We start from the raw sequence: 144179 nt of genomic DNA on the forward strand, positions 1-144179 counted from the left end.
GGACATCAAGGGTGGAACTAGGGAAGGCAGGAGGTAGGGTAAAGGACAAATACGGTTTTTGCTGATCTCCACCCTTGGTTCCAAGGTTGGTTTCAAGAGTAGCTTGGGGGCTGGGGTGGCAGAGCGTGCCTGAGCAAATGGCCCACGGAATTACATAGCCATAAAGGGGCTCAGTATCGTCTAAGCAAAGCAGAGCTTCCACCCAGGTAGAAGCAGTGGCTTGGCGGCTTTACTCAGCTCTGCTATCCTGGCCGAGCACCTTGCCCTTGCCCCGAGGAGGCTGCTGTCGTGGAGGCTGTGATGCTACATGGGTTTTATAGGGCCCAGCACCTGACCTGGCACATAGGAAGGGCTCAAAAAATGCGTACTAAATAGAGAAACACAGAAATGTGAGCGTGATGCCTGGGTTGGCTCTTGGCACTCCTGATCTGCAGTCTGATGGTGTCTCTTCTTCTAGACCGGGCTTACATCCCAAACCAGCCCGGCGTCCACACGTGAAGGACCCTGGGTCACAACCCAGCTTCCTGTCGTAAAGATAAAAGGCTATTTAAAATTTCCCATAAATGGCACTTAGGCTCCAGATCAAAGGGTCCTGCTGGGACTGATGTTTTAAACCTCAGCCCCCTTAGCAGGGCGCTCCCAGGCCAGTGTGGTTGATCCTGACCGAGAAAAGTTGCAAGGCCTCCCCTGACAGCCCTGTCTACAGCCCCAGAGGCTGGCACTGAACTTGGCACATGGTAGGGCCTTGCACACCCTGCTCAGATCCTACAGACTCTTACTTTGCACATACTTTGAATGAGCTGGTTGAGGGCTTGTCCATCCCATGACCCATTTGTAGTGCAGGTTAAGAGGGGACAATTTCTGAAGGCCAGCCCATTGATGGCGGGGAGAGAAGGCACCACGACAGATGGCAGTGAGGGAGAACCCACTTGTCTTGGGAACATGAGTTGCAAACCACAGAATAACTCTGGACCACCAGGAGAGGCAGGGCCCTTGCCGGCCGGATGGCAGGAAGCTTGCAGGAGGGGAACCAGTCTGGGGAATAGAATGGGAGCCAACCAGTGTGTCCGCAGCCTCTGAGCTGTAGGAACCACGGGCAGAGATGCCCTTAGACCTTCCCCCACCATCTCACTCTGCTCCAGCAGTGGAGCCCCAGCAGGGTGATAACTTAGCTTAGTTTGGGGCTTGGGCCTACTCTTAGCTGGGCGAGCCACACCTGTCTTGAGAGCCCCCCTTGAGAGGGAGAGCCTGGGGTTCGTCAGGCAAGTGCAGTGTTTGCTGGGGACCTGTAATACCCCTGTGGACAGGACTCAGGAAGCGACTCCCACTGGGGGCTTGGGGCTTCTCAATGAGCTGCAAACTAAGTAAGAACCACGGGCACCTCTCCCCTTGCTGGGCAAGTGATAGGCCATTATGCCCACTCTCATTTTGGAGACGGCTCAGATGGCTCGCAGGTAATCCCACTCATCTGTCAGAAAGATGAGTGTCAGAGAGGGGCCTCGAGATCAGTACAATCCTCACGACTTCATGCCCTCCCATCATTTTCCCCCTTCTCATCTCCTGGAAAAATGGGAGGGATTCAAGCGGGCAGCTCATGGATTTTGCCCACCCAAATAGGATAAAGTAAAAAACTCTCAAGACCAATGGTCCCCCGAGCTCGAGGCCACTTCCTTTACTAGGGACCATCTCTCCCCTGAGTGTCACTTGTTAGAACAGGCAGGAATGGCATTCTAGAACGATTTCCATATGAAATGATGTTAACTTATTTTTAACTCATTATTTATTTTAACTAACTTTTTAAAATGTGATGCTTAACTGAGAATTTACTTTTTAGAACACTTCCTTGATCTCCAGGCCCAAGAGCAGTCATGTTCACTCTTGCCCCACGAGAACCCAGACTGGGGTCTGGAGAAGAGGACGTGGGCCCGGCCTTGATCTTTCCAACAGGCCAAGAGCTATCGGCCAGAGAGCACTGGACAGGGAGTCAAGCAGATCTGGATGCTCGTGTCGGTCCAGCCACGAAGAGCCGTGAGATGTTCGGCAAGTGGCTTCAACCATCTGAGCCTCCTGACGCCAAGCCTGTAAATGGGGTAGATGGCGGTAGATGCGGCCACAGTGGGCTGTGGCCTGCTTCGAGAATTAAATGAGATGCAGCGTGTAGAACACCTCCTGGGAGCCCTGCTGCGGAGAAGGGAGCTGAGAGGTTAATTGAACGGAAAGGTGGGGAGAGCAGGAGAGGCAGGACTGACTGTGTCCCTGTGCACTGCCGGGGCGTCCCAGATCCTGCTGGACTCGCCAGCTGCTGCCTGGAATTCCACATTAAAGCATTCTCCTTTTAGCCTGAAGCATTGATCCCAATTAAAATGCTAATTATCTCCAAGGGTTCTACATTTAATTTTTTTTTTTTTTTCACTCGTCTGTCAGTGACCCCAGAGTGTGGATGAAGGATCCAAGAGCTGCATTCATCAGTGTTCCTTAGCCTGCTGTCTCCTCCACTGAACGGAAGACTCGGCATGAGCCCCAGGGCAGTGATACCTTAGGGGCTATGATAGGGTTCCAGGAATAGTAGCTGCATCTCCTGGCTTGGTCTTCCCCTCCTGCATCAAGTTTCTAATAACTCCATGGGGTTGCCTGAAGATTACATTCCCTTTGGACGGATGGATACCCTGAGGCCCAGAGAGGGAAGGAGACTTGCTCAAAGTCACGTGGCAGTGAGGGCCATCCTGGTCCCCGGGTGGCCGGATTCCCAGGTAGATGCTGCCTCAGGATTTCCTTCTCCGGCTCTCACACAAGAGGCATCGTCTGGGGGCAAATCAGCTAGTTTGGGGACAATTTGGGGGCAAGGAGAAGCAGCCAGAAGGGTACAAATCAACTGCCCCAAAGAGAAGGCTCTTCTCTGGGAGTTAATGAAACTGATTTTTGTCTTCTACATAGTAGGCATTTCCTAACCAGGTTCTCTGTCTCCTGCTTGTTTCCTGGAGTGAAGCTCATCTCGTTTCTTTCTTCGCTTCAGCTGTTGATGCCAAGGCTGTTATGAAGTGGGCAGCTGTCACCCTGGAGGGTGCAAACTTGGTCCAGAAGGAGTTCAGCGCAATAAGGGTCTGTGCTCCTTCTTTTACCCACGCGGAAACTGAGGCTGGGAGGCACCGGCTGGAGGTTACTTTGCAGAGTTGCCTGTGCCCACCCACCGGGAACTCACTCCAGCAGGAAGAGAAGGGGCAGGACAGGAATGGAACAGTGCCTGCATGCCCGTAGTCCATGCGAGCATCCTTTGTCAGAAGCCCGCGGCCCAACTCTTGGCTGACCTGCGACCCCGGCCGCGCTGGCTGCTAGCACAGCCAGAAGGAATCAAGGGAGCTTCCTTAAGCAAGCGCTACTCTCTGCTGAGTTTTAGGGGGCCAGTTGCTGCCACCTAGAACTTCTCAACCTGGGCACTCTCAACATTTGGGTGGCTATGTCTTTGCTGGGAGGCCATGCTGTGCATTGTAGGTATTGGCGGCACCCCCCACCCCGCCCCGGTCTCTTCTGTCTGCATGAATGTCTCCAAGGAGCAAAATCACCTCCCGTTGAGAGCCACAAGCGGAAGAAAGGAGGGCATCCAGGTAAACAAGAGTTCCTGAACAGAGGTTTGATGCATCTGGGAAGCCTCGCGGTTTGGGGAGCCAAGGCGCCGGTGAGGCTCTCCTCTGAGACCATCTGATGAGTTACATGAGGCTGCACACACCATCAGAACCCTAGTGAAAGCTTCAGATTCTCAGCTCCGGCTTTTGAAAATTGTTCTGGAAGTTACTATTCTGCTCCTGTGAACCCTTCCACGGGCAGTGGAAGGGTTTCTTTCTGGCCTTACGTGCCTTTGCCAGAAGCCTTAGCGAATGCCCTGGGGGCAGAGCTTTTGTGGGAACTCCGTGACTGTGCCCTCTCTATGGGTCTGGAAGACCTACCTTTGCCTTTAGAGCCGTACTGAGGCCCCCTGATCCCACAGTGTCTCTTTCCTGGCTCGGCTGGCATGAAGGAAAGCTGATTTGCTCAAGAATGGAAGCAAGATGGAGCAGAGGCCAGAAGATGGCAATGGCGCCAACCGGTTTGTTCGGAAGCAGACTGGCTCCTGCTGGTTGGGTCTCGTAGGTTTCCTCTCCAATCCAGGCATCCGTTAGACAGTCACCTCTACCAAATGGATAAAGGAGACAGGGGTTCCTAAAGCTCAACAAAAGATTAGCCAAACGGAGCCCTTTAATTGACACCTGCCTGAGCGCATGGAAAATCGCACTCCCCTTATGGGGGACTGGTTCGCCCCCCGCGTTTCCAGACAGTCATTGCATAAAGAGAGCTACCTCATGCTTGTCTGTACCTAATTCCCAGCCCAAATACACTTGACTATTTTGGTCTAGACCACACTTGATCAGACAGCCACCAAATCGCTCTCCTCTCCTATTTACGGACGGAAGCAGCTGCCGTATTTGCATGCCTTGCTCCTTTGGATAAACATGACTCTGATTTCCTAACTTTCTTTGGGGAATTCCTCCTCGGCGCCCATGTTTATTTATGAAGCTGCTTTGGAAATATAGCAGGCACCACTGTAATTTCTGGGGCTTTAGCTGAGGTCAGCTGGGGAGAGCGGGCATTCCCTGGGCAGAGGCGCGAACCTTATCTGAAGTATCGAGTCTGGCCCTGCCTCCAGGAAAGGAAGGGCTTTCCCTGCCCAAGAAACCCCAAGTTACCCATCACCTTTCTTCACTGACTTCATTTTTCTTTGACTGCCAGGAGGCTCGGAGGTAAATCAGACCTCACGATTCCAGACTCCTGAAACATTCTTCCTCTCCGTCCTCTAAATGGCTCAGGAAACCTTTTGGTTTGGCTTTTCATTGCTCTTTGTATGTTTTAATATCATAAACTGCCTTGAAAGACTCTCAGGAAGTAGGTGGGGCAAAAGTCATAAACAAATAAACTTCAAATGCACCAAACGTTTTCTCCCACTGTCATTAAAATGTGGCTGTCTTGGGTCTCTTTGCTGGAGTCCCTCTGTATCAGGGAGAAGATAAATAACCCCAACAGAGTCGAGACTAGGAGGTTCGAGCTAGAATGGACCACAGGTCTCAGAGAAAGTAAGGAAATAACATTATGAACTACCCCTGGTCCTTTGCCAGTGCTTACAACCCAGGGACGAGAACACTAACATGCAGGAAAAAGGAAAAGGCTTTTTTCAGACCGAGACCCTGCATCTCCCAGCCCCTCCTGGTCTGGTGTCCCTTACAGGACTGCCCTGCTGTGTCCTTGAGGCTGGCCAGTGCAGGCCAGCCACGTAACAGAAACTGTGCAAGCCAGCATCTTGTTCCAAAGGGGGAAGTTTTCCTAGTGTGGATGTCATCGGGGAGTGTAAGGTCTGAGTGCCCAGCCACCGTGTGGCTCCAGACAGCTCAAGGCTGGCCTGTGTCACATTAGCCTTGGGTTGTGATGGCCAAGGCAGGGCAGGCTGGGAGAGAAGAAGCCCAAGCTTTTCACAATAGGAGAGGATAGCATCTTCTGAAGGTCCAGTAAGGTCATGCTTAAGCCTAGAAGATAATCATGGCTCTTCTGGTCAAGACATTTGGCCTTACTTATAAAGTGCTTGGGTTTGACCCAGCAGCACCTTGGCCATGTGTCTGTCCAGCCTCAGCTTAAACATATTCAGGGATGGAGAAGTCATGACCTACCAAGGGTCCTGAGCTGGGTGGGACAGGCAGGAGGGGCTGAATGTCCTGATTCTGGGTTCCTGGGGTCCCAGAGGTGAAAGAGAGGTGTGGTGGGGGAGTACTAGAGTGGTATATAATCCTAGAATGGAAGTAGGTGGGGCTCTCCCTTAGCTGTCTTCTGGGACCTGGCAGATCCCACAGGACCTGAGAGGAGCTGGAAGGATGATCAGAGGCAGGCGAATGGTCCCTCTGCTGAAGGCAGCTGTGGGCACCTGGGCCATCTCTCAGGAGTCCCTGTGGGGTGCCTGGCCTGCCTCAAGGGCCAGGAGGATCCAGAAAGGCCAGAGAAGAAAGCTGCTCTCCATCCTAGGTATCTCTGCTAGAGATGAATCTGGGGTTAGGTTTGGGGGTGGGAGGGTGGTGCGATGTCCTGATATGTAGTGTTTGCTGGTTCCCAAGATGTCACACTCCCACCACGGTCAGTCTCAAACTGCCAATGTCCAGGTCCCAGAGTGCATGTTGGTCTCATGTCCTCGGGTGAGGGCATGGCCTGGCCTCATTACTCCCCTGATTCTCACTTGCCCCATAACTTCAGGCCCTGGCTTCCTCATCTATAAAGCCGGGTGAAGAGCAGCTGTCTCCACGTGCCCACAGGGGCCATTAGGAGGAAACTAAAAGGGCTTTGTTATTTAGGGAATGCTTTGAACAGAAGGAAAGAGCTTTCAATGAGCTAGAAACGAACACCAGTTTTGATGTGCAGCAAAACAGGACATTGGCCATGGCAGAGGACTAACATGACAGAGCAGGGAGGCCTGGGTGATCCCTCCAAAACCCCAGACTGGAGCCCAAGATCATGGCCTGAGTAAACTACAGGTCTCAGGATCCCCACCTGTGAAATGTGCGTCCCACTTTATACCCTGGTGACCTCCTGGGATGTGGTGAAACCCAGGGGGATAAAAAAAAATACATATTTTCAAGAGCCCCACACGTGGGAGAAGGAGGTGGCAGATTGCTATGACAGAGACGACAAAAAAGAGGGCCAGCCCAACCATCAAAGGGACAATTTACGCTCCAGAAAACTAATCCCTAATTATTCCTTTCTGTTCTAAAAAGACAGGGGCCCAGAAGAGAAGCCGGCAGCTCATCCTTCATATGACTACTTAAGCCTGAACCAGGAAGAGAAACAACTGTACATACACAGGCTAGAATTTGAATACCTAATTTGATGAGGCATATAAATTGGCAGTTATTCAAATGAGTGCATTTGCATATATAGGGTTTAGGGCTACATGATAATTCCTTGATATTTTTTCCATAGTGCAGAGTAAGGACTTTAGATCTTTCTCCTTCTTTTCGACAGTTTTAGGCAGGCCTTGCAAAGGCAGCTGAATGGAGCCCCGGCTCTGGGTGCACCAGGATTGTGGGGTGTGGGGCGAGCAGCCCGGGTGGGTGGAACAGCCATTTTCTGCAGTGGGGGAGGTGGTATCAGTTTCCTGGGTATCTGATCATGGCCTTCCTGCTTGGCAGTGCCAGCCAGGGGCAGCTCCTCTGCTTCCGAGGGGTAGTAGAGGCTCCAGGCAGGTTTGCCTAAGTCCTGGTGAACCAGGGACGCTCCAAGTGTGACCCCCTGGTCGTCATCAGCAGCATCGCCTAGGAGCGTGTTAGGCATGCATACACCCAGTCCCCGATCTAATAAGGAGTCAGAAACTCTGGGCTCCAGCCCCAGTCTGTTCTAACGGGCTCTCCAGGGGACCGTGATGCCCGCTCAAGTTGGAGAACCATGACCTTGGAACATCCCTTCCTTGGGAGTCTGTTTCACATACCAGGGCTTAAGTGATCACCAGCACCAGCGAGATCATTTGGATTTATTTCTCAAGGCCACATCAAATTCTCATCCAGCCCTCCCAGGGATGGTTTTAACTTCCGGTGAAGGAGGAGAGGGGATCCTGGGTTTTCCTTGGGATCCGGGAGGAAGAGGAAACGGCTCCTTCGCTGTGTGGCAGCCTGGCTGTTGGCAGGCAGTGGGGGACCCGCCACCCGCTAACCTCATGCTGCCCTTCCTCACCAGCACAGTGGAGCCCCGACTGGGCCGCTGTCTGGGCTGGGTGGAAGCAGCCCCAGGTCATGGATGAGGCACCCAGAAGTTGCCGGAATTTCTCAACCCTCTTTGTGGGATCCAGGTCCTGGCTACTGCCTTCTGCCTGAGAAAAGCCTCTACCTTCCATCACTCAAAAAAGAGTTCCTAAGGCCTACACTGGGCCAGCGGCTCAACCGATGGTGGGCACAGGGCAGGATCTGGGCAGGGTAGTCTCCTCCCCTGGAAAGTGTGACTGGAAGGGGAGGCATCTGTCAGTGGGTGCTTTCAGCAGTAGGGGAAGTCCATCTGGTCCAGAGGTCAAGGAAGGCTTCTCGAGGATGGATAAAGAGAAATGCTGTTGGGGGAGTGGGGAGAACCAAGCTTCATACTTACTGGGGAGATGAAGCCCAAGAATAAAGTGACCTTTAGAGGCAGCAGGGAGTTGTTGATAGGTGCCAAGTAGAGGCGGTAGACGACCAGCAGAGACGAGTCTGGTTTGGAGGCGAGGGTTTGGATCCACATTGGGGTCCCAGATGCCTGCCCCAGGACCCGGGTCCCACTTTCAAGGACTTAACAACTGGATTTGTGGTTGCGGTCCTTGCTCTCCATGCAGGCCACTGGGTGGCATCACCCCCACCATTGGGTGGAAGTGCCAAGCAGGAGGGAGGGGCTGCCATGAAGACCAGGGATGGGGACCTGAGTCAATCAGGAAGGGAAGGGGCAGCTAGCAGAGCTGATTCAACAGGATGAAAGGGGAAGCTCTGGGGATCAGGTAGGTGGGTCTCAGAGAGGAAAGATAGTACCTGGATTCAGATCAGAATGAAAGGGCTATGACAGAGGTTCCCCAGGCTACTCTTGAGGTTGAGTTGTAGGCCAAGATAGGCCATAGATGCCCCCTGCTTAGGGTGGTCCATAATTTCATGAGGGACCTAGGCTCCTCTCAGCTCTCTGCTCTGCCAGCCCTAGAGTGTGACTGACTCTTATTCATAAGACAGCTGCTGGAGCTCCAATTATCACACCCATGTCCCAGATGGACAGATCCTAGGAGGAAGGAAGGGAGGGAAGAAGAGAGGGAGGTCATGTGCTAGTTGAGTCCACCCCTTTAACGGGCTTTTCTGGAGGACCCACACAATGACTGCTCCTTTCAACTCCATTAGCCACTGGTAACTATAAGATAGCTAGGGATATGTAGCTTTCCTCCCCCCCCTCTTTTTCTTTTTATTTTTCTTTTCTTTTTTTTTTTTTAAGTAGTCTTTGGAGCCCAACATGGGGCTTGAACTCATGATCCCGAGATCAAGACCTGTTGAGATCGAGAATTGGGTGTTCAACTGACTGAGCCACCCAGGAGTCCCAGGATATAGCTTTTTAGTTGGGCTCATTGCTATCTCCATCCTCCAATATAGGGCTTCTGTTATAAAAACTGGAGAGCGAACATTGGGTAGGCAACTAGAAGTCTCTATCGCAGAAAGAATAAATAGGAGAAATTAGCATCTTTTTTCCATTAGATTTTTCTTTTTTAAAATTAAAAAAAATTATACACATTAGTAAATGAGGTCAAGTTATTAACAAAACCATGAGTGTCTTAGGCAGAAATCATTTAGTTACAAGGAACAGAAAGCTACTTGACTGCCTTGAGTAAAACAAGGAATTTATTGTAAAGATTCATGGGAATATCCCTGGCTCCAAGGGTAGGAAGCTGGTGGCCTATAAGGGAGACTGGCCCACCAGCTTTCGCTTTCCTTTTTCCTTTTCGGGTCCCAAGGTTCTCTTGGTTCCAATTACCTCTGACCTCCTCATCTACTTCAATTCTCTCACTTTCTCTCTCTCCCTAGCCCTCTATTTCTCCTTTCTCCCTCTCTCTCCTTGCCCTGACATTTGGCTTTCTATTCTTTACATACATAGCAGAAAATGGTCCCCTTGCCTTACCAGGTCAAGTGCCAACAGTAACTCCCCAGAGTCTCCATAACCCAATTCCCAGATCCTTGGACTATCATGAGCTAGCCCGAGCATGGGTCAGATGCCCACCCACCCTGGTACAGGCAGGTGCAACCAGGCCGGGCCAATGGGGGTAGATCATCGCAGAGCTCGGATGGCCAGGCAGGCATCTGGGCCAAATGTCCCTGCAAATGTCTAAGGATAGCACTCCTCTCTTCCCACTGTCCTTAATGCAACCCTAACTTTCCATCCGGGCATGTGGAGAAGGCTTCTTTTTAACTCCCTCCAGTCCCTCTATGAGCAGGCCCTTTTCCAGACAGGCTCTGAGGTTCTAGGCAACAAAGGAACTGTTCTTGGTACTTGTCCCTAGCTTCATTTTCCTCTCCCAAGTCAAAGACAAGGAGAACTGACCTTAGCCCCATTGGGTCAGAGTCAGGGGGAGGAGGTTGGAGACGTGAGTCATGGTTAAACCAGACTGTGGGTTGCACACTGCGTTGTTGGCCCAGGTGGGACATGAGGGTGTAAAACACTTGGAGAAATAACTAGGGTCGCCTTGACAGATTCTGGATGCACAAAATAGGAGCAAGAGCGGAAGTGAGAAATGCTGACTCTAGCCAAAGAGAGCCAACCAGAGCTGATAAATTTAAAGAAAACTGACTGAGATGTGGACAATGCTAGCAAATGACATGGCAGAGTGAATGTAAAAAATAGCACTTGGGCTTTAATTTCCCAACATCTGGGAGTAAATAAGACATGTCAGCTCCAAAACCAAGAAGAAGCCTGAGGCTCCTGTAATTGGCCTGGTAAACTAAGTCAGGCTTAGAAAGTGAATTTCATTTCTGTGAATTCTATGTGCTCTTTGCCCTTGGAAACGTTCCTTAACATTGAATTTGCATAATATGCAATATCATGTGTAAACCTTGCAAAAGGAATGTCATCCTCTTCCACACCCATTAAAATAGTAATACCCAGTGCTGGTGAAGTTGTGGTAAAACACACATCCTTATCCAGCTGGCTAGCCCTGGCATAAACTCCTCTGGGGAGAAACTAAACCATGCATTCCAGGAGACATAAGATGCGTTTTCCCTTCCACCCTAGGAATTTATCCTAAGGAAATCATCCCCTATCACCATCGAAAGAAAAAAGCTAAAAAGTACCTGTTATAAATAACTGCTCTTTTATTAAAGTGGGAGATTGTAAGCATATGTTTTCCTAGGCTAGGCAGGAGGCATTATTTCCCCTTCACCAGGTGAAAGAAACAGTTGGGGTCTGGAGTATGAAATATCACAGGACTGGAGCTAACTGAAGGCAAGCCATGTGCCCAGTATTTCACCTTCCAGAACTCGGTGACACACCCTCCCCACACCCCTGTTAGGTGAGAAGCACCATCCCCTTACAGACAAAGGCTCAACTATCCAAGGTACTGGGAATGGCAGGATTGATTTTCAGCCCAGCATTTTTCAAAGAACTGTAACATGCTCCATTATTCCTAGAAACTCTGCCCTTGGCATTGAGGCATCCCACCTGGGGTTCTGCTCAGTTTTGAAAGGAGAGAATATAATATCATTTGATACCTTATCAAAGTGTACTTTACAAAGGAAAAATCTCAAGTTCAAACACATGGAGGTTTTTTCCTTCCTTTCTTTCCCCCTCCTTTCATTACACACTTTACATTCTCTAAGAAGTTTGGACTCATTAATTACAGTGGTGGTAATTATAACCCACTTGTACTTCTGCAGAGCTCTTCTGAGGAGCTGAGAGTCCTTTATAAAAACGAGCTCATTAATTGTCCCAGCAGAAATGCAGGTAGAGGGCGGCTACTGTCTTCAGAGATGGGTCTCGGGAGCTGTCTGTACTGGAGCTGTGGGTGGTGCCAGCCTGCAGGGACAGCTGATTGCCAGAGGGATCTGCCTGGTCATTGGGTTCAAGGGCATCAACCTATCTTGGATATCAAAGTCCTTGGCCTAGCACCCCTCCAGGCCACACTCACAGGACAGGCCAGACCCCTGAGCTAGCACAGCATGGCCTGACCTCCAAACTCTGCCCCTTCACTCCTACCCCTTGTTTGTCAGGCCTCCTCTTTTCCAAGCCAGCTCTGCCCTTCAGCTGAGGATCTGGCGGATCTCCAGTATCTCCCCTTTCTTGCCCTCAACCAAAATGCCCAGCCTGAACTTTGTAGGTGACTTTGAACAGCGTGGCCTCTCCTGGGTTCCTGACTTATGTCTTAAGTAATTGTCTGAATCATTATTTGGCATTCCTTGGAAGTATAGTCTGGTCTTCCTCCCAGCTGAAAGTCTCTTGCAAGAGGGAAACTTCTTCCCCATGCTTCTGGGAACTTTAGCAACTTGCACAGGGTTTGGGATAGAGTAAGGGGTCAAGGAATACTGACTGATGGGCAGACAGAGACCTAAGCAGCTGTCTTCCTGGGGGACACGAATAGGAGATGGATATTGGGGTTACCTTTCCTGCTTCCACTGCACCCTGAGCCGGGCAGGATCACTTGGTTCCATCTAAGCCCCATCTCACACCTCCATGCCTTACCTCTCCCACCAGCCCTGCCAAACCATGCTCATCCTTATCACCTGTATTCAAATGCCATAGTTTAGTGAAAATCACCCTGAACCTGTCCTCATTCCTTAAAAAGTCATTGCCCTTTGCTCTGAGCCCCAACAACATATGAAATGGTTGATACTTTGTCCCTTCCCAGCTGTATGGCCTTGGATAGGTCTCCACATCTCCAAGCCTCTGTGTCCTTGTCATTCCATGGTGCTGATATGTTAATGGGGTAATGTCATGGGCATGAAAAGGGAGAGCTCAATGCTTGGTATTTAATATAACCTCACTGTTTGCAGTTCTGTGCTGCTGCATGGAGAGTGGGTGTAGGGCCTCAGTCATTGTTGGAACACGTGATTCTCGAATCTCTTGTTTTGAAAAAGCTTGCCAAGTGGCCCCTGATGTACCATTATGTTTGGGGACCACAAGTCTAAACTGGACTCTTCTGTGAGAGGAGAAACCAGACTCTTGAGCCAGAAAGTAGGGCCAAGGTGGGGGAGGGTGTATCCAAGGTCAATACCTTAAGTCAGAGTTGGAGCAAAGGTGAGACCCATAGAGCCCAGCTGTGGAAAGGACCTTCCATGTCACCCAACCAGGAACATATCTGATGCTCAAATACCACCAATTACTTGAGGATCCTGACCACTCTTCTTATTTTTCTTTCTTTAATTCTATTCACACATATAAGGTGTGGTTACATTCTCATTATAAAACAATCATCACAGAGAAAGCATGATTCCCTTTGATGCTCATCCCCTGCCTCTCCCCACTGGCACTGGGTTTTCTATGTATCCTTATAGAACTTTTTCTATATGCTCAATTATTTTCTATTTTATTTTGAGGGTACATGAAGGATTTTACAAAGATTATGGTACACAGTTGGTATTATTCTCAAGGTAATACTAAATCTAGCCTTTCTGTCTATGTCTATGTATATGAGTATGTACATATTCTGTATATGTCTATGTATAAAGTCCTTGATGGGGGTGGGGTCCTAAGATAAAGTCCTTGATGGGGGTGGGAGCCTGTTCAGTCACAGACACAGCTGTTGCCCACATTGAAGCTCTTGTTGGGAAATGTTGCTGAGTGTCTACTGAAGGCCAGGCATTGGGCATTAATCAAAGTCCTCTGAGTTACACCAAACTCAGTTTCCTAGGTTCCTCTCTGCATTTCTCCATCTCATCTAGTAGGAGGTCCTCAGAGTCTGTGGCAATTACTTTACAGAAATTTAAGTCTGTTACATTTATTGTATTTTTCTGATCACCCTTCCAGTAGCTTTGTCAAAGGGTGCCTGTTTTAACATAGGCTTATTTTGATTCAGCTAGTCTTTGTAAAGAATTCTTGAGGCCAGATGGTCACCACACCATTCCCCAGTTGCTAATATGTTGTTGCTTTAATCACTTCTACTACACCCCCTCCCTGGATCAATATCAGGCTCACGAGAACACACTATTTCTATTACTTTTCAACTTATCTCATCTCCACAGTCCTCCTGAGATAAAAACCGGCTAGTTGTTATCTTTTTTTGCAAGAAGCTTTCAAGACGCTGGGGCGGATCATTGGCCTTAGGAGACTGGACTGAGTTCAGGGCAGCCTGGTCTTTCTCACCTCCTCGCTCCCTTATAGGTGCCCTCCAACCCATAGTACTCTTTCCTCTCTGGCCTGAAGCTCGCTTTCCTTGCTTGAGAAGAAATCAGCAGGTACCCATTTCCACTCCACCCCCTGACATCACTGGGAAGCACGGTGGGAAGGCCATGGGCCTCAGGAATCAGACAAACCCTTGTTCAAATCCCAGCCCTGTCACTGGCCAGTTTTATAACCTGGGGCAAGTTGTTAAACCTTGTTAATCCTTGCTTTTCATTTCTGTGAAATGGGCAGAATTGTTTTAAAATTGGGACTTATGTACTTGCTCCACAATTGGTAGTTACAATTACTATTCTTTCTCCCAAGAGGCTTATCTGACCATGTCTTGGAGACAAGAAGGCCTCCACCTTTCCCAAGTGAAGGCACTCATAAAAGCAATCAGCCATTGCCTGCCTAGGTCCTCCCCGACTCTGAGTCCTGGGCTGATGTGACTGATGGAGAACAGATAAGGAGTTCTGAGCTTCTGTAATAATCACCAAGAGGAGAATGAAGTAATTCAGGATACTTTGGGATGGAGGCAATTCTCCTAAGTCTTTTTGTGGCAGTTGCTTTCCTGGTTCCTAGATAGGGAGATGATAAGATTGGCCCAGTATGACTTGCTTAAACCCCATCTTCTTTCTGTCCATTATGGAGAAGACCTGGGCCCCAGCTCACTTCAAATACTGATCTCATTCATGGACTTGATAAGGTCCCTCTATTACTACCTAGTCAAACTCCTTTACAATCAAGGAAACTGGAGCTAAGAGAGGCTCAAAGATGAACTTTGGATCTAAGTTCTCTAAAAATTTGGCTGTGGGTGGGGTTACTACCAGAAATTCTGAGGCATCAGAACTTGGCCATCTCTTGCCCTGGGGTCACTCCCTTCTGATGCAGTTCCTTATAACTGATAGGGAGCTTTCCTTAAACTCAAAGGCTCAGTGCAAACCGATTTGCATCACTCACCCATTCACGTTAGTCCTCCTTCATGCCCCAAAGGTATGCCAGGAGGCTGGCCTATGCATCAAGAATCATGTCTCTGCTATGTGACCTTGAGCAAGTCACTGTCCCTCTCTGGGCCTCTGTGGGAGGAGGAGGAATAGCTGATCTCCAAACTCACTTTCACTCTGCTAGTCTCAGATTCTGTGTGGGTGAGATCCATCATTAGCATCACAGCCACCCTCAGGGTCCCAGGATCTCAGGCTCACTCCAGCCTGTAAGGACAGGTGAGCATTCTCTCCCAGTCTTGCACGCAGGCTGCCTATCTCCATTGCTGAGCCCGAGGGGTGTGGGACAGGCACGGTGGTCCCTTAATGCAGCAACATGTGCACCAATGAGCTTATACAGCAGTCAACTAATCCCAGCATCTCCGAGGCAGAGTGTAGTTGGAAGGACTCCAGTCTTGCTGGAGGCCTCTGAATGCTTCCCCACTGCCCCCGCCCCCGCAAAGCCACCCAGGTTCTTGCTCAAGATTCTCAGGAAAGCCACTCCAGAGCTGGGGCAACCGTGGCACGGCTGGCATCAGGTCCTCAGCTGTAGCGAAGACCCACACACGCACACACACATACCCCTCCCTGGGCATCTTCCCTACACACACCCCCCACTCCCACTGCCAGCCGCACGTGAATCAGCGATTGGAAGGGAACTGAAGCAGCTCCTACTGGGGGCCCGAGTGGCTCCCCGCTCACGCAGCCACATCCTGCCAGCACCTCCTACACTCTCCCGGGGCCACACCTGCAGAAGGATGATAAGGGAATCGGATTCTCCAGCGACACCAGAGGCGCAGTCCAAAGATCCAGAATATTTAGCTGTGTTTACCCGCAATAATCAGCTTCTCAAAGACATGTCGCTGGGCCGCTCTCGCCACATTGATTACGTGGCCTCATATTTTTGGCCCCTGGGGGCAAACAGCTCTGATTAATATTTCACAAACCAGTTCCCCCCGCCCCGTATTTCTTTCTTCATGTTGTTGCTTTTCTCTTTTTTATTTTTTTTCCTCCTCGCGAGCCCCTGAGAGCCTGATAGAGAGACGCGGAATATTTCACTGTCTCTTGTGTCTGCCCGCTCCAGTAATCAGCGGACTCAATCACGCTTGCAGTGTTTTTATGAATTAATAACAGGCACTTTGGAGGGCTGGCGGGGGAGGCAGGAAATGCAATCTCTGGAAGCCTAATGAGCGCCGTGGGGAACAGTCACCTCGCCGCCTCCAGCCCCGCCACACTGAGCTCTAAATCATCGTTTCTGAGATTACCCACTCCCAGACCGGCCCTGACTGCTTGCGCGGGGGCCACTGAGTGCCCTTCTGTCCCTGCTGGGCCCGCCCAGGAAGAGGGATCTGGGAGACGCAGCCTCAGCACCTCTCTGCATTAATCTGAAGAAAGAAAGAAGAGAGGGGCGCTGCGTGGGCCGGGGAAATGGTCCTGCTCTCAGACAGAATGAGGGAAGGGGGGGTAAGAATAGGGCAGGGAGCGTGGGCAGGTGGCCCAGCCCGGCCCCCACAGGGAGATCCACGATCCAGAGAAGGGAGGGAGGCTTACTCTTGTAGGCCGAGGCACTTGCTCCTGCTAGAACATTCTGTGACTGGATTCCGAAGGATGGATTGAGACCACTGAAAGTATCCGTGGTGAAATACCGCCTTTTAAATAAGACAGCCAGCCCACCGTGGTCTGATGCGTGGACCCACCGGGTTCATACCGCGGGACATTCACCACTTGAGGACAACAACTCCCCAATGCCCTTGGATGTTAGGGCAATGCCAAATGGCCACAATAGTCTCTAAATGTTTATCCTCAATGATCTTGTATTCTGGTTAACAAACAGCTCCCAGACAGGCCCTACACTCACACTACGCTTTGGACTATGCTGATCCAGACCTGGAGGCCACATTTTTTATTTGCAAAGGGAGCTATAAGCACCAAGTACCAGGACTGTGTGGCTGGGACCAGAGCAGTCCTTACCCACAGGATAGCGGGCAGTCAGATTCTAATCCAAAACTTCTATTAGAAGCAAGACGTGTGTTAATTCTTCCTCCCTCCCTCCTTTCCTTTCCTTCTTCCTTCCTCTCATTTTTTATTTTATTTTGGCAAATGTCATATGTACACAGCAGTAGAGAGAATAGCATCATAAGCTGTCCTGCCCATCACCAAGCTCTAGTCGTTGAGCGGAATATTTATGCCCTTATCTTCCCTGCAAGGACAGGTCTTTCCGACACCAGATGCCACATGCCCAGGACACTGGGGCACCAATGTGCTCACCCAACCTTTCTTTTCAGGGGTGCCATGCAGCTCATCCTCTTCTGGTGCCCCAGGCTGCTTCCCGGCATTACCTCCTCCCCAGTCCTTCTCCCTGAGGGACGCCCTCCCCTGACTCGGGTGGGAGAGGTTCTTCTGTCCCATGGTCTTATACTCAGCTGGGTCCCATGTGGAGAGATGACTGGTCTCATTCCTTCCCCCGTGGTAACTTCCAGGACCTGGCAAAAGAAGAAAGCAAGAGCTTGGAGTGAACCTTCCCTGGGGCTTGAGGGCTCCTGCAGGGAGCCCCACTAACTCGTGTCCACACACAACTATTACAAGCAGTGGGAACTCTGGCCAGTCTCTCCTCCAAGCCCAGTGTCGGGCCCTGCTCCGGGCAGAGGAGCTCCAAACAGAAAAGCACGTGTGTCCTAAGCTCCTCGGGGGCTTGCTGTCCCATGTGGTAGGGCCCGGGGCTGCAGGACAGTAAACACTCACCACTCAGTGAGATGGTGAGCCACCCGTGACTCCATGAGATGGTGAGCTACCTGTGACTCCGTGACATGGTGAGCCACCCGTGACTCTGTGAATCCCCTGTCAGAGAGGGAACCCGGGGACAAATCCAGCAGCAAAGATGGTGATGATGGGGGGCAGCGGAGGAGGGGGGCGGATGGACAGAAACAGAGAGAGAGAGAAACACACACACACACACACACACTCCATTTGAACACACAGAGGTGGGCTGGAGAGCCAGATGCTCAAGGAAAACCTAAGCTAGGGGTAGATGGCAGAGCAAGGCGGGGATGGGGGGGGGCAGTCAGTAGGCAGATATTGGCCCCAGTGGGCTCTGTCCAGGGGTTCCAGCGACGTCTCAAGGCCCCATCATGGGCTCCTGTGTTCCAGGTCCTCAGGGCACAGCTCATGAATCAGTCTTACAGGAAATTAAGATGCAGATTAGCAAACAGCCTCCCTGTGTTTTAGCCACTGTCTCACGAGCAAATACTGGTCTTTGCCGGAACTTCTCCCAAACCATCACATCCTGCCATGCTCAGGCCTTCGACCAAAGCCATGTGTTCTTGAGACGGTAGGGCTTGCGATTATCCATCACTTTACTCCCCCAGTGTGGACCCCAAACCAGCAGCCACGGCCTCCCTTGGGAGCTTGTGAGAAATGCAGGTTCTTGGGCCCCTCCCAGGCCCCTGAATCGGAGCCTGAATTGTAATTCCATCCCAGGTCATTCATGGGCGTGGTCAAGGGTGAGGAGCTCTGGCCTAGCATGCATTTGGGGACCCCTTCCAGGAAAAGCAGCTTCTCTTCATGGCTTCCCTGCCCCCCCTCAGCCTCTTCCCCCAGCCACCGCTCCAGCAGTTTGCCTGTTTACTGCCAGTGTAGAGTGGTCCATCTCTCCGGCCAGCCTCTTGGGGCCCCGAGATAATGGCTTCATATTGATGTCTCCCAAATGCATCTTAGCGAAAATGTCTTAAAGATCTAAAAGCCTTTAACATCCCAGGGAATGCATTTCTAATGATACGATTTCAGGCCTTTGACAAGCCTTGACAAAAACACACACACACACACAAACCACATTTCTAGGTAGGAGAAGAAGCCTTCCTGACATTGCTTAAATTCTGTCGTGTAATAACGGGTATTCGTACAGCATCTTAATTTTACAACATGCCTTTATTCCTCCCCTCCTTTAGCATTCCTCTCACCTGAGAGAGACACAAGACAGCTTTCAGAATCCCTATTTTATTATGAGGAAACTGGAGCTCGGAGAGGTTAAGAGACTTGCCCGGGGCCAACCAGGTGCAGAGGAACAGAGGCAGGCACGGTCCCCCAAGTCCTGTCCGCCCCCCTCCCATGACCCCGGGCTCCTCCTGGACACAGCCACAACTTACCCTGCCAGAGAGAACTGTGAGCCCACTGAAGTTTGTTTATTTACCTATCTCGTCAATCTTAAAAGCACAGGAGCCAAATGCCCAGTTCAGCACAATAAATATTTCTCTTAGGCACCCGGCCCTAAACTAGAAGTGGGGAAACAAGGATGAATGAGATCTAGTCCTTACTTTTGGGAGCTCTCATGTTAGGGCTTCCCCACCCGCCCCCTTTTTTTAAGTAAGCTCTACACCTGGCATAGAGTCCAACATGGGCCTTGAACTCATGACCCTGAGATGAAGACCTGAGCTGAGATCAAGAAGCAGATGCTTAATGGTCTGAGCTACCCAGGTATCCCAGAGCTCCATTTTTTAAAAACCCTTTGCTGGAGCAGTAATGTGTTCTCACATTCCAGCATCACCCCCACCCCACCAAAAAACAAACAAACAAACAAAAAACAAACAAACAAAAGAACCCCAAACAGCAACAACAAATAAAAACACCAAAAACATGGATTTGTTTTTCCTGTAAGAAAGCAGAAATTTCTCTTGTCTTGAAAACGAAACAAACAAAAATCTCAGCTGCTAGATCTCAGTCCCACACCCCAGCCAACAGGTGTTTCCCATGATGCCTCTGGTCGCTTGCCGCTCTAACCGGAAGTGGGCTCCTTGAGCGATGGGTTAGCACCTTTCTCAAGTTAGCCTAAGTGTTCCTGGTGCAAAATCTAACTTCTACAAAACACGAAACCTCTTTTGTTTTTTTTCAGCAACACATTTAAATAAGCTTTTCTCAAATTGAATTTAAGGTGGTTTCACTTCCCTCTGCTCTTCTATCAAAACTTACCTTTTCTGTGTCCCATTTCCTCAGAGCCCCTCAGGAGATTTAAAGCTAGTCTGTTAAGCCACTTTGCATTTAGGAGGATTTAACCAATATTAGTCTGATATTATATTCCTCCCCCCCAAAATATGCTCATCTAAACTCATCACTGCCCTAATCCAGCATTTCAGAAAATGTGGTCTGCAGAGCCCTAGTGAGGGCTTGGTGAAAATATTTTCCTGGTCAGTGGGGTTGGGAAATCTTGGATGCTGCAACCCTACTTTGGTCATTAACATATTAAAGACTCTGAGAAGTCCTGCAGGGTGGAAAACTCTACATTTAATCAGCATTTCTCAAACTCACTCGGGCACAGAGCCTGTTAAACACCTTTATACATCGCAGCAAATCCAGGGCTCCACTCAATGCCCTCGGGGAATTTTGTCAAAACCCAATATTTGACACCCCCATGGGGATTTTAAGTCTGTTAATGGGTCAAGTTGCTCTTCCTCTGTCTCTCAAGTCACCCTGCATGCCTGGCATTCCCCTTGGCCTCTCCTCAGGGCTCCAAAGCTCATTTCTGCCTTGGGCTGTGTGACTTCAATCCAGGCACTCAGCCTCTCTGATACTCACCTGTGCAATGGGAGGACAGGTCCTGCCCATTGTGTCTCATGGGGGTGGGAAGGCCCAGAAACAAGCCTCATTTCCAGAACACTCCAAGCCAGGTTCCCCTGTATTCCACAGGGACCCAAGAACCAGTGGTTTCTTAGCCACCAGATAGTGGAAGGTCAATCTGGTTTTTCCGCAGCGTGGCTACTCCAGCTCCGAAATCAGGCTGACATTTTGGTCCTGCAGAGGCCAATGTTGGAGCTATAACATTGCCCGGAAACTTACATTTAGCCACAGTGCCTTGTCCTTGGTCTAGGAGCTTGTGGGAGCGAACGGTGGTACACCCCCTCTGCCATCTTTCCAGGAGCTTCCTCACAGTCATCCTGCCTGTCTTCTGCTCTGTCCTCCCCCTGAGCCACACCTGTTGGCCGTCTGCGCTGACATGTGTCCTGCCTGTGTGCACAAAAGCCTGGTGGCAGAAATCCCGGGAGATTTATTTTTGTCACGAACATACATACCTTGTGTGCAGACGGGGGTGGTGTTTATGTCTCAGTTCTCTGTTGCAAAGGGGGAAAAAATACAGTGGAGCTATAAATGTGTACATTTTGAACAGTTGCCCTCATGTACTGTGTATATAACTCAGCTGCAAGAAATTTAAACATAAACGGGTTTTTTTCTGAGATTGGATGGAGGAATTTGGCCATTGGCATCTCAATTATTTTTCTGCACTGAGTGCCAAAATCAGGCATTAAAATGCAACACCTCCACCCCCAGAAATAAAAAAAAAAAAAAAAAAAAAAAGAAAAGAAAAAAGAAAAAAAACCCACATACATACAGCCTAATTTTCTCTGAGGAAAAGGTTGTTGTTGTTGATATGACATGTTTTTGTAGCACAAATGTTGGCTCTTCAGCCTATCTTGTGCTTTTATATACACTCAAATGTGAAACATTTGAGAGAACACACACCAAAAGTTCAGAGCACTTTCCCTGCCTGGCTGTGAGATTTCCTTGCAAGAAAATCTGCTCCAGACTCCAGGGCAGAGTCTCCAGGAGTTGAGGCTACACTATGGGGGTTTTAAGAACTGGCACAGAAAGGGTCTCGTGTCCCTGTCAAGGTCTAAGAGTGGGCAATTGGGAATAATTGTGCAAGAGGCAGATGTGGTTGAGGCGGAGAAAGGGCAGGTGTGGAGGGCAGTGGGGAGGGGGATGCTTCTGGAATGTGGCCACTGAAGAAATCAGCAGAGCAACGGCAAAGCCCATGGGGCTCAGGAACTATCTGGTGTGAACTGGAAAGGATGGGTGAAACATGCAGGCTTTGCACATAGGTAGACTTGAGTTTGACTCCTGACCTAGGAAGGGTCTTCTCTCTCCTTTGCTCTCCACAGCAGCTTTCTATCCCCTAATGATGGCCCCCATGGCTCTTGGTGCCCTCGGCCGCCATTTTGGATTCTTCTCTTCCCTCATAAATGGCTCCCAGGCCCTGGCACTCCTCGCCCCCAGTCCCTCCATTCACTTGGCTTTTGGAAGGGCTCTGTCTTCTTCCCCACCTGTAATGAACCCTTGTTCGGGCCACAAACAAGGCACAGTGGAGAGACAGGACAGGATGTGCCACGTAGCCAACCCCAAAGAGATACTCTAGGAGAGAAGACAGGTGGGTAAAAAGCCCACTAAGATGTAGTCCAGGGGCCTGTGTCCCCTGTGTCTGAGTTACACCGGGCTTATGTCTGTAAGCACAGGTCTCTGGTTCTCACAGGCCCTCGGCAAAGCAGAGCAGCCCCTTGGGGAATCTGAGCTGCCAAGCAGTCCCAATATTTCCATGGCTGATTGGCACGCAGTTACGACCCAGCTTAGCAGGTGCCACACACACGTGAAGGACCACTCCTTCTGGATTCCAAGGCATCCTCTAAGCCGTGTTGCCTTGGTCTTCAGTGATCAATTCCCACCCCAGATGAAAGTTCCGGTGGGTGCCCCCTGCTGTCCTGCTGCTTCTGTCCAGCCCTGGGGCTAAGATCCAGGGACCTGGACTGCCTAGGCTTCTGTACAGTGGTCAGGGGAGGGTGTGGAGGAGCCCAAAGCCTGCTGCCTGGGGCCAGCATCTCACACATCTTAGCAAAATAGCTTCACCTACGGCCTCCGTTGGCTGGGGCTAGTGACCAGTCCTGGCATCAACCACAGCTAGCAAATGGAGAGTTTTTCTTCTGACAGGGGAGACTTCCGGTAGCTCACAAACTCACAAACCAATAGCATCAGTTGCCAATCCCAAGGCTGGCCTGCTGTGTAGCCCTATTGGGTGCCCAGGGCTCAGAAGAATCTCAAGAATTGTGCCTGGAGTGGGCCCCAGAGCATCGCTTTCAGATCTCAAGAGGGAGTTACACATTTTGAGGATGGTGATTTTCTCAATGTCTATCGACTTTTGCAATCCGCATTTTTTTAAAGTTTTGCAGGGGCAGAAGGGTTGACACTCGGAGACCCCCAAATGCATGAGAGGGAGATGAGGAAGAGAAGGCAGAACAGGAACCCAACAGGCTTCAGAATGGGGAGAAAGAAAAGGCTGAGTCCAGGCTGCCCCCGCCAGTCCTCAAAGACAAATTAAGGCTGGCTGGGGAGCTTTCTGGAGGAAGGAAGGTCCAGAGCAGAAGATGGGACGCTTCTCAGGATCAAATCAGGGGACTGGGGTTTAGGCTGTTCAAGAGCAAGAGGAGGGTGGGGAGGAGTGGGGGCCCAGATGTGGGAGAGGACCTCCACATGCCTGCCCTGTGTGAGCCAGGACAGCTGGCCAGGAGCTCGGGAACTTGCGGGCAGTCTGGAACCGGTGGCAGACATCCTGCTAAGTGCTTGGTCACCCTCGTTCCTTCTCAAGCCCACCCTCACAGCCCCTTGCTCTGTCTCCAGCTCACTGTCTCTGAGCACACTGAGTCGTTCCAACAGGCCTCCTGAGGTTTTCCATGTTCCCTCCGTGAAGGTCCAGAGGGGCATTTTCCCCCTGGGGAATTGCCAGACCAGCTCCCTGACCATTTTGTGTTCAGAAAGAAGACACTCACCAATGCTCTGCCCCTGGTTTGGTCCGAGGACTATCACAGGTCCCCCACCCCTGCCCAAGGCCATCATGTCTTTAGTGCCACCATACCAGGGGTTTAAGAGACAAGCATCATGGTCTGAGCACTGAGAGAGGAGTCTGGATACCTGGGTCCCAGCCCAGGATCTGTTTCAGACCCTCTGAGTCTGGACTTGGAGAAGTCATTTCACATTCTGAGTTTCTATTTTTCATTTGGTTAGAAAAAGAAGAAGAAGAAAAGATGGTATCAGGCAAACCAGAAAAGCAGAATCAAAGATGTGGTCCAGTCAAAGGCAAGATGATTCTGTAAGATACCAGTGGGCCACCCTCTGGGATAAGCATTGTCCCCCCGAATTCCTCTTTGGATCTGTTGAGCCCCTGGGAGCAGCCACTTCTAGACCTGCCCGTGGATGAGCGTATCAGACCCTGCCTCAGAACCAAGGAGCCTGGAGGAAGGAAGAAGGGTGCTTAGAATGAGGCTGAACTCTGGAATGGAAAAAGGAGCTGGGGAAAGTCGGGGTGGGGATACTTCAGCCCCAGGGGAGGAACTTGACCCAGGCCTAGAGCTCTGCATTGGACAGACTGCCTCAATGTTTCATTTGATCTTCAAAACAACCCTGCCAAGAAGTATTATCACCATTTTCCTCACAAAGCCCTTCCAAGGCTCAGAGAGGGGAAGTGACTTACCCAGGGTCACACAGCTAGAGGCGCTAAGTCTTCCAGTTGGTTTTACCTGTCTCCAAATTCCAAGTCCTTCTAGGTCTCTGCACTGTGGGACCCCTGGGTAAAGATTAGGGTGCCTGGGCTTGGGCACTGCCCCCACCCTCTCCTGACCTCTCTTATGTCAGCAGCAAAGGTGACTTCAATGTCCCCATCAGGAGCTAACATTGATCTGAAATTGCCATCGTGGAAAGGCTTGGAAGAAATCTCTGGAAAGGGGAGACATTTTTCCCTTATGCAGGGGCAAGGGAAGGAATTAGGGGCTGCCTTCCATGGGGCAAAAACCCAGACTGGTTGATGACAGCCAGATGCTGGGGTCCTGGGGAACCAGGAGCGTGGTCTGGACCGCTGTCCGCAGGCGACGGCTGAGGCTCGGGACTCCTTGCCCAGACTCGGCGCTCGGACTCGAGAGCCTGTGTCTTCTCACCCAATCCTTCCCACCTCCTCCACAAGCCCCCACAACATTCTTCAACATCCCCTTTAAAAATTAAGGGTGCGGCAGAGGTGGGGGCAGCTCCTGAAACAGATAAGAGGTAATTGCCTGCCTTTGACTCCTCTTGATGTGAAAATGGGATTGGAATGACTCACTCTGGTTGAAAGGTTAGTTGAAGGTTATTACAGGAAAATTGTTATTCATACATTTTTTCTGTGCGGCCGGATAGCCTAAAAGATTAAATTCACAGAGTGCATAATGACCCATCAGGGCGGACAATGGTAGGGGCGTCCTGGGGGAGGGGAGATAAGGAACAGAGACTTTGCTGAATAATTCATGCTCCAGCAGACACGGCTCTAACAGATTACATAAGGGTTTTCATTAGAAAGGAGAGGACAGAAAGGCGGGTGAGACAGAGCGGCCGGGTGCGTTTCTCAGCCGTGCCAATCCTGTGCGTGGACCGTTTGCTGTGACTCTAATCAGCGCCTGTCCCCGCATCTCAGGGCCCTGAGAAAGGGGGCGTGTGGGGTGAGGAGCGTCATTGTACGTCACTGGGGGACGGATACCCTGCTTCTGAGTGGGTCTGGGCTCATCCTGGCCTCATCCTGAGTCTTGAAGCTCCCAAGCGTCAAAGGCCAGGTTCATCTCTGGGGCTCTGGAACTTTTCGATGAAGACACGGTTCTGGAAGACAGCAGTTTCCTGAGAGCGTGGGGACAGATGTCTTCCTCCTGTGTCATTTCTACCTCTGTGCATAACGTCACCTGCAGAGGGAGTAGAAAGTGTCACCGGAGGCTGTTTGGGACTGAGGGGACAGGACCAGAATGTTGGTGCTCCGGCAATGCCCCAAATCCTGTCTGGGACCCTAACTGTGGGTGGGACCTGGGGCAGGTTGAGATCTCACTTGCATAGATTGGTTAGAAAATGAAGGGATTTGCTATGCGCGCAGAATCCCGTTCTGTCTCCCACGTGAAGGCTGATGTGCAGGGAGGCCTGGCACACCCCTCCGCAGAAGGCTGGGTGCTTTTGGACATCCAGCGGCTCTCTCAGGCCGTCGTCTGCTCCAACCTCTGGGGCCTGCCACTCCAGGATAGCGTCCCCTCTGAGGAGGCCAAGGGCCTGGGCACAGCATTCTGAATCTTGTCTCCCCCAGACCTCTCCTCTCCCAACCCCCAGAGCCACAGCCAAAAGGTTCAGGCCACCGCCTCCTGGGATTGGACCAGATGTGGTGTCTGTGACTGCTGACCCAAGCTTACACACTGCTTTGTTTCTTGGTGTCCGGTTTCCTTGCTGTCACCACACAGGGGGTGCCCCAGTCACAGCGACTTCAGCAAATGCCTTATGGCCTCGCCTCCCCACACTGAAGCCCAAGGATGGTGCCCAGGCCTGAGTCAGTGATGTGCCTCGAGAAGGATCTCTGGACCAGGCTATTCATCTCACTGCGGGCCAAGAGCCAAGGTAGAGAGAGACTCATACCACACAGTGCAGTGGAAATGCTGAGTGCCAGAGACAAGGGGAGACCTTCCCGGAGGGTGGCTGAGCATCTAGGTTCTAGAATCAGCTCTACCACTTGGAAACTGTGATGCTGAGCTGTCATTTCCCTCCTTTGTGCCTCCATTTCCCCGTCTGTCACCATGCTTATTACCTCAGGGAGGGGAATTTGAAAGCAAACTTCCAAGCCGTGCGCCCTACTGCTTTATTTATCACTGCTGTATGACAAAGTCCTGTATTAAACACTTCCATGGCAGATCTCTAATCCCCACAGCAGCCCTGGGAGGGAGACAGCATTGTCCCCATGTTCCATAGGAGGAAACAGAGACTCAAAGTGGTCAAGTGACTTGGCCAAGATTGCACAGCTGGTAAGTGAAAAAGCCAGATTTGAGACCCAGCTGTTATCTCGTTCCGAGGCAGGTAGCTAGCTCCCCCTCTTCTCTGAAGGGGCTGGGGTGCCCCCCCCCCAGCCATTTCTGCCCAGTGGCTGTCTATACAGAAAGGCATTCTTGGTGGCATGTGGGCAGACAGGAAGCTGGTGACGCAAACACGGCGTTCATGTCGGTGAAGGCACAGCACCACCCTACCCCTGGGGGAAATGCTGGCTGGGGCAGGTGGGCATTTGAGCCCCCGTTGTGCAACCTCACACACTTGGTGAGTCGGCCCTTCGTTCATGGAGGGGTTTGGAGGATCTGTGCCTGCTCCTGAGAGCTGTCGGGACCCATAGTGGTGCGTGGAACCACTATGATCACTCATTTGCTCCTTTGTTCATTCATTCATACATCCACCCCATGACCCCATTCTCCAGAGGCCTACTTTCTGCCTGCCCTCGGTGGGCACCAATCACTAAGGACTCCACCCCATGTGGGTCTGTGGTCATGAAGCTCCGAGCATGAGGTAGACACACATACTTGAGTTAGCTTGGGGCTCTCCCTCCCTGACCCATAAACTCCAGAGGGGCAGAAGAGAGACCAGAAAGGGTAGAGAGAACCCACCAAAGACCACATTGTGGAGCTCATGTGGCTCCAAATAAAGGAATTTGGACAGTAAAACACAGACAGCTCAGTATGATCGTGGGTTGGCCCAACTTGCCAGCTGGAAGACATCTAGACCATCATTTCTTGGATGAGGCTGTGGAGACTACGGTAGGGGGGGCACTCACTCAAGGTTGCGTGGTTAACCAACCACCCAGACTCAACCCCAGGTCTCCTGACTGCCAGTCTTGGGGAGTTTGTGTCTACTGTGTTTTAGCCAGGGCCGGGCTTGTCCACATGTGTGAAATATTAGCGGCTCTTCCTGAAGGCTTTTGAGTAGATTTCTCCTGCCATTTAATATGGTTCATTGTTCACCCTTAGTTTCTGGAAGCTTATCTTAAGTGGGTAGAGTCTCAGGTAGCTAACTGTGGATCGTGGGCTGTCATACCCAGTTGGTACTCAAGATAAAACAGCTGTTGTTTTAAATTCTAATTAAATCCTAACTCAAGCAATTAATTTAGCCCCCTAATGCTCACTATTTGAGTTATACAGATTTAGACTACCTGTTTCTCCTCCTCCCTTCCCTTCCTTCCACCAGTGTGTAGGAAGCAGCAGCTTCTTGATGTCGGCCACTGAGCAGGCATGTCTAGAGATCCAAAGGCAATCCCAGTTCTGCTCCAGAAGAAATCATATCTACTTGGGAGGGAAAATAAGCAGGGCAAGAGTTTCTTCCCACTATGATGGGAGCTTATTTGAGACACGTGCAGATCCAGGCAGCGCCCCCCACTGGCTGTGTGTCCTTGGCCCACCTATGGCTCTCTGACCCTCCTCCTATTGTGTACCTTAGCGCACGGGGACTTGGAGAATCATATGATACCTCACCTGGCTTGCGGCAGGAGTCCCTGAAAATCGCCCCAGATAATGGGAGAGACGTAACATTGAGAAAAATTCATAAAGTGGAGATGAAAACTTTGGCAGGTTCAATCTTTCCAACCCACTCCTACTTTCTGCCAAATCTCACCATGCCCAAGGACAAGAGCATCCATGCTTTTAAGAGATAATTGTACTCAGCATTCTGTTTCTCAAAATGAAGGAATCAAAAATAAAGCTCATCTACGTGCAATATGAAATTCTGGAGTGGGTCCTGGAGCAAAGAAAGGTCATTCATGGATATTTAAACACACACGCGCGCGTACACACACACACACACACACACATACACACCGCGACCAAGTGGAAAGGTCTGCCTGTTCGCCAGTTTTTTTGCATCCTCCCAGTAAGTTCCCTTTTCTTGATGTCCACAGCTTGGCCTCTGTCCTTTGCTATAGCTGATCTCAACTATCACTTTAGCTTACTAAGTGTCTCCCTTCCTCCAGCTTCTCCCCAACTCCAAGCCACCCTACACCGGGCTGGTTGCAAAGTGCAAAACACTGGCCATGCATGTCCAGTGACTTATGGGTACAGCCCAAGTTCCTCAGTTGGGAATCCAAAACTTTCTGTAATTTACAGGCCTAAGCAGCCTCCTTATATTCAGTCATATCGACTGTCTCCACTCTCCCTTCGAGGCATGATCATATAGGGACCGAACATTAGAGGAAGGCATCTGGACACAGAAACTTAGAAAACTTTATGCATCCCATAATGAGCACCAGTATCAAGCCTAGCTTAAAGAAGTAACTTTCAGGAAAGTTTTATACAGTTTAAAATCCAGTCTTCAAGGGAGTGCCTGTAAAACTGGTGAAATCAGAATAAGACCCATGGTCTTATTCAGTTTCCTGGTGGTGATACCATGTCTTGCAGGATGTGACCTTCGGGGAATCTGGGTCCAGGGTATAAAAATCTCCCCATATTATTTCTTTTTTCCCAAGCTTTTACTTAAATTCCAGCTAGTGAACATACAGTATTAGTGTCACGTGTACAATATAGTGATTCAACACTCCATACAACACCCAGGGCTCATCACAACAAGTGCCCGCCTTAATCCCCATCACCTATTTCGCTTCCCCCCACCCACTCCATATTAATCCTTACAATGACATGTGAATCTACAATTATCTTAAAAGAAAAAGTTAAGAAAAAAAAATAACAGGCAAACAAAAAATTCTTCCCCACTGGAACTTCATATCCATTTTTCCATTATGATAACAAACCTGATCCCACCATGAAAGGTGAGAATGTTTTCAGGAAATGTCAGAGGAAAGAGCCTATAAAGGTAGCATTAACCCTAACCTTGAAGGTTTATTATCAGAAGAGCCATTTAGTAATCCCACATGCTTCTGAGCTCTTAGCATCTTGTGGCTGGTTGCCAAGAGCCCATGCGCACTGGAAGCATTGCCAGATGGATCCTTGGAGTCCCAACATCTTGGCACCCAAGCTATTTCTCCACCCGCATGTGCCTCTTTAATGTCCCACATAATACACAGGATGGATACTCATGGTGGTTGGATATTGTTTTGTGCACACCACCATTCCTTTGGGGGAACCATCCCTTTGACATACCCAGTGGTCCAGGAGGTGCCACAATATAGTGCCTGGACCCTGCCAGGTCACTGGGGTAAACCCTGACCAGGGCAAGCCTGGCTATCATGATTGGCTCAGAGATGTGCACATGACCCAAGCTAGACCAATCAGAATCTTGCAAGGACTTGCCTTCTGGAGCTGCTTTTTTTCTGGAGCCTTGGTGCCACAGAGAAGTAAGTTGCCCGCAGTCCTCTTTCTTGATACACAGAAAAAGATCTCAGGATACGTGAATGGAGCCAACATATGGAGGGAATGGCCTGAGAGAGGAAGGAAGGAAGCAAGCAAGCCCTTATTAAGACTCCTGATTTCTTCTGGCTGCAGCTGTGGCCCTCCAGAGTCTCCCCCCTCGCAATGTGCCATGAAATGCCCCCTTTTATTTTCAAAAGCCAGTGTGAGTTGGTTTCCATCACATGGAACTCAGAGACTTGTGACTTCTGCAATGCCCTAATTGAATAATTCCTTCATGTCAATAAAGGAACACCCAAACAGTCCAGATTTCCTAAACCTTTTATGCCAAGGCTTGTGTGGATGTCCATAGAAGGACATGGAGGATGTCAGAGGACCATAACGGCCTCTCCTGAAGAATGAAGAAGAGGCTGATACTTTCTAAGGCAGGTTACAAGCAACCACTACATCCCAACTTCAGTTCCTTATGCTTTTTCTAAATAATTCAGCACAAATGGAACTAAATCTTCTCCAGTATTGTCTTGAGTTAGAAAATAACTTACTCATTTTGTAGTACAACCTTTTGGATATCTTCCCAACTCACCTTGAACCCCTCATGGCCCCCAACATCTATACGGCCATTTGGTACAAAGACATTACCCTTAGAGGATAAGACACAACCTTCTACACTATTATTTTATTCCTATTTTTACTGTTCCAGTAACTTCTCTGCAGCAAATTAGGTGGTGCCGTATCATCTCACTCATGAATTTCCAGACCGTCCATCTTTTGATTGGATCTTTGGAGATATAGTTGCTTGGACAAGGGGCGGGCACCTAACCTCAGCTAGACCAGTCAAAACCATTGTCCAGGCTTTGGGGATTTTATCCAGTGAGACTCAGTTCACGTGCTCCTACATTCACCATGTGGCCTGGTGTCTGCAACTTGGGGTTGTCCATCACAATGTGGAACAGAATGGAAGAGGGTGCCATCAACAGCATGAGGAAAGAGAAGGCAAGGTTGGAGGGCGAGCGCTTGGCTTCTTGTCTTGATCTGTTTCTGAGGTCAAGAAGCCTGCTTTCCTTTGGATTCTGTGAGACATCATGTGTCCCACAAATAAATCTCGCTCTTCCCCTTTTAAGTCAAATCCAGATGGTTGCCACCCCTCGCAGTGGAAGAATCCTCTCTAACACATTCAGGTTCTTGCCCAACTGTAACATGCTCTCTCTGCCTTTCCCTTCCTTGTCCTCCTTTCCCCCTTCTCAATCAAATGTGTGATCACTGACACATGTATATGATGCAGAATATCAAATATAGGTCAATGGATGTCACCATGGCAAAACAAGCAAAAGAAAAGCTCACACTTCTCAATGCTTGTTAGTAAAAGGATACAACAATGCGTGCGTCCCCCCTGCTGGTGGGGGGGTCAGCAGGGTCAGCCCAGGCTTTGACGTGTGAACTTCTTGTTCTCACCAAATCAGTCAGCTGAAGTGAGAATGTTTTATTTAAGCAGACATGTGTCAGCCTTGGTTTGAAACAAAGACACTCTGCCAGCATGTACCATCACAAAAGCAGGGCTGTGTGAGACATCTTTGCTAAGGCAGGGAGTTTTCTCGATTGCCAGGCACCATCTTGGAAAGTTGCTATGGGAGGTGGGTCTGCCCTTTAATGACGTCTGAGACACATTCAAGGCCAGTGCTTTTGAAAAACAGAGTGCCTGAAAGGTTCCAGGATGGGGAGGTGGTGAAATCGAATGACCCATTGAGGCTCAATCATCAGAGCGTTTTCTAGAAATACCATTCTGCCTCGGCCTGGGGCCACCACTCATCCGCTCGCTCTTCCAATTAATTATTGTGTTTTAACACTATCTCCAAAGATAATTGCCTGTCAGTGTATCAGTATGTAACACCTCGGGGTGAACGATGCTTTCGCACTCCGTCTGTCAGCGCTAATAAACACAGGGCGGGGGAGACCCCACCTGCCTTCCTGTGATCAGCCAGGATCTGGAGCATCCCATCCTTCTCCTGAGCAAAGCCGCCCCCTCCCTTGCTCACTCACTGCCCCCCGCCCCCACCTCCGTGAGCACAGCACAGCGAGTGGGTGACTGAGAGAGAAACACACACACTCCATGACAGAAGAGTGCCTGATCGCCGCCCCGATCCCGAGGGCGGCTTCTTTCCAAGAGATCCGCACCTGTGAATTTAATTCTGAGGGCTACAGAACAGATTTCAAAGGAGGGTTTCTTTTTTTTCTTTTCTCTCTCTCTCTTTTTTTAAAACCACCTATCCTATCACCTACCAAAAGAAAAGGTTCTGTAATTGTAGGGTTGGTTAAAAAAAAAAGAAAAAAAAAAACTTTCAAAATAAATCCTGGTTGGAGGGGTCTTTTGTATTCTTTAAAGCAAGATGGAAGAGTGATGGGATGCGAGCATTGAAGCTACTGTCCGCTGCATTAAATATTTCAATAGGGGAAAGACAAAATCCCCCATTTCAAATTAAATTGAACCCACTCAGTGAATGTATGAGCCTCATATGGAGTAAGTGTCAATTAAAGTGATAAGTAGCAGGTCTGGCACCGAGTTCTGGACCGTTCTGAGGTCTGCTTCCCCAGCGTGGCCGTTCAGTGCTTTGCGGTAAATTGAAACTGATCCACGAAGTGTGACCCGTGATTCTTCTGAGAAGCAGATTCTCGTCCAATACCTCTGAGTTAATTGGCATTTTATTCTCATTTAAATCTCTGTCACAACCTTTTATTTTATTTTATTTTTGTATTTCAGAGGGAGACTACAATTCCAATGTCTTCCCCGCAGCTCTTAGGAAGCTCAGAACAAATTAGGTGATGTCATACCATGTCACCCACAGATCACAGAGCCCTCCAGCTTCTATCAGGATTTGGGGGGATGAGGTTGCCTGCCAGTTGTGCTCTAGGTCACAGAATGGAAAGGAAATGGAATCATTCGTGGCACTGGAATTTTTCTCCGAAGCCCATTTGCTTCCTGTCTCCTGGGTTTACAGCTCCTCTGGCACCAGGGACCTTCCCTGCCAGGATGGGAAGAATCACTGAGCTGGAAGAGGGATAATCCAGAATAAATGATAAGAGGAACACTGCCTAAGGTGTGCCCTCTCACCATCTCCTCCCAGAGCGAGAACCTGGGATGCCCAGCAGGAGCCCCCTATTCTTGGCAAAGGAAAGCAAGCAGGCTGTGGGTTTCATCTTCTTAGGAAGCCCTCCTCAGAGAAGTGCCTGGGTTCTTGGCTCTCATTGCCCTGGCTCCAGTTCCAGCTGGCATCTGTTTGTGGCGGCTTCTCAGAAGGGTCCAGCCTCTTGAAGAGTCTTGGATCAGCACTATGATGAGGACCCGAAGTTCTGCACGCACCCTGCCCACTCTGGTCTTCACCGAGTACCTCCTACTTCATACAGACTTTCAGACCCTCAAATAACCAAAGAATGTTTTTGTCTAGAACCCATTGGGTTAAGGTTGCTGCTTCCACCATCCATGGCAACCCCGGCTCTCACAAACACAAGCCCATGAAGACATCTTCACTCATTCTTAGCCCCATCTCTCGTCCCCCAAAATGTTCTGGTCTTTTTGAGGCACACGGTTTTCCCAGCTTCATCAGTTTCTTGGCGCACGAAAGAGCTTGGTACTTAATGGTGTGAACTCAGATTGCTCTGGTTTATCATATGGATGCAAGGACCCTACCCTCACCCCCAAGATATCTACTCTTAGTGAGTGTATTTCTGGGAGTCTGTAAGGAAGGTCTCATGAAGGTTCTCCAGAATTCCATCCTGATGCTGCTTGAACAAATCAGCCATGACCACCAGGCATCAGCTCTCTCCCAGATTCCGCTGGGAATGATAGCCACAGCCTGGCCTCCGGGCTCCCTGGCCTGTGCCCCCTGCTCATAATACAAACACCGTGATGTCCTGGATTCTCATGGGACCCGGGTAAAGGAGAAATGCATGCCACCTCCACTCTGCAAGCCACTCTGCCACCTGGGCTTCTAAACAGCAGGGCTTGAGCCCCTGGGAAGACAGCTGTGACGGCTCCTCGGGCCACCCTCCCTTCCCATGACACCGGCCAGGGGCTGGGCCAGGACCCAAGGTCATGCTGTCTTCCTCCACTGCCGCTCACATTTGCTCCCAGCAACTAGGCACAGACCTCCTCCCAGGGCTCTCCCCCACCAGTGCCCTCTCCATGGGATGTAGCCAACCCCCCCAAAATCGGCAGCTGCAGAGAGACAAGGTCGCCCCCAGGCCCAGCCAGAATCCTTGCTCAGAGTCCATGCCACACTTTGCAGTTGTCCTGGCTAGGGGATGACAGAGTTGGGCACAGCCCTCCTATGATCTCAGAGTCCCTTGGGAGTACAGCATTCATGGGTTCTCAGCGGCATTGCCTAGCAAAAGCCATCACTTCTTTGCTTTGCATTCACTCATGAAATTTGTTGTTGTTGTTTTTTTTAAAGATTTTATTTATTTATTTAACAGGGATAAAGAGATCACAAGTAGGCAGAGAGAGAGGGAAGCAGGCACCCCGCTGATCAGAGAGCCTGATGCGGGGCACTCGATCCCTGAGATCATGACCTGAGCTGAAGGCAGAGGCTTAACCCACTGAGCCACCCAGGAGCCCCACTTATGAAGTTTTAATTTGTCTTTTTTTCCCCCTGTGTTTGAGCCATTTCGGGGCAAAGCCCATGATGTTAGTTCTTCCCTGGCACAGAGGAGTTCTTCGGAGACCATCAAGTACCGAACCAGAGTCAGCAAGGGTTGCTTGGGGGTGAGATGGAACTTAACCGGGGGTCCGCAGAGGTCCTCACCAAACCTTATTTTCCTAGGTTCCCATTCCAGAGGTCTGGAAGATATATGCCTGGAAAGGAATATGTTTAATACGTGTCAATGTTCTAATAAACACCGTCATTGGGAACCGCTGGCCTGGAATCCAGCTGCTGCTTCTGGTTCACTAGATGCAGGGTATGGAAGGCGCTTGGTTTGAGTGGGGCAGGCATGGACTGTCTTTCCACCTGTGTCCCCCTAGAAGTGCCTGACACCCACTCCTCTGTGTTCCCCGCCTCGGCTTTCCACTTAGAGTTCACATCCTGTACCACATCTGATGGAGAGTTTTCCAGCTCCACGAAGTTCTGGTGTGAGGCCTCCTTGGTTAGCTCAATGCCTCCCCGACCTTCCTGACCTCACAAAATGCCAACTTTGCCTTATGGGGCACTGGGCCTGTGGGGCAGAAAGCAGTCCTATCTGGCCAAGCCAGATGCCCTTGGACATGGCAATGGAACAAGCAATGGGATGGGGGTAGGGGTGGACTTTGTGACCTTGATGAGGCATCACCTCAGAACTCACACGACTATCACAGGGGAGTAGGACATCGTCAGGAGCTGAAGGGCCTGCGTCAGCAGAGGGGGGCAATGAGTTAGGGAGGTCTCAGCTATTACTATCAATGCGATCTTGTTCGTCCCCTAGAAGGGTTTGGTTTATGGACTTCCCACAGAAGCACTGTGGGAAGAAAGGCTCATGGCAATCTAGTCTCATGGTTTTAAATACCAACTATATACTGATGACTCCCACATTTATATTTGCAGCTCAGACCTCTTTTCTGGACTTCAGTCTTATATATCCAAACACCCACTCAACATCTTGATTTAGATGTTGAACAGGCATCTCAAACTCAGCATACCCCAAATTCCTAATCTCCCCCTACCCAAACCTGTCTCCACCCACAGCTTTCCCCAGCTGAGCTGACGGTCTCTCCAGCCTCCTCTTGTTCAGCCAAAAACCCCTGGGGATGTCTTCAACTTCTGCCTTTCTCTCACCCCCTATATCCAATGGTTCAGCAAACCTGGAGATAGATCTAGATTCCAAACGCTCCTCCTGCTTCCCCCAGTACGATCCCGCTGTAAGCCCCCATTGTGACTCCTCTCTACAATATTACAAAGGCTTCCTAGAGGGACTTCCTGCTCCCTCCCTGCTTCCCTACCATTTCTTTTTAACAGAAAAACAGAAGACTAGGTGAGTCAAATCAATGTGCCCCACCCCCACTCCATGCAAAATCAAACCCTATATCCTTACAATAGCTAACCACACCCTGTGCGACCTACTCCTTCTCTGCTCCAACCTCACGCCAGCCGCACTGGGCCCCTTCTTGTCCTTGAACACTCCAGCCTGACTTCGGAGCTCTGTGCCGCTGTTTCCTCTGCTGAGAAAGCTCTCTTCCCATATATCCACTGGGCCACCTCCAATATCTGCATTACATCTGTGCTCAAATGTCACCTGTCCACGAGGCCACACTCTGCAGCCCCACCTCCCACACACTCTCAGTCCCCTTTCTCTGCTCTATTTTCATTTCCTTTTAGCACCTACTGCTTTTGAACAAATTGTATAATTTACTTATGCATTGTAGTCATTATCATTCTCCTTCTGTTAGAATGTAAGCGCCACCAGAGCACAAATCTTTGTTTTGTTCACGGGTGGGCCTGGCATACAGATAAGGTATGAGTAGGCACTCAGTAAACGTTGAATGTCACACGTTGAAGAAAGAGTTTGGGAGCATGTTTCAGATAGCAAATGAAGGTGAGGTGCCAAAGATGTTGGAAATAATGGTGGAAAACCTGCAGTTCTTGGAGTAAAATGCATCAGATGTCCAAAGGTCCAGTATGAAGGTGAAAACAAGGTTCTTTGAGAAAACCAAGAGAGATAGAGTCTATTGGAGACCTCAGTGTCTTAATGTTGAATAAAGATATTAAATTATGATGGTGAACATTCCACTCCTTTTTTTTAATGATTAATTTATTTGGGGGGCAGAGGGAGAGGGAGAGAGGGAATCCCAAGCAGACTGCCTGTGGAGTGCAGAGCCCAATGAGGGGCTTGATCCCATGACCGTGATCATGACCTGATCCAAAATCAAGAGTTGGACACTCAACCAGCCATGCAACCCAGACTTCCCAGAAAACTCAACTCTTCTCCATAGGATCCCTTCCATATACCACCATTTCATCCTTCAGTGATTCTACAAGATAGATTCAGTAATCCCATTTTACAGTTAAAGAAACTGAGTCTCAGAGAGATGAACACACTTAATTAATTCTACATAAATGGGAAGTGATGAGCCAGTGGGGCCTGGCCAATCCCGGTGCTGAGCTCCCTCACCTCCCAACTCATTGTGATGCCGGCCAGAGGAGAAGAGAGAATAATACTTCACTGCCTGGTTGAACAGTCTAATCTGGGGTTCTCACTCTTCAGAAATGTCCAGCTTGGAAGTATTCTTTCAGAAACTGAGGTCATTCCAAGAGATGGCAACACACATTCCTCTTCACAGTCTGGCTCCCCACTCAAGCGTGAAGACCTCATTCCCTGAATTTATGCAGAGAGAATCATTCTAACAAGGCCACCCTGGACTGTCCTCCTCCTTGACCTTCCCACCCTGAAATGCTATCCATTCTCACACCTGAGCTAGCTGGTCTGCTCAACTTCCACTTTTCCCTCTTCTTCTAAAAGGATATACATCCAGACCTAGCTGGCTCACCCAACTTCCATTTTCCCCTTCCCTTCTAAGAGGATATAAAATCAATAGTGATCTGGAGACCAATTCTGGCATTTTAATCGAAACAATAGAACTGGAGGCCAAAGGGCTCTGTGTTGACAAGACAAAGACCACATTGAGGGCTACAGGCAGCCAGCAGAAGGAAGTTATGACTGTGTCCAGCTTAATGGCAGTCAGACACAAAAGAGGTTATTCACCCGGACTAAGTTTTTAAAATTCTATAGTGTGCAATTTGGACGTTGTTGGAGATGTTTTGTCTGTTTCTGTGGATGCTGGCCTACCTCCTCCCTTGGCAGAGCCAAGAGTACCTCCATAACTCACTTGCAGATGTCCTCCAGTGCTGTTCCACTTCTGGACTTCATGCTCATTAGCAGACACAACTGGAAATTCTTGAGCTGTTGCAAAATGGGTCATTTGGAACCAAATTCCAGTCTCTGAGTATGTTCATATGGTGGATTGTTGGAGCTCCCTTGGCTGAAGGAGATGTGGATGCTGTCATTATGCCTCCAGCACTGAAAAGGCTTAGCTATAGACAGGTGGCATGTTCTTAGGGTCGCTGTGGCTGGAGCAGGTCTCAGGCAGTGTCTAGTTCATTCTCACATGAAAAGCCATGGTCCTCAGATGGAGGGGTCATAAAGCCATCCTGGCAGCCCTCACGAGCACATTCACAAAACCTGTCACTGAGGCCTTCTTTTGCTGTCCCTGCAAAGACTGTGACTATCTTGGCCCTGACACTGGGCTATTTTGTCGGCAGCAGAGGCCATTACAGACCTTGACATTCAGCTTTTGTTTGGTTCTGCTTGACTCTTTCTCATTTTGTGGTCTCAGAAACTCTGGTCATTCATTCAACAAATGTGTAGTGAGCACCCACTTTTCCACCTGCTGGGCGCCCTCTCAACAGCAGTGATGACTGACACTTGAAGAGGGTCCTCAGTGCAGCAGGCAATGCTCTTTTTGCTTTACCCACAAAAGCTAATTAATCCTCACCATAACCCTGGGAGTAGATGAGCTAGTGATAACATGTAAGAAAAGTAGTCCGAAAATCAATGAAAGCCAGATGTTAAGTTCCCTGGTTTCCCAAGGGTTGCATCACCAACATCCATAAAAAGTTAACTGTAAAGTTTCCACTTATAAACCCAACCTGATCATACCAGAGACACCCCCCCCCCCAGGGTCTTCCCCTTCGCGAGCCTTCCCTGCTCTCTCCTCACCCTCTGGGACCCAAATAGCCTTCCAAGGGGAAGAAACATTCTCTTATTCACAAGATGGCCCAAGGTCATGAGGACTAACTGCTGAAGAGGGTGGTACCACTCTTCTAAATAGAGAGTCTCCCCCAAAGAGACCTATACATCCTGGGCAGACCTTCTGCTCTCCAGAGAACTAGAAGCACTTTCTTTAGCCATCACTTGTTCTTTCTCAATGCTGTATGAATGGTGGCTGCTCAGCAGGAGCCCCTGCTGGTTCATGTATACATGCATGAATGAATGGTTAGATGATGAATAGATGGATGGATAGATGGATAAATGGATGGATGGATGGATGGATAAATGGATGGATGGATGGATGGATGGATAGATAAATGGATGGATGGATGGATGGATGAATGCATGGATGAACGGATGGATGGATGGATGGATGGATGGATGAATAGACAGATGGATGGATAAATGGATGGATGGATGGATGGATGGATGGATGGATGGATGGATGGATGGATAAATGGATGGATGGATGGATGGATGGATGGATGGATAAGTGGATGGATGGGTGGATAGATGGATGGATGGATAATTTTTTAATTTCAGAGAACTTGAGCAATTCCTGTCTATAAGAACTCTCTTGTCTGCTCTAAAATGCTGTCTCTCCAATATATCTAAAACTGTATTGTTGAATTTTTATGACCTTAGGCCACAAGTCCAAAATGTTAAAGCCACCAGCTATGCGTGGCTACTGAAATTTAAATCTAAGTTAGCTATGAATGTAATAATATATCAGTCCCTCACCTGCACAATCTACATTCCAAGTGCTCAATAGCCACAAGTGGTGAGTGACTGCCACTCTGGACAGTACTGAAGGACAGAGATCATTCAATACAGAAAGTTGTGGGACAGTACGGCTCGGGGGAACCATTTATTAAAACTTTTCTGGATCATAGACCAATGGCAAATCCGATAATAGAGATGGATTTTTCTCCCCAGGAATGAAAGTGTGACTGCATCAACCTGACTCCCACTCAGACTCTCCATGAGCCCAGGTTAAGAACGCTTACTTTTAGTTTAAATATTTCTTAGAATGAAAATAATCCCTTGGAGAAACAACACAACCAGTGGTTATCATCTGTCTCTACCTGAGTGTGTGTGAACCTATCAGATGCTCTCTGGAGCTCTATCCATCAGGTTTGGAGCAAGAGGAAGAAGTGAGAGCCCTGAGGATGTGGTAGCTGGGGAGGCAGGGAGAGAGACCCGGGCAGGGAGAGAGGGCATGCTGGCCCTAGAGATGCTTGTGTACCGTGTCATGATTCAGGGGACTGAGAAGGTTCTTCCCACACCACGCACTATTCACAAGCAAGATCTCGAGAACAGTCTCATGTGATGTAAGCACATGGTAGGTGCTTAACTCACAAAAGTATAGAATTTCTCGAACAGGTACTGTATTGAACATCCTAAGGAATCCAATCATGAATTAAACATGACTCTTATACTCAGAGAACTTGGTCTCCTCTGAGAAAGATGAAGATCCAAGCAACAATTACAACAAGTAATGCTTGCTAACATTTACCAAACCAAGTACCTTGTTCTATACCATGTGTAAGTTACATACTTTTTTCTCATTTCACCATCCCAACAATGCTAGGGGGTAGGCAATATTATTCTTCCCATTTTCTGGATGACAAAACTGAGGCTCCGGAAGGACAAGCAACTTGCCCGGCCACAGAGCGGAACTCAAACCAGGTCCTCCTGATGCCAAGGCCAGTGTTTGCCTCCTGGAAAGTGGTGTCAGCAGGTCTGTGAGAGTTCTGGGCACACACAGGCTTATGTCAAGGAGCCTATGTCCCAAGAGAGCCTGGTGGTTCTAGGTAGGGATGTTTAAAGGGGTCGGATGTGCCTCTGTCTGGAGATGGAGGCCTTGGGCAGCTGCCTGCCCACTGATTGCACACTGCCAGGGACCGTTAGCTCTCCGAGGATGGGCCAGCCTTTCCCGGACAGCCACGGGCAGGCCTCTGGACACACTGCAGTCAGAATGGAAAGACTGATCCATTGGAGGGCACAGGCTCACGCTTCCCATCTTTCTCCAAGCCCAGAATTTTCCTGGCAGAGCTGTGTCCCTCACATAGTTTTGCCACATATACCATCTCTTTGAAGCCATGCAGCTTTACATAACATGGGATTCTGGCCCCTTGTCTCCAGATGGGGACCCCAGGCCCAGAGGCTTCATCACCTCCTGCGGTCAGAACAGGTCTAGGAAGAAGATCAGGACCAGGATGCCTGCTGGTTGCCCTGTGCTGGGAGGTTTCCATGGTCCATCTGGTGTTTTCTAGGACATTACAGGGAACTTGGGGGCCAAGGGGTTTGGAAACAGAGAAGGGCAGTGCCCGAGGCAGATATCCCGGAAGGGCCAGGTCTATAGAGTTGTCCCTGCCGCATGTCCCTGTGGCTGGAAGGGACCACGTGCCACCTGCCACCTCTTACCTGGAGGCCCCTCAGGCTTCTGGGCAGCATGACCGAGGGAGTGGGGCTGTCTCTGAGAATACCCACCTTATGCCCCTGAGGGGAGGCCCCGGCACCCCATGGCTATGCCTGTTCTGTTGTGAGGGTAGGCTGGTGAGAGGGAGCTGGTCCTCGTCCTGGCAAGTCCTTTAACCTCTCTGAGCCTGTCTGTCACCTGCAGGATGAGGACCATAATGCCAGCTCTTGCCCACCTGGGACAGAGCCATGAGGGTCAAAGGAGGTAACGGGTTAGAAGGTCCTTCGGATGGTGGGTGGCTGTAATAAGAAAGCTTGTGCTTTCTCAGACAAGAGTATGGAAATTTACTCTGTTACACACACACAGACACACACACACACGATCTCACTTTACGATCCAGTAGGGATTTTTTAAAGCACTCGGTTGCATTCCCAGGATAGCACGGGGGACACAGAAATTTCAAGCATGGCTTCCCCTCCATGGAAGAATCTGATCTTGCTGGAAGGGCACAAAAACATTCTCATGGAGTGTGAGGACAATCCCAGAGCCAGCTTCTGGCCAGGCTGGAAGGAGACGGTCTCACGGCCTCAGAGTGGTGGCTGTCTGAGACCCGGGAACCGCTCTCCTGTCCAGTCCAAAGGCAGGGCAAAGGGAGACCTCAAGGGATCCTGTGATTTGCCTAAGGACAGACAAACAGAAAGTCAATGGCAAGACCTGATCCAACAGTGTGTGTGTGTGCCTGTTGCAATTCTACCCAGCACTTTGTCCCTAACTCCTGGCATAGAACACACACACACACACACACACACACACACACACACTTGCATGCGTGCACACATGCACATACACTTGCACGTGCGCACACACATACATACGCACACGCAAGCACATGTCCACACACCCCTTGGGTGTATACACAGCGGGATCTAAAGAGACAACGCAAACCTTATTTCACGCGGGGCCACACTCAACAACATGTCTTGGAATATGAAGCATTCTAATCAAGAATGCTACTTGGGAGCCAGACCTGCCCTCGTTGGACTCCCTACCGTCAGGCTCCAGAGGTATGACCTTGACCCAGTGACAATCTAAGCTCCTTTACTGTCAAGTGAGCCTAGGACTTGCTTGATGTGGGAATGAAATGGAACAATACTCGCACGTGGACTCAACCCTCAGCCGGGGTGTAGGTCAGGTGATTGTTACTGTTCTAGAAGGAAGAAAACAGGACTATACCTATTGCAAGGACAAAACAGGGCCTTGGCCTCAGGGACAGTGCTGGGCTAAGTGCTTTCAGCACCTGTCTTGTGTTATTAAACAATAATCCCATGAGGTTGTTACAGTTATGCTCCTGATAGAGAGGAATGGAGGCCCAGAGAGACTGAGTAACTTGCCCCTGGTCACATAGCCAATAAGTGGCAACAGACACTTGTCTTGCTTTATAGGCACAGAGGCCTCCTCCTGTGTCTCCAAGAAGTGTCAACCTGTCTTCTGGCAGAGAGATGGCTCTCGGAGCAGGCTCCCCGGGTCACAAAGCCACTGTTTCTGACGGCGTGAGACTGGCTAGGAGCTGGGCTGCCTGCCTGGGTCCCTACACCTTATCTCAGTGTCATCACATTTGAGTTTGGGGCTCTGGCCTACAGCCCCTCCACCAGTCCCAGACTGTGTTGGTCCATCTACTCACAGGGCTGGAGCTGGGGTCTGTCAGCACTCTGTAATTATTTTCTAAAGCCTAAATCTTTCTCTTAATCCAGAAAAACAGGTTTGGGGCATGGGGAGGGAGGCATAGCTCCATTGTCTGCATTCCTGAGGCCAGAGATCCATCTTCCCTAGCAAGGGAGACAGGCATAGGGAAGGAGCAAGGGTTTTGGCATCAGACAGACTGGGGCCTGACTCCTGGCCTTGCTGTTCCCAGCTGAGTGACTGGGGCGAACAGGTGGGCTTCTGTCTTATCACCTGTAAAATGGGGGTGACAGGACCTGCCTGGCAGGGTCAGAGGTAATGAGACGGGAAGGGGCCCAGGATAGGGCACACTGTGGGTCCCTGCCCTCCTTCTTGCAGGCATGGGGACAGCCAGCCCTTCCTCAAGGACGTAGAGGTGGCCCCATCTTCGTGGCTCCCTCCCCAGCCCTTGCCTTCTTGCCCTCCGCTGCAAAAGGAGCCCTGCCGCCCCTCCTTCCCAACCCACAAGAACCATTCCTCAGAGATTTAGAACTGAGGAATGTTTTGTCATCTCAGCCAATGATCTAAACCTCAATATATTTTCCCCTTCTTTTTATTTTTTTCTTAACTTTAATTTCATGTAGCCTGGCTTCCATACTAAAAATACCAGCCCTTGAGATAAAAGCATGTGCATTATGGTTTTGCCTTATTCAACCTTCCACAATACACTGAGTGCTTGAGTAATGGAAAGGGAAAAACCAGATGCCTGGTGCGATGCTCTGAGCCTCCCCAAGCTCTGTCTGCTCCAGGAAAGGGTCTTTGTGCAGAAATTGATCATTTTCTCCCAGAGTGATTGTGCTGGAATTAGGAAAGGGTTGCAGGAAGGCACGGGTCAGCTCCTTCCCCATCTCTGGCTATGAGGAAACTTTACTCCAGATGAAATCTTGCCTTGATCCCATAAATCATGACCCCTGATACACTTGCTGCGTTTGTAGCAGGAGGAACCAACACTCTCAGAGTCCACCCCCCGGGGGGCTTGCGATGTGCAGAGAGGCCATAAATCCTCATCGTGCCTGCCTTATGCTTTCAGAGGTTAGTGTGGGGGCATCCAGCCAGGGAAAAGCAGGGGGTTCAAAGCCTTTGCTACCTTCTATGGAACCAGAGGACCCACTAGGGAGAGCGCCTCTGCTGGGGGAAGGCAGTGAGGTAATGGGGCTATTTCCTGTGCTGTGGCTGTCCTCTGAGGATGGTTTGTAAGCAAGAGGCTGAATCACAAGGAAACAGACAGCACTCTGTGCTCACCCAAGATGGCAGGTTTCCAGGGAAAGGTTTTCCTACCTTTCCATGGATCTGAACCTTGATTCCCCTGGAGATTTCTGTTGTCCTTGGGAGTGGTGAGTGTGTGTGTGTATACACCACACATGCATGCTGCTTGGTGGGGAGCTTGGGAGCACCAGGACCCCCTACACTATCATATTGTCCCCAGTCCCTCCACCCAAATTCAATTCAGTGTCATTTTAAAGTGAATCTTGGGCTTTGGGAAATGTACAGCCGGGGACTTAGGACTGGTGAGGAAGGGAGGCTTTATCCTGAAGCGAGTTCAGCCCCTATGGGTAAGAGGTAGAACTCCCCTGAAGAGAGTTGGAGAGTCACCCCAACGAGATTTTTCGGAAGAAAAGAAACACTTACGGATGAGAGGGTGGGCACTGGGCACCAGAGACAAGACCCAAGGGCACTATGAGTGTCCCTCCAGCTGAGCCAGCTGCCCTGTTACTACTACTTTCCCCAATGGAAAGTGTCATCTGTGGCTTTGATTTCCCCATGCTACAGTTCCTACAGGTGTGTGCAGCCCCTTCTTACTGCCTTGGTGAAATGAAGGAGGGGATGGGTGCCAGGAAGCATGGCTGCCTCCTCATCCCTCCATCAAGGTCATGGTAGTAATGGTAGGATCGCACAGAGAAGGACAGAAGTTCTGGTGTTGTCATCAGTGACTCACACTCCTCCACAGGCGTGGAGGAAACAGCTTTCCTTGGGTACACCAAGAGCAGATCAGAGGGTGAAGCCCTTCCCCAACATATCATAGGAAGGGGAGCTTCCAGAGGAACGAGGATGTCTTTAAGTTATACCTCCAAAGACTTTTCGGTCCATAGTAGGGTCAATGTCATTTTGTCCCAAGCATAGAAATAAGACTTCAGATTTTTTTTTTTCAATCAAAAATGTCTATTATTTCTTTTGCTTGGACCCAAATAGAGACTGGTCCATAGGCAGTGTATTCATTCATTGAACAAAGGTGTACTGAGCACCCACTACATGCCTTACATTGTTCTAGGGTTCTGTGACAAGTAGTGGACTTTGCAAATTCTAGCCCAAAGTCCCAACTTTTGGGGAGATCCCTCTCTAATTTTTCTGCAAATCACATCATTTAATCAAATGGTAGCCAATTGTGATGGTTCATTTTCCGTGTCAGCTTGACTAGTCTAGGGATGCCCATATAGCTGGTGAAATGTTCTTTCCAGTATTGTCTGTGAGGATGTTTCTGGAAGAAATTGACATTTGAATCAGTAGAGTGAGTAAAGATCACCGCTACCCATGCACCACCCATGCAGGTGGGTATCATTCAATCTGTTGAGGCCCCACTTAGAAGAAAAAGGCAGAGAAGGGACATCTGCCCCTGCCTGCCCTCAGAACTTAGTGTTTCTAGTTGTCAGGCTTTTGAGTTTGGACTTGAACCTCACCCTTGGCTTTCCTGGGCCTCCAGCTTGCTGACGGCAGACTGTGGGACTCCTCAGCCTCCACCAACAGGAGAACCAACCCTTTAAAGCAAACCTCTTTCTTCCTCTCTCTCTCCAGACATATATCCTATTGGTTCTGTTTCTTGGGAGAACCCTGACTACACCACTCGTCCCATGCTTGCATACCTGCTCCATTTTGGGCGCATTCCAACTATTGAACTCAGTGATGAACTCTGCCCTGTGATATTTTCTATGCTCTAGACAATCTGAGAAGGTTCATTACTCTCCTCTGAAAGTGTCCCTCATACATGTGCTCTCGGAATCTGCTCATCTTTTGCCTAAATGTTCTCAGTTTATCCACTGTATCCCAGTGGATGTGATTTCTAGGCACCTACTCCATCTTCCTCATCATCATGAGTTTCTTTGCAATATGCATTCAAGTCAATATTTTTTCATTTTATTTTATTAATTTTTTCATCATGGTAAGGGTACTCTTTGATCCCTACCCCTATGTCCCCCATACCCCCACCTACCTCCCCTCTGGTACCATCAGTTTGTTCTCTGTAGTTAAGAGTCTGTTTCTTGGTCTGTCTATCTCTCTTCTCTTCCTCCACCCCCCACTCATTTGTTTTGTTATTTAAATTCCACATATGAGTGAAATCATATGGTATTTGTCTTTCTCTGATTGACTTATTTCACTCAACATTATACTCTCTAACTCCATCCATGTTGAGGCAAATAGCAAGATTTAGTTCTTTTCTATGCTTGAATTATATTTCATTTTATACTCACACACACACACACACACACATACCATATCTTCTTTATCCATTTGTCTATCGATGGACACCTGGACTGTTTCCATAGTTTGGCTATTGAAAATAATGATGCAATAAACATCGGGGTATATGTATCCTTTTGAATTACTATTTTTGTTTTCTTTGGGTAAATATTTAGTAGCTCAATTACTGGATCACAGGGTAGTTCTTTTTTTAACTTTTTGAGGTAATCACATAGTGTTTTCCAGAGTAGCTGTACCAGTTTGCATTTCCACCAACAGTGCAAGAGGGCTCCCCCTGTCTCTGAATCCTCACCAACATCGGTTGTCCATTCTCACAGGTGTAAACTGATACTTCGCTGTAGCTGTGATTTTTATTCCCCTGATGACGAGTGATGCTGAGCATCTTCTCATGTGTCTGTTGGCCATCTGGATGTCTTCTTTGGAGAAATGTCTGTTCATGTCTTCTGCCCATTTTTACATTGGGTTGTTTGTTTTTTGGGTGTTGACTTTTATGATTGCTTTATAGATTTGGATACTAACCCTTTATCAGATGTGTCATTTGCAAATATCTTTTCCTATTCCCTAAGCTGCCTTTTAGTTTTGTTGATTGCTTCCTTTACTATGCAAAAGCTTTTTATTTTGCTATACTCCCAGTAGTTTATTTTTGCTTTTGTTTCCCCTGCCTCAGGAGACACATCTAGAAACATGTCACCAGAGCTGACGTCAGAGACTTTATTGCCTGTGTTCTCCTCGAGGATTTTCATGGTTTTGGGTCTCACATTTAGGTCTTTAACCCATTTTGAGTTCATTTTTACATAGGTGTGAGGAAAGTAGTCTAGTTTTGTTCTCTTGCATGTAGCTGTTCAATTTTCCCAAAACCATTTGTTAAAGAGACTGTCTTTTCCCCATTTTATGTTCATTCCTCCTTCACTGGCGATAAAGCAGCTGTCTTGATTTCTGCCTGTTTGGAAGGGAGGAGAGTTATTTCTAGACTTCTTCAAACCCCAAAGCCTGTTCCAGGGCAAAAGGCCAGTTTCAAAGCAACAGGTACCGTGTAACTTTTATAAGGTAAAGGGGAACAACAAGAAGAGAACTGCAAATTTACTGGTGGGCCAGGCCTCACTAGGCTAAGAGGGGGGAAGATGGTGTCACAGCAAGCACAGCACTGGGGCCCATTGTGACAAAGAGGCCCAGAGAATTAGTTATGGAAGCTCAGAGTCGGAGGCCTAATGCCAGGGCAAGAAAAGGCCTTGCTGAGGGATACTGAAAGACGAGTAGGTATTGCTCAGGCAAAGGGGAGCGTGGATGGGAGAAGGAAGAAGTGTGGAAAGAATTCCAAGCAGGGGCAAGAGTCCCTTGCAAACACCCAGGGGTGAGTGGGGATGCAGCAGGCTTAGAGATATAAGGGAAGATCCCTAGGAGGCACCTGTGACATATGGGAGGTCAGAGATGGCCTCCATGCTGGCCTGGAAAATGTTGCTAGAAAGAGTGAACTTTATTCTGGAAGCCAGCAGGATACTGCTATGGGATTAGAAGTCCAGTGATTCCTAGGTTGGACAGCTAAGTCGAAAAGGTCACCATTGCCATCCTTTGTCAGATCTTTTCCCCAGGGGCCTTTGTTCCTTTGTTTTTCCATAAGGCCTTTAGATTCCTTCCAAATGCCTGGAAGCATGGCGTTTACCTCCAGGTAAGCTGGAGGAGTCAGAAAAAACTTTGGGAAGAGATCAGGTAAGAGTAGCCCCGTGGAAGAGATTCAGACGGACAGATGGAACAAGGCAGGGATTACAGCTCAGGTGTGGCTCACGCCAAGGTGTGGTGATGATGGGAAGGAGCAGGGCAGGCTTCAAGACCAGCCATGAAAGTCATCACCAGGTGTGTAGAGGGTCACGTGGATGGCACAGTGCTCACAACTGTTCAAGCTTCTGCACCCAACTCCATGTGGGGCTGGGCACTCTCCCTCATCTGTAAGCCCAGAGTAACCTGAACAGACCCCCATTTAGCACTCATCGGATTGCTTTGTGATGGTTTAACTGCAGGTCTATGTCACTGTTAGGGACGCTGATTGAGAACAGGAGTGTGCCATGTTAATTATGTAATACCAGTTATGATAACCATCTAGCTGCCTCTTGCTGAGCACTTGTTAAGTACCAGGCACTATCTAGGTATTCAGTAGGTTTTATCTTTTTATGGAAGTCTTACAGGAGAGGTACCACCAATTTCCCCACTTGAAGAATGAGGAAGCCAAGGCGCAGAGAAGTTATATAATAATTTGCCTATGGTGACATATTCAAGTAAGCAGATCTATGTCGCTTTTGTTCATTTTGGGGTCCTCGTGCTTAGTACACCACTTGGGACACAGTGGGCTACCCATGTTTCCTGGCTGAAAGCAACATAGATGAATACAGTCTGGTGCTCCCAGGCGAGTGTGTCAGAGTTGACCTGTGGGTCTCTGAAAATGTATTTTGGCTCATCCTTTGCTCAAAACTGACCTCTCCCTGGACATGTCCCAGGCAAAATGCTGAAATATGCCCTTTTCACAAACATCCCATGGCTGCCAAAGCAGTCCATTTGCCGATCAGCTGAAGGGAGGATGGTGGATGTTCTCAGAGATAAAGTGGTGGGCAGACCACTTTGAAAGGAGTAATAAGCAGAAGTGGCCAATCCCTTGACCCAGGAAGACCCAGCCAACCAGCCAGCCAAGCAACCAACCAGACACATGCTATATGTAACTAAAAATCCCACTTCTCTAAAATTTACTTTGAAAATGCAAGCTTTGAATGTTGGCATGAGCTTCATTCAAATCCAGTGCACCTAAAACAAAAGTTGGGGTTTGTCAGGATATGATATAAAAAGTAAAAATTAAGTCCTTATTTAAATACTTTCGCTGTTTAAAAAAAAAAAAAAAAAAAAAAAAGCACCGCAATGTGATGAACCTCAAAACATGCTAAGTAAAAAAGTCAAGGGCAAAAGGCCATATATTGTATGATTCTATTTATAGGCAGTGTCTAGAAAGGCAAATCTATAAACACAGAAAGCAGGTTAGTGGTTGCGTGGGCTCGGGGAGGACATGAGAACAGAGAACAGACACGAGGATTCTGTCAGGGTAACAAAAATACTGGAAAACTGGATTGCAGTGATGATTATGCAATCCTGTAAATTTACTAAAAAATCATTGAATTATACACTTAAAATAGACTAATGTTATGCTATTGATCACATTTCAATAGTTTTTTAAACCAAATATCTTCAAAATAACACAGAATTTGATATTTCATAGAATTTCTATTCAGAAGATTAGAAATTACTGAATCGCATTTTATAGAAGGTCCAGAGTGAGGCTGTGGTTGGTAGAAGTTAACAGAAGGAGTGAGAAGTGGAATGAGGCTGGAATGCAGCTCCGATATCCAGGTAGAACCATCTTCTTGGTCCTTGTAGAATTTATCTGGAGTATCTCCATGAAAGAAGGATTTCCTTGTACTTGTCCACAGGTACTCTCGACATGGAGACCAACTGCTCCTTCCCTGGGCCTATGAGAGAGGAGCCCTGGAACCCTCCCAGGTAAGTTCCTAGGAAAGACCAGGAGGAGGTAAGAAACAGGCTAGGGATGACACTCCACTCATCTATCTCTTCCCAAGGGTGTGGAAGTTGCTGGTTGGAATCTGTACTTCTGGTTTCTAGGCTCAAAGGACTGTAGTGTTCCAGTCTCCACTTCACCTCTCTCCAGGCCAAGGATGCTGAAATCCAGTTGCCTTTTAAGTCAGTCCCCACTGAGCCTCCTTGATGGAATCTTGACATTCAAAGTGGATGAAGCCTGTCATCTACTCATCCACCCACACAAATACTCACCCATTTATCCTGATCCATTTACTCATCCCTATACCCATCTACCCAAAAATCCACCCACCAATCCACCTGTCCATCCATCCATCTATCCATCCATCCATCATCCATCCATCCATCCATCCAACCATCCATCTACCCATCCATCCATCTCTCCACCCATCTACCCAAAAATCTACCCACCAGTCCACCTGTCCATCCATCCATCCATCCATCCATTCATCCATCCATCCATCCATCCATCCATCCATCCATCCATCTGTCTACCCATCCATCCATCTCTCCACCCATCTTTCCAAAAATCCATACACTTAGCCACTTGCCTACCCAGCTGACACACTCAGTAATCCAGCTCACTCTGAGCCAGTCTCCAGGCTGAACCCGGCTCCTGCCTTCAGGAGATGACCCCCCAGAGCATACTTTTTGGCACTTTTAACTTCCTAAGGCCCGTTTACATTGATAGTTCACATATATTTACCAAACTTGTTGCTCCCCAGTCTCCATCATCAGATGAAATATCTGGTTTCTCACCTCCTATGCCCAAAGTGCTCATAAATCGTATGGGTTGTTCCAAAGTACACGCAGAACCCACCCTCTTCTTTCCATCTCCTCCACCCACCACTGTCCAAGCCACCATGTACTGATCACCTGGATTATTACATCAGAGTTCTCACTGGCCTTCCTGCTTCTACCCCTGCTCCCCTGTGGGCCCTTCTCCTCATAGTAGCCAAGATGGTTAGATGGTTTTGTTCCCCCATGATTTTCCACCCTGGAATAAAATCCGAACTCCCCATCTTCTTTCTGAAGGCCCTCTGGGCCCTGTGTCTGTCTCATTCTCTCAATCTCTGCTTGTTCACTTGGTTGCAACCACAGAGGCCTTCCTTCTGGGCCTCAAGATTTCAAGCTTGTTCCCTGAAAAAGGCATTGGCACCTGCGATGCCCCAGCTGAGAAGGCCCTCCTCCAATCTTCTCCATGGCTGACTCCTGCCTGCCACTCAGAAAGGCCTTCTCTACTCCCAGATGAAGAGAAGTCTCCACACCCCACTGGCCAGCATGTCCCTCAGATTACCACACCACTTAGAACTATTTTTGGAACCCCGTCCTGAATAAATCACACTTACTATTTACTTCTTATATTAGTCAAATTGTTGGTCTTAATTTTAAAAGAAAAAAAAAAGGCGGGGGGTAGTGTATATTGACTGATTAAACTTTTCAAGAAGCAAGCTGGCTTCAAACACTGCTGACACACGGGTTCCATCAAGACACGAAGACTTGGCTTCTCTTCCTCTGTTTCCTGACTTGGCTTTCCACCCTGAAAATGAGAAGGGTGGTTCCCCCAACAGAGGGTGGATGGAAAAGACATATTGTGTATATTTTTCCCCTCACTCGCTTCCTTCTTCCCACTCCCCCCTCCAATACCCTCCACCAGAGGGAAGGAGTGAGAAGTGGGGTACCTCCTCACACCTTCCCTTCCAGGCTGAGTCCTGTTCTCCTTTCCTCCTTAACTAGTCTATATTCTATATGGAGCCCTCTCTGGTCTTCTGCCACATTGCAAAGAACTGTGGCAGGTGCATCTAAGCGACACCATCCCCTGGTCAGGAAGTTGACAATTTACCATGAAAAGAATTAACTACTTGGTTGTGTGGTCAGAGAAAGGGAATTGCAGAAGGCTTGAGTGAAGGGACAGAAGTCAGACTTGGTGCTTGGACATATTGGAAGAGACAGAGAGGTCTGCTCCCTGCCATCAAACCTTTCCTCTGCCAAGTATGGGTGTGTGTGTTGGGGTAGAGAGACAGCCATTCCTTCATAGATGCAAGCCTCTTGTCCCCGTGGCTACATCCAAGAGTTCCCAAGGCAGAACTGTGTTTTCTTCTTCCTAGGTACTCAGTAAAACCTCCCAAGGTCTCATGCCTCTTGTTCTTGATTGTTTCGGGCCAACCCTACTTTTTGTGCCTCTTTCCTTGTATTTGTGACTTATTCTCTTTGTCTCTACTCCTTCATTTATCTCACAGTCCCTGTCTCTCCAGTTCTGCATGAGTTTGTGTCTTTAAAACTCTGTACCTCTTTGTCTCTTTCAAGAATGTCCCAGCCCCCCAGTGTGGAGACCCGATAGCCCTTACCAAGTGTAGTTGACCCCACTTCTCAGGAACAGCACGGTCCTATTTCCACCACCCACCATGGATTAGATCTGTTAGGACTTTCAAGGCCAAGAAAAATCCCATGGGCACCATCCACTACACTTCATTCATTCAACAAAAGTAAAATGTGCACAGGATGGCAGAGGGCATTGGTGACCAGTTTAAGAATACCAACTATTCTCAAGCATTTTTTGACCCCTTTCTTACCGTGTAAATGCCCCGAAACAGGGGCTATGCTCACCATAGCTGATTTTTACCTATTGGCTGTGTTGGTCCCCAATTCCCTTTCAGCTGGTGCTGTAGATACTGACTTAGTGTTTCTCCCCCTAAATTTAGAATTGAGGCTTTTCATGACTTAGGTAGTGGACTTCTGCTGAGTGTCAGCTCCTGATTTAGTTAGGGAATGAGTGAGAGAACTGAATGGGTAGAAATATGGGAACAAATCTTTCCAAAACAATGAGATTCACTCCCAACAAAAGTGGACTTTGGGGAAGGTTTTGGAAGGGATAGGCAGTGAGCTGGCCTTTGAAGATTAGTGGCCTGAATGGGTGGTTTGTACAGATGGAAAACAAAAGGGTCAGTGAATGGGGTCCCTGCCTGGAAATAGAGTCCCTCTCCTGGGATCCAGATAGGGTCAGGTCAATCAACCAGGAATTATCATGGCTGCCTTTGCACAAAGACCAGGGAAAATAACCATCCTCTCAATTTGCTTCACACAATATTTTGTGCTGGGTGGTTCCTGCCCTGGTTGAGTTGGCAATCTGCGAGACTAACAGTAAATTCTTCTAGAGCACAGAGCAAGAGCCAGCCCTTAGTTCTGGGATAGGGAAAAAATACTTCTGCGGAGAGGCGAAGTTGAAGGATGGACGAAACACATTAGCTTGTGTTTCCACAAGAACTGGGAAGGGTCCAAGAAAGGGGAAGTTTCCTTGCAGTCACCACTCAGTAGAACCCCTACCTCTCTTGCAGAGGAGAAAAATGTGGCATAGACAGGTTATGTGAGTTGCCTAAGAACACACAGCTAGTAAGTGATGAGGTAGAATTCAATCCAGATCTTTCTGGCTTTGATTGCTTCAGGAGATCTTTACTTCTTTTCTGGAAGAAGGAACATAGCAAGGGCTTAGTTTACCAGATTTGCTGGTGGGGCACTGTGTATGAAGGACATGGGGAACAGAAGGGATAAATTATGGTGGTTTTCAGATATGAGGAAAAGTCCAGGATGTGGGTATCTTTCACTAGGGTTACTAAGAATAGAGAGGAACTGAGCCACCAGGAGCAGCTGGCATGTGGGAGCCCGTGGTAGATGCTCAGTGTGTGTGGACTTGACCAATAAGCCATCATAAAGACAAACAAGAAGACACCAAGTAAAATGCTCCTGTCCTACTGGGTGAGCTGAGCCTGTCTTGGTCTGGAGATAGGTGACTTGGGAGGACCCCCTCAGCCTGGCTACTCTTGCATCCAGGGGTTTCCCAGTGGCTGGGCTGGACCACAGGTCTTAGGTCACATCTCCTCACACATGTTCCAGGATCATGGAGCTCTCTTCCCAAAGCAGACAGAGAAGGAGTTCCTTGACCTTGCCTGCCCCCTTTCACGTGGGCATGTGGGGGATCTGAGCATTTATCTGTCCTCCAGTGAGTTCCTGAAGATGTGGCAGGTGACACACTGTCCCGCATTTAATACTCAGTGCTGGGGAGCCTGGCATCTCCGGGACTCCATCCCCGCCCCTTCACTTTCTGGCTGAGCTACCTTTGACCTTCAACTTTTGGGAAGTCATCTAGTTCCATGAGTTTCAACCTCCTCCTTTCATTCTGAAAACAGCAACTCCTTACGGGCTGGAGAGAAGGAAGTAGGACACAGAAAGCCTCTCGCTGGGGTGTGTACAAAGTAGACTTGGTCAGCACAGCTTACCAAACATCACAGCATCAATTATGGCTCCAACACTGTGTATGAAACTTGTCCTTACTGGTCTTTGCCTTTACTTCTGCTGCCCCAACTTCACCGAGCCGTCATCAAGGTCAGTAAGGTGAGGATGCGCGGTAAACCAAGCCTTGAGAAATACCACTTCATAGCCAAACACGAGGTGCTGTTACATTTAGCTTTGGTGAAAGATCTAAAAATCACGTTTTCCAACCCGTTAGCAACAAACCATTTGTTCAGAAACCTCTAGTCCCCGCTCACATTAGGGACCATTAACAACCCCGGAAATATTTACGCTATCACCCAGCAGAAGCAATAAAACTGAGGGGCAATAAAGTTTAAATCCATTCTGGTTTATGAAACACTGTGGCTCTAAGTAAACCCCATGGAGAGTTGAGTGGCTTAAAAAAAAAAAAGAAGTAGAAGAAGAAGAAGAAAAGAAATAGACAAGGAGACAAGGAGAAAATAAAACCTCCCCTCTCCAATATTTAGAATCAATAAGTACATTATGGAACTAATATATTAGACGTGCAAGGACAGCTTATCTGCCAAGACAAGACTCTGGATAGCTGGAGAACAGAGTGGAAAATTGAAAAATCCGTACTTAAGCCTGGTGCTTTCATGCATACCATTTCAGTGTGAATAATAAACCATCTCTGTCCCATCTCCCACCAGCCCCCGGTAAGCACACATTCTCAGAAAATCAATGGAAGAAAATCTGCTTGTGGGAACAACCCCTTACAGGGAGGCACACATCACGGGGCGCCTGGGCGGCATACGCCTCTTGGTTCCAGCTCAGGGTGTCATCTCAGGGTGGAGAAGTCGAGCCGCGCCGTCGATCGGTCGATCAACAGGGAATCTGCTTAAGACTCTCCCTCTGCGTCTCCCCAACCCCCCCAAAATAAATAAATAAATCTTTTTTAAAAAAATTAAGTGAGGCACACACCTCTGTCCCAGCAAACAAGGGGACCTCTCAGGGCCTCAGTGTCTCTACCTGCAAAGTGGGTTGAGCTAAATCAGAACTCTTTTTCCATTGCATTGATTTATTTTACATCTTGCTGAACGCTAATATTAGGCAGCACAGAAAATGAAAACAGAATTACTCTGCCATAAAAGGGCAGGACTGGAGTTAGGGACCCCTGCTCCCTGCCTCTTTCTCACACCCATCACCACAGGGCATCCCCAACCCAGAACCTCAGAGCTCTGAACCGCACCATTCTAAAACTCCCGTTCCAGTGATCTTTGGAGATGCTTAAAAACATGACTTTCTCTGATTTTACAATTCTTTTGGCATTCTTTGATTCTTCCAGCCTTCTTTGGGCCTCTGTGACGTGTGGACTTATTTTCAGAGGCTGTGTGTGACGGACAAGCTCAGTGTAGGCTGGAAAGCTCCTCTGGAGACAATGGGATGACACGTGCGGGCATGCCTGGCACAGGGCCCGGCATCCAGCAGGGGCTCAGGAGGACCCTCTTCTTTTTCTGGCCCCCAGCCTTGCCAAGGAGGCCAACCTCCGGACCCACCAACTGGGCTCCACCTAGAGTCCACAGCAGCCCCTTCCTGTGGCCTCTGTGAGTGCGTGTGCACAAGTGAGCATGGGTGTGTGTCTGTGTGTGTGTGTCCGGGAGCTTCTGTTCCCATCATCGCCATGCTAGGGCCCGGGCCCTCAGTTCCTGCAGGGCTGCCTACACACGCTGAACTAGGACCTGAAGGGGCGTGTGTGTACAGCTTTTTCAAATAACCTGGATGATCTTTTTTTTTTTTTTTTTTTTTTTTTAATAAAACTGGTTTTTTATTGCTGTTCCCAACCCACCTAGCACCAGCTGTGATGAGAATCACTTGTATGGTAAAGTGCTGTTGATAATATTGCTCCCACCGGAACTTAGCTATGCACTCATGCAGCTCAAGCTTGGCTCCCTCGCTGCTGCTGCCATTGGCTCCTGCAGCCTCCCATCCCCACCCCTCCCTGCTCTCCCTGCTCTTCCCCGCCCCCCCTTCCCCTGCCCCCTCTCCCTCTTGCTTATCCCCCGTCTCCTCTCCTTCCCCAACTCTCACTCATGTCTGCATCTCTCCCTCCGCTCTGAGCCTCCTCACTGCCTGCACATTGGGGCCCCCCCACCCCATGTCTATTCAGTGGGGACCCCATCGGGAGACCCCAGGCTTCTCTTCAGAGAGAGGCAGATGCCGCCCTATCGGAATAAGCAGGTCCGACTCTGGGCAGCTGCCTGCAGCCTGCGGATCCCACCAGCCCCAGATCAGCAGGTGCAGAAGGGGTGAGCAAGGGCAGTAGAAGGGGTAAGGAGAGGAAGGCAGGTAAGGAAAAGTCTGGTTAGTTCGGGAAGGCATGTAATCTGAAAAACTCAGCGTGAGGAGGGGGTACTAAACCCACCTAAGTTTGAAGAGGGAGCCGAATCATGGAGCCTAAAAGCTTAAAAACCTGGCTAAAAAGTTTAACTTTGACCTGTAGTCCTTTCCAGTCATCAGAGCGCTCACAGCTTCAGGAATACAACCCGACTTACTTTGTACTGAGTCACATAGCCGTGTGAGCTTCAGGCCCAGTTCCATCAAGGGCCAAGCTCAATCATTTCTCATGACTTTCTCAGGCTGCTTCCAGTCTCTAGGACTGCTTGTAGACGCTCATGGATACGACAGATCTGTGAGCGGTCATCAGGGGAAAGGGCTCCCTCGTTCGTTTCCAGCCAGAGAGAGAAAGAGAGCAAAGCTTCCCGTAGTTCTCTTTTGAGAACGAGAAGGGGCTTCCTGAGAAACCTCTGGTGTCGGGTCTCATTGGCCAGACTTGCAGCCCAGACCCCATCCTGAGCCAGCCGTTGGCAAGGACGAAAGGAATGCCCTTGGCACCTCTCAGGCGCGCTCTCTGGGCTGAGAAGGAGCCTTCCCAAACTCCAGTTGTGACCTGAGGGGGTAGAATGGGTGAGATGTTAGAGAGTCAGCCCTAACACCCCCCCCAGCTCTGGGTTCACCCGAGGAACAGGGGATGGGGTAGATGGTACGTAAAGCCCGGGGCCTGCGAGGAGCATCTTCCCAAGGCACTAATACTAACTGAAGAGTTTAGGGAAAATATGTGAGAGAATGATCACAGATACATTTTTGACTAGAATACAAAATGCATGTGCAGCTTTAAATAAAAACAGGAGACTCAGAAGACATTTTCTGCGTAATTAAGCCACACAGAAAACTCTCAATAAATACTCACCGAATGAATGAAGGAACGAATGATTGAGACAGGCAGCTTCGGGCTGCTTCCAGGCCCAGAGGTACCGTCTCCTCTGCTATTAGGGGTGCTCTGGCAGAAAAGTTTGAGAAACACTGCAATAAACAGCTGGGGTGACTAGAGAGTTGCTTTACTATCCCCTCCCCTTTTAAACAGCAGTCTTATTGAGATATAAATCACCTATTCACTGTTTTAGAAAGGGTACAATTCAGTGAGTTTTAGTGTGTCTGCAGTGTCGAGCGAACATCATCCCTAGCGGGGAGTTTGAGGGCCAGGCACTGGGGGTGGCACCTGCAAAGAGTTGGGGCTCTGTACTGTGAGTGGGCTGAGGGCAGAAGGGGGCCTGGCAGGAGGCCCGAGCGTCTGGCGGAAGCCAAGACAACTGCCAGAAAGTGAGGGAGGCCTGGATTCAGGCACTAACGACAAGCTTGGAAAAACAAGGGCTCGTGGAAGAAAGGCTGCCAAGGTCACAGACGCGGGCTTGGGGACCGCCCACGGTGGCAGACGGAGCGACTGTGGCTCACCTCCAGGCTGCACGGCGACGCCAGGCTGCAGGCAAGAGCTGTGCCCGTCCGTCCCTCCTGCCTGGGGCAGAGACGCCAACAACACGGGTCCCTAGGCTCAGGCCACGTGGAGATGCCGAGCTGGCGTGACCTGCCCACACTGCAGGGAGAACAACACCCCAGGCGCCACTCTTCTTGCCACAGGCTCCTGAGCTCAGTTACTGCTGAGCCGTGCTTCGAGGATGGAGCGGATCCAGTCCGGGGCACACAAAAAAAGGGTCACGATCCCCTCAGGTGGGCCCCTTCCTGAAGAGGGAAGCGGACAGGGCTGGGGAGCCCATACGCCTGGGGATGCTGAGTCCAGGACAGTGGCTTTCCAGAAGCTCTCAGCAGAATGGGCCTTGACAACACCAGATCATACCGTGCCTTAGGAGAGAGCAGGACAGTGGGGTAAGAACGCAGGCATGAAAAATCCTGGACCCAGCCCTGCGTCTTGTGAGCTGCTAGGGCTTTGAGATTCTTCAGCTCGAAATTGGAGGGGGGAAAAATTAAATTAAATTAAATTAAAAAGTAAAATAAAATAAAATAAAATAAAATAAAATAAAATAAAGTAAAATAAAATATAAAAATAAAATAAAGTAAAATAAAATATAAAAATAAAGTTATATAAAATGTAAAAAATAAAATAGAGTAAAAATATTAAAAATAAAATAAAGTAAAATAAAATATAAAAAAGTAAAATAAAATAAAGTAAAATAAAATAAAATAGAGGGTGATTAGCTCAGCATTGCCCAAAATGTCTTTCTCAGAACTGAGGCCCTCAGAAAAAAGTTGGAAACAGGTCAAATACTCTCTCACCCCCTGGAGATATCAGGGCTGTGTGTCTTGCAGGAAAGGAAACAGATAATCTTTGCTCCATCCAGATCGTCCCCAAGTATTTTTTTTTTTTAAAGATTTTATTTATTTATTTGACAGAGAGAGATCACAGTAGACAGAGAGGCAGGCAGAGAGAGAAAGAGAGGGAAGCAGGCTCCCTGCCGAGCAGAGAGCCCGATGCGGGACTCGATCCCAGGACCCTGAGATCACGACCCGAGCCGAAGGCAGCGGCTTAACCCACTGAGCCACCCAGGTGCCCCCGTCCCCAAGTATTTAATGGGGGGGCCGGAGTGGGCAGCTGAGAGCATCACTTCCCAGCCCCATCTAAAACCAGGTTCCTACTCCCCGGGGCCACAGTATCTGACCCCACCCCTCAAGACTCAGCCGTGTTGCTGGGTCTCCCCTTCTCCCTGTGAGAACGTGAGCACTTTTCGATGGAGTCCCATTAAGCGATTACGAGATCACATGTTGCCTGGGACTTGGCTACCAGTTGGTGGAGCACAAGGTAGGCCCGGGGTGAAGGGTGGGAGAGGGTGCCAGGAGGTGGCAGATGGGCTAGTAAAGGGACAAGGAGACAACAATGACCTATATTTGTCATTGAGCAACTCAGACTGTTTCTCAAGGAGGGACATTTTGCAGCCAATTATCTGTGGCTCAGCCAAACTAGAAAGGTAGAAGTCGGGACTTTTATACACAGGATGGGATTTTTCACATGAAGAAAAATCCCAACTAAGCCCAGAAAATGGGGTGACTTTCCCCAGATCCCACGGCAAATAAGCAGCAGGATGGGATGGCCCGGGATGCCCAGGTTCCCAGGCTAGTGTCCTCTGGGCAGGGCCAGGCTGAGCGGGGCCTCGTCGCCGCCTTCCCTGCATGGCTCCCAGCCCTGACGTCCGTTCTGTGCCCGGGAAGGATTTCTCTTGACGGCAAGTAGAGGTAAAAGGGCAAGGGGATATTTCCCAATGGTTGATCTGACGGCTGCAAATTTCATTCTATGTTGCGTGTTGACCTCTAATTGTTTCCCAGGTAGCCTGGGACTGATAGATCGATAAATCCCATAGATAGTTAAGATCCCCTCTGGCATCTTAGGCTTTAGTTAGAAAACAGTCAAATTCATGGCTCTTGGGAAATTTTAGCAGGTTTTTCACTTTCTGCGGAGCCCAGTGAACTATTCTTTGGCAGAGGATCTGGCTGGGGGCTGAGACATTCACGGTGAGCAGGGAGGGAACTCGGAGGGAACCCCACCCCCACCCCGCCCTTGTCCAGGGTCCAGAGAGGCCACACTGGCCATGAGGGGAGTGGGAAGTGCCACCTATTCTCCCGTGGATTTTTCTACTTAGACCAAGCTGCCTCCATTAGGTTATTAATACAAGAGGGAGTTGTGGTCATTTGGCTAACCAGTCCCCAGAGATCTTTTTAAAGGAAGACTCGGATGTACTAGGAGCAATAACAGATTAATAATCAAAAAGCTATTTCTTTCATTCTACTTCCCTGCCCCTAATAGCCAGCTGACCTTGGTCATGACACTTCCCCTGCTTGCTGAGCCTCCAGTCTTCTCAGCTGCACAAGGGGGATGACAATGATCCCTGTCTAAAAGGGTTAGCCTGAGGATGAAATGAGTTGGCAAGCACAAGTCCTCACCCAGAGCCTGCACAAAACTTAGCTGGAGCCTCCGTGAATGTGAGTGAGGCTCAGGACTAGTCTCTTGTTCTGTCTGGAGTCCTGAGACCCGAGACTAGACTGGCCTGAGGGGTGTGTCGTGATTCCCCCACTGGATCGCAGGGGGCTGGTGCCGAGCAACCAGCAAGGGCTCACATGCTCACATGACATCTGCTGTAGGTAGGCGGGCACGAGACCGTGCTTGTGCAGTGTGCCCGCGATGGGGGCACATACATGGACACACACACCATACACACACACACAGAGACACACACATGCGCACACACACGGCCAATATTGGCATTAGCACCAAACTCTCTGACCCTCTCATACCCACACAATGCTGTGGCTGAAATGCACCTAGAGACCAGATCTTTCTCCTAAACTGCCCTGCCTCTTCTGTGGTGAGTTTTGTAGAAAGAATTCCCATCTAGGATCTGCAGACTGCAGGTGGATCTTGGCGTGGCACTAGCCAGCTGTGTGACTTTGAGGAGCTCCCTTGCCCTCTCTGGGCTTCCATTTTATCTCCTATGAAATGGAGACCCAGGTGTGTCTCCCCAAAGGGGCCTTTTCGGGGCAAACCACAGCCTGATAAAGGAGAAGCAGGAAAGGCATGACAGGTCATCGCACCTACCGTCTTCCAATTGTTTATCTTAGCAGATGAATCTTTATTTTTTTTTCTACTCTGAATCCCAACTCCTATGATGGAGAAGGAGTGAACAGCTCAGGTTGAGTCAGAGATGGGGGTTGGCCTTTAGGACGCCTCCTCCTGGGTGACACCCTGATTGAAGAACAGCTGCCTCTTCTCAGAGGTAAGGAAACTGGGGCCCAGTAAAGCTCCCTGCCCAAGGTCATATGCTGTCCACAGAACCCCAAATCCTTGGGATGCACCAAGCTTCTAGAGTGTGAACTCAGAGGCTGAAGAACCCCCACTTCGTGCTGCACGCTGGGAGAGCCCAGGCATCACCTGAGGCCGCCTGAGAGCGCCTGGTTACCAGGCAACCGGAGCCGCGTTGCCCAGCGCTGCCCATTAGCACCTCGCAGCTGTCCTCCCAGCCAAAACTGATGCAGAAAAGCCTGCCCAGCTGGCAGGTAGGAACAAAGGGATTAGGCCCCATTTGATAGACAGTGTCCCTCCCGTTTGCATGTCATTAAGCTACAGCCCAGTTAGCAGAGGGGGACACATAGCTACAGATTCCCTGCCAAGCTGGGGCCCAGAGGCACGGGGGCTTCATTTGCATTTTGGACACCTGCCCTGAGCCGCAGGAGAGGATTTGAAAAAGAGGGTTTTCTTGAAGAGCTGACTGGGGGGAGGGGAGGATGTCCTGATCTCGATGCTCACCCCAGCCTCTCCCTTTCTCCCTCCCAAACTGTGGCACATTCTGGAACAGAACTTTTGGGGGGGATGAGTTGTAGAGGGTGGAGGGGCGTTATGGCTCTGGGACTTTAAAGTTGGCACCGCAAGGCAGTTTAGGAGAAGACAAGGACCTTCTAACAACCAGGCTTCTCTGGGCTCCCACCCACCCCCCAGCCAACAACCTCATGCCACCCCTTCCCACCACACACCCCCACCAGCCCAGCCAGGGGAAAAGGAATAAAGGAACACAGCCCGCCTTTTCTCTGCACTCCCCTTCCGAGGACTCTTGGGGTGCTCCTGATTGACAGGATGCTAAATGCAAGAGGTTTCCTGCCATAGAGAAAGAGATTTTCTTGAAGCATTCAACTCCTGACCTTTAAGAGCTTGGGGAGCAAAATGATTTTCAGTCACTTGGGTCTGAGTGAAAGGGATGTGAATTGATCGACTGCAGGGCTCAGGCTTCCCCAGGTCTCAATGTTATGTCATTAAAATCTTACAATCGAGTTATCCTGATCTATTCCAGCAGCCACCTTCTGAGAGGCGATTAGTAAATAGACTCAGCGCTCCACGGTACAAAAATCTTTCTCCCGGGGCTGCTCCAGATCCGGGAAGGCCAGCGGTGAGTCGGGCTTGGGGCCAAAATCTGGCCTCCGCTCTTTGGGGCTTTCTTTTTTGACAATCCATTAGGTCATGGTAGCTTGTTATATTTCCTCTCGAATATTTTTCTCACTTGCTTTGTCTCTTAAAGACGCCCTTAGGTATGGAGGCCTGCCTCCTCCAGTTGTCTTGGTCCCTGGCAGCTGTGGGAGGTCCAGGGGTACACCTGACCTGGCGGGACCGATCAGAATCTTCCCTGGGATCACTGTCTTTTTACTGAGGAGGCTGGGCCAGGAAAGTGTGAACGTGGGTTGGTGGCAGCCATTTTCCTTGCCACCTGTGGTCTGTCTGCAGCAGGTGGTCAAGCACAAGGAGCAGAGATGACAGCAGAGGAGAGCAGGAGAGATCTAATTCCTGAAGCTCCTTCAAGTCTACTGTGCTACCCTCCTAACTCCCTTAGCTCCGTGAGCCTCGAAACTCCTCTTATGCTTAAGATAGCCGAAGTTTTATTCTATGGCTTGTGACCAAAATCCTGCCATGCAGAGTCCAGGGTCAGAGAAACAGGATCTGACTGGCTTGGCTCATCTTTCTGCACCAGGCTACCTCATAGGTCAGCAGGCCCCCATGCGGGAGCCCATTGGCTAGGGGGTTGGGGGAGGGAATCACTGGTAAAAAAACGTGGCGGCCTGGGCAGCAGAGGGTGCAGGAGAATCAGCTCTCCGGGTTTGGAGCCATAACATCTCCAGCACAGACTGAACATCTCTGTTCAGACTAGACTGAGGGAAGCCAAGGGCTCTCTACACTTACCCTTCCTTGTTCCGGAAACTTCACCTGATGCACAGGATTTTTAGTTGGCAGTGGGAACCCCTCCCCCATCCCGAGGATTTGGCTCCCAGGTGCCTCTCTGGTGTGTTACTTGCTTGAATTGGAAATAGAAGCACTGCATAAACCCAACATAACTCAGAGCTCCATGTTGGCAGTATCTTATTTTTCAATTTCTTTTTTTTTTTTTTAATTGAATGAACATATTCTCTGCAAGCCGTTCTACTTTGGTGAAGGCTGTTCCCCTGTGATTCATCAGAGTAATAACTAGAAGCACCATTATTTGGCTCCATCCTCCTGCTGAGAACATCACATAACTGAGAAATGTTCATGCATCTCACAGAGTTGCAAGGAGAGGAGAAGGGGGGCGGTGAGAGGAGGAGGAGAGGGAGGAAGGAACAAACGGTCATGCCCAGGCACAGGTGGGCATGCAGAGAGCCGTGGTGAGACACTGAGAGGAAAACACAGACCCACACGTGGCTGTTGATCACGTGTGTGTGCCTGCGCGCGTGCGCGCGCAGGCACACGCACACACACACACACACACACACACTTGGAGGCACAGAAAGAACAACATGCACTTCTCTACTCAGTTTATCTCACACTTGAAAATAATTTTTTTAAATAAACTCAAAGAACTTCAAAGTGAGAAGGGATGCTGGAGAGCTGGTCCAATCATCTCATTTAACATATTTTTAAAAAATGAAGCTCAGAAAGACAGTTCCTGGGTTTCTGTCTAGAAATGTATAAATCAACGCATCTCAGATACAGGGCGTATCTTTATTTAGCTTTATTGAGCCCTTGTTCTAGAGTTAATGACTTTCGGACATCCTCATACTTCCGTCTAAGGTGCAACTGAAGTATTCTTGCTATTGGTTTTTGTTGTTTTGTTAATGACCACTGTTAGTTTGGCTGAGCACCTGGCAATATTTTCAAAAGACTCTCCTCTGAGCAGAGAAGCCCCACTGTTAATGCCTTCTAGCATGTTCTCAGGGGCTGCATGAAGGAAGACTTTCAAGGTCAGATTAGTGGAATTTCCACCTTGGGCTTCTGGGAACATTCACATTTCTTCTCCTTCTTTTACTGACACTTTCTGGATCTAGTCTCCTCCCCTCTGCCTGAATAATTGCCTTGTCCACCACCTCTTTCCAGGTTCTCCTAAAACCTGACCCTCATCTTGCCCTTCCTCAAGTGCCCAGCATCCCAAGGGCATGGGTCCACCTTTGCCTTGATCTTCTGGCTGCAAGAGAAAACATCTAACTCAAAGCAGTAGAAGGAGTGGGATAGGTATGGGTTCACGTAACTGGATACTCAAGGGGTAAATGTTGGATTCTGCAGTCTAACTGATGCCATCAGCAGCATCTCTTTTCCTCTCTCAACAATGCTTTCCTTCATGACAACTTCTCTGTTCTCTTATTTTCAACTTTCCAATGTTCTTATGATTTATACATGATCGATAGACAATAGAGGCCTGAAATTTTTTAATCCAATCGGACCATTTCTATTTTAACCAGAAATTTAAAACCACTAAAATATATTGTGATTATTAATTTATAAGGATTTACATCTATCATTTAATTTTTGCCTTCTGTTTACTCTTTTTCCATTCTTTGCTTCTCTTCCTTCCATTTGTTTGAGTGATCTTTCTCCTTGTTTCTCTTCTTTTCCTTTTATTGGCGTGTAGCTTAGACCTTGTTTTAGTGTTGCCCTTAATTTTTATTTTATTTTCTTTAAGATTTTATTTATTTGCTAGAGAGAGAGAGAGAGAAAGCAAGCACAGGCAGACAGAGTGGCAGGCTAGAGGCAGAAGGAGAAGCAGGCTCCCTGCCAAGCAAGGAGCCTGATGTGGGACTCGATCCCAGGACGCTGGGATCATGACCTGAGCCGAAGGAAGCCACTTAACCAACTGAGCCACCCAGGTGTCCCTATCCTTAATTTTTTAAACATGTGTACCTGACTTAATAGGGTCTAAAGTTACTAAAAATCTGTATCATCAAATAATATAAGGCCTTAGGATACTCTAACCAGTATTGATCCCTTCCCATCTTTTTTAAAAAATGTATCTGGGGATTTTTTTTTTTTAGGGCCCTTCCCATCTTACATGCTATTTTCATCCAACACTTTAGATCCACACTGTTTTTTATTTAATATAATTATTTGATATACGAAATACTTGATTGGATTCATCCACATGTTTGTTATTTTCTTTAACAGTTCTCTACACCACAGTTCTTGCTTCTGGGTAAAATTTCCATCTTCCTAGAATAATCCTGCCCGAGGTCTTTCACAGAACACCTGTTAATAGAAAATGCTGTTCATCTTGGAAATGCTTTTCTTTCCTTTCTTTCTTTCTTTCTTTTTTCTTTTCTTTTTTTTTTTTTTGACTCTTAATTAAAATTCCAATCTGGCAGGGGCTGTTTTTCTAAACTCTTTGAAGATATTATTCCATTTTCTCCTTGGTTTACAGGTGCTATTAGAAGTTGATATTACTCTGTAGTTGCTAAATATAATAATCTATCATATTTTTTTCTGTTCTCTCTCTCTGAAGACTTCTTTGTCTTTGGTGCTTTGAAGTTTTAGCACAATGTGTAGTGCACAAGGGGTGGATTTGTTTTTATTTATTCTGATTGAGACTATCTACGATTCCTGAGTCTGAGGGTTAATGCTTATCAGCAATTCTGAAATATTCTTATCCATTATATTGTCTAATGTTGGCTTTCTCTCATTCTCTTCAGTCTTCTTCTGCAACTACAATTAGATGTACGCGGTGTTTTCTTATCTTGCCTTCCATATCTTCTTACTACTCTTGTATATTTCTGTCTCAAACTCCCTGTATCCTAAGTATTTTCCTCAGATATATTTTCCAGCTCACTAAACCTCTCTCCAATTGTATCTAATCCATTCTTTAACTCATCCCCTTTTTTATAACAATTTTTCTTTCTAAAAATTCTATTAGGTTCTTTTGCAGAGTGAAAGTTATTTTTCCATATTACCATGTTCTTGTTCTGTTGTTGGCTCCACCTCTTACTAGGTATTCATTTCAAGCACACTCATTTTTAGAGACTAGTATTTCCACTACCTAGAGTTTTTTGGGTGGAAGGCATTAGAATCTAATATTGCTCTTTGATGGGTCTCCTGACTCTCACTCCAGATGGATAGATTTCTTGTGTGTTTTGTTATGTAGGATTATGAGACTACTGTCAATAGAGATTTATCTGTGAATAACTGGTTGATGGCATGTTGCCAGCGTCTGAGTTTGCTTCCATTCAATACCCCAGGGGCATCCTACCCATCTTAGCATCATTTTATGTTAATTATAGATTTGGGGATTCCCAGACCCTGCAGGTAGTACCATGGCATAACTCAACCCCTCACAAGATATAGGCTTGCATTATAAATGATCAGGGGAGACTCCCTTCTTCAGAGCTCAGGCCAAGACATGGCTTTCCCATTTTCTCCCTACATAAGATACAATGTTTAGTGGTTTCCAGGTTCAGTGGTTATCTTGGGTAGATCCCAAGATAGAAATAGATCCCAAAACAGACATTCCTATGCAACTTCTTTGCAAAGGGAGTGGTCCCTAGAGAAACCTATGAGACAGTAAAGGATGCAGGAGAAGAAGCTGAGAAAAGACATGGTTTCAGCTAAAGCCTTGTCTATGGGGAGTTCTGGAATGTAAGTGGTACCACAGAGCTGTCTTCTGATGAAGCAAGACTTTCATATCCCTGTGTCAGTCAGTCATGGGCCATGGCTGACCGTGAGGGTAGGAACAAGAAGATGATGACCTCCTGGTATCTCCTGGAGAGGAGAGTCCCAGCTGCTGAGGGGGACCCTCCAGAGAAGAGTGCAGCTGTGAACTATTAGCATCCCAAACTCACAACAGCTGGGAATTGGGAGAACTAGCCAGGCAAAGAGGATCTGGGCGGTGCACCAAGGGCATCTAAGACAGTGGGAAAGTGCTGTAATTGATTAATAACGACAAGTGATGCAAGCTGCTCCTCATTGAGCACTTGTGTGCCAGACGCTCTCCTCAGTGCTTTGCATGTGTTCTTATTTAATCCCGATAATAATCATCTAGCTAAGTGCTATGATTTCCCAAGATTATGGCAAAGGAAACTGAAGGAGGCACAGGGAGTCTAATTAGTCAAGGTCATGCGGTAGACAGGGTTCACACTGCACCCGAGAATCTGGGTATATCACCACATAATGCTGTGTGGTGTAAGCATGAGAGTGTGAGAGGCAAGCAACACCTTGGTGACAGAAATACACCATTTTGAAGATGTTGGATGGCCTTGTGTGGGAGTCTTCTCTCTTCAAATGCCTCTGACCCTTACCTGGGTGTTCCTATAGCTCACCAGCTTACGCTGACCCTGACACATTTGTAGGATGGTGTCTTCTTCCAGGAACTTCCACCTCTGAAGAACACTGACTACACAAATGCCATTTGGCATCTTGAGTGGCCAGCCAGAGTGGTGAGAAATTTAGAAATCAGACACGTGACAAATGGGCAAAAATGCCCTGGGGATGCTGAGCCTAGAAGGGCATTCTCAGAGGAGTTGCAGGATCTCTGAACAGAAGAGGATCGCCGAGCTTCCATGTTACTGATCGATGGAGGGAGAGACCCAGAAGGGTGTGAGGACTCATTTCAGGTCTAGTGTCTGGTGGTTTTAACCCAAGGCCTCTGATTGAGTGGTGTGCTGGTAAATGGTTAATGATCAGCTCTCCGAGAACCCAGCATCTTGACTTATAGCATTCGCCAGTCACGGTGGCCAATTTCAGGCTCCCCATGCACCACCACAAAATGCAGAGTTGGGGAGAGATGTGCACAGTCGGCTGCTGTGAGTCACTGGTTGCTGGCTCCTGCACACCAGTGATTCCCAACACGGGGCTTGTTGTGCAAGAACAGTAATTCCCCAACACTAATCCCACAAGGCACCCGCCAAAGGCACATTCTAGGGTTACCCAAGTTTGAAAACAGAGCATTCTAAATCTCATTCTCAGAGCACGGTTTGATGCATTAACTTACAAAAGGTCCCCAAAGTCCGGCAGTAAAGAAATCTGTGCAACTTCAATTAGCTCAGCATTCTCCAAACCTGTTTGACTGGCCAACCATTTCATCATGTACCTCTTAGTAGCATCCCTTGGAACTAGTGTTCAATGGGACACACTTTGGAAAATGCCAACCAAAACAACGTCTTCACATAAACCAAGGACCGTCCCTGAGAAGGAGTTTCCACTTGCTGTTCCCTTTTGTTTCAGGGGTGAAAAGGGGACCAATGGATTAGAATCAGGGGACTCAAAATTCAAACTGGTAAGAGGAAGTCCTTCCTAATAATAAAGCCCACCCACAATAGCATTAAGCTAGGTCTTGAAGGAAGAAGGTAGCCATTGGCATAGAGGGTGAATATGTCAAGAGATGCTGGGAAGGGACTTCTTGCACCAGGAAGGCAGCTAGAAAAGAGTCTTTGAAGAACTATCTGTGAAGTCCCAGGATTCTATTAATTCATACAACCCACACTCAAACATACACATCCTCATACCACATACTCACACGCGTACACACTCACACACAAACTCCCCTCCCCCAGCCCTACACGTCTCAGTATGTTCATATCAAAGTTTTTATTTCTACTATGGGGATCTTAATTTCCTGTGCATAGATGCTATCTGGGGTCCCAGAGCAGGGCTCCATTAGATAAGGGGCCGCCTGTGTGGAGAAATAGAGATTCCAACTCTATTTATGGGTGTGATATAATTTTAGAAGAACTAGGATGCCATCATCTCCCAAAATATCCTTCTTTAATGTCTAGTTTCTGCATTAATTCACCATTAGAGCTTCATTTCTTTGGCTTAATACTATATTCCATGTTTAAATGCACAGTCTTCTGGGAAAGGGGTAGTTTGACATAAGCTACCGTTGGCCCATTATATCGTAATCTGCAGTGTGGTTAGGTTTTCAGTTCCTCCCAGAGAACAGGTTTTGTTTGGAGAGTAGGACTGGGAAAGGGGCAGAGGGGACAAGGGAGTCTTGGGTGGGGGCTGCAGAGATTGCAGGCCAGGAGGGAGTGGGAGTGCCAAAGACAGTCTTGGCTGCCTTCACGAATGTGTTTGGGACTGGGCCTGTCCTAAAGACATCTCAAAACTATTTTAGGAGGCAACAAATTTAGCTGGTGGCTGGTTTGCAAATCATCCAGATATGTTAGTATTTCTGATGAGACAATCTGTCTCAGAATGAGACATTTAAAGCCTTTACAACGAAAAAGGATTTGCCTTTTTGAACACTGCCATCCAAAAAGCACAACCAGCTTATTTCGTTGGCCAAATCCAGCAGTGGGTAAAATGTTCCTAACCATGCTAGCTAGTTTCATTGGTACAGAGCTTTCCAGGTGAAAACTTGCTTTGTATTTGTTACCTGGCAGAACTCTCAGAATAGCCCAAGAAAGCAAGTGGTCTGATCTTTATTTTATAGGATCTTTATTTTATAGAAAACCAAGGCACTCACCTGAGGTTACCCAAGGAGCAGATGGCCTGTAAATCATTTTAAAAATCTGATTTACATTTTAAATGAGATAATACACCCATCGCCTTTAAACCACCCAATAGTTCCATAGGACTTTGGGTGAAAAGCAGTCCTGGCAGCTCTGATTTCCCAGAACCTAGAGGCAAATCGCTTTTTCTATTTTTTTAGCTACTTCTGCTTGTATTTGTCTTCATATTTCCAAGTGAAATGTTTACACTTCCACTTCTTGGTTGAAAAAAACATTTAGATGTCATCTAAGATCTTCCTTCTTGGGAAGAGGGAGACTTCATATTTTAGATTTCCATTCACACTCACACTCACACACACTCATACAACCCACACTCATTCATATACATACTCCCATACACGAAACACTCACAACACACTCACATGCACACTTCTCCGCCTACCCCTCCACCCCCTTCCCACACATCACAGTACGCTTACATCACAATCTTTATGTCTACCAAGCGTGTTTTAATTTCCAGAAGCTCTCTGACTGTTCCTTTTGTATAGCATCCTGTTTCTGTTGCATAGACCCTAGGTATTTATCTAAGATTTTACTTTTTTATTGGAAGTTTTCATGTCCTCTCTATACTGTTTCTCTTTCTCCCGAGTTCCTTTTCCAATAGTCCCACATTAGACATCTGCCTTTCCAGTTAGAGATTGTCCTCTAATATCTGGTAATTCTTGTCTTTCCGTTCATGTTTACTCGTAAGAGGCTAAAAGGTGTGCAAAGACTCTTAGTGCCTGGGTGGGTGGCTTCACTCTGCCAGTATCTGCAAGAATTTCCTCTTGGGCCTGTTGTATTCCCCCAGAAAAAAGTCATCTACTGGGGAAGGAATAGGGAGGAGCCTGGCCTCCAGCATCCCGGGAGCCAAGGGATAGACTTGTACTCACCTTACCCGCATCCCCCCAGGCTCTCCTGTTTAGCCTTTCCAAGAGCAGAGCTCTTTTCTGCTGGCTGAGGGACAAGATGGTGCCAAGAAGGGAGGAAATCCTTGGTCAAACTTCATCTGTTGCAGATCATAACAGAGAAGTTCCTGCAGGATGTAGCTGTGCCCAGAGAGGGAAGCACTATTGGGTAGAGGGAGGAAAGGAAATGCTGTCACAAGGGAAGACTCAGCTAATCCCATAGAGCCCTGGGGCTGGAAGGATCTTGAAGAGCTGCCTTGCCAGGAGGCAAGAGGACTGGGCCTTTACATTCCCTGACTGACCAGTCACGGAAAGGGGGCTACCCCAGAGAGGGGTGGTGACTTTGGGCAAAAGGATTCTCTGACATTAAGGGAAGTTCTTGGGAGAGAGACTTGAGCTGAGAGTCATCAATGCTACCAGCCAGCTGGGGAAATGAGTGTCTGCAGCCTGAGAGGTATCTGGGAAGCACCCCACTAGGACCACTCCAGTGAGCCCTGCGCTGCTCCAGTCACCAGCCTTCGCAGGATTCCATCGCCCCTGGAAGGTCACACTGGTTTGCATTGACTGCCTAGGCCCTGGGTGGGGATGCCATTTAAAGGCTTCTGCTCAGCCTTCACTACAATAACTTTCACTCCACATGTCAAGGACTAGTTCTGCCAATTACTAAGTATGTCCATTTGAAGTCTGGGGAATGAAGAATGGGTAGGCCATCAGACTTCGTTGACCTGTCTCGAAGTACCTGGGTCAAGACTGTCTGTTACCTGTCCGCCTGTACCCGGCCCCCCACCCCACTCCAACAGAGGTTGGATAGGCCTAGGGATCATCAGGGATGGTGGGAGTAGGTCCGGAGAAAGTTCTGCATTGCCTCGCAGGGGAGGGGTCTTTGTACCACCTTCCAGCAAGACAGGATTATTGTCTTTTAACAGCAAAAAGAGCACAACTTCTGTGGGCCCAGAGATCCACAACTTCTGTGACACCCCCCCCCCCCCCAGCAAGGAAACCATGCATTCCCAGAAGGATCTGGAGATAGAAGACTTTGAGTTCATCAACCTGGATGGCCCCATCCAGTTCTTAGGGTCCCCCTCCTCCCCAGTCATGGCCCTGACCTTGGCATGACAGACTTTTCTGAGTCCAAAAATCAGTCTTTTTGAGAGCTCTGCTATTTTTATGATTAAGTCCCGGATCTGGTCCTCACCTCTTCCTGCCCTCCAATTGTAAGAGTCGGAAGTCTTTTTATGTGCTGCCTGATTGTTGACTCGCTGTTGGACTCAGACTTAATCTTTCCTTGCTAATGAAGCACCCTCTGCCTTTTCTTTCTTTCTCCAATACACTGATTGCCCTTATCAGTAGCCATTGAACTTGAGAGTCTCCATAATTACTACCTCCCAGAACTTCTCAAATGTCTTGAGTATTGTCCCCACCAGAGTACTGCCCACCACTGGTACCCCATCCCAGTGTACCATTCGTGAATGTTTTCACAGTTGCCCCAAGACAGCATTCCCGGAGTCACCCATGCTCCGTCAGCGTGCTGGAACCCTCACTGCCAGCCAGCCAGCCAGCCAGCTGTGGGCAAATCCAGCTCCGCAATCCCATTTTAGAGTCTGCTCTCTGGGACCACTCTTGGCACTGACCCTCTTAGGTTGGGCTCTCTCAAGGGCTCTCTCTGTGAAACAGAGATTGTATTCGACTTTGTTTGGGAGTGCAGTGGGGGTCAACACCGGGGAAAAATGAAGGAAGGACCATCGGCAGAGGGAGGAGGTGAGCAAGTACCACTGTGGCAAGGACTTTAGCTGATCCTGTAGCAACTCTGGGGCTGGGATGGTCCTGCAGAGTTTCCCATCTTCAGCAAGACAGTTGGGCCTTTTAAACCCTGCATTGAAAAGACAATGGATGTGGGCTTCCCCCAGGGATGGGATATGACCTGGGGCAAGGTGCTCTCTCTGGTTGTGGGTAAGTCTTGCTGAGGGACTTGGGCTGAGAGCTGTCAACCAGCAACAGTCCCAGGAGCTGGGGAAATTGGTTCTCAGTGGGGTCTGGGTGACCCCCCACAGCAAGGATACCATGCATTCCCAGACGGGTCTGCCTGGCTCAGCACCACCCCACCCCTCAATTTCCAGTTCCTAATTCTTTTTGGGATTCTACGGTGGGGAAGTTTACCTCATTTTGTCTCCCCTGTCCACCTCCACACCCTTGCCTGTACAGGGGCCCTGGCTGTCTCCCATCTGAGGAGTTATCTATCCTTAGCTCTTTTACTTCCCAGCTTCAAAAATTTTATTGAGATCCCTCATGTGATGTCATTTCCTCTTACTCATGCCCAATGTGGATTTATGCCTCCATTTTCATTCCTTCATTGTTATTTTTGGTAGGGTTTGGGGAGGGAGTAGAAGTAAACGTGTTTTCTCTACTACATTTTTTGGCACCTATCACTGCAATTTTATTAAACAGCAAACAACCTGAGTCTTACCTTCTTCCCAGCACACTTCTAGTGGCTTCCATCTTGAAGTCTGTGGATCCTGACCCTTCCTCATCTGTGACAGAGGGTCCTCCTGCCATCAGACCTTGCCTGTCACCTCCATCTGAAGAGAAGAACGTTTTCCCCAGCTCCACATGATCTGACTGAGTAAGAGTAGGGTAGGTGAAACTGTCCCATGGTGTGTGGAAATGACCCTTTGGGGACTTCCCATTCCTCCACAGGGGGGAATGCCTCCTCCACCAGCACCTCAAAGCTCTTCTCCCTCATCTGAAAAGCTCCCTCCTTTCCTTATTGTCTGTAGCCCGCGGCTCCCATATTCTGGCCTAACCATGACCCAGCCTGGTCAGCCCTGAAACCATTGTTTCTCAAAGAGGAGCGTGGCCCATCTTGGGGTGTGTGCCATTGTTTTTTGGGGTGGCACAAAACCACAGAGTATCTGTGGGGCATCACCTTGGGGTGTCACCATCTGCCCTGCTAGAATAAAAAGAATGATGTATGTATGTAAGTTTTCTCCCACTCAACAACTACGTATGTGTCCCAGTGTTGCAGCCCTGGGAGGTGGATTCCCACCATCAAAAGATGGAGTCCTGAATAACTTTTGTCTCAGAGAAGCGACTATATACACTAGGCAGGACCTAACCATTGCATGTGCAGGACAGTAGGCTGGAGGTGAATAGAAAACAAGACAAATGAGATCCCTCCCCTTATGGAACTTCCGTTGTGGCAGATTAAGTAGTGGCTACTTTCAAGAGAGGGACACCCACCTGGCTGCAGACACGCTCCTTGAATGGGTACAAAGAAAAACAAAGAAAGGAAGGAAGGAAGAGAGGTCTCCTTATTCATAGTCATATCTTTCCTTATAAAGGGTAAGAAAAGCTGAGGTAGAAAATTCTAAAAGCCCATTAAGAGGCTGAAACCAGGAAACATAACCCCGTAGTTCGGAGATTCAAAATGGGCTTAAGAAACATAACATCAGGACCCTCCAGGGAAATGGTTAAGTCAGAGCCAAAAGCATTAGCACTGAGTTAAGAGGAGCTCGAGCTAATGAGAAGGGAACAGAGCGTGGGGGAGCCTGGCGGGGAGGTGACTGGGGATCTGTGCAGGACAGAGAGGAGGGAGGCAGGAGGCAGGAGGCCAGGGCACGCACAGAGCAGTCATTGATATGCTGGGCACGGTCTCCCCCTCGGATGAGAGGAGCAGCAGCAGCTGCCCGGGAGCAGGAGTGCAGAAGTGAAGGGGGGATCCGCACTTGGTCCCCCCGGGTCACACTCTGGACTTCTGACTTCTGCTGGGGACAGAGCAAGCATGTGGCCAGAGACAAGGCGAGCCTGATGTGAGAGGGTGTGACAGGGTTATGGGGCAGGGCTGGTAGAGCTTGCTTCATCTTCTCCCTGCCTGGCCTCGCTCTCTCCCTCTTGCCCACCTGGCTCTCTTGGAGCCGCCATCTTGGTCCAGGTGTCAGGTGCTGGGGGGGGGAGGGAGGGCGGGGAGAGAGCAGCTGACAACCAGTCCTCATTTCCTGGCCAACGAGTCTCGGGTAGGGAGGAGCAGGGCAGACCCCGGGCCTCCGGACAGTAGAAGGGCAGGGGACTTCTCGTCAGGCTCTTCAGAGTCACTCTATGCAAAGGGCAACCTGTTGCTGCTCTGAGCTGGGACAAACAGGTAGTTAGCCCTCGGCTGGGCCGCAGCCTACCTGGGCCAAGACTCAGAGAGGCTCCCTTCTGTTCCAGCCGACTCTCCCTGCACGCCGGCTCTTTCCCAGGCCCCATCCCCACCGCTCACGAGCTAGCCACGGCCACAGCCACAGCCAACCACCTGCTCTGTGACACTTGACCCGCCGTCGCTGTTGCTGTTGACACAGCCCAGAAGCAGCCCCTCTGAGCGTGAGTGGGGGTGGCTCCTACACAAGGGGGGTGGGGGGGACCTTGGGGCTGGGAGCCAGCCCCCCCCCAAACTTGCCCTGCCCCCCAGCGCCCTGGCAGGCACCCAGAGCAGGTGCTCCCTGGAGGGACAAGGACAGCCATGACGCTAGTGGGAACACTTGAGTTATGGTGTGCCGGTCGCCTCACAAACAAGTTTGGGGCCCGCCTGTCTTCATGAATCACGGCGGAGCCTAATCCTTCATTAGAACATTCAGCAGTAATTGCTGGCGAAATGCCACTTGCCTTTTTCTCGTTTTAACAAAACATTTATGCATGAAAGATTTAATGCCAGGTATCAAGCATATCATTGTAAATTTACCACTAATTAAGCCTAATTAAAATAATTAAATGGCTGTGGAGTCACCATGTGAATGAAAATCACTTCTCCTCCACCAGGCTGTTTCTCAGTAGCCAGGCCCCCAGTTTCAGAGACAGATCTCTCTCTCTCTCTCTCTCTCTCTTTTTTTTCTCTCTCGATTTTTTCCATCGCCCCGCTCAGCTTCACGCGGGGTATTTGCACGGCCAAGGAGATTTGATAATTAAGATAATGCTGTGATTTGACGGTGCGGTTTTTCAATTTCGGGACCCCGGGAGATTTTCCTTTATCTCGGTGAAGTATAGACAATTTGACAAATCTGTTGCTCGGAGCAGTCACCGGCGTTTGCATATTCATTACTCATTGGATTTTTAATCAAAGTAGCTGATGGACCCCTCGCACCACAAATAACTCGGTCATGAATAATTTATCAGCGCTCGCTGGCTGGGCCGTGCGCACCCCCTGGCGCCCCGGGGCTCCTGATTGGCTCGCCAGGGCTGGCCTGCCCCGAGCAGCACATGGCCGCTCCAGATGTTTGGGTATCCATATGTGCACAGCTCATCAAAAACGGCAACGGCCCGCACCCAGGGGCCTCGGCCGTCCCCAGATAGGCCATCTGGAGTTGGAGGGGAAAACAAACCACGGTGAATTGTGGGATGCCTGTTTATCTTCAGTGGCACCGGCTGTGGTTGCCGAGGGGCGCGCAGGAGGCCCTGGGGGCGCAGTGGATGCTCCGATCTCGGGCCCCACGATGACTTCGCACCCGGGATGCTGCCGGTGGTCCACCCCTCCCCTCGCCCCCCACCCCCGGCCCCGACCCAGGCCCCTCTGCAGGTTCCCCCCCCCTCCCCCGGCTGCCTCTCCTGCTCGTGGGGCCCCTGCCCACACGACCTGGCCACCCCACCTGCATGCACTTGTGTCCTGTAGCCCTGCGTGGCCCACGTCCCCGCTAGGACCTGTAGTTCCCTTTGTCAGCAGGCTGTCCTCAGCAGGCTGGCTCAGCCTTTCCCCAGGGCGGGCCACTTTCCTGCAGGCCTCGCCCCTGATCCCACCGGGAGGATTTGGTTTTCCCAAAGGCCACGTAAAGTGTTTTCTGTATGAGCGTTGGAGGAGTTGGGCGGAGATGCAGGGGACGGGGTGACAGAATAGTACCTTTTGTAGGCATTTAATGGACCATTGACTCATTTTGATTTTTGCAGCTTTCTTTTGCTTTGGAGCCCCCGACGATTGGTGTCCCTGGTCTCAGGAGCATTTGCAGGCTCCTGAGTGAGCTCCAGATACTGAGGCTGGCCTCCAGCACCTGCTGGTTTCAAAGGCCCTGGTCAACAGGGTAGCCTTTCTAGTTGCCTCCGCTGGGAGACTTCCCACCACCCTCAGCTGAGGTGGTGCCCCTCTCTGATGCTTCCAGAACACCCACCAGGTCTTTGCTAGCCCTGCCCATGTGGTGACTACTGGGAACCAAGACAGCAAGCTGTGGGGGGCAGCGTGGTGCCCCACACCTATGTCACCTTTGAGGAATAAATGACCCTTTGGACCTCATGAGGAAGAACGGACACAATTAGCTAAGAAGGGAAATGAACCCAGAATAACCTTCTGAAAGTGTGTATGGAAGGCATATGCGGACAGGCTCTCCTGACCAGCTGGGGGTGACTGTGAGGCAGGAAGGAGGAGACTTCTGCCCCCTCCCCCACCCAGCTGCTTGCCCTGCAGCTTCCCGGCCAACTCACCGGGAGAGTGGAGTGAGCACACCCCAGGGTCCAACCTGCTGTGCCAGCCGGGGTCTCCCCCATCCCAGGACCCTGAGCTCAATGCAACGTGAACCGTGCCTGAGAAACTGATCTGATGCATTGAACCCCGGCCACACGGCCCCCTCTCAAAGCTGGGGTGTAGGTAACCCTGTGCCCTTGGTGCTGCAGCAGGGGAGGTGGCCCTACTGTCCTTGCTTCCCCCGACCCAGGCCAGCCTGCCACTGAGGGGCTGCGGGAGGCTGCAGAATCATTACCAGGTCGGCAGGGAAACTAGCAGGCCTATCTCCCTGTGACAATTAAAGTGGAAATATTTCCTGATATTTCTACCTTTTTTTTTTTTAAAGTGAGAGGACAAGTGTGGTTGTACAATGTGTGTGTGCGCATCATGGCCGGCAGCGGGGGCAGGGGGGCAGCCTGAGCCATAGTAGATCCTTGGGGAGCCTGTCCCCAAGGACAGGTTGGTGAAGGATGGTGATGCCTCATTCCTTCCCCACAACCACCCCGGGCTGTCGGGGCCCACCTGAAACAAGGCCACTGACAGCGCCCCGGCGCCTTCACTGGCAGACCAGAGTCCCCCACTGAAGTCTACTTGAGCTCCCTGACATTGGAGAGAACGGAAGCCACACAAGTCCTCAGGCAGCCACCCGCCTCAGACCCTCCACCAGAGACACCAGCCAAAATCCCACAGGGAGAGAAATGGTGGCTGCCAGAAGGAGAGTCACAGCAGAGACAGGGAGAAGTCTCTCCGCTGAACTGAGCACCCTCGAGAGCGGTTGTCCTCAGAGGGCCCACAGACACCAGGGGCCTGGAGAAAGATCCACAACGGGGCTCCTACCAGAACCTTCCTCCACCCCTTATGGCCCTCCTACCCTTTGTCCTTTCTCCTCTGGGAACCCACCCACCGGACAAGGCTCCAACCCCAGGCTGCCCTGCACACCAACCTCTTCAGGATCCCTGCTCCCCGCCCGCCGCCGCCCCTCCCTCACCATGTCCCCCCTCCAGAGGAAGGCAGAGGCCAGGCTTGAGCAAGGGCCCATTCCTGACTGAACCTTGGTAGGGGGGCGGAGGAAGGGGCCCAAGGACTCCTGATTGAGGGGACAGCCACTGAACGGCCTGGGGGAGGAATCAGGAGTGGGGAAGTCGGTGGGACGATCCCCCTGGCATTGAATGGGGACACCGTGGGGAAGCAGCTGCCAGGTAAGGCCCGGAGGTCACGAAGCCACAGAGAATCAGCAGTCGCATCGGTGGCAGGGCTTGGAGTAAACATGTAGCAGTCTGCTCTGAGGGAGGAGGTAAATGTAGCGGGGTCCCTAGAGACGCCTGGGCTGCAGGAGGTGGATATTCCTGGAGGCTGGGAAACCTCTGCCTCCCTCAGCCCAGTGATACATGCAGCTATGCATAAGGCCGACTCCGTGATGGGGGCAGTGTTCCTTGCCCCTAAAATACCGAGCCTGCACTGCTCCTCACCACCCTTCTGGGAGGCCTCCCCAGAACCTTCCAGGGCTTGTAAGGCTGCAGCAGCCATCCCCGGAGATGTGGTAGGATTGCAGTTATGAGCCTCTCCCAGAACTTCCCTTGGCCATGACCATACTTGAGATCCACTTCAGATCCCGGAATCATCAGCCTTGCGTGTTTGTGCTGTCATTGGAACACTAATGTGTATTCCCAATTCATTGATAGCCAACTTTATTTTTATTGTCCGGGTTCTGTTGTTGCATCTACAAAATCTATGTTTGATGGCATTACTATCATTTTCCAGGCCAGGGAATATTTTTATTTATGTTTCCAACTCAGCAAACATTTACTAAAGACCTAATGGTGAGAGGCACAATGCTGGGCGCGGCGGACAAAGTGGAAGATGGTAAGAGGGAGACGGACTCTTACTGTCCGCTTGTTTAGTTCTCCTCGTGGCCACACAGCTGGACACCATTCTGATCCCAGTGTTTATCAGTTCGCCAGTGAAGAAACTGAGGTCCCACAGGTAGTAAGTGGTACAGCCAGATGGCAACCTTGGAAATCTGGTTCCACGATGCATACTAATTACTATCAGAAAAAGAAAATAAGGGGTGCCGGGTAGCCCATTCGGTTGGGTGGCTGCCTTCCGCTGGGGTCATGCGCCAGGGTCCTGGGATTGAGTCCTAGGTCGGACTCTGCTCAGCAGGGATTCTGCTTCTCCCTCTGCCCTCTCCACCACTTGTGCGCTCTTTCTCTCTCTCTTGTGAATAAATAAAATCTTTTTAAACAATAAAAATCCTTTGAAAAGCTAACTGTCCAATAGCAGAAGCAGACCTATAAACAGATCATTTAAATTCTTATGTCTCACGCTCAGAGAGCAGTAGGCACCGGACATTTACAAGCCGTATCTTTATAGAAGAGTTTTTCTCATTAATTCTGACTCTAAGCTTGTTGTAGATGACAAATTAATAACAAAAGCTACTAAGCATAGAAATGTGTCTTTCCTGAGCTCTTGGTTTCTTTTGCGAGGAGACCCTGCTTCTGGGCTGGAGGAGTTGATAGAAAATAAGCAGGAAAACATGGCTGGGGTCTGTCTTCACCGTCAATGATGCACCAGCCAGCAACTGGTCTGCTCAGTCTCGTGTGGAATGTTTTTCTTCTCTCCAGTAAAACTAGAAGCCACCTGAGGGCAGGATCTACGGATTTTTTACTCATTCATTACTCTGTCCTTGAAAGACAATATCGTGTTGAATACCTGGGAGGAGGTAGGCATGAGCTAGTGGCCACAGGTGCAGAGATAAAGAGGGCCTTATAGTCTGAAGGGAGTGAGTGGGATGAATGGGGAACATGGGGTGGCCAGGTCTGCATCAGAGGCAAGGATAGGTGACGAAGGCCTAGAAGAGGGAGCAACAACTCTGCTCAGAAGGAGACTGTAAACTGTGTCCCCAGAGCAGGGTTTCTGTTGCTGTAAGGATTAAAAGGAGAAGGACAAGAAAGAGTAGCCCAGCTGCTGAGTGGCCATTATATCCCAAATCCTGGCATACCCGTCAGTGGTGGTGTCCTCACAGGACCCAGGAGAACCCTTCAGCACACACGGGATCATACTCTCTGCTCTTGAACCCATGTTTCCCTTCTCAGCAACCCCTTCTCTGCCTCACTCTCCCTCACCTCTTCATCTTATCACCCCGGCCCTCCAGGGACCCTCTTCGTGTTCATCATTCCCCTTCCTTTCTTAGTTTTGGTTAACTGGACAGGGTCGCAAGCTCAGATTCTGCAAAGAACCAGAAGTCTAGCAGGACTGAGCCATGACAGAAGTTCTTTCAACTAGTTCAGAAGTACCCTTATGGCATCACATGTGAACGAGTTATTACCTCCAATACTGGCCTTGGATTCCACCATCCTCCTTTGGGCAAATGCCATGAGTAGTGAGAAACTAACCATTCATGGGTTCATTCTACCTATCTGCTCGCTCAACAGGCAGGACGTTCAGAATCCCTGTCATATTGACCAGGGAGGCTAAGATGAACTCAGTTGCTGGCAGAGCCAAACACAGCATATCATGATATTATGATGTAACAGAAAGCAGAGTTAAAAGCGCTCGTCTATGGAAATGAAGCTGGCAAAAAGGAATTAAAGAGGTAGAAGTCTGAGAGGTAGAAGTTGGATCAACAGACAATGGTGTTGTGAAAACCAAGAGAGGAAGGTTTTAGAACAGGGGAGAGGCCAACGGGGTCAAATGCAGCCAAGTGATTCAAGAGAATGGGAAAGCTTCCTCTGGACCTGAGCCCAGGAAGTCTTTGCTGGCCATGGCAGTAGAGTTTCAGAGGGTGGGGATGGGAGTCAGGTAGTGCTGGATCAAGGAGAGAGTGAGTGGGACAGAAGCGGTAGACTCCAATGCATGAAGCTCTGCAGAAGTTAGACTAAGAAGGAAAGAGAGAAGTAGGGCAGCATCTGGAAAAAGACATGGCAATGGAGGGTTTTTTGTTTTGTTTTGTTTGTTTTTTGTTTTGTTTTTTAGGATGGAAGAAATCTAAGCATTGTGACAGAGCCCACTGCTTCCACCTGGGACAGGAAGAAGACAAAGTCTATCAGTTTCCCTCTATCCTTCCCTCCGTGGAGTGCTGGGTCCTTCAGCAATGCCTGGCATGAAGAGAGTAGGAAAGCAACCTCTGCTCTTCCTGATTCTGCTAGAGGATCTGGAGGCCAGCAGAGTGGCCTTTGGAGAAGTTTCCAGCTATTGGATCCAATGAGTGTATGACCTAGTTGGTTCCAAAGGGCACCCAGGCCCCAGACACAAGTTGGCTGGAGAACCAGAAAGCTCTTCTCTGGTCTGGGCAACTCTGGCCCACATCTCAACCACTCAGCCCTTCTGAAGGACTGGGCTTGGCACAGCACTTCCTCCTCAGACCTCCCAGACTTGGCTGCTTGGTTTATTTCACACAGAGACTTGAGTGTCGCCACATGGGGACTTCTCTCCTGGCCCCCACTTCCCTGTGGCTCCCTAGACATTGACTGGGCAAATGCCCAACAGGTCCCTCGAGCTGTCCCTAGAGTACTGTCCCTTTGGGCCACAGACCCTGGAAGTGCTTGACTGAGTCCCTAAAAGCAAGAAGCATAAAGAGGGCTGGGGACTAGGGCCCGGGGACGGATTCAAATGTGGGTATATGGTGCAGGGAATAACCCCAAAGCCACAGAACAGACGTACACAAGATCATTGGCAAGATAGGCGCTTGCCTAAGGTTGTGCAGAGTCCATGACTGAGCTGGGTCCAGCCTGAGCCCTTGACTGTGGCCTTGAGCACCATCCACCTGACCATGCGAGGCATAGCCACGGGGCCTCAGACGGCAGCATTACTGGGCTGGGTGCGGAAGGACATTTGAATTCAGGATAATTTTCCTTGAAAAACAACGGGCTTCGGTGGTTACATATTTCCTGCGAGACAACCGTGATGGATGTCGCTGGCAACATTCATTAGGATGTCAGGGAAGGCCAGCCAGAACCCAAGCGTTGGTCCCTGTCATGCACCCCCACGCACCTTGTAAAAGTCGCGGCCCTCGGCGGGTCCTGTGCTGTGGCGGCCATCTGCATAGATCACCCCCCCACCCCCAACGAGGACCAGACTTGTTTGTCTTGTTCCCTGCATGGCCCCAACCCCACAACAGCCCAGGGTGCAGTTCAATTAGTATCTGTTGAAATAATTAATTAGTTAATTAATTCCACCCTGTAGAACCAGCTCTCCAGGTGGAAAGGTGTTTGGCATTCTGACCCCAAACCCAAGGAAGCGTCTCTCTCCAAGGCAGCCCCCCACCACAACAGCCGGCCTCTTTCCTGCTCTGCTCCCCGTGGGGCAGACCCTGGGCCGGGCTCCTCTGGATGCCAGCTAAACAGCGCATACCCCATGCCACACATGCTTCCCGGCTCTTGTGAAAAAATGCTGGGTCTCTCCTAACACTACTCTACCACACCCTCTCTGTTCTTAGCCATACCGCATGCTGAGCTCACAGCTGACTAACTGCCACCCTGACCCCAGCCCCCTCTCTTGAACAAGCACCCCAGATTTGGAAAGTTGGCTTTTGGAGCACCCCCAGATTTTCTCTTACTGGATTTGTTCCTTCGTGTGGACCATCAGGGCAGGCCTACATGCTACCTCTCCTCTAATGGATTTGTTGTCCTTCCCAAACAAACAGGAAGCTGTTATTCTGTTTTCTTCCACTTATTTGATTGGAGCATACACTGGGCAGCATTTAAGACAGAGCCCTGTGGCATGCCACTAGAGACTCAGCAGGAAAACAGTGGTCTGTTTAATTGGCATTATTGAACCCTCTCTTCGTGAGTTACAAGTGCATCAAGCTGGACCATCAGCCAGCTCTGACTTTCTTCCCAACCTTGGCCCAGTCCTCTCTACTCATTTCCTTTATATCATAATTCCTCTCCATGCCTCTCCACCTCCTTCTTTTGCTCATTATTGCAACTTCCATAAGAAAATATACATCACTTCTAGGTCCACAGTGTGAGTGAGAAAAACCCTGATCTAGCCCTTGTGGGTTTTCTCGTGATTGCACAAAACTAACATAAAACCCATGTGTGATAAAAAGACACATGAGCGAGTTTGTCAAATTCCTTTTGGGGATTCAAATCTATGTGTTAAACTGCGTTCTTCTGGAATATGAACATTTGCCAATCCCAGTTTCTCTAGAAAGAGCCAACGAAGCCTGAGACCTCGCTGACGTGCTGATGCTTTATTGGGATGGAGAACAATTTCAGGGCACTCGGGGAGGGCAAAAGAATGGAGCCTGAGCTAGGCTGAGTACTGTCTCCCAAAACTCGTGTTCATAGGGAACCTAATTTGGAAATAGGATCTTTACAGGTATGATTAGTTAAGGGGAGGTCCTGCCGGATTCAGATGGACCTTAAAGCTAGTGACTTGGTGTCCTTATAAAAAGAGCGATACGGAGATGGGCATACCCAAGGAAGAGGGAAGCAGAGATCAGAGAAATGGAACTACAAGCCAAGAGGTGTCAAACATCGCCAGCCAGCACCAGAAGCTGTGAGAGGTGAAAGAGGATTCTTCCGTAGAGCCTCCCAAGGAGCTGCACCCTGCTGACACCTTGATGTGAGACTTCTGGCCTCCACAGCTGTGAGAGAATAATTTCTGCTGTGTTAAGCCACCTCTGTATGGCATGTAGTTGAGGCAGCCCTAGGAAACAAAGCCTGAGGGAAAGTAAAGACGAGGTTGTGCGTTCTGATGTGCACACACCTGCGTACACAAAAAAGATTGAATGATGAACTTTGTGTCGTGTGTATTGAACCACCATTTTAAAACTTGGGGAACCAGGGGCGCCTGGGTGGCTCAGTGGATTAAGCCGCTGCCTTCGGCTCAGGTCATGATCTCAGGGTCCTGGGATCGAGTCCCACATCGGGCTCTCTGCTCAGCAGGGAGCCTGCTTCCCTCTCTCTCTCTCTCTGGCTGCCTCTCTGTCTACTTGTGATTTCTCTCTGTCAAATAAATAAATTAAAAAAAAAAAAAAAAAACTTGGGGAACCATTGGGGCGCCTGGGTGGCTCAGTGGGTTAAAGCCTCTGCCTTCAGCTCAGGTCATGATCCCAGGGTCCTGGGATCGAGCCCCACATTGGGCTCTCTGCTCAGCGGGGAGCTTGCTTCCTTCTCTCTCTCTGCCTGCTTCTCTGCCTACTTGTGATCTCTGTCTGTCAAATGAATAAATGAAATCTTTAAAAAAAAATAATAAAAAAAAATAAAACTTGGGGAACCAAAAGAGGCAGGATGTACCTGGACAGGCTGTTTGGAACCACGGCTCCTTGGAGAAGCCTGTCAGCAGGGAAGAAATAAAAGGAATCGATTTGCTGTCTCCTTCCCACTTTCTCTTTGTCCTTGGTCAGAGTTTCCCAAAGTTTAACAAGGTGTGAAATCCTCGGAGCTTCCAGCCTGTGTCATCTGTGAGCAGCTGTCAGGGAAGCTGAGCCTTTGCCTAAGGTGGGGCATCCCCACTGAGCCCAGAAAGGGTGCTAGAAATCTGCCTCTGCTCTGGGCAGATTGGGTTCACAGCCAAGGCAGCATGTGGAGCCCAGTCCTTGAAACTCAGCACCCTGAAACAGAGGGTGGTTATCAGGAGATGAAGGGTGAATGGCACCAGGAGGACCCTCTGAGCACACAGCTCAGGGACCAGAGGGAGGCAAAGCAGCTAGACCTAGAGGGGAGTGGGTGGCAACCTTTGTGCTGATTGTGCATTCAGACTGTAGAAGAGAGTGTAAAAATTGCCTGGTCAGGGTCCCAAATCTAGCACCTGTAATGGCCAGGCAGTGACACAAAAGGTGAGCCACCAGAAACATGGCAGTGACCTGTCACAGTGACTCTCTGTGACAAGCAAGCCTTTGTCGAGTGGGCCATCAGTCGTTGCCTAACAGGACATGGGCTCCATGTGGCCAGATCTTCCCCTTTCCACAAGAAGGAAAAAAAAAATCCATATTAAAAAAAATGAATTCTCTCAATTCTTCAATGTTTTAGGTATTGGAGGAAAACGTCTAAATGCTATGATGCACAAAAACTCAATTAAGAAACTTAAAATGCTCTTGAAGGATGTAACAGGTGACTTAACCACATGGAAAGACATACCATGTTCTTGGATAGGAAGACTCGCCATCATAAGGGTGTTGATTCTCCCTGAGTTAATCCATTACCTTTAAAGTAATACTTAAGAACTATTTGGGAGAAACAGACATGTGACTCTAAAGTGCGTGCTAAAAAAATAAATACGCAATAATAGGAAAATTCTGAAAAAGAGAATAGGAGATGGGGGAGATGAACCTTATGAAGCAGGAAACCAGATATGAAGTTGCAGTGGCTAAAGCAGTGGTGTTGGCATGTGAATAAACAGAGAGCGAGATGGGACCAAAAGGAAATTCTAGAAACCAGCATGTATACATAAGGGAATTGAAGATCAAGAGGAAATGTCAAGATGGTGGCATGGGTTATGTCTACAGATGATGGGAGGAGCTGGTAGACACCCAGGAAAAAAATAAAACTAAATCTACACCTCTGTCTCACACAAAAATAATCTCCATCTGATATAATATGCTACTTACTTTACCCATGTTGTTCATTGTCTGCTTGCCCCCTCTAGAAGGTAAGGTCCGGGAAGCCATTTTGAATGTTGTGGTCACTACTGCATCCTCAGGGCTTAGAACAGTGTCTGGTACGTAGTCTGTGGTCAGTGCATACTTGATGAATTAAATGAGTGAAGCGAAGATTTCAATTTTTTTTTTAATATTTATTTTTTTATTTGACAGACAGAGGTCACAAGTAGGCAGAGAAGCAGGCAGAGAGAGAGGAGGAAGCAGGCTCCCTGCTGAACAGAGAGCCAGATGCGGGGCTCGATCCTAGGACCTGATCATGACCTGAGTTGAAGGCAGAGGCTTTAACCCACTGAGCTACCCAGGTGCCCCGAAGATTTAAATTTTAATAAGAAAACCTTTAAAGTAATAGGAAAAACCACTGGAGAATAGTTTTATAACTTTAAAGTGGGTAATACCTTTTAAATATGAAAAGAACTAAAAAATCATAAAAGAGCATAATTGACAAGTTTGATCATAAAAAGCTTTCTTCATGGCAAAAGCCATCAGAACCAGAGACAAAACCTAAGTTATAACTTGTTAAGCAAACAAACAAACTTATATCTCCTATAATAAACAAAGGGCAAAAAAGTTAATACATAAAGAACTCCTTTAGAAAAAAGGCAACATCGCAAGAGAAGAATTGGCAAAGAATATGAATAGAAATTCACTGAAAGATGTTCGTTACTCATTATATGAAAAATGCAAATTAAAACTCCAATGGGATACTGACTTTCATCTATGAGACTGGCAAAATTGAACATTTTGCTGCCTCCCCATGCAAATGAGGGTGTGAGAGGACTGGCCATGGGAGTGTAACCTGGCCCAGACCGCTGTGGTAGGCAATTTAATCATGCTTTTAAAATTATAAATGCTCATACCCTTGACCCAGAAATTCCACTTCTAGGAATTTAGCCTACAAATACATGCAAACACTTGCAAAACAGGTTATAGAAGTTATCACAGCATTGTTTATAGTAGGAAAAAAAAAAAACTGGAAACAACCCAAATGTCTATCAGTAGGGGGCTGATTAAATAAATGATAGTATCTCCGTACAGGGGATTACTGCACTGGAATGCTGTGCAGTCCTAAGACAGCAAGGAAGCTCCAATGGGGAGAGAGTGCTAGAGCACAGTTAATTGAAGAAAGCAAGGCACAGAATGGTATATAGACTGGGCTACCATTTGCATGATCAGTTGAAAAATATATATATATTAATAATAATAAAATGTTATATATAATGTTTTATACATAATACTATTATATATTATATTATATATCTATTATATAATGCTATATAATAATAAATTATATATATTTATAAATTATAAATATAAATAATAAATGATATATTTTTTATATATATAGCATGTATATACAATTATACATGTCTAGAATATCTTTAGAAGTACACACAAGAGGGTAGTGACATCAGTTGTGTCTAGGAAGGAAAACTGAAGGTCCTGAGACAGATTTAGGAGAGGAACGCTCCAGTGAGAACCTGCAATGAGAACCAGCACGAACTGTTGTAAAAATTAGACTCCCCGGGTGCGTGGGTGGCTCAGTCGGTTAAGCGTCTGCCTGGGCTCAGGTCCAGGGATCAAGCCCTGCATCGGGCTCCCTGCTGAGCAGGAAACCTATTTCTTCTTCTCCCACTCCCCCTGCTTGTGCTCTCTCTCTCTCAAATGAATAAAAAATTAAAAAAAGAAAAAAGGTGTCTCCCTTACCTCGTGGCTCAATCACAAGAGAAGGTGTTTCCCTAATCATCTAATAATCCAGGGTGGGCCTTTTACACAAGCAGCACTGTTCCAGCTGATGGTGGCTCTTCCACCTTTTACACAAGACAGGAAGCACACTCCTCAAGGTCTCAGCCCATGGGAGAGGGGCCGGAGCTGGAGGAAGTCACAGGGGAGGCACCCGTGGACCGAGGCCCGGAGTGCCACTCCTGTTCTGTTGGTTGGGGCCAGTCCCGTGAGCACGGTTGCAAGGCAGGCCGGAAGTGACCAGCGAGAGAGGAAAAGCAGATTTTGGTGCCCAGCCACCAGGCCTCTGCTGGACTAGCCTTCCATACCTTTTAAAATTCGAAACACATTAACTGTATATTCAAAACAATGAACACAGTTAAATGGAAACAAAGAAGAGTTGGGTCTGGCCTGTGAGCTGCCAATTTTGAAGCCACATATCAATGGTATTTGATTATATGAGAAAGGTGGCTAACTACATCAGTAGAGACGTATAGACTATTGGATAAACAGTGTTGGAAAAACAGAGCAGCCACTAGGGCAAGCAAAAATAAGGTTAGGTTTCTTACTTCATGACATATCCCACAGAAAAATGTCTATGGGTGAAACCACTACAAATAACAAATGACACCACCGATGTATTAAAAGAAAATATAATCTTGGGGGAAGAATATATCTTTAAATGATTTAGGTCTCAATGGTAACTGACAAATTTGACCACATAAAAGTGTCATCAAAATGATGAAGGACAACACGAAGTCAAAAGACAAGAGACAGACTAAGGAGAAAATATTTGTCACATGAATAAAAGACCAGGAAATAATAGCCCACATATATAAATTGCACATATAGATCAATAAGAAAAATAGACAAACGATCCCATGGAAAAATGAGCAAAGAATGTGGAAGGAACGTTCCCAGAAAAGAAATGCCCATAAGCCGTGAGATGCTCGTGCTCACAAGTAATCAAGAAATTCAAATTCACGCAATAATGAGATACTGCTTATCACCCATCAGACTGGCCTAGACTGGGGGCAGGTAGGAGGAACGTACTCGGTGTTGGAAGTGGACTGAAGAAACGGTCTTATGGGCTGCTGGCCAGCGTACGAATTGTCATATTTTATTTAGTTGGAGAGCAGCTTGCATAATCCATCATATTTTAAATGTCATATATTTAAATATTTAAATATTCTTTTTTTATTTTTAATTTTTAATTTTTTATAAACATATAATATATTTTTATCCCCCAGGGTACAGGTATGTGAATCACCAGGTTTACACACTTCACAGCACTCACCATAGCACATACCCTCCCCAATGTCCATAACCAAACCCCCCTTCCCCCATCCCCCCAGCAACCCTCAGTTTGTTTTGTGAGATTAAGAGTCACTTATGATTTGTCTCCCTCCCAATCCCATCTTGTTTCATTGATTCTTCTTCTACCCCCTTAACCCCCCCTGTTGCATCTCCACTTCCTCATATCAGAGAGATCATATGATAGTTGTCTTTCTCTGATTGACTTATTTCACTAAGCATGATACCCTCTAGTTCCATTCACATCATCGCAAATGGCAAGATTTCATTTCCTTTGATGGCTGCATAGTATTCCATTGTGTATATATACCACATCTTCTTTATCCATTCATCTGTTGATGGCCATCTAGGTTCTTTCCATAGTTTGCCTATTGTGGACATTGCTGCTATAAACATTCGGATGCATGTGCCCCTTCGGATCACTATGATTGTATCTTTAGGGTAAATACCCAGTAGTGCAATTGCTGGCTCATAGGGTAGTTCTATTTTCAACATTTTGAGGAACCTCCTTGCTGTTTTCCAGAGTGGTTGCACCAGCTTGCATTCCCACCAACAGTGTAGGAGGGTTCCCCTTTCTCCGCATCCTCGCCAACATCTGTCATTTCCTGACTTGTTTATTTTAGCCATTCTGACTGGTGTGAGGTGATATCGCATTGTGGTTTTAATTTGTATTTCCCTGATGCCGAGTGATATGGAGCACAATATTCTTTTTTTTAAAGATTTTATTTATTTATTTTACAGAGAGATCACAAGTAGGCAGAGAGTCAGGCAGAGGGGGAGGGGGAAGCAGGCTCCCTGCTGTGCAGAGAGCCCGATGCGGGACTCGATCCCAGGACCCTGAGATCATGACCTGAGCCGAAGGCAGTGGCTTAACCCACTGAGCCACGCAGGCATCCTAAATATTCTTAAATAGGCCCTTGAACCAAGATATTTTTGGGTTGCCGTCCCATAGAAATACTTGCAGATGCCCAAAAGCAACAATTCAAAGAAATTCATCCCTATATTGCCCTCACAGGAAGAAAAGAAGAACCAACCTGAACGTCGGTCCACAAAGTGGGGTGACCTAATACGTCCCGTATTGCAGGTGACTTCACAGCGCGGTTCTTCTACTTTTTTAATGGAATAAATCTATGTGAAAAAAAAAATATGTTTGTCAAGCGCGGTTCTTCTACTTTTTTAATGGAATAAATCTATGTGAAAAAAAATATGTTTGTCAAGACACATTGTTTAACAAAACAAAACAAAAAACCCAGGAAGTAAAAGCATACATATGCTATTCATAAAGAAAACCCACCACGCGTCTCTATATTAACACGCGTGTCTCTAAATGTCCACAAAACCATCTAGGATATAAACTCCTCAGGGCAAGCACGTCCGTGGAGAGGAGTATGACAAGGGCCGTGAGAGCAAATCTTTGCTTCTGCTGCTTCCCTCCACGACTTGTCAGAACGTGTGAGACGCCGGTGGAAACGTGCCTGCGTTGATCCGTCCAGACAGGCATGGATCCGCGCGTCTACCCAGGAGACGGGAGAACAGAATTTTAACGGAGGGCTCGCCACCTGCTAGCACTGTGCCAAATGCGTTGTCTGCATTACCTCCCTTCGCCCCCGCCGACAACCATAGGATTTAGACACCATTACTCTCACTGTTTCCCGATGAGAAAGCCCCGCCTGGGATGGGTTAAACCTGACGTCATCCGAATAGGAAGAGTCAGAGCTAAAAGAGAACCTCAAGGACATCTGATTCCAGAGGCCACCCTCTCGATCTTGACCTTGGAACATGGAATATGCGGAGTTCATGACGCCTGAGGTCTAACCTTGCCCAGCTCTGTGGCTCTGCAAGGGACTTGGGTCAGCTAGAAATGCAAGACAAGAAGCCGGGGGGGCTGGGGTAGGAAGCTCCAGCCTGCTCAGCCGGGGAGCTGCCTGCATTTTAGCTGATGCTGAAGCCCTGGCCCATTTGGGGCCTTCATCCCTGGCCTGACTTCCTCCTGGGGCAGATGGGGACACTGAGGCGCAGTGCAGGAGAGGTGTGCATTGCGTGTGGAGATGGACCCAGCCCTGGAATGAGGTCCCAGGTAGCCTCACACTCACCCTCAAGGCTGCCAAACCTTGTTGTCTTTTCTCCAGTTACGTGGACATGCAGCCGTCCCGTAGTGGGGGGCAGTGACAGACAAGTGGGGGAGGGCACAGCTCTTTCATTTCCTTAATAAATCAGCTGCACCCGGCCATGACTTCAGGACCCCAAAGCCACCTCGGAACCCACAGGCTCGTTTCTTCCTGAGGACATGTCCATGATTGCATTTGGCGTCTTGAGGAGCGGCGAAAGATGGGCAAGGAAGGAGCTGGCCCCGGGAGGACCCGGGGGAGAGTCCCTCCCCAGATGCCTCGGAGTTGGCCTTCTTCCCTCTCTCTCTCTCTCTGCCTCGGTCTGTCTCTCTGGTTTTAAATCACCTAACCGCTTTTGGGCTGGACAGAACAATTACAGCCGATTGATCTGAATCAATCTTGAGGCCATACGGACCTCCTTCTGGGTTCATTAAAATAGCCACTGTTGTGCCTGGTGAACGTATCAGATTCATCTCTGGGGACGAAGGCGAGAGCCCAGACTCGGTTCTTAGGCCATATTACAAACCATCCCCTACATCCCAGCCACCCTGCCTTCTCCCTCCTTTGGGCCTTACAACCCCATTTCTTTAGTCAGCATCAACAAGACAGACTGCGGTACCATTTGTCACACGTTCCTTTCGGACATCTGGTTGGGGTGTATTTTAAGCCTCTGAGCCTCACACCAGGATGGCGGAGTTGGCAGTGCCACGGGCACAAGGTGAGGCTTAGGGAGCCAGACCTCACCCAGCAAGGTGGGGTTCAACCCAGGCAGTCACACAGTGTGCCTTGTAGGGCTCACGGGCTCCACGGTGGCCTGGCGCACTCTGGGGTGTGAGCATGTCAGTTTCTGGGCCGGGAGGAGAAGTCCTGCTGAGTCTTCCGGCTTGCTGTGAGAGTTAGTGTCCACTTTCCATGCCAGCTGAGATCTGGGACACATGCCGAGCCAAGCATGGCTGGGATAGCCAGTCCTCCAGGAGGACCCCTTGGGTAGGCTGTCCTGGGTACCCAGGGCTTGGCCTGTGGACACCCAGTGCTTGAGGAAGAGTACCATACTGGGAGGGAAGGAGACCCAAGTTCTGCCCAGCTTGCGGAGAGCCCGCGGGTGGATCATGGCCTTACCTGAGCTTCCCTGTCCTCGTTGATTGATCTAAAGATCCACTGATAAGGACATGATTGAGAAAATGAAGATACAGACACACAGGGGAAGGCCTGTCACTGGGCCTGATGGCCACCGCGTGGTCTCTGTTAAAGCAGCCAAGGTGATAACCAAACCTGTGTTCATGCTCTGGAATGCTGTGCAGACATCGAAAAGAACAAAGTGGTTCTGTGAGCATGTCTGTGCCGTGATCTCCAGGATATACCATGGGTGAGGGGCAAGCTGCAGAAACACAGAGCGGGATTCCATGTAGGTTACGGCACGCACAAACCCACACACAGAGAAGCATGCACAATTCTCTGTGTCCAAATTCACACATGGAGAAGCGTAGAGAAAGGGCTGAAAGGACCCCCGCCGACCGCTAACAGCGGGGACTTCTGGAGACAAGGGGTGCCAGGGCTCCGAATGAGAACAGCGACTGTTTCCTCGACTCCCTCCTGGTCCCCTACCAGCCACGACATCCTATGGTCTTTAAGTGCCACGAGTCTGATGTGACGTTGCCCCCTCATTCTCAAGAGACTCCCAGGACATCTTGGTTAACCAAATTGACCTCTGCCCCATGGCACCCCAGCCTCCCTCTCCCCCCACCAGTGCTCCAGATCTTTCTCCTTCCACGCCCTCTATTACATGTAACCTTCCCTTTATCCATCCCCCTCTCTGTTGACCATGAGGCTGGAAGTCCCCGTTATGGGTAATGACTGATGCCCCACAGCTCCTCAGGATACCTGGGCGCAGGGAGGACGGTCCCGGAGCCATGTACAGCAAGAACTCCGGGAAACAGAGACCGCCTTGAAGACATCAGGATGAGTGAAATAAACCAGACATGGAAGGCCACATGTGTGATGCCCCTTACGTGAGGTACCTGGAAAAAGTCGAAAACATAAAGACACAAAGGAGGACCATGGTTGCCAGAAACTGGGGGAGGAGGGAATGGGGTGTCATCATTCAACGGGTCAAGTTTCAGTTTGGGAGGATTACAATGTTCTGGAGATGGGTCCCCAGCAATGTGAGTTATTTGATATCACTGAACTGTATACTTAAAACTGGTTAAAATGCCAAGTCTGGGGCGCCTGGGTAGCTCAGTGGGTTAAAGCCTCTGCCTTCGGCTCAGGTCATGATCCCAGGGTCCTGGGATCGAGCCCCGCATCGGGCTGTCCGCTCCGCGGATAGCCTGCTTCCTCCTCTCTCTCTTTCTACCTGCCTCTCTGCCTACTTGTGATCTCTCTCTGTTAAATAAATAAATAAAATCTTTAAAAATAAAATAAAAGAAAATAAAATGCCAAGTCTGATGGATATGCTATCACAATTTAAAAAAGAAAAATATCAGTCAAAAAACAAACAACAACAAAAAGAGAGTAGAAGGAGAAAGAGGAAGGGTAGGAGGTCAGCAAGCCTGTATGCACGATTTTCTGAGGGGAGAGGGGTGTGCCAGTGCTCTCTGGAAGAATCCTCAAAACATGTTACCTTCTGTCCTAAAACACTAAGGGCGGTAAACTTTCGTTCAAGCCCCATCGATCCAAAAACAAGTGATAAATCCTGGGGCTTTGAATTTATATTAAGTGAAAAGGTTACCTTTCACAGCAGGATACAATGCCACCAATTAGGACTGAAACAAAGAAAGGAGAAAGAATAGATGGTAGGGTTACGGTGCCCCAAGACTGTGATCACTTCAAGAGGCATTTCAAGGGCACTGGAGATCAGGTAGAGGAAGGCTGGATCGTGGCAGTGGATTTAGAGATTGGGAGGTCAGAAGTGAACTTTCCAGTGTAGCAGGGGCCGAAACCTGCTTGCAGCGGGTGACCGTCACCAATGGCCGTGTATGCTCACGCGTGCGCATGCGCATGGCGTGACATTGTGGTCTGATACCTAAGGCGCTCTGCTAATTGAACAAAGCTTTTACAGAATTATATATACAGTACGGCTTTAAGTATGTTGAACTTAAAACAACAACCAAAGACCAGAGGAAATACATCAAAATAGGAGCCGTTGTGTTTTGGGTGTTCTTCATCCTATTTTTCTATTTATAAATTTGATTTCTTGCACATGTGTTACTTTGAGAATAACAGATAGAAATCTATGCCTCTGTGAAGGGGCATCACGATCATTACGGTGTGGTGGGGTCCAGATGGCAAAGGGACCAACAGCCTGCCAGGTGAGTAATCTGCAAGAAAAATAAAGCAGGGGGAGGGAGTCAGGAGTTCCAGGCGGAGGGGTTCGGACCAGAGTAGCAGGCAGCAGCCGAAGGTGCTGGGGAAGTGGCAAGGAGCAGAGACCTGAGGGAACTGAGGGTGAGCCTTGGGGATATACGGGCAAAAGATACAAGCAACAATATGAATTATTTATGCACAAGGGTATTCAAAGCAACACCAGTTAGGACAGTGGGAAATTAGGAACAACTTAAATGATGAACAGAAGGAGAATAGTTAAATAAAATAGGGCATGTCCACCTCCTGGGTTACCACGCAGCACTTGGAGAAGGCAAAATAGAACTGCAAGACGCCAAGCCCACCTCCTGCATTAGTAGGACTGATCTGAGGATGATGTCAGGGCCAACTAGTCACCTGGGGGTGGGGTGCTCACAATCGCCCCGAGGCAGGGCGTGCCTTGCTCCAACACTGCAGGAAAGCAGGTTAGCAACATGTTTTTGTATTTGTTTTTGTATGTGTGTTGTTTAGTGTTTGTATTTGTTTCAGGAATAATCCTCCTTCTAGAAACCCATTTAGGATGATGATGATGATGATGATGATGATTATCATTATTTTAAGTAATCTCTATGCCCAATGTGGGGCTGGAACTCATGACATCAAGATCAAGAGTCACGTGCTCTACCGAGTAAGCCAGCCAGGTGCCTGATTCTAGGACAATTTTTAAATTGGCCAAGAAAGCCACGCTATTACTTACGACAGTGAAAAACTAGAAATGGTCTAAACGTCCAACATTTAGTTAGTCATTAGGTAAAACACTCTATATCCATAGATGAAATTCTATGAGACCATTAAGAGAATGTTTCAAACAGTATTTTATTATTGTAGGAAAATGCTCCTGATATAGTGTTCAGGGGAAAAAAAGCCCATAATCAAATTGTATACAGCACAGTATCATGTAGGGAAAGAAAAATATCCTTAAGTAAGTGTGAAATAAATGTGTCTGAAATTATTCATGGCTGCCTCTGGGTAAGAATCTCGCTGTTGTTATTGGGGTTTCTTTTTCCAACTTCTTTACTCTTTCTTGAACTTTACACATTTGATAGAAAGAGCACGTATTATTTTGATAGCTATAAAAATCATAAAACTTTAAAACTTTAAAAATTACTTTCTGGGAAAAAGCCAGAATAAACACATGTGGGAAAGTGGGGATAATAATTGTAGGATATTCTTTTAATAAAAAGGGCTCTCAAGGAAATTTTTTTTTATTTTTTTTATTTTTTTATTTTTTTTTTGTAACTGAATGGTCTAAGGAGGGCCTGGTTCTCAGGGTGAAATTTTGATTTTTTTTGTAGTTGCTGGTGTTTGCTCGTGTTTGTGTTTCAAGTAATGGGAGAGATTGGACCCGGCTCATACTGGCCCCTCTCTGCTGGTGAGGAAAGAGCCAACAGAGATAAAGTAGCAAAGATTTGGGACCCATATGCTGTGGGTGAACTTGAGGGCAGGCCAGTGATGCCGGGCGGGGGGGGGCTTTTCAACTCACAGTTAAAATGTCTCTACTGATCACAAAGTGTCACCCTGGATACTGAGAGGAGGAGGGCACAGGCCCAAGTTGGGGAGTTTGTCCTGGCTGCCAAGTCTACAGGGCCGGACTGACAGACAGACAGGGGGCCCCCAAATCAGAAAAGTTCAGAGTTAGAAGGAAAGTCAGAAGAGCCCTTGGCTCACCCCAACGACTGTGTGTCATCGGGCACTGGGCCACACTGACCAGAGTAGCAGGCAGCCCCCCACCCCACCCACACCTCTACTTCAGGACACCCAGAGGACGGCACTTGGCCTAGTGGGGTGAGGAGGTAGTGGGAAGGGGGTGGCGAGGTTAGGGGAAGGGGCGTGGAACAGGCCCCCCGGGCTGCACTGAGTGGGGGGTGGCAGGTCAGAGAAGACACCCCACAATCAGAAGCTCTTGGCACGTGCTCACAAGACCCTAAAAACTGAATGATGAACGGACAACGAAAGTGTGACCCATCCAAACAAAGGGACGCTCCTCGTTGGTCTGGGACCAAATTACTGGTATAAAGAAAGACTTGGAGGGACCTCAAAGACATGATGTGAAGTGAGAGAAGCCAGTCTCCAAAGGTGACCTACTGTATGACTCTATTTATATGACATTTGAGGGAGAAGAAATTGGGGCAGTGGTGACCCTGTGAGGAGTCCTTTGGGGGAGACGGAATCAGACAGTGTTCTGGACTGTGGTGGTCACAGGAACCTCATGTGCACAAAAATTCATAGACCCATGCTGGACACCGAAAGAAAGAAAAGGCAATGTTTGTGTATGATAATTTCAGAAGTAAAATGAGTAATTCTTTCTAAAAATCACCAGGAGGACAGCAAGCAGATCAGTGGTTGCCACGAGCTGCTGGTGGGGTTGGCTACAAGGATCATCCTGAGGGAATTCTCGGGGAGTGACAGAAATATTTAGTCTCTGGACTGTGGTGGCAGTTACATGGCTAAGCCTTTGTCGAAATTCATCAAGCTATATACACCAGAGACTTCATTTTACTGTACATAACTTAAAAAGCAAATAAGTAAAATTTTAACACTTCAGTTAAAATTCTTTTTTTTTTAAAGGGGTCTAGAGGTTTATACCTGCACTCCTAGACAGAGATTTTACCCATTCCTTGTAAGATACGCCTTGAAGAAGAAAACTGAGCAAATGAAATAAAGTCAATACTTAATCTCAAGACAGAAAAAACCTTTGGCTTTTCACTGTTTCTTGGGGCCTGGCTTCCTTCACTTACCATCACATCCTTAAACACCCCCACGTCGTATCGTAGACCTGATTTGGATAGTCTGGCTGTTGGTAGTGATACCTAATGAACAAAGACTTATCTTAGAGAAACTTTGAAACTTTAGAAATGAAAACATGCCTTTGGAGCATTCAAGATGAAAAAAAAAAAATAAATAAACAGGTTCACCTCAAATTGCTTGATGGCACCGTACTCCAGACAAAAAGGGAACTTTTTTTTTTTTAAGGATCTGGAGGGGGAAAAGTGAAGCCCATGAATTCCCTATCCAACTGATTTGTTTTAATCTGAGAGGTCAACATAAAGACTGTTACAGACATGAAAACCTCAGGAAATAAATCACCCAGATGTCTCTCCTGGAAAAAAATTTTTTCAAGTTATGCTTAATCATCTTGGAGATGAGCCAAAATGGAGAACTCAAGAAAAGGAAGATAATAGCACAAAAAATCAATTACAATATTAAAATATAATTGTGCAAATTAATGCAAAAGGAAGAAACAATTCACAGAGGATATAGATATATATTTATTACAGACATATTTTTAATTTATAAATATATGTAAATATATATATAAATTTATTTATAAATTTTGGGACACCTGGGTGGCTCAGTGGGTTAAAGCCTTTGCCTTTAGCTCATGTCATGATCTCAGGGCCCTGGGATCAAGCATTGGGCTCTCTGCTCCACAGGGAGCCTGTTCCCCCCTACCCCTGCCTGCCTCTCTGCCTACTTATGATCTCTGTCTGTCAAATAAATAAATAAATTTATAAACTTAGATAATTAATATATATCTATATTTATATGGTTTATATTATATATTTAATACCCGAAAAAGATAACCCGGATTATTAAGTTCTGATTACAGTAACACATCTAAAAGGTGAATATAGAGGTAAAACTTCCAGGCACAGGCCATGGCATTTGGTCTACTAGAAGAACAGTTCCCCAAGATCTACTAGGGTTGACATCAGGGACAAGGGAGTCAACTCACATAGACAGGTGTCATGATGTAACCCAGCATTTCAGTGTCAAATTTTTTAAAAATCTACTTGAGGTTTGCTAGCACTTACTCAATGAATTCAAACCTACCCTTAATTTAAAATTTCCAAGAAGATTAAGACTAGAAAGTTATCTTTCTAACCCGGTAAAGAAGATCTGTCTCAAACCAACAGCCGGACTGTTCAAGTCGGCTCTATGACATGACATGGACGATGTTTATGAATTCGATGCTAAGTGAAATAAACCAGGCCCCAAGGGACAGATGCTGCCTGGCTCCCCTTGTATGAGATCTTCTGCATAGCACATTTGTAGGGACATAAAGTAGAAGGGTGGTCTCCAGAGGCTGGAGATGGGTGAGGGGTGATGCAGTTACTCTTTCATGGGTATAGAGTCTCCGGTTTATAAGATAAAAAGAGTTACGGAGATGGGTGGTGGTGGTGGTTGTTCAGCATCACGATTCTTGATACCACCGAACTACGCACTTAGGAGTGGTTAAGATGGTAGATTTTATGTTTTATGTCTTTTATCACAATAAACATATTTAAAGACTAGAAAGCAATACACAAAGATAATAATGTGTATCAAGAGATTAGGAGTAATTATTTTCCTTTATCAAACTGTTCATAATGATTCTTGTCTTCTATCACTTAAAAATAAATGGAAAATCCAGCCAAACAAAATCATCTCTAAGAACAGGAATACCAGCTAGGGCTGAATTAGCCCCTGCTCTGCGCCAGCTGCTCCCAGAGGGGTAGGCTACACGGAGGTGTCATCTACCCTGAAGCTACTCCACAGAGTTGGTGCCTTTGACATCTGAAGAATTGGGTCTTGTGGGGACCAAGAGAAAACAATCACGGATCTGTACTGTGCTGGGCAGGCATTCCGGGCCCAAAGCGTAATGTCACAGAGGGTCAGAAGCAAAGCAGGAGAGCCGGAGGGGGCCTATTGGTAGACAGCTATGCCTGTCCCAGCAGGACTGTGTTTGTGAGCTTGTAGGGAGCCCACGAGGACTTCTGAGGGGGAGGGTGGTAGTCAGAGATGTATCTTGACTATTAGAGCCAGGAGGGCAGGGAGTGCACGGCACTGACAACACCCTGACTCTCTAGTCAAATAGAAAAGAGGGTGGGTGGGAATGAGAGCCTTTTAAGAGCAAGGACGTCCATGCAGGTGATATGGACAAGTCAGGAGGCCTCCCAGAACTTGAAGTCAGCCTGGAGGGGCAAGCCAGCGGTTCGGGGAAGGGGCCCGCGGCAAACGCAGCCCTGCCTCCATTGTCTGTATGCAGGGGGTGGGGGGTGGGGGGCGGAAGTCACTGGACAGTCCCTCTGCAGAGACTGGTTACATTAGGAACAGCCTTTACAGATAAGAATGCCGATGTGTAAGAGAACACAGCCACAAATGTAGAATAGTGAGTAGCTTGACCTGGACTTGAGGAAATCGCCACCGTAGGTTACAAAGCAGCAAGCTCATATAGTTCAAGCTTATGGGGAGTGTGGTCTTCCCTTCTTGTCAGAAGGAAGCTGGGGCACGTGGGTGGCTCAGTCAGTTAAGCATCTACCTTCAGCTCAGGTCGTGGTCCTGGAGTCCCAGGATCTAAGTCCCATATCGGGTACCCTGCTCTGCAGGAAGCCTGCTTCTCCCTCTCTCACTCCTCCTGCTTGTGCTCTCTCTTTCTCTCTGTGTCAAATAAATAAAGAAAATAAAAACTAAAATAAATAAAAAGAAAGAGAGAAAGAAAGGGAAGGAAAAGCAAACATGCCCTAGCATGATGTGGGAGGTGGGGAGGAATTGGGCTGGGCTGGAGAGGCTGGTGTTTTTATTTTTGCTTTAATAATACACCTCTCCTTGGCTCAAATTCAGCACAAATGGTCGTTGTTTTCCCCCCCCCCCTTTTTTTTTAGAAGAGTTTATTTATGTACTGGAGACAAAGACAGAGAGAGCACAAGCAGGGGGAGGGGCCAAGAGGCAGGGAGAGGGAGAAGCAGGTGCCCCCACAAGCAGAGAGCCCGATGTGGGTCCCCATCCCAGGACCCCAAGATCATGACCTAAGCTGAAGGCAGACGCTTAACGACTGAGCCATCCCCCAGTGGCCCTGGTTGTTTTTCTTAATAAAGGAAAATTAATTAAGTAGAGAAGTTGAATTAAGGATATTTTAACCCTCCAGGCTGACCTGGTTCTCCTCTAGGCTCTGTACCCAAGGTGCCTCCCTGGTTATGCATTTCCTCTCTTGTGAAGGGAGCAGGTAGAGGAGACCGTCGAGCCCCAAACCCGGACACACGTGAAAATCTCCTAGGGACCTTCGTAAAAACAAACCCAAACAGAAACAGAAAAGAAAGGAAAAGAAAAGAAATTGGCAGGCCTGGGAAACTGCATTTTGACCAGTCCCTTCCCAGATGCCTCAGATGGTCAGCCAGGTCTGGGAGTCCCGAGCCCAAAGAGTCCCTAGTTTTCCTTCCATCTCTGATGTTGCCTTATTCCTCTCACTGAGTTCTTCTATCGTCCCTTCCTTTTCTTTTCTTTTTTTTTTTTAAAGATTTTATTTATTTATTTGACAGAGAGAGATCACAAGTAGGCAGAGAGGCAGGCAGAGAGAGAGGAGGAAGCAGGCTCCCTGCTGAGCAGAGAGCCAGATGTGGGGCTCCATCCCAGGACCCTGGGATCATGACCTGAGCTGAAAGCAGAGGCTTTAACCCACTGAGCCACCCAGGTGCCCCTATCGTCCCTTCTTTGACTGCGCTCAGCCCCAGCCCAGTAAGACCTCCAACTTCCTATCACAGCAGTGTCTTTAAGAATCCTTCTAGCACCCAAACCCTCAGCAAAGAAGGACTGGAGCCAGAACCAGGGGGAAAAAGAAAAAAGAATATTTTTAATGTTCAAATGCTTCAACTGGATTAAGCATTTGGTTTTACTTGGATTATTATTTTTTCCATGAATATAAACCATTTTGCATGTTGGAACCCTTCTGCAAACAGAGCAGTTTGTCTTTGTGTTTGCTCATTTAAAAACAAATATTTGCCTGCCAAGCAAATACTGTCTCTTAGGGTGTGCTATTAATAGGATAATTAGGCAGCCGGTAATGAAAAGGATTGCTGGTAATTATGGCAAGATTTGTTTTGGCATTTGAAGGCAGCGATGGAGGCTGGAGTGCTAAAATCTACCTTAGAGTTAATTAGTACAATTAGAACACACCTGAAAAAATAGCCCAGCTAATGAACACTTCACTCCGCTTTTAAAGTGACAGCGCTCGCTGGTTCCTGGGGAGCCCTGGGCCACCCCAGCCCTGGCATCTCTGATGGGACAGAGGGTGGCGGACACACAGAATTGTCTCTGAGCTCCTTTATCTCAGACCCACCCCTACCAATCCCAGGGTTTGTCCGAAAGCAAGTTCTCCTGTATTTTCTTATTTGACTTTCAGGAGAACCTGCTGGCGAGGTTAGGTTTAGGCGTTTTGTTTTGTTTTGCTTTTTTCCAGCGGGGATACTGAGGACCAGAGATGCCCAGGGGTTGCCCAGAGTTATAGACGATGCAGAGGTGCCTAAGACAAATTAGAGAATGATGGCGAGGAAAGCAGCCATCTGATTCCCGTGGAGTTCCAAGTCTGCATCAAATGTTGCATTCGGTCTATCACTGCTGAAAACATGAGCGCCGGGACCCTCCATCCAGCCTGCCATGTAGGTGAACCTCACTGGTAGCAGGTCACAGGTATGAAATCACTAAAATCTTTCAACTTGGAAAATATTCTCAGATGTATCCTTTCCCCTTGTCCCTGTGGGACTTCTTCCTGTGGCTCCTTCTCGGGCAAGTTTCCTCGGCAAGCAGGCAGGCACGTGGGCTTGCCAGGTGCTGGTGGCCCCAGGCAGCATGGCTAGCTGAGTGCTGGAGGGCCCTGCCTGGGAACTGAACACACACGGGCACACACACGCACACGTGCACACAGCCTGGGGAGAGCATCAGAGCAGCAAAGAGGAAGGACAATGGCCGTCAGTCTAAGAAGGGCTCTACTGTAGATGGCGAATGATTGGGCCTCTTTAAAGTCTTAGTTTCCAGGACACCTGGATGGCTCAGTGAGTTAGGCATCTGCCTTTGGTTCAGGTCATGATTCCCAAAGTCCTGAGTCCGAGTCCCGCATCAGCTAATAAAACCTTAAAAAAAAGATAGAAAAAAAAAAAAGTCTTAGTTTCTTCCTCCAAATAAAAAAAAAAAAAAAAGAAGAAGATAAAATCAGTATCCACATGTAAATTTACCACGGAGGACACAGTGAGACAAAGTACACCTGGCCCATCCACACCATTATGCACATCACAGTAAAATGTGCTTTCTTGCTGACCTTGCATATGATGGGTCAGACACTTGAGTTGCCTATTCAGACCTTTGGGGCAGTTTGGGTAGGGGGACGGGCAAGAAGGAAAGGGGGGTGGGAACTCCATGAAGACCATGCCCCTCCTGGATTCATCAACTCCATTGGCACGCCAATTCTGAAACCACAGAATTCTGCCAGAACCAGGTAGAGCGGCTCAGTCCTGGGATTCGGGAGCTGTCTCCTTCCATACTACACCTTCTAGAATGTGCTCAACTGCAAACACCAGCAGGTAGCAATTCACCAAGCACTTTCAAACATAGCTTTTAATCTCCGTAGCAACCCTAGGAGGCAGATCTTTTTAAGAAAGAGAACACTGGGGCTCAGAGAGGGTAAGTAACACATTCTAGTGCACACAGCCTATCAAGCCAACATTGAACCTGAACCAACTGGCCCCAAGCCCAGGCTCTTTCCATCCCACACAAAGTTGTGCATTGTCCAGGGTTTAAAGTCCCCTCTTGAGACCTTTGAGGATTTGGGGCCTGCTCTGGGGACATTCTGGGAATTGTTGGCCCTCTCAGCCACCCCATGACCACTAGCATTAGAAATCACAGGAACAGGACTTGTGTTTTGTAAACTGAACTCCAAGAAGAAACCCTTCCCATAAAAGCTAAAATCTATGTCCCTTGCAGTAGCTGGATTTGCACTGATTAATTAGAAAATTGCATTTATATAACCCTTTAATCTGTATTTATGTGTTGCTAAGGGTGCAATGAGCTGGGCGGGGAATTACACCCAGATTAGCTTTGATCCATAAGCAGCCTGAATAGGAGCTGCTTTCTGTGCTAAAAAGGGAGAATCAAAAGGATTTGGGACGGGGATCCCCAGGGAGGGCTCTCTCCCCCTCTCCCACCTCAGACCCCATGAGTCTGGGGCCTTCCAGGGCTACTAAGTGAAGTCTGCATGGCTTGCTTGATCAGAACAAGGAGCGAGATTACCCGAAGAGCTAATTTCAAGCTGAGTGGGCCCTTGGTTTCCTAAATAAAATTGGTTTTATTTCTCTCAACATGTGTTCAGCAAGCTTAAAGATCCATCAACCTGCACTGCTTAATACACACGGTATTGAAAGCAGCCCAGTCCTCTGCAGAGTGGGGGAGGGACATGGGCATGGACAGGCCTCCAATCCTGTGTATTGAATTGGAAAGACTCTTAATGGGTAAAGGGTACTGATGTAGGGAATCATAATAATTTGTGATGATTCGAGAAAGTTATTTGATCTCAAAAACCATTTTAAAGTATTTCAGCTGTGGCTAACATTTTTTTTTCTTCTTTTTCTTCTTCAAGTTGGATCAACAGATGGGCATGGCTGGGGGGGGGGTGATGTGGCTGTGAGGGGTCAGTCCCATTCTTCAGCATATGGGAGGCAGTGTGACTTGGGTGTTTGGCACAGAATTCACTAAGCACTGGGTCTAAGCTGCCAGCTGGGCTGGGGGAGGGGAGTCACGCTGGGCTCAGGGCTGCCTTGGGGAAGGGGACAACTTCCCACTGTTCCCACTTCCGCCTCCAGGAAGTTCCATTCCATTCCTCTAGGGCGGCCAAACGTTGTTGACCTTGGCCAGTCTGTTGTCCTACCTGGACCTGCCCTTTATTAGTTATCGTGGAGTAGAGCAAAGGACTGAGGAGGACCAAAATTCTGATTTCATAAGCATCTCCATGGATCTCATAGCCGATCAGAGCAGCAATTCCTAAAACTCTCTAATAGCCCAGAGCCTTGTGGTTTGAAACTGTGAGTTCTGCAGTCAGCCTGCTGGGGAGATAACCTTACTGGCTCTACCACTTTCGAGCCCTACAACCTTGAACAAGCTCCTTTCACCTTTCCTGGCTTGTTTCCTTCCCCTGCAATCTTGTAGTGGCGGCAACAGTGCCGTCGTTACAGAGCTGGTGTGAGAAGTAGATGAACAGAAGTGTACGAAGCTGCCAGCACAGTACCTGGGGCCCAGCAGGCCTTCCGTAATGGGTAATGGTCGTTGTGATTGTCATCAGCCTCCTGACTGCAAATCGCAGCCCCCTCCCCACCAGGCGCACTCACCGAAGCCTGAGAACACACGCCGGACAGCTCCCGGATTGCCCTTGAGCTTGACTGTGCTGCCTGGGCCATGTTTCCCAGAGGACCCTCCAGGCTCTCTCAGAGTAGCTGCTAACGAACAGCCCTGGCAACCCGTGGCCCATGAGCAGCACTTGGTTTCCACACGGAGGTCTTCTTATTCTGCTTCCTCTCGTCTGGTCCTCAGTGAACTTTAAAACCAAAGGTTCTCTGCACCCCCAGCATTCCCCATCACACTCATATTCACAGTCTCTCTTACCCTGGGTATTTTACCAAGAAAGAACTTGTTTCTGCTTTCCTAGGGGCTCGGTGGCACCTCTAAATTGGAAAATAGCTTGGACCATCTTGGAGGCAGTTAGAGTTTTCTGGGTGGGTGGCAGTAGGGTGGTGCAGTGGAAAGAGCCCTGGGACAGTGGACAGGACAGAGGGGATGGGGTACCTCCTCCTCCTGACTTGCCCTGTCTGGGCCTTCCTGTTCTTCTCTATGAAATGAGGGCACGAGGGTCACGCTTTTTCCCAAAGTGTGTTCAGCAGGACACCAGTCCCATAGATGCTCTGCCGGTGTGGAGTTGGGGGCAATGTCTGGCCAAAAAATATATATATTGGGAAATGTGGCTGCTGAATCCCCTTCTTGATGATGAGCAAAACTCATTAGTGTATTAAAGGCCCAGAGAGGTCTCACAGCATAAAAACAAAATTGCTTAGCCTCACGTTATACAGCGATTTCGAAGAGTTTCTGCCAAGAGTCCTCTTGTCATGTGACTGGCCTCCTACGGAATTAGATAGCGGCTTCTGGTCCTTTCCGGGTTCCAGCAGACTGTGCTTCCTCCCCCAGGAAACAATCAGTAAACATGCATGCAGTTGTCCCGGAAAGAAGCGGTTCAGCACCCTCACTTCTCAATCTCAGGGAGCAAGCAAGAGGAGGAGAGCCAAACTACGTGGCCAGGGTAGCACCCTGTCATAAAGAGAGCCCAGGGACCCCTGACCCAGAACAGCAGGGAGAGAGGTGGGATGGAGTTCATGAAGAACCGGGAAGCCCAGCATGAAGCTCAGCACCGTAAATACATCAATCAGGGAGCCACCTTGCAAAGCAGGTTGTGTGGCACTATTTGAGCAAGGCTGCTAGACATCTGGACGTTTCTGTTAACCCCCATCCCCCCTGTTGTCATAAATTTAAGCTAATCCTGTGGGGCCTAGGATCACAGGAATAATCCTCACATCTGTGTGGGCTTTTCAGCGTTTGAAAGCTTGTTCACAGCATTATCTCATTAGTTCCCCTCAATGCCTATGGGAGGGACTCAGGGGTGACCAACCCCATTTGGCAGAGAAGAGCCTGAAGCCCAGAGAAGGAAAGTGACTTTCTCAAGGTCACTCAGCAAGGCGGGGGAAAGGTAAGACTCGTGTGCTTGTGTCTCCTGATCCCCAGTCCAGAATTCCCACGAGCACAGGGCTGCCTTACAAAGAACACCACGAGACGTAGATGTCTCCCCTGTGCCTGCCACCACAGGAGTATGGAATGTAGGTAGGAAACTACTGTTTAAAGATTGTGGACTTTCAAGTCAGATGACCAGGTTCAAATCCCAGCCTCTGCTTCTTGGTCATCAAATGCTAGACAGTGTGCTGGAGTTCTCTGCATCCGTTCCTCACCGCCAAAATAAGGAAGAAAACCCAGCAGCGGTGCCGTCTGTTTTATCTGCTCTCCATCTCTCTCCTCTTCTGATAAGGACCCCCCCAACTTTTGGGGCCCATTTCTCTCTTGACTCCAACCATGGAGCTGTGAAAGAAACTTCCCATCACAGCATTCCCACTTGCCTGGCCCCAGGAAGGCACCCCCAACCCAGACCAAGCCACCTGAAGCCTCCTCTGAGATTGTTTCCAAAAGGAAATAAAGGAAGACCCCCTTCCTCCCTGGGGGCAAAAATGAGAAGATGTGACCCCCAAGCTCATGGAGAAAGCTGGCCTGGGGGACTGAAGCTGGTGTGCATTATCTGTGTGAATCAGCCAGCAGCCCCTTCATCCAACCCCTGGGACCCAGACTATCCTGAATGGTAAGAAGTAGAAATTACCATCATGACACTCATTTTGAGGGGCTCTACCAGCATGAATACCAGGAAAACAGGGGGTGCTCTAGGAGACCCCCCAAACAGCACCCCATGTAATGAATAAAGGTCCTGATTTTCCTCTGCTTTCTGAGACTCCTAGGGGAAGTCAGAGCTTGAAAGGCTGGGGTCCTGACCTCCCATTTTAACATAAGGGTGAGAAAATCCACGGCATGTGCCTGGATGTTGAATTCCCACCTAATTAGAAAGTTGTAGGACGGGGCGCCTGGGTGGCTCAGTGGGTTAAGCCGCTGCCTTCGGCTCAGGTCATGATCTCGGGGTCCTGGGATCGAGTCCCGCATCGGGCTCTCTGCTCAGCAGGGAGCCTGCTTCCCTCTCTCTCTCTCTCTGCCTGCCTCTCCATCTACTTGTGATTTCTCTCTGTCAAATAAATAAATAAAATCTAAAAAAAAACAAAAAAAAAAATCTTGGTTTCTAAAAAAAAAAAAAAAAAAAAAAAAAAAAAAAAAAGAAAGTTGTAGGACATTGGCCATGCAGAAGTCTGGACTCCTGCTGTTCTTTTGGCTGTCTTCCCCTCCCCTAACTTACACACCAAGAGACTAAAAGGGGAAGGGGGACTGGATATGGAATATATCAGGATTCTCTGCTTTTCTCAGAAATGGCTCTAAGGACTGAGCCAGATTACATAATATGTGGCTAGGAAAGGATTTTTCAAGGTCTAAGCACTGTCCAAAAAAACAAGAGAATATTATATGAAATTATAGACTCAAGATTCCCTGAACACAGTCTGACTCTCCCCAGGGAATCAGGGTAAGCCATACCATGTACAAAGAGTGGAGGAGGCAGTTAGAAAACTGAGCCCAAATCATCTCCCTGCGAGCCTTGGCCAGGAGGCCAGTAACTCAGTCCCCTGCCTCCCCAGCCTTCTAACCCCAGGCCCCCAGGTCCTGAACTTGTTGACCGACCAACCATCCTGATTTGTCTGTGACTGGGAGTTTCCTGAATTAAAGCTGTCTGAGAAGATTTACTAGAACTTGCATCATTGCCATGGGGTTTTGGGGGTTTTTTTGTTTTTGTGTGTGTGTGTGTGTGTGTTGTTGTTGGTTTTTGTTGTTGTTGCTTTTACACTTCTGTCTCTCTCTGTACCCTGAGCCAGTGTTCTTACTCTCACCCCAGGGGCCAGTGTATGCACAGCTAGACTCAAAGATACCCACATCCTGTGCCTCTGTCCATGGTTCTGAAATACATTTTTTGTGCGCACTGTTCAATAAACCATCCCCAAATGGAACGGATTAAAATAAAAATATTGATTTTTTTTCTCACAATCTGTGGGTGACCTAGACCCCATTGGTTTGGGCCGTCTTGGTGATCTGCGGTCGGCCAGTGGTCTGGCTGAAGCTGGATGAGCGATGATAGCCTTTTCTCATGTGTGATTGATAAGCTGAGAGATGGGGCACCTCACTTAACTCCCAAACAGTCTCTCCAGCACGTTAGCTCAGGCTTGGCTTATTTGTATGGTGAACTCAATGCTCCAAGCCTACAAGAGAAGGCAAGAGGTAATGCTTAGGTTGTTTTCAAGTCTCTGTTGCATTTGCTAATGTTCTGTTGTCCAAGGCAAGTCACATGGACAAGCTTTGAGTCAGTGCGGGAGAAGAGTCTCCAGAGGGAATACACGAAGGCAGATGACTGTGGCTGGTTTTTAAAAACAATCTGCCACTTCTTCCATTACCTCGAACCCTCAAAACACCATGAGGCTACAAACAATGCGATGACCTTCTGGTGACCCCATGGAGAGACACATTTGTCTCAGAGCTGTTTTAAGCTGAGAGTCATCTGACCTCTCCTGAAATCATTTTTGTAAATGTATGAGAAACAATTAAAAGTCTCTTTGAGCTGTCCCTCTAACAATCAACACCACACCTCCAGTTCTTGCTGAATCAAAGAAGAATTTTTTTTTCACTTCTAAATTAACAAAAATAAATTTCTGAATTGCAAGTCTTTTCAATATTCGGCAATAATTTTTTTGAGTTGTGCATGTCTGGGCAGGAAATCCTTAGTGACCTTGGATGAATGTAGAAGAGATCTAGAGTGCAGTAGAATTCCCTGGCCCCAGGTCCTCAGAAGGGACGAGGTTCTAGAGAGAACCTTCTAGGGGCCAGATCTTTACACAAATTCTCATTTATTCCTCACAGCTGTCCCTACTTGAGAGTGTCCATAGAGGAAAAACTGAGGTGGAAGAGATTCAGTATCTTGACCAAAGTCACAGAGCTGACAAGTTGCATGGCAAGAATCCAGACTTAGGAGTTGTAACCTCAAAGTCAGAGTTCTTTCCACCACACCCATCATCTTGGGGCCACAGTGTTTAATCTCAGGGTCTGGGGGTATAGGGTCTTAGATCCCAGCTCTGGCCCTAGCTCTTGTGTGACACTGAGACACTCCCAGTCCCCTCTGAGCTTCTATTGTCTCATTTGCAATATGGCTGTCAGAATATCTATATCTCTACTCCAGGCTCAGGTGGGGTGAATGCAAACACCCCCAGGATGCTCCCCTATACCATGAAGAACAAGATCCATTGGCCTCTTAGGGGAGTGACCTTGGCAGCACCCTTCAAAATTTTGAGTGTGTGTCTCCTTTGATCTGGCAATTCTAGTTCTAAGAATTCATGTTAAAGAAATATATGTACATGTGAGTTAGGGTATATGCACCAAGATATTTATTTCAGCATGGTTTGTAATAGCAAAAAAAAAAAAAAAAAAAGCGTAGAAATGATGTAAATGCCACAATGAGTTACACGTATCCATGTTGCAACAAAACTATTTGTCATTTTTATTTATTTATATATTGAAGAGCTAATTGATTATATTAAGTGATTCGTGAATTGGGCCACATCCCAACTAGCAAGTACAGAGAGGCTCCCTCTTCATCATTTTTAAAGGTGGGGAAAGACTTATTGATGAGGACATGTGTCCGAGATATATTATGTTATAAGACTATAGTAGAGGTGCCTGGGTGGTTCACTTGGTTAAGTGTCTGACTCTTGATTTCAGCTCAGGTCATAATCTCATGGGTCATGAGATCAAGCTCCATGTCAGACTCCGTGCCCAGTGGGAAGTTGGCTTGAGATTCTCTCTCTCTCTCTCTCCTTCTGCCCAGCCACTGCCCCTCCCCCACTCATGTTGTATGCTTTCTATATTATTGAACATGTTCACAACAACTATGTATTATATTTTTAGTGTAAAGAAAGAGTTTAATTCTAGTGCTGGAAGGAACTTCAAAGATAACCCTGGCCCAGGGAGAGAAAGCTTGTGGCAGTCATATAGGCAGCCATTGGTAGAACCAGGCTGAGACCCTGGCCTCTCAATGCCCCCTCACCCTGATATCCCCCCAAAGGGCAAGGCCTTCAGAAAGCACACAAGCCATATAAACCTGAATAGCCAATGTCATACAAAGGGAAAATCCTGGTCAGTGTGTGGTGAATGGCCTTTGGCCTTGGCTCAGCCACTGACCTACTGGACAAAGTCACTTAACTTCCCTGAGCCCTATTTTGAGCATCTGCAAAATTAGACTGATTATGTCTACCTCCCAGGGTTCTTCTAAGCTTTAAATAAGATAGGCAGCAGGTCCTGGCAGGAAAACATGAACTTGAACCCTAAACAGGTCAGTTTTTAATTATGCAGTTCTGGTATCTGAACACCAGAATAAGCAAAACCCACCTTACAGGGTTGTTGGCGAACTGAAGTGACAAAATCCACGTCAACCACTTGGCACAGTCTAGCAACTCAATACGGTAGCCATCATCGTGATGTCCAAGCTCTGGGGGGACTGACAGGCTTTACAAGGCTCGCACTAAGCATTGAGGTCTTGTGATTTCTGTTGCTTCCCCTCCTGGCTTCTTCTTCCCTTCTTCTCTCCTCCTTGAAGCAGGATGTAAATTCCTGGATGCTCCATGGCTCTAAGTCATTGGGAATCTACTCTCTGACACAGCTGTTCCACTGCCAAGTTCAGAGGGTAGCTATACATTTCTGATCCCCAAAGATGCAGTCTTCCCCCCTACCCTGGGGAAAGGGACACACTTGGGATCTGGAACCAGACAGGGATAGATTCAAATCCTGAATCAGCCTCTTACAGGTTTTAGGACCTTTTGACTTCATTTTACAAGCAATAGGGAGCCACAGCAGGCTGTTAAGAGAATGGCCTGAAGGTGAGGGGGGTGGGGGGTTGGGTGAGCCTGGTATTAAGGAGGGCATGTATTGCACGGAGCACTGGGTGTGGTACACAAACAATGAATCTTGGAACACTGAAAAAATAAAATTAAATAAAAAAAAAATAAGACTTGAACATCTACTGTTAAAAAGAGAGAGAGAGAGAGAATGGCCTGATTCGGGAGAAAATTGTATTCTCTTCTTTATAGATGAACACTTGTCTTTGTTCATAGCCTCAGGAATGAAAAAAAGGTAACCCTTCCCTGTGTGCCTTTTAGGATAGATAGAATCTGCGCTGTGTTCTCCAGCCGTCCGGGACCGGCTATATGAGAGTGAGAGACAGGACACATTTGGAACAAGATACTGCAATATCAGAGGGAGGCCTGAGTTTGGGGATTGGCCTGGGACTTGGAGCAAGGGAGAGGTCTTCCCAATCCCCTCGCTGTGCTCAGGGAAAACGCCGCCCTGATGTCCTGGGTCAGGCCTCCATTCGGCACAGAGCCTTCATGCGCCTTTAGCAATTCTCCCTGATCCCCCTTTAGTCCCTGGAAGGTGAGGGCGGGGAGTGGTTGTCCTCCCTCAGGGCTCCCCAGACACCCTGGACGTACAGCACAGATTGCACTGAGCTGGAGTGGGGTGGCCAGGAATTGCCGCATGGCAGGCCCTCGGTGACCTGCCGGCAGCTGCATAGGGAAGGACTATGTGACTAACGCTGGGGGTGGGAGAGGCACGCGTTAGTATTCAGTTCCAGCCTGTTCCTCACCCTGAGCCCAAGAGTAGTCCATCAGGGCCACCACAGAGCCCCATGAGCTGCTCCCTTCTCACCTCCCACGAAGACAGGACAGGAGTCCATGTCCTGGGCTCAAGGGACTGCCATGGCCTCAGCCCTGTGTGTATCCCCGAGGACCAGCCTCACTCCCCTCCCGGCTCCGGTCACCCCCCACCGTCTACTACTAGAGCATATGACCCCCCCACCGGGAACACACGACACGAACACACAAAGCCACAGTGAGTCAGTGGAGGCGTGGCTCTGACACTGAGGGTGGCAGGAGTCCGCAAGGGAAATCCCGGACCAGTTCAGCTCGCCAGAGCGGTGGGGTTCTGCCTCTCCGCAAGAGCCCGGCCCAGGCTCCGGGTCAGGCCACCATGACTGATGACCAAGGTCCCAGCTGGAATGGCTCTCCATGTTCCCGTCTTTAAATCAGGGCACGAAGGGAGTGGCTTTGAAGAGACTTAAGGCTTTGTTTAATCACTGAGGCTCAAAGCAGAGACAACAAAAGCTCTCAGTACCTAAACTAAAGGTAATGTAAATGTATATTCAGAAGAAAAACAAAAAAAGAGGTAACAGCTGTCCTGAATTTTCTTCTTCTATTAAGCCTCTGTTTCTAAGTTTGGATATGGGTCTCTGCCGTTCACTTCAAATGTTTGCGAGGGTCGGGGGCACCTGGGTGGCTCAGTTGGTTGAGCGCCCATTGATTTCAGCTCCGGGCATGATTCAGGGACATGAGATCGAGCCCTGCGCGGGGTTCAGCCCTGGGTCTGCTTAAGATTCTCTTTCTCCCTTTGCCCTTCCCCAAGTCCTGTGGTCTCTAAATAATAAATAAATAAATAAATAAATAAATAAATAAAATCTTTCTCTAAGATTGTTTGCAAAAGGATTTGCTGTTTTGTTTCTATTGAAATTTTTGCCCTTCCCTGGAAGGTGAGGGCGGGGAAACTCCAAGGAGCTTCTTAGTCAAAGTGGGGTGTCTGGACCAACATTGGCATCTCCTGGGAGCATGTTAGAAATGCAGAGTCTCAGGCTCTGCCCCTGACCTACCAAGTCAGAGTCCACATTTTAGTAAGTTTCCCAGGTGTTTCCGGTAAGCAGGGGACAGGCCTCCCCATGGAGGGTGCCCTCGGGCCACCAGCAGGCGTAACGATCAGAGGTAATATGAGGGTGAACACTTGGGATTTTCATAGCTAACTTCGATGTCCATTTATAGCAAATGATGCATCGCTTACAGAAATGGTAAATTGACATCAATTGGTGTGTTTTAAAAGTGAGTCAACTTCAAGGAATATCCACTGACGAACTGCCTTCCAGGGGGGAATGGGGTGACTGTTCCCAGAAGCGCTGACCCAGCACGACCTTGAGCGGGGTGCGGTGAGGACACAGCCAAGCAGGGAGAGACAGGGACTTGCCAAGGTCGCTCAGTGGGAGTGTGGCCGAGGCGGCCTTGGGACCCAAGACTGCATCCAGGTCAACAAGGCAACGGGAACTGGGACGTTTGCAGGTGACACGAGGCAAATGAGCGGTGCAAATGGCTATTACTGAAAATGAAGGTATCACGTGGCCAGGGGAGGCCAAGGATGAGTCATTTCTAGATGAGCTGGCTCCCTCCGCCCAGGGACCACGGGGCACCCAATTCTTCCCTCATGAATAAACAGTTTCAGTGGCTCTGCATCGGCTGAGAAGCCCAGTGTGCTCTCAGAGTTGCCTGGTAAGGTTTTGCTGGTAGGAAATCTGAGCAAGTTTGAAAGGGGTTGCTCATTGATCTTCAGCCCTGTGTGTGGAGGTTTGCTCGGATTTCTGGGATAAGGACATTCAGCTGCATCCCAAAATCAAAACGAAAACCTTCGTAATATTTTCAAGTTTTCTTAGCCCTATTTGCACTCCCTGTGGTTCCATATTGTCAGCACCTGTCCCCCTCCCTGTCCCTTTGTCCACTTTTTTTTTCCTTAAAGTTGCAAAGTTTGCTGTCAGATCTCCTGTCCCCTCTCCATTGCCTTGTTCCTAGCTCCTTATCCTGGCATTCAATGCTAACATCAATAGGGCCTTAATCTAGCTTTCTGCCAACACCACGTTCCAGCCCAAATATACAATGAACCACATGTGGCCAAACCACACCCGCCTCCCACAACCTCCCCACCTCGCATTCCGCAAAAGCTGGGCTATCTGCCTAGAATTCCCTCTCCACCATTGAAATCCTTCTCTTTCTACTTGCAATTTAAATGCCCTTTCTTCCAGGAAGCCTCTTTGGGTTGTCCCCAAACCCTGTTGGGAACTCCCACAGCCTTCTATGGCTACCTTGTTATGGCATTTAGAACAGGCACTGAATGACGATCTCCAGGGTTGCAGCTGGGTTTTCCTTTATCTCTGTGTTCTCGGCTTCCTCACCTGACTCTCAGAAATCCTACCAGAATGAAAGGACCCAGACGAGTCCTGGGTTTGAGTCCCAGCTCGCTGGCAATACTAGTTAGAGTATGACACTCAGACAGTTACCTAACCTGTATACTCATCTGTAAAATGGGAACATGAATCACTTGCTTGTCGGGAAGTCATGAAAATGAAATGAGGTGTCGTGGTCAGTGTGTGCTAGGCAGTAAGTGATACACACTGACCTCGACACCTCATTTCATTGTAATTTGTAATTACAAGTATACTGTAGCTGTCCTTAGCTTCGTGGGTAATAGACAAAGTTAATGCTATTTGGAAGAAAAGGCAGATCTGCGCCCCTGGGACATCCCGGCCACCTCCACCAGCCCCCTGCTTTGCTGTGCTCCCCAGGCCTCCCCAAATCTCTCCCTTTCCTTCACCCCTGCATCTCCAACAAACCCCGCAGGGATGTAGGGGTCTGCAGTCTTAGCTGGGCTAAAACACAGTGATCCAGTCCAAGCTCTCATCTCCCTGGGGGAAGGAAGCAGTCCCCAAGGGAAGGAGGTGCTTGCCGGAGGGCTCAGTAGCCCAGGGCTACAGCTCTCAGACCTGGAGTGGGGTGGGGTTCTGTGGCTTCCAGAGTGCCATCCCCCCCACCCCACCCCACGCGCCCCAGTCTGGCACAGAGATAAATGCTGAAATGCTGCTGAACTTCTCCTTCCCCGTTTTCAAAAAAAAATAATGACGCTTTCTGAGTCGACATCGTCTTGAACACACTCATGGGAGAGAAGCCTAACTTTTCAGTCTTTCCCCTCTGAGCTGGGAGGAGAACTTGGGACGTGGAAACTTTCCAGCGTGGGCTAGAGCCTGGAACAGAACGTGGAGCTGGTGGCCCAAGCCTGCCCAGGTCAGTGCGGGAACAAGCCAGATGCCACCCCTCCCAGGTGTCCCGCCAGCCCTGCGGGTGAGAGGGGGGCTGGGGACAGCTAAGACATCGGACACGTGCACGGGGCGGGAGGTCAGCCCTGAGGAGCAGAAACAGGGCAGGACACCAGAGCCAGACTCCAAGGAACCAAAAACAAGAGAGAGATGGAGTTGAGCCAGCCCGGGGAGGAGCTTGGGGACAGCTCGGGGGACAGCCATAGGAGTAAAATAGATGGTAGGACTTATCAAGGCTCGCGATGAACATGGGTTCCTGTGACCCTTGGAGCACCCCATTCGGGAGGCTCTCTTATCATCCATCCCCACCTCGATGTTGGGATCAGGGTTCTGTCTTAAACACCACACAGCCCCCCCTTGGTCAAAAAGAAAGGAAAACTGCTCACGTGCTCTGTTGAAGGTGGGACAGGGGTGTGGGGCTCAGTGTGCGGGGAGGGAGGTCTGCAGGAGCCCGGCCTGAAACGCACACGCCTTTTGGTTAAAGCACTGAGCGAGGATGCAAGGAGGAAGGGGAAGAGGGAGAACAAACTGTTCCTTACCAGGATGGGCAGTGATCACATACACAGCCCGCCCTTCCCTAGCGGAGTTCTGCCCCCTTCCCCCCCGGGGTTAGGTCCCACTGAAAAAGGCAGGATCTGGCTCAGAGATGTGGCAGTCACCCAAGAAAAACCTGAGAGGCTCCCCGATGGGGAGGACCTGGGCGGTTTTTCTTGTAACCCAGTCAACCGGCTGGATTAAAAAAACAAAAAACAAAAAACAAAAAACAAAAAAAAACAACTCCAAGGAATCCCCTTTATGAGACCAGGATTAGCAAGATAGGGTGAAGGTCAAAGTTGTCAGCTACCCTGTCCCAGCAGGCAGCAGGCTTTTACCACATGTTGTCTGCTTTCCGTGGGGCCTGATCCAGGCAAAAGTTCATAAAGATTGAAAGGGTAAGGAACCTATACCCTGTAATGGCAGAATTCATCTGGAGAATTCGCATGTTAGTTGGTATAGTGTATTGCAGTCTTTAATGGCTCCAAACACACACACACACACACACACACAAACACACACACAGCCATTGCTATGTGACTTTTACCAAAAAGCTGGAGATGATTTCCCCATCCTTAAGTCTGGGCTAGATTTATGACTTCCCCTGGCCAATAGAATATGACCCAAGTGACCCACTGCCATTTTCAAGTCTGAGCTCACTGGCCTGAGCAGATGCCCTGACTGCCCGCTGGAGGATGAGAGACACCAGGAGCAGAATCCGGGTGCCCCAGTTACCAAAGATGAGGGCATCCTAGATCAGCCAGTAGCCAGCCGAACCCCCACGTGAGAGAACCCAGCCAGGGACAGCTTGACCTCCCTGGTGGCTGACCCCATGCCTGACAGCTGAACTACTACCTAATGCTCTAACCACATTTAGAGGAGTTTTACAATTCTTTTAGAGAATTTGGAGGTCAATCAGCAATACAAATAGAGAAAACGAAATGAATGACAAAAAAGTGGAAATTATTATCTGCAGAAAAGAATCGAAGTTATAGAAGAAAGGAAATGTATTCATAGTATCGTACATAACGTGACACAGCTGTGAACAATAGTCGAATTGTCATAATAGTGTAAACACTGAATACTGATATACTATCAACAATTGTGGTAGAAGTATATGGGGGGGCAGGGAGGGAGCAGAAAATGCGTGGGCACATGTATAAGAAAGCTAAATGCTATCATGCAATACCAATAGGTAATATTTACAATGGAAAGACATCAGAAAATAGATGTATAATCCTAGTGTTCAAAAATATAGGGATGAAAAATGCAGAGAAAAGAGTTGATTGTGTCCAGAATGCAGGACTGGGTCAGGGGCACAGTGGGACAGGGGGTGGCTCTGTTTTGCCAGCAGCCTTGTCATACCAGTCAGCCTGGTGAACAGTACAGAGATGTGATAAAAATTTAAATTCAGTTTTAAAAATCAGTTGAGGGCCACATGTATTAGAATGATGGAATGTAATACATTTTCACTAATCAAACATTTTTAGTCCCCTACAAAGACAATTGACTGGGCACAGTCCCCAAATCCCCAGCTACCTGCCCGGTGTGGAAAAACAGGTCTACTGAGTGTCCATGACCTTGCAGAACATGTAACAACAGAAGGTCAAAGTGGTACGGAGTGGGAAAGCTTGGCAGGTGAGACGATGCTAATTCTGGATTTTTTTCTTCTACTCATCTGCTCCTTAATAAAAGAGAACTGAAAGCCTTCTCTCCAGCTGTGTCCTTAATACATGTCGTACTAAAGTAAGGGCAGGCTGTCCCCCTCATCGCAGTATATCAGCGTCAACAAGCTAACCAGCTCTTTATCTCGGACAACCGTTCAAAAGTGGAGAGCTAGTGTGCACCAGGCATGGAGGCACAAAGTTCAGGGATATTGATTCTAAGAAGCCTAGGAAGAGGGACATCTGGATGGTTCAGTTGGTTAAGCATCTGCCCTGGGCTCAGGTTATGATCCCAGTGTCCTGGGATGGAGCCCTGCTTTGGGCTCCATGCTGAGGAGGGAGCCTGCTTTTCCCTCTCTCTCTCTCTCCCTGCTTGTGTGATCTCTCTCTCTCTCTCAAATAAGTGAATAAACAAAATCTTAACAACAGCAACAAACCCTAGGAAGAGATGGATGGGACACACGGCCCGGTGACAGGCTGGACTCATGGATCCCAAGGGCTCCCTCCCTGTGGACTGTAGGAACACCACACAGAAACACAGAGCAGCCTGCCCTCCACTGCCCCTCACAGCCCCAGTAAGACCACAGGGTGAGGCAGCAGCTTCTGACCATCAGCCCCGACCCGGAATGAAGGCAGGTCAGGTTCAACAACCCAAAGCTGTCCTCCAGTTCATTGCAACATCAGACGTCCTCCAATCGATCCCTCCAGAGGAGCTATCAGGCCAGCTGCTTCCTGATGTCAGCCAAGAGGAGGGAAGAAATTCATTTGCTGGGTCTGGTTGTGGCTAAATGGAATCAAAGACAGAGGGGGCACCTTCTGCCAAGGAGAGAAACCATTCACCAGGGATGGCCACAAAGAACAGACAGAAGGTAATAGGAAGGAAGGCGGAGCTAGGAAACCCTCAAAGCTATCCCTCTTCACCTCACAGATGGGGGAAACCAAGGCACAGAGAGAGGAAACAATTCGCTCAAGGTCACTTAGTCATTGAGGGAAGATTCTAGCTTATAAATGACAAAACCCAACATTTATAAATTGCTTGCGGTATACAAAGCCCTTAATATATACATACTCCCCCAAAACTGTGATCCAAGGATCCTTGTCTATTATACGAGGATCTCCATTTTACAGATGAAGAAACTGAGGCTCAGAGGTGTAATTAAGGAGTTCAATATCACAAACATCTCGTATGATGGGAAAACTGGGACTGGAACACCACGTGACCATTGCAGTCAAATTCCTAAGCCATGGATCTTAGATCAGGACTACACTGCCCCTTGCAGTTAGAATCCAGTATCCCCTGTTATAAGCCAGGGCCCAGCCAGCTGTACCCCAGTGCACACTTGTGCCCAAACCCTGCACCTTTATGGCCAAGTCCTCCCTCTGTGGGGCATACCTGCTTCTCCCTTCATCTTTGTCTGTGTCTCTCCGTGTTTCCTTCCCCCCCGAGTGTCTGTTTCCATCACTGCCTCTCCCTGTGTCTCTTTATCACTGTTCCTGTTTGTGTTTCAGTGTCTCGCTTCGCTCCGTGTGTGCATGTCTTGGTGTATATGTGTATCTGTCTGTCTCTATCTCCCTCCGAGTAACTGAGGAACAGCATTCTTCAGTAGATGGATGGATGGACGGATGGACGGACGGATGGACGGATAGACAGATGGGTGGGTGGAGGGCTACCTCCATCCACAACAGCAGACGTGGTGATGAGCAAACACATCCCAGCCCAAGCATCGCTGGCAGGCAAGTCTCACTGAGCTATTGATCTGTCTCACCCTCTAATGCCCTCCCTCCCCGAGGCCTGTGCATTCCATTTCCGTCTTAACCCAAAGCTGCTTCCCCAGGGCTTGGTGGCTTGCATCCAGTTTTATTGTTGATACAGATCTTTATCTGCCTTGGGCTTATAACTGACATTTAAATTACTCTGCAAACAACGAATCAATATTTATGGATTCTTGGACCCGTGCATTTGCCAAACCTGGTGTCCTGAGTTTCTCCCAGGCCAAAAGGGGACGAGTCAAGGTCAAGGCTTTATCTAATTAGAAATGGGGGAACTGGGTCTGCCTCGAAGCAAAGGTCTCAAATTAGAGTAGAGCTGTGTGCTCCTAGACCATCTAACAAGAGCAAGGCAGGTCCCCGTGGGAAATGCAATTCAGTTCACAAACAGTGGGCATTTCCTGTGTGTGCAGAGCATCACGTTAAGCCTCTAGGAGAGACAAGGATAATAAAATCAGGTCTCTACCCTTTAAAGGTTCCTACACTGGGAGGAGACAGAAGCACACACAGGTGACTACAAGCAGATTATACCAAAGGTTGCAACAGAGGTCCAAACCCAGTCGGTGGGGAGACAAACAAAGCAAAATATTATTTTAGTAAGTGGAGCTTCCTGGAGGGCTCCCTGGAGGAGGAAGGGCCTTTCAAGGGAGGAAAATAGTCAGGGTCCATCAGACCCAGAGGTAAAGGAAAAGGTTTCAGGGCTGGAAGAGCTTTTTGAGGAAAGTGTCATAGAAGGGTAAACTGAGACCTAGCCTAGAGAACTCAGGGTCCCAAACTGAGGCTTATGGCTTTCCTCCTATGGGTGAGAGCCATAGAAGGTCTTAGAGAGAGGGAAGACCCTGAAAGAGCTGTGCTTTGAGTTGTTTGAAAGCAGGAGGAAAGCCTGGGAATCCATGGGAAGTGGGGACTCATGGGCTAGTGGGAGGGCCAGACTCCTGGGCTGCTCTACGGTGGAACCCCGTCACCCCTGAGCCTCACTCCCCAGGGGACCATGGGACGGCTGGGCCCTGCATCTCTCTACCTTGTCAGCGTAGCCCTCAGCCGCCTTGAGAAAAACAGCAAACGAGAGACAAATGCTTCCGGGCCCTCCTTGGCGCTGTGAGTTATGGAGCTGGCCTTAATCACGGAGGCCAGACCGTTTATCACCCTGGTGAATTTAAGCTCTGGTTCCAGGAAAAAAGACAAACAATCTCTTGTCCCTGCATCCGCACAGACATACGTTCCCAGGCAACAATTTCTTCGTCCAGCTGCCCTTCCTGGCTCAACTGCAGAGACCCTCGAGCTGCAACTTCCCTTGTGGCGTCTCTCCGGGCGCAGGGCACCCTCTAGGCATCTCAGGGGGTGGGGGTGAGCTCTGGAGTTTGGGGAGGTGGCTGCAAGGGCAGCTTCTCCATTAGGCACAGTGGGCACAGCGCCCCTCGCCCACGATGCATTGGGAGATCCATAATGACTTTGAAAAGCCTTTTAAAATCTGCAGATAAACACATTCATTGGGATACCAACACAGTCATAAAATATTAGGTTTCGTATTTTTTATTGAAGGAGTGGGGCCCATGAAGGCCAGAGGCCCGGAGCCCATGAAAATCAGAATATGACCCTGCTGCCCAGACCGAGACACCGAGTTTTGATTTTGTTTCAGTGGGAATGGGAAGAGCCAGGCAGAGCTGGCGTCAAATCCCACGTACATCATTCGGTGGCTCTAATTCGCTCTCTGCACCTTGCTTTGCTTCTCTGTGAAATGGGCTAATGATCTGCACCTGATCGTTATCACTGTGGCCTGAGAAGGCCAGAGCTGTGCACGGTATCCAGCAGAAAGGCACCTGTACCTCCAATTCATGCCCACTTGCTCAAGTTCAGCTGATGTTCTGTCTTCTCTGGGAAGTTGTCCCGGCCACGCTTAGCCTCCGTGTTGTCTGCTCCTGAATGTCTAGGGCTGTTGGTGGCAAAGAGGCCCTGGGAGCCTCCACTTATCTCCGTGGTTCTCAACTGAGCTGGATCCAGGCCACGGTTAGCAGGTGCTGGGTCTGGGGAGGCTGTCTGGGTCCCGGCAGCTGTCACAGCCTTGACAGCAGGAAACACAGCTTACACATTCTGTTTCTGCAGCGTCAGGCACAGAGCTGTACCCAGGATGGGTTCTGTGACCATTAGTTGGTTGGGGAATCTCTAAAATTTAGTGTTGAGGATCCTTGTGGTTTTCTGTCACGCTTTAAACTCCTCACGGCTCCACACTTGGGCCTGCCCAATTTGCTAAGCCTGTCTTACACCCAGTCTCCCTCCTCCCCCAGGCTCTACCCTCAGGACCCTTGCACATGCTGTCTGCTCCTCCAGGAACGCCCTTCTGCCCACTGTCTGCATTGCATCTCATTCCTCAGGTGTCATTTTAGACATCACCTCCACAGGGAGGCCTTCCCAAAATGGATCATTCCATTATTTCTTTTGGTTCTGAACCTGACCATGTCTTCACAGTACTCAACACAAGTTTACTGTCTCTCTCTCTCTCAACACATGAAAGTTCCTTGAGAGTAGAAACTTGGTCAATTTAAATCATTACTGTTTTCGATAATGTCTAACACAGGGACAGACTGAAAAAAATATTCGTCAAATGAATAAATGGATGAGTAAATCCTTTCTCTTATTAGGAATTATCTTACTACTCAAAAAAAAAAAAAAAAAAAAAAAAAGAGAGAGAGAGAGAGAAAAAATCTTTCATTCTATTCTGAGTAGGCTCTGAGGCACCATGATAGCTGGGCCCAGCCACCCCTAGGCCCATTCCTGGGCTCCGTGGCTAGGAATGTGGGGGAGAGCAGGGGCCCTGTCAGTGGTGGGAGGACTCCCAGACCCTGACCCCTCGCTTACCAGGCTGATCCCCCACTAGGGGAAACAAGATATTTTGAGGGTCTAATAAGAGCCCTCCACGCACGGAATGCAACCCTTCTTACCAAACCCCATTAGCCCCATAGCCTGGCTGGTTATCATATACTTGTTTGAAATAATTTGGTTTCACCCATTCAACCAACAAATATTTAGTAAGTTCCTCTAACGTGTCCGTGTGCTTAGGGGGACTGTTCAGTGATGAACAAAAGTAGCTACTTTCTGTTTGTGGTGAGTGGAGACAACAGACCGCAGGTCAATCAGGGAAAAAAAAAAAAGTGAGACAAGACACATCCAGAATATCAGATCTGGAAAGATACTTAGACAAACAACTAGTTATGTTTCCGAATGGCCTGGAGCTCCTGTGACCCTCCTCTGAGTTCCTGGCCCCAGGGGCCTTTCCACCAGACCCAACCTGACCGGAGGGCAGGGGTGGAGAGGAGAAGAGCCCACGCAGAGGTGAGTGGCAGGTGGGAGGAGCCTATGTGCCCCACCAAGAAAGGACCGCTCTCTGAGTAAGGGCTACCACCTGGGGAGTCAGGTCTTCTCTCTGTCCTCCCAGCTAACCAAGTGTAGGGGGGTACACCCCCCTCCAGTGCCCCTGCCCCGGGGCCCCGCGGGGATCCCGCAGAGAGCTGGGAAAGTCACGTGAGGGCCTTGTCTGGGACCCTCAAAGACGAATGCCGCCTCAGCCGCCTGCTCCTGCCGCCCAGACGAGCTGCCGGCTAGTGCGTGTGCATGAACGTGTGTGCCGATAGACATGCGCGAGTGTGGCCGGGAGCGTGTGTGTGCGCGTGCAACGCGGGTGGGTGTGTCTGAGTGTGACTGTGCGCGTGTGCCCGCTGAGCGGGATGGACGCAGCTGGGCCCCTCCCGCCCTCCCTCCTCTCTGGAAGGAAGCTGCAGGGAAGGGGCCAGATGGTCTCCTCTGACCTGCTATTTATCATCCCGGCAAAAGCTTATTCAGTGTAATGCTCTTCGGCAATTCATTTAAGGGCTCTGTTTGTTTCTGCTGATGAGGACTGTTAATTTGCACAGCGGTCTCATTAGGCCTAAACCACCAATTAATTCCTTTTGTTCTCATTAAATGGCTGATTCCTAAACATTTCTCGGACAACAATGGGCCTCCGGAGCAGAGCCACTGCTGCGGGGGTGGTGCGGAGCAGGTACTGATGGGGGGCTCTCCCAGTCCCGTCCCCCTGCCCCCCTCCCCAGTACAGCCAGCCACCCCCGGCTGAGCTCTGTAAACCCTCAGGTCCTGACAGGCACCTCCAGGCCCCCAAATCCAGGCCCTGGACTTGTCGCCTGGGAGGGTCTGGGGAAAGCAGGCAGAGGGCAAGGGCGAGGTGCCCAGCAGGGAGTAGGCAAGGGGCAGTTGTTGTTCCCCGCCGTCCCCCCCCCCCCCCCAGCTGTGACCAGCCCGCAGGGGCGCTGAGCCAGCAGCTTTTGTCTGCTGGAGATGCCTGACTTAGGCTCTGGAGTCTAGGGCACAGAAGCAGGGGGGGGGGGGGGGTCCTGGGGTGGCATCAAGCCATCCATCCGCCAGAGTCCCCCTCACCCGCTGAGCAAGAGCACCTCCACCCTCTCCGGGGGTCAGTTTCCTCCTCAGAGAGGAGGGCATTGAACTACCAGCAGGATGTTTATTTCCAAACCTCTGAGCCATTTTTTATTCAATGGCAGGCTCACAGGGATGCCCCATGCCGCCAGGGGCTAGACACTGAGAGGCTCTAGTTGGAGTCCCCGCTTTCTGCTTCCTCTTTGCAAGACGCTCCCCTCTCCCCCATTCCCTCCCCTCCAATGAGGGGCATTGGAGATTCTCCTGAGTACCCTGCAGGGCTCCCAGCTAGCTCCCAGCTTCAACTGCCAGCCCCCCTCTCAGTTTCTCCTCTGTTAAGGCAGTGCTTTCTCCTGATAGGAACACAGGGTCCTAGGAAGTAGGAGCAAACCAGAGAAGGCTCGGCCAGCACCACGGAAAATTCCAGTGAGGAACAGCTGGACGGGCATCTCCAGGTTTCCTCATCTGGGAAATGGGGCTAAGACAAGCCCCTCCCTCCTTGCGATGGTATGAGGATTAAATTAGTCAGCACCCAAGCACTCGCAGAGTTCCGGGGGATGTAGTAGTAATTGCTCTAATAAATGTTAGCTAATAGATACTCCTAATTCCTAGTAACCGGACTATGACCTGCCTCTCTTTTTCAGCCTTACACACCCACCTCCATCTCCCAACACACGCACACTCCTTCACTCCTCCCTCACTCCAGCCTGCCAAGTTGTAGCCAGCCCCCCGTCCCCTGGGATGTTCTGTGTCAGCTCATTGGACCTGAACCGCCCTCACATCCACATGGAGTGCCAGAGTTAGCAAATACAAAAATAAGATGCTAGTTAAGTTTAAATTTCAGATAAACAACGGAAATCTTTTTATATAAGTGTGTTGTAAATATAAGATGGGTTATACTTATCCTGAGATTATGTATTTATCTAAAATTAAAATGCAATGGGGCATCTGCATTTTATCTGGCAGCCCTATGCCCAACCCATGTAAGGCTCACTTCCTCCAGGAAGACTTCCCTGATGGCAAGTGAACAGAGCTATCCCTTGTTAGTGCTCTCACGGTTCCCTAAGCTGGATGACCTCTACCCAGCTCTGATCACCACTGTTCACAGTGCTTTGTAATCAGCAATTCACATGTCCTTCTCTCCCGCTATTTTTGAGCCCCTTGGGGTGGCGGGGAACAAATTCATCTAGTATGCTTTTCTCCAAACCTATTTGCCACCGTATCCCATATTCAGTGTGCTCTGTACGTGGACAGGGAACTCCTCCCTGTCCCACCACCTGTCCAGGGATGGCAACCTGGAGATGGGGCCAGGGACAGATTAGTTTGCCAATCAATATAACCATTCTCCTTCCTCCTTAGTCACAAACCTCTGTCTAGGGCAGCATGGCACCCATCTTAAAGACATTTCCCAGGCTCCCTTGAAGCTAAGCAAGGCCATATGATTAAGTGACAGCCAATGAGTGTAGTGTAGGAATTCTGGGAAGGCTAGGAGGTGGTGACTTTGTCCTTCCCCTTCCATCTTCCCTGCTTCTTGGAATGAAGGTGTGCTGGCTGGAGCTCCAACAGCCATCTTGGACTATGACGTATGAGGATTGTGAAACAGAAAGATAAAAGGAGTCGAGCCTGGACTATTTTATGGAGACAGCATTCCATCCCTTTCCTATATACCACTGGGGCCAGCGAAATTTACTTTGCTTACAAGCTAACATGTTAGCCTGTAATGTTAGTTTCATGGATGCTAGCAGAAGACACTAGCCTCCCAGGTCAGAAAAAAGGAATTTTATCCTCCATGACACAGCAGGCAGCATGAGCTACAGGTTCATGTCTGTTGCCACCAGGTCCACTTGTCCCCGATGCCCGTGGGGCCACGTGGAGCTGTCCCTGCAGATGCTGGAGATGCAGTGGATTGTGTCTCAGGCGCAGAACCTTGGGCTTCATAACGGGGCTCCCAGCAAACCTGCCCAACCTTTGTCCCGAGGGACACATTATCCTTCCTGGAGAGCCAAGAAATCTACCCTTTGACACCCAGATTGGTACTCTACCTATCTTCCAAGTCTCTTCCCTATAAAACGTGCTTCAAAATCTGGTCCGGAAGGGAAGCTGCCGAGGGCTCTGCTCATAAGATGTGCAAAGCCGTAGGGGGCCCACAGAGCATGGTCTGCCCCGTGTACCCACAGACGTCTCTAGGGAAGGCAACAACTCCCGTGTGTTGAAGCCACCATCATTCAGCTGTTCTCTGCAGCAGAACAGATTGTAGATGATACCAGAAAGCTTGTTCTGTGTTCCTTGAATCTAAGTGTGTTCTCTGTGCAAGGGAGCCCTGGAGGAAAAGACCCAGCCCAAGCTGCCCCCTCAAAACCAGCACATTTGTCTTTAACGAGTCTCCAATAAGCGACAACAGCATTCATGATGGAAAGATCCATCTTTTCCTCCCCATGTAATCGTCAAAGACCTAGAAGATGCACGATGGACTTCAGAGCAGCCTCCTTGATCTGAGTATGGTTCTGAGGGTCTGCTTACATTTCTGTCGGCATGGATAACTTGCCCCTGGGCGAATATGTGGCTCCTGGTGAGAAATTGTAGAAATAACCCAAGAATGCACATCATGACTCTGTTGGCCCCCGTAGCAGAACGGTCTGTTGTCTGCCCAGACTCCCCTCTTTCTCACAGCAGTAGCCTCCCTGCTCTGGGGTATGTCCCTCCAGCTCCTCTCACCGGTGAGGCTTTGGGAGAGACAGCCAACCAGAGTGCCCACCCTGACCACAGTGCAGGGGCGGGCCTGGGACTCAGCCTGGGCCGGCAGAGCCCTCCCCAGGCACTGCTGGATTTGAGACCAGGACGGAAGGTCTGGATGGGAGTTTTGGCCTTCAGGGTGCTCAGGCTGATTGAGAAAGCCAGTCTGGGAAGTTGAGAGAATGCTGTTGGTGACCCTGACAGTGGTCAGATTCCTGGGTGCCAATGCCCTATGCTTTCCCAAGGTCAATCCCATGAGTCAGTGAAGCCCTTCTTGCCAGATGGGTTAGAAGTGGATCGTCATGAACTACAACTTAGGATCTGAAGGACAACCTTCCTGGCTGGGTCTGGGGACTTGAGACAGAAGCCAACCGGCCTCCGCCACCCAGTCTACATCAGCCATTGGGGGAAGGCAAAGAAACACGGAACCAGCCCACCTATGCGCGTGAGCCATGAATGACACGTCACGGGACCACACCGATGGAGGCTGTGCCTTCTCTTCTCTTAACCTCCACAAGGTTAAGAGAAGATCAAAGAGCTCCCAACCCATCTCCATCCCACGATGTAGACGGAACCCATGGAGTGAACCAGGAAGGGAGGCCTCGGCTGACCTTTGCTACCTGCTGGCATGTACACAATCACCACCGAGCCCATCAAAGCCCGCCCCAGGAAAGCAGGTGCTGCCTGCTCCCTCCACCGTATTAGAATTCATTTCCATATGTTCCTTCCGTCTCCTCTCCAGGATAATTGTTCTTCTGGGGCTCAGGGCGTGGGAGGGCAGGCGCTGTGCACTCCTGTTTATCAACTCACTAAATGCCTGCTTTAAATTAAAACCCACACCCCATGCTGGCTCACCCAGGAATCATATTAAGACCGACTGTTTGCCTGCCTTCTGCTATTAATGCCAGTCTGATTTAAACCTGCTTTTCTTTCTCACCTGGGGAAACCCATTCCGGAAACATCGAGCAATAACCTAGTTCCTACAGCTCCCAATCCCTTTTTTCCCTTTTTTTTTTTTTTTTTTTGCTTTAAGTTTGGGAGCCCCTCCGTAGTGGAAGAGGGCAGAGGTTGGATGGTCCCTTTGCTTCCCTTCCTCTTCAGCCAGCCCTGTTCCACCTGTGTGTCTGCATGATCATCAGCAAGCCCTTGTTGTACGTCTCTGTGCCCAGCTCGGTGCTCAGTCCTTCACACCCATCATTTCCTCTACTGAGACCCAGTCCTTCCAGTAAACATGAGAGAGGTGCGATCAGCTCTTTCCAGAGAAAGCCAAGGTTCTGGGAGGGAAGCAGAGTGCTCTGCCGAAGCTCCCGCAGCTGGTGGGTGGCGGCGTTGGCGTTCCTGCCCACACATCAAGGCCGCACGCTCTGCCCAGCGATTTGCCACCAATCTCGTTTCCAAGATTCAGCTGCTCCCCCACTTGACCTGTGGCTCACGGGGCAGGATCATAGCTGTCCTGTAGGCACAGGATCCAGGCTTAAATGTGGACCCTACCCGCGGCCACTCCCCTAGAGGGATTCTGTTGCTGCCCCTGATCTGAGCTTCCATTGCTTCCGTGGACTGAAATGTACCCATCACTTCTTTGAGTCTAGGTGTACAGTGCCTTGACATGCCCTTTGAAATGTACTTACTCTCCGTGTATCTGCTCTCTATCGCTTCCAAACAAACAGTCCCAAAGCTTGGTGGAGTCAAACAACCACCATTCTGTGGCTCAGCGGTTTGGGCTGGGCTTTTCTGGATGGTTCTTCTGCTGGATTTGCTGCGATCACTCATGCCGCTTACTCGCCTGCTGGCCGTCTGGGGCTGAGTTGATCTACGATGACCATGACGCGGTGGTTGGTACTTGTTGACACCTGGGGCTTTAACCAGTGACCATGGAAGCGGCAGGACCTCTGGAGGACTAAGCTCAGAAATCCCACCTACCTGTTCCATTTTGTCAGAAATGTGGTTGGTCAGCACGAGCCATGGGAGTAGAGAGATAGACACCCATTCTCCGTGGTGCGAAGGGGTACATATTCAGAGATGGGAGGACTTGGGTTTTGCAACCACCGCTCATGAGAAGCTTAGTGCCTCTAAAGGAGGTTTTCTCAACCTCAATACTATCGACGTGCTGGGACAGAAACTTCAGACGATTCTTGGCTCTGGGAGCTGTCCTGTTCATGGTAGAGAATTCGGCAGTGTCTCTGGCCTTGACTGTCACTTCCATCCTCACCCAGCAGTGACAACCCAGACTGTCTACGGACCTTGCCTGATATCTGCTTGGGGGCAGGGTCCCCATCTGAGGACCACTGTTCTAAACCAAGGGCACAAGAGAAGCGATTCCCTCAGCCCCTCTCAGGGGGTTCCTCTGGAGCCTGGGACGTGCTCTCCTCAGAGCTGACCAGTCAAGAGCGAGGGGACTTGGGGTGGGAAACGGGAGGTGCAGTTTGGAAAGGCAGCCCCCATCTTTGCCCACGCTTCTCAGCACAAACACTCATGCCCAGGTCAAGGTCAGCAGGCCCTGTCTCAGGCCCACCAGCCTGTGGTAGGGGAAAAAGCCCTGTGCGCTGGGTCTGACTTTGACTGTGTTCTTGTTCCCTGTGTGCCCACCGAGAGCCTTTCATTGAGCTGCGCCCTGCCCCACTGGCTGGAGGGACTGGCCATCACTGTTACCAAGCTCCTGCCGACCCTCTCCCTAGGTGGGCTGGGGCCATCTAAAGTGTGCAGAACCCTAGAACCACAGACCTTCTGCCAGCCTGGCCACAAGTGGCATCACTGCCTGAGGTCCCCGCAGCTGATGTGGCCAACTCCACCTTCAAAGGACACGCCCCCCTACTCCCACTGCTACCACCTAGTACCAGCCACTGCTTGCCTCTCCTACAGGGCCCTCCCTCTGGACCTCCTAACCTGCCCCCCTTGCTTCTGGGCTCGCTCCATCCAGCAGCCATGCTGTGCTGTTAAAGCATAAGTGTGACCATGGCATATTCCTGTTCAAATCTTCTCAGGTTCCTCTATCTTCAGAGGCGAAGCCCGTCTTCCCTTGTGTACAGCCTAGAAGGCCCTGCAGGATCCGGCCCCTGAACTCTTACCTGACTCACTCTGCTCTGGCCACATTTTCCTTGCTGTTCTTCAGACACGCTTCTGCCCCAGGGCCTTTACACTTGCCCCTTTGTCTACCATACTCTTCCTCTACATATTCCCAGGTCCCTCTTCCTATCCTCTGGTCTTTTCTCAAAGTCAGCATTTCGGAGGAGCTTTCTCTGGTCTTTCTTTCAAAAGTGTCAGTGACAACCAGCCACTCACATTTCCTTCCTCTGCTTTGTTCTGTCCCTAGCCCTTACCGCAATCTGGCATATGAGCCACTGTACTTGATCTGTTTGTTGTCTGTCTCCCATGGAGCTCCACAAGGGCAGGGAGTTTCTTTCTTCTCTCACTGCTGTATCCTCAGTGCCTAGAACAGTGTCGCCACATAGAAGGGGTTCAACACAAATTTGCTGAATAAGTGACTGATTGAGATTGATTGACTGATTAAATAAATAAATCCCTGCAGGACAGGACACCCCCAGGACCTAGAACGAGCCTGAGTTTTTCAGGCCCCCTTGTGCTTGGTGCTTGCGTGACCTGGAGGACCTCCGTTCTGCCCCCATCCCAGCCAGGCCTTCCAGGATCCAGCGCCCTTCTCCTCCTTCCGTGCCCCTCCATACCCCCCAGACCCTCCCCTGCCCTCTGCTAGGAGGTCAGCAGAGCTGGCTGTGATGTCTGTTCTGTTCTCCCTGCCCTGAGACAGCGGGCCACACAGGGGTTCTGTCTTGGGGACTCTGAGCCCCCTGGTCCCCGGCAGGGAGGAGAGGGGAGGACCCAGCCTAGAGGGGGTAATTGTTACAGAACCAAGGTAGGGGGTGTGCAAGGAGGACACATCAAACTTGGCCAAAGTGGGGGCCGGGCCTGACACCCACATCCTCAGCCACATGTGCAAGTGCAAACATGCACACATGTGCACGGGCACACCCACCCACCCCCACACCCCCACACCCCCAGCGTCAATCCCTCCTTCCCTCTCCAGTGTCTCCCACTCCTTTCGTAGAACGAGAAGCGGCTCAGGTCTCTCACGGTGTGGGCCAGGACACCACGGGCTCTCAGCCCTCTCTGAAGGGTGACTCCTTTGAGTCCAGAAGGACTCCTTTGAGCTCATCTGCCCTATTTGAGAATGTCCACCCCAGCAGTTATTTGCTTTTATAATTAAAAAGAAAAGTAGTTAAAGACTAGATAAAACGAACAATTGTGGGAGAAAAGAAGCAGCTGATTTTTTTTTTTTTAAGTGGAAGAAGAGACAGACAGAAAGAGAAAAGACAGAAGGACAAGAAAGAGGGAGGGACTGGCTCCCAGGCCCCCGAGAAACAGTGGATGCTCCCACCCCCAGCACTGACCACACGTGGATGCTGGAAAAGTTTCCTTCTGCTGACGCTGCTCTGTTCGCACTCAATGGTGGAATGGACCGAAAAAATGTATCACAGCCGCATGTTCACCGACCCCCGTCACGCCCGCCAGTCCTCCCGGCACACCTCCGGTTCTCCACTCGGCTACCCGTTCTCCCTCCTCCCGGATGCGTGGCTTCCTCTGGGGAGGAAGGGGGCTCGCTTAACCCATATACAGCACAGCTATCAGTGAGGGCGTGGGAAGAGGCTGAGAGAAGGCCCTGGACTGGGGGTACAGGGGCTGGGGGACTCGGTGGGGGGAGGGCTCTGTGCCGGGGGAGTGGGTTAGGGGAGCAAAGGGGGCTTTTGTAAGTGTTGCTGTGGACTGTGCATTTGAAGCTCCCTTAATGTCCTTTGAGAAACTTGAGTAAAGAATGATTTTTTTTAATTAATGAGAATTGTTAAACTCTTCCTCCTAAAGGTCATGCTCCCCCCGGGCTCCTAAGGACTACACAGGTATTTAAATAGCGCCTTCGCCTTCGGGTGGACGGAGGCTTTGCAGATATTAGCTCACAGCCACAACAAACCCAGGAAGCAAACAATGTCATTACCTTCAATTTTCAGGTCAGGAAGCTCCGTCAGAGCAGGACAACCAGAATCAGAAGGGCGTGCAAGGTTGTGCAAGGGAGAGGTGGGGACAGGTTGTGCCCCCATGTCCCATGTGCCTCCCATGGCACACGTTGTCTCCCTCTCACCTGTGTGCCAGGGCATGGGTCCCTGGTCACGGGCACAGCAGAGTCACCTGGAAAGCCTGCAGAAAAGGCACATTCCCCGGTTTCTCCCTAACCCCCCCAAAGAGCTTTGGATTCAGTAGGTCTGCGGCAGGGCCTGGACAGTAGCATTTTGATCAAGTGAAAATCTCCTGTTGAGTAAAAGCAAACTTGAGCAAAAAGAACAAAGCTGGAAGCGTCATGCTTCCGGATTTAAAATTATGCTATAAGCTGTGGTAAGCAAAGCAGTAGAAACAGGCTTATAGACATATAGTTTCACAGAATGGAACGGAATAGAGAACCCAGTAAGAAAACCATGCATATATGATCAACAAATTTCCAAGAAAGGCAACAAGAATATTCAATGGGAAAAGAAGTCTCTTCAGTAAAGGGTGTTGGGAAAAGAATGAAGTTGGGGCCTTATTTTACATCATACACAAAAATCAATTCAATGTGGATTAAAGACTTAAACATAAGATCTGAAACAATGGGGTGCCTGGGGGTCTCAGTCGGTTAAAGTGTCTGGTTTCAAAGCATCTGCCTTCGGCTCAGGTCATGTTCCCAGCATCCCAGGATTGAGCTCCCCTTTGAGCTCCTAACCCACATTGGGGGGGGGAGTCCTTGCTCAGTGGGGAGTCTGCTTCTCCCTCTCTCTCTGTCTGCCACTCCCCCTGCTTGTATTCTCTCTCTCTCTCTTTTTCTGTCAAATAAATACATAAAATCTTAAAAAAAAAAAATAAAAAAAAGATCTGAAACCATAAAATTTCTAGAAGAAAGCATAGAGAAAATCTCTCTGACTTTGGTCTCAGTGATGATTTTTTTGGATTTCCCACCAAAAGCGCAACCAAAAGTAAACAAGTGGGACTACAACAGACTGAAAAGTTTGCAAAGGAAAAAGTGACCTATGTATTGGGAGAGAATATTTATGAACCATATATCTAATAAGGGGTTAATATCCAAAATATAAAAGGAATTTACACAACTCAAGAGCAAAAAAAAAAAAAAAAAAAAAAAAAAAAAAAAAAGCAAACAATCCAATTTTAAAAGGGCAAAGGAGGGGCGCCCGGGTGACTCAGTTGGTTAAGCATCCAACTTCTGATTTCAGCTCAGGTCCTGCTCTCAGGGTCATGAGGTCAAGCCCCAACTTGGGCTCCGCACTCAACGAGAAGTCTGCTTGAGGTACTCTCTCCCTCTCCCTCTGCTGCTCCCCCAGCCTTCTCTCTCTCTCTTGCTAAAATAAATTAAAACACTCTTAAAAATTATAAATAAATAAATAAAATGGGCAAAGGATCCGAATAGACACCTTGCTAAAGAAGACATACAGATGGCCAACAAGTACATGAAAAGAAGCTCCACACCATCATCAGGGAATTACAAATCAAAACCACAATGAGGTATCCCCTCACACCTGTCACAATGGCCATTGTTAAAGTCAAGAGATAAGTGTTGACAGGATGTGGAGGAAAGGGGACCCCCGTACCCTGTTGGTGGGGACATAAATCGATGGAACCCTATGGAAAACAATATGGAGGTCCCTCAAAATACCAAAAAAAAAAAAAAAAACCCCACCAGAATTGTCCTATGACCTAGCAATCCCTCTTCAGAGTGTAGATCTAAAGGAAAGAAACTATCTGCAAAGGGCATCTGCACTCCTGTGTTCATTGCAGCATTGTCCAGTGGCCAAGAAATGGAAACAGTGTAAAGGTCCATCAACAGAGGAGTGGATAAAGAGGGTGTGGCATATACAGACAATGGAATATCACTCACCCCTGAAGAAGAAGGGCAGGGCGTCTTGCCGCTTGCAGCACGGCAGGTACACCTGCAAGACAGTAAGGCTAAATGAAATAAACCAGACGCAGCAAGGCAAATATCAAATGATCTCACTTGCATTTGGAATCTTAAAAAAAAAAAAAAGACCAAGTTGAGGTCATGCTAACAGAGTAGGATGTCAGTTAGCAGAGCCTGGGAGATGGGAGAGAAGGGGAGTTATTAATCAAAAGGTACAAACTTTCAGTTACAAAATGAGTAAGTTCTGAAGACCTAGTATGGACTGGTAACGGTAGTTAATAACGATGTGTACTGAAATTCACTAAGAGAGCAGATCTCCAGTGTTTTCAAAACACACACACACACACACACACACACACACACATATGGTAACTATGTGAGGTGATGGATATGATAATTAGCTGAATTGTGCTAATGATTTCACCATGGACGCATATATCAAAACATCACATTGTGCACCTTAAATACACATAATTTTTAATTGTTAATCAGGCTGCAACAAAGCTGGGGGGGGGATTTAATGTCGATTGGCCCCTAGACCAAACTTCAAGAAACAGGGAGAGAGGTGTGGGGATCACGTAGCTCTGGAGCAGACGGGTTCCCTCCCCCGAGCGTGGGGGGTGGCCTCACCCCAGCAAGGGCCAGTAGGGGAGCCCTCCAGAGGCAGACAGTTCTGAAAGCCAAGAGGGTGGGTCATCACTGTGCCCACCACACCACGGGTCCAGGGAGCTCAGGGTAACGGATGGGTCCCAGGACACTTAGACCATTTGAATGAGGGTCTTAGACCTCATGAGGGGAGAAAGAGACTACCAGGATCTCCGTTGTGCTGGGAACAAACAGGGATCATCTTATGGGCTGGGAACGGGGAAGGGGAAGGAACACAGCCTAGTTCTAGGGGACGTGGTGTCTGTGCCTTGATTCAAGACGCCGCTGTCATCAGAGGGCTTGTGTATGTTCCCACCATCCACTTTCCCAGGCATGGTTTCCTCTCGGTTCTTGCCAAGAGTTCAGAGAAGTTCCTTTTAACAATTCCCTCTGCTTTTTCTGCAAAGCGCTTACCACAGAGGAATTTAATTAGTTCACGTGTGCACTCAGTTGCTGTTTTGCAAGTACAGATTTGCTCACTCACCATCCACTCCCAACTCCTCCCTGAAGGGGTACTCCTGGAGGGCAAAAGGCAGGACGCACAGACTCCCTGGCCATGAGGGTTCCACGCGGACTTAGGTTCTGCTGATCGATGGGCTCCACTAAAACTCGAATTGTGAACTGAGCCAAGAGGGGAGAGAGGCAAGCACGAGGTTTCCATTCTGTTGCAGAAGCCCCAGCGTTCTCCAGTGTCAACTCTGCTGGCAGCGGCCGCGTGGCCCAGATGGGTGCTTCTTGGTGGCCTGGTTCTTACGAGCCACTCCTGAGAGCCCAGCCAGACTCCCTTTTCTCCAGACCTCCTGGCAGTTCTGAAGGCCTTTTAATCAGTCCCTCTCTGCCTACGTAGAGTGGATCCCTTCTTGGCCGCCAAATCGTGATGGCTTCATTGTGCGATGCCAGCATCTCCATGAAGACAGAGAGCTATGGTCTCTGTCCACCACCATATCCCCGTGCTCCAGTTGGAGCTTGGAACATAGTAGGTGCACAGCACATGTCTGCAAGGTACTAACTGGGTAAATAAAAAACCGAATCAATAAATGAGAGAAAGCCCGAGAAGACAGCTGTTTCTCTTATGGGCCAGACTTTTCCAGCTGGAGACAGCCCCCAGGGGCAGCCTGGCCACCAGCGCTCTCCACCTGCTGGGAGCACCTCTGCTTATGTGAGCTGGGTGTTAGCAGAAGCATGAGGAAGCAGCTCGCTGTCTGCTGGTGGTCCCCGATCCTCCTGCCGCTACACACCCCAACCCTGGCAGAGCTGGAATGTGCTTGATTTCACCTCCTGTTGCACCCCGATCATTTCACCACAAAACACACCCAGCTAGGGTGCCAATTAGTTCTATTGATTTGCAATTACAGGAATCAATTACAAAAAATATTGCAACACTTTCTAATCTCTGCCATTAAAAAAAAAAAAAAAATCACTCCACTTGCAAGGTCCAGAGTGGTTGAGTTCTGCCCTGGGTTTCAGAATTGCCCTGTCTCCCTCCATAGCCATTGTATTCAGACACACCCCTGAGGCACGGGGTCCCCTCTGAAGGGCTCTGCTGGGTCCTCATTAGCTCTGCCTCACACCTGCCAAAACAAGACCCCAGCGCTTGAGGAAGTCCCGAGTGCTTCTTGAGCATCCTCGGGGTGTGCCGGGAACAAGCCGTTGAGTGCCATCGTAACCCCCCCATAGCACCCCCCTCAGAACCACTGGGGCCACCTGACCCGCGGGGCTCTCCCTCTGGACAGCGCCTGTGGGCATAGAGCACACAGACCCCCTAAATGTGGGAAGTGGTGGCAGCGAAGGCCTCCCAAGGCCAACCTCCTTCCAGCGGGATGGTCTGGCCCTCTGGGTCAGCGCAGAAGATTCTGAGAAGCTTCTTGATGCCGCTCAGACATCTTAGCAGAGCTGACCGCCAGCCCTCCTCACGGGGTCCTCCATGACACTGCCCTGCGTGTGGTTTCCTCCTTCCTGCCTCCTCTCCCTCTTGCTTCTGGGGTCACCTCCCAAGTAAGCCACCTGCTTTCAAGCTCGGGTCCCGGGCTCTGCTCCCGGGGAAGCCAGAACAGAGACCAGCCGTCTGTGGATCTGGCCTCTTCTCACATGATGTCTCACAGGTGCTGCCATAACCCCCAGTTCCGAGAAGCACCTGCATTCCCCATGCAGGACCCACGCCCCCCACCCCCCACTTTTCTCAGGTACTTCCCGTGGCCAAGGTCCCAGAGCAATGCTGTCAGGCTCTGTGTGAAAGGGGAGGAGGTCTGTGCTGAACCAGAGCTCCCAAACAGAGTGGCTGGGACACCAGGGTCACTCAGGCTTTAGCCCAAAGGACCCACACTTGAGTCCATGGAGACTGGGCTCAGAGAAAACATTCAGAACACCCACTTCCTTCCAAAACGGAAGGCTTGGCCATTGGGTCAGGCTCCTGCTTCCCTAGCATGAGGTTCCCAGGAGAACCTGGCCGCCCATAGACACATTTCTTGTTTGCCCATCACTAGTATGACTGGACTCTAATGGTGGACTTAAGTTCACACTAGGCACCTTGAAAGAATGACACCCATGCTGACACGTTGAAACTTTCCCACATACAAGAAGACTCGCCTACAGAAGGTCCTTTGACAAGGATACTCTTGGCTGCACGGAACACGGCTCCCCACTCAGAATGACTAAACCAGTAAGGACAACAAGTTCTCTTACTAAAGAGCAGGTCGGGGGCTGCCTGGGGGGCTCAGTTGGTTAAGCATCTGCCTTGGGCTCAGGTCATGATCTTGGGGTCCTGGGATGGAGCCCCATGTTGGGCTCCCTGCTCAGTGGGGAGCCTGCTTCTCCTTCTCCGTCTGGCCCCCCACCTCACTTGTGTTCTTTCTTTCTCTCAAATAAACTAAAGAAGAAAAAAGGAGAGAGAGAGAGCGAGAGCATGTTGGGAAAAGGTGGAGGTAAGCAGTTCCAGAGTTGGTTAACGTGGCTGCTCCGTGATGGCAACGAGGATCCAGGTCCCCCTTGGTTCTCCTCTCTGCAGGGTTCAGGGAGTGGTCTCCAGTCCTCAGGCATGTTCCTTCATACTTGAGATGTTTGCTACAGCTCCAGACTCTAAGAGGCATCCTGTGTCCTACTTAGAGGCCTCAGACCATTCTCAGCTGTGGCCAGAGACAGGAAACAAGAAGTTCCCTCTTGGTGTGGCTTTTCATGAGCAAAGGATGGCTTTTCCAGAAGCCAGAAGTGCATCCTGCGACCTCTCCCTTACCCTCCACTGGCAGGCTGGCTTGGAGAAAGTTCTCTTTACTCCCGGGGCTGGAGAGGGCCCACACTGCCCTGAGCCACCTGATGTCCCCACTTGGGCTCTGCCAGGAAAAGGGGCAGAAGGGACAGGCACTGGATGAGCGGGCATGGGATCAGCCTCTGTCCTCAAAGTACAGGGGCCAAACGTTGCTCAGAGAAGCCCCAGTCACAGCCACGGGCAGCCCAGGGTCAGCTCTACTCTCACTGGACCTCCTGCTCTCTCTCTCCTGACTGCACCGAGCACTCCCGCTGATAGAAAGGGGGCTGGGCGGGAAGTAGGGTCTCCCACTCTGCCACCCAGGGACAGGACCCCCAAAGCAGATAGGGTTATACCAGACTCGAATACACTCTCCCCCAGACGGCCCTGGCTGCTGCGGAATTATTTCTGAGGGGTGCAGGACAGGACTCCCGTTTTCACACCCCTCGGCCTGCGCACCTCGCACCCGCGCTCCAGCCCTCAGCATCCAGGCCCCCTCTCACCTTGGCTCCTCGCCCCACCCGCCCTCCCTGGGAATCCTTCTCTGCTCTGGTTGCAGCAAGCAGGGCAGCGTAAGCTGTCCCCCGCTACATTAACATCCGACCAAGCAGTCATTAACAGAGTCACAATCAATTTCCCCAGAATGATTGCTGCCGCACAGGGAACTTAATGGAATCACACAGTCATTTCTCATTTGAAAAAAAAAAAAAGAAAGACGGGAGCCGGGGTGGGCAGGGGAAGGACGGGAAGCACGCCCCCCACCTCCACGGGCACAGGGCCGCTCCCATCACCCCTCCCTCCCCAGGCAGGGGCTGAGAGCCAGTGAGGCAGCGCCTGGGATTCGCGCTGGTTAATCACTGCACAGAATGGAGACTGAAGCTTTATTAGACAAATGAAGCGTGATGGACGTTCTATTTCAACAGCGGAATCAGGAGGAAGGGGGGAGGCAGGGCGTGTCCTGCAGCAACCGCTGGATGAGGATTCTGGGACCAGGACAGGGGAGTGCCTAGCAGAGCAAGGCAGGCGTGCAGGGCAAGAACTGGGGGCCCAGCCCACAGCATAGGCTTTCCTCCATGGAGCATCAAGGCTACCTGTGCTCCCCCAGATGTGTCCCAGGTGGTGAGACTTAAAGTGGACAGGGGACAGCATACGTCGAATGACACGTGTCATTCCCCAGGGAAAGTCCCTTGTGGAATGAATGAGCCCTCCCTTGCCAGGGTGCCCTTGCTTTCAGGGACAGAGAGCGGGGGCCTCTGCTCTAGTCTTGGGCCAGCCAGGTCCTCTGTCTGCAGCCTGGTGGTAAAGGGGGACACTCCGCAGCTCCATGGTGGCTGAGAAGGCCTGGTCTGGGCACTGGGGCTCCTCCTAGATGGCGGCAGGAGCCTGCCTCCCAGGGGCTCAGAGAAGCTGGCCGAAGTCTCCTGCAGAGCAAAGCTAGTCAGTTCCAGCTGTCCCTGAGCACTGAGCAGGCCCTGTGTCACCCCACTGAATGTGCCCCACCCCCTGCCCTGTACAGTAGCACACGAGGTTCAATTTTTATCCTCACTGCACAGAGGATGAACCCACAGCTCAGACGGGTCAAGGGCCTTGCTCAAGGGCCCTTTGGAAGAAAGCTTGGACAGACCCAGAAATGGGTTGGCCCAACTGTGACTCGAAACTTAGCAGCTCCTCGGGGCCCTGTTCTCACTGAGCTTACTTTTGCTTCTGGTCTCCTGTGGGAGCTACTTGTCCAGCCAAGAGGAAGTGCCATGCCATGTGTCCTGCTCTGGCACGCATTTGTTCCTTCACTAGGCCTTAACTAGCCGAGCCAGAAGAGCCTGCCAGTGTGCACTTGAGGTTGAACCAGACGCAGGCCCTCAGGGACCCCGAGCATCTGGCAGCGTCGGAGGGCCACACTCCCGCGAGGACTAGGATTGGATCAGAGTCTTTGCTCTGATACATGCTAACCACGGTGTCCGGGACTCCTCCGACACTCAGTTTCTCTAGCTATACAATGGGAATAAAATTCATCCATTTTGGGGGGTTACTGAAAGAATTAAAAGAGAAAACTCAGGTCCACAATCCCTTATTCAGGTTCCTCAAGGTTTATGATTCAGAATATCTTGGGGATATTCAAAATAGAATCTGGTGGAAAACCCACTTAGTTTGTATCTCTCTTTCTAGCACAATCTGGGACAGGGCCCTGTAATCAAATGCATTAACATTTCTGCAGGAAAACTAATGAATATTCACAGTCCATCAGGTAAATAAAGACTAAAAATAGTAGCCAAGTGAATTTTTAAAAAGCTTTTGATGTTCAGGGAATTTGGGATCTCAGGATTGTGGATAGAAGATACAGGAAGTACTGAGAGTTACTATCTACTGAGCATTTACTGATGTATATACGTTAATTCATCCAACAGTAACTTCATGAGAACTGGGACCATTATTATCCCTGACTGGGAAACCAGAGAGATTGATTCATTTGCCCACAGGCACACAGTTGCTACATGGCGTAGCCAAGGTCAGACCTAGGCGGCCAGCCTTCTATATCTTGGCTGAGGGTAGAAATTGAGAGAGGGTGCTGGCAGAGTCCCAGCACCTTGCCAGTTGTCCTGATGTGATGGGCAGGCAGGGAGAGGAAAAGTGACATCCAGAGTCTCCTGTTCTCTTTCCACAGGGCCACGTTTCCAGATTCCTGACCCAGTGTGCTTCCAATTCTCTCTCTCTCTCTGATCCCACCTCCACCACCTCCCTGGCACCTGCCGGAAACATGTGTGCCCAGACTGAGAAGTTAGGAAGGAGAGAAAGACATTCAGAGCATCTGGCCTCTTTCTGCCCCTTCTTTCTCGTGTGTGACCTCTGCCCCCATCTCCCGAGACCCCCGTCACCCACCTGCTCTTCCCCAAGGGAGCAAAAGGGCCTTCCAGGGGCAATGGCCACGAGGGAATGTTTCTGGGCAGCAGAGCCCTCCTGGGTTTCAGACCCACGGACCCCTGCAGTGTACCTTCCTTTTGACCTTAAGTATACAGACTGAGTTAAGGGAGGCCCCCAGAGAAGAGAAAGACTGGTCTGGGTTTAAATGCCAACTTCTTCTCTCCAGCCCCCTGAGGCCCAGAGAGAACACCAGGTACGCAGCGGGGGTTGGGTGCATTCACAAGCTAACAAAGTTCGCAGAGCCACAGCCGCTGCTGCCTGTCCCCTGAAGGCAAGGGCACCCTGGCAAGGCAGGGCTCCCTCCTGGGAGGAACTCATTCCTTGGGGGATGATGTGTGTGCTGTCCTCAGTCCACTTTAAGTCTCACCACCTGGGACACACACTCAAGGTGCAGCTGCTCCTTAGTCTGAGAGCTGGTAGCCCTGGGCCTCTCCGGCAAGCGGCCAACGTGTGCTGCTCAGAAAGCCATGAGGCTAGGCCTGGGGACCTCCCAGCACCCATCCAATGTTCATGAGAGGGCTCAGGCAGCCAGCTGGAGCCTCTGGTCCCAGCCTCTGCTGCTGGCAGGATGGTATACACGGTGCCAAGTACAGATGTGTGAGCCAGGAACCTGAGTATGAATCTGGTTCCACCACTTACTAACCTAGCCCTGTAAGCTTGTTCACCTCCCTGAACCTTTGTTTCTTCATCTATGAAATGGGGGGTGATAAGTTCTCTTACTTCAAAGGGCTGTTGTAGTGATTAAACAAGATCACGGATTCTACAGCAAAGTTTTATGGAGCCCCTGCTCTGAGTCAGCGTGTTGCTGAAAGCTTTGAGGGAGCACTGAGCAGAGGGACTGACTCTGGCCTCTGGAGCTTGTATTACGGTGGGTGAATGGACAGTCAGGTGTAATAGGAAACACAATATGATGAAAAGAACTTGGCTTAACCAGCAAGGGTTCCTAATATCCACCTTTGGGATGAGGCTGTGTTAACATGAATTTCTGAAAGCGTTGCTATGCATCGGTATTTATTATTTATTTATGGGTTATTATGAGAGTTAAATGAGATTTTGTATATAAATACATAGTATGATCTATAACACATAATACATATATAGATGCATATCACCTCGGTTAAGCCTCATAAAGGCCATGGGCAGTAGGTCCTTTCCCCATTTCTCAGGTAAGCTCATGAAGGCTTAGAGAGGTAAAGTGACTTGCCCAAGGTCACACAGCCCATAAAGGGTGGCACGGAAACTCCAGCCCAAGTCCTTTCTTCTCTGAAAGGATGCTGCCTCCTCTTAGCCTAGAGGCCAAGCGTGTTTTATGTTAAAGGGCTCTCTGCAAATTCCAAAGCTCTGGACAAATGTAAGGGGTTATTACATTTCTGTTTCCTACCTCACTCCTGGTCCCTTGGACACCAGGCATTCGAGGCCAGGCTGGGAACCAGAGAGACAAGCCACCTGGGGGATCTAGAGGAGGAATTAGCTTCCCTTGACAACTGAGTGGGGCACAAGACATGTAGAGACAGCATACTGGTTGATGCTTCTTTGGGGATCCTTGGAACTGCTCAGCCCCAGAAGGGAGCCCTCCCCGGAGAGCTCAGATTATCCTTGAGACAGCCTTTGGCTGGTCATGCCCTTCATCATTGCAAAGCTACCTTCACCTCCAGACAGTCCCCTAAGTCCTGGATCTATCCCCTGGGAGGAGGCATAAAGCTTTATTGGCAGACACCTGGCTCCAAAACCCCACTCCATATCTCCCGGCTGTGTGACCTAACCTCGGGCAAGTCCTCTAACCTCTCTGAGCCTTGGTTTCCTCGTCTGTCAAGGGGGGAAAAGGTCCTGCCTGCAAGGTTGATGTCAGGATGAGAATAGTGATGTGCCTAACGGTTGCGCCCAGCCCAGGGGCCAAGCTAGGTAGATGGTGGGAGCCCAGGAAAAGCGGCCTGTCTGCTGGGCACACTTGAAAGGAGAAGGGATGACATTGAATCCAGCCAATTAGGAGGATTTCCTATAAAAATTTAATTCTTCAATAAAATAGTGCACAATGAAACAGGTGACGGGTTTTTAAACTGTAAATTAATGATCTGTAGTTACAGCCATAATAATAATAATAGCTACCAATTACGGAATATGGAAGGCCACAGCCGGGCCAGGAGCGACAGGCACATGGCACCCACCTTGCCCCTTCGGGCATGGGGACTCTAAATGCCTTCCCAGGAGGGGAGGCCAGGATTCGGGGAGGTCAGTAGTTTGCCCACCAGCCCCCAGATACCAAGAAAAATGTCACAGTGATGCAGCAAAACTACAGCTTCTCCCTCCTGTGTCCATCTCCCTCTATTTTCAAATACACACAGAATAAAATGTAAAGAAAAACCAAACCAAGCACAGGAACCAGCTCTCGCTCCATTGAACTGTCTCCAGTCCCCATTGAAATAGAATTTAGTCTTGCCTCCCCAGACCTGTGTTTCCTCACACTAGTTCTGCGCTCACCCCGGGAAAGCCTCAAAGCTTCAAGGACTGCGTGTATCCCTGTAGCCCCTGGAGGTCAGTGAGAGCCCCCCACCGCCGCCATTTCCTCTGCATCTCTGTGTAGCCAGAAACCAATAGCCCGACCTTCCACCCTGTTCCCCTTAAGACTTTCCCCAACCTGGGAAAAGAGACCTGCTCTCAGAGAACCCTATGGAGCCTTCTGCAATCCTCTATTGTCCTCATGACGCCTCTTCTGGGTCAGAAACAGACGAGAAATGACAGTCCATGAGGCAGCTGAATTCATGGGTGCTGGAGCCAGGCTACCGGGTTCAATCTCTGACTTGGTACAAATTGCTGTGTGGCCTCGGGAGAGTTATTCAACCTCTCTGTGCTTCTGCTTTCTCACCTCTAAAATGAGATTGATAATAAGAGCACCTGCCTTGTAGGATTTTTATGGGATCAAACAAATGTAAAGCATATAGAACAGTGCTTGGCACCTAGGAGGTGGTCAGCAATGACTTTTTTCCGTGCCCTGAATGTTCATTTTTCACCAGTCGCCTGACCGACTTCCTTCCAGTAATAAAGATGAGAGGCATCTAAGATCCCTTTTACAAGGGAGGCCCAGCACTCAGCTCAAGAACATGCCAAGCCCACCACAGGCTTTCTGTCAATATCAGGGCCTCTGAGGACCCAAGTCACTTTGTCACTCTGCTAACTTATTACCCCTCCCCCCCACCACCTTTGCTTTAACCATCATTCAATTAGAAGCAAATGGCATTGGGATGGCCCTCAACCATGTGTTTCTTGAAGAAAACAAAACCTGTTTCTTCCTTCACATATTTTTAAATGGACAGAATCGTTTTTACAAAGTCACCTAAAGAAATGATCAACTCACCCGGTGATTTCCTGGGCTTTTGCCTTTCTCTGTGTATCCCCAATCTCCTAGCCCTGCCACTGCCCCGTGCTGTGTTGAGCCAGCACCCAGTCCTGTGGATTTCCTTCTCATGTCTCTCCTTCCCAAGCCCCGTTCTCAGCTCCTGCCTAGGTCTCCCCTCACTCTTGGACTATGCCCAACCCCTCTAGGCCTTCCCCATCCCAACCAAGCCCACGCCACTCGTCTCCCCTTCTCTAGGACCAGGTCCCTGTGCGGAAACTGTGGCTCCCCCCACCCCCCGATTCTAGGCCCTCTAAGACCTTCTTTCTGACACAATCTCATCCTGGGCAGTTTTTCCTGCTTTTCCAGCACAGCTGAAAACTCGTGGCAGGGGCCTCGTGTTTCCGGTGCTGCATGAACTTGCCCACTCCCCTAACACCAGGGCAAGCACACAAAAAAGAGGCTTGTCCCACAGCTGGTTGATCAATGGAATGACTGGGTCCAGGCTTTCAAATCCAGTTCAACAGGCTCTGTTTTTAGTTTCTGAAAAATTTTTTGGACCTGATTTGCCAGTCTGAGTAACTAGGTGTGGTACAGAATGTCAGCAGCTAATTACTTTTAACCATTATTAATAGGCTCGCGCTAATTATCCCTCGCACTAAGCAAGATTTTACAGACAAGAAGGGCTGCAGAGCCAGAGAAGTGAAGGGCTATGCCCAAGGCCACAGGGGGAGGGGGCTGTGTGGGGAGGGGAGGAGTGGGAGCCCCAGGAAAGGGGTCCTGGTAGGGGGACAGGGACGCAGGCTGGGACACAGGGGAGGGGGCAGCTCTGTCTGGGTCGATGGAGCTCCCCTCCTGCCTCTCTCCTCCCCTCTCCCAGAATGCAATCTGCTGAAACCTCTTATTAAAAGTATTCTGGAGGTGGTAAAAGTGTCACCAAAGATTTGCTCATTTTCTAAACTATCATTAAGAAAAATTTATGGTCAGGGGAAATACAGGCAGTGGAGGAGGGCGGGTGGACAGGGAGAGAGGAAGGATGATTTAACATCAGTCCCTTCATAAATTAAAGCTGTGGGCGCACAAGAAGGGGCTTGGAGAGGGAAATCGCCGGAAGGTCATCACTTTCTCTATGCTGGCCGGCAGCGCCTCCCGGCTGGGCACACACTCTTCATGCCCACCAAGGCACCCCTCCTAGCTCACCCCCTCCCTCCAGGCCTGGCCCGCCCTTTCCCCACTCCCCACAACCCTGGCTCCCGCAGCCCCACTGCCTGAACTTGAGCTGGAACCCAAACCTGGAAGGTGGAAGGTGCTGTGGCCGTTGCTTGCCCCACTGGACTGGAAGGTTTCTGAAGGCAGGAGGCCTGTCTCTAATGATTGCTCGATTTTGAATCCTCATGACATCCCCTT

The sequence above is a fragment of the Mustela lutreola genome, chromosome 7 (genome assembly GCF_030435805.1).
Source record: "Mustela lutreola isolate mMusLut2 chromosome 7, mMusLut2.pri, whole genome shotgun sequence".
In the NCBI taxonomy this organism is placed as follows: Eukaryota; Metazoa; Chordata; class Mammalia; order Carnivora; family Mustelidae; genus Mustela; species Mustela lutreola.